We start from the raw sequence: 121,896 nt of genomic DNA on the forward strand, positions 1-121,896 counted from the left end.
CTTGACTTAGGGTCTGTTCTCTTACGTTGAAATTCAGTTCAGTTCAGTTCAGCTCAATTCAGTTCAGTCAGTTCAGCTCCTAATTTCCTTCTCTTATAAAATATTCATTTTAGTTCAGTTCAGTTCAGCTCAGTTCAGTTAAGCTAAATTTAGTTCAGTTCAGTTCAGTTCAGTTCAGCTGAGTTCAGTTAATGAGAACAGACCCTTAGCTTGTTTGACCAACTGAAAGTTGGGCCAGAATTCGATATTCATGGCAAGATAAAGGCAAATAGATTACTTTCATAATTTCACTACCTACCAATTGGTTGTTGGTGTAGTGGTGATTAGGACTACACTTGGTAGGGAGGACTCGTGTTCGATCCCCCGCAACAACAATCGGGAGGGGATGAGAACCTAACTAGAACCTAACCACCCAGAACTGATCCTCGAATCCGTATTAGCCCAAAGAGTGAACCGGGTAGAACACCAAAAAAAAATAAAAAATTTCACTACCTAAATATATTGATTTCATCGGTCAAAATCAATCAAATGTAGGTAGCTTAATTTCTTAACGGTAAATTGTTACTTGATTCATTTGACTTGTTTGACAAACTGATAATATTCATTTTTTTTTTTCATTAAATAAGTAAACAAAAATTGGGCCTGAATAAGTAGATTACTTTAATTTCATAATTTCACTACCTAATTATATTAGGGGCCGTTTAGTTGGGGGTAATCAGGAAAGGGAATGGGAATCAACTGGCTCCATTCCCTTTGTTGATGTTTGTTTAGCACTTTTAATCATTCCCATTACCCTCCCCATTACCCCAAATCCTTCCAACTCCATTCCCCACCCCCCTAGACTTTCCCATTCTCTTTCCCTACCCAACTTCACACCACCCCATCACCACCTTCACACCTACCAACACCATCGGAAAACCAGCCCGACCACCGCCGCCCCTACCCCGAGCCTCGCCGCCCTCCCCTCCCACGCAAAAACCACCCCTAGCCCCGCAAAACCCCTAGCCCCGATCTATCTCCCACCACCCGCGAAACCCTAGCCGCCCCTTCCCCTCCTCTCGCCGCCCACCGATAAACGCGCGCCGCTCAAAATCCCTTCCCCTGCCGCCCAAAAACCCCTCCCCTACCTCGAAAAACCTCCGAAAACCCTAAGGGAGGTTTTTCGAGGATGAGATTCGTCGTTTTGGGCCCAGCGAGTGGTGGGGGAGAGTTTGCGAAAGGAGGGGAGGGGAGGGGGAGAGCCGGCGATGGGTTTCGTGGCTGGGAATGATGAAAACCATATGAATTGTGTGGTGGTGTGGTGGTTGTGGTGGTGGTGGTGTGGTGGTGGGATTGATTCCCTTGTTTTAAAAACAAACAACAAAGCAAAAAAAGGGTATTTTCATTCCATTCTTCTCCTTTCCCTTTGTTCATTCCATTCCAATTCCCTTGTGCGAACCAAACGACCCCTTAGTGTACACATTCGATCATCCATCAATAAACAATCAATAAATTTAGCTTTTTAAACATTAATTAAATAGTTGGCTGATTCGCTTGACTAGTTGAATTGTTTAACCATACATATCAATGGATAATATCCACTATTTCCTCACAAAGCTAGATACAAAGTAAATAAAAAGGCCAAAAGCCAAAAACCGGCATACATGGTAGGTAAAACTGTAAAAGGGCAAAAGGCAAACGAATTACTTTGATTACCATAATTAATTAAGGATGGATGTTAATCCTTAATTACTCAATTAAGGAGAGGGAAGAGGGTAAGTACTAAGTAGGCAAGTAGCCTCGAAGGCAACGCCAGCCTCCATGCCTTTATCAAAGTGGTCTCACGTCTGCTTTCGAGCGGTTCCCCTTGTTTGGCTTTAATCTTTCACTAAACTTATTATTAATACAACAACATCAACAAATTATTTCTATTTATTCCTCTATATACATAATTATATATTCTCTTGATCTTCGTGCTCTCCTCTTCTTTTTCCATCAATTATTTAGCCTTACATTATTCCCATCATCATAGATTATTACTAGTCGTACTTACTAAACAATGTTACAAGTGGTAATGTAGTTATAATTTAGTTAAGTTAATTGCCTTCAGATCACCGACCTATCCCACGAACCTTAACCACGTTATTATACTCCACGTACTATGAATATGATCGAGTACACTACTACTCTACACTATTACTAGTCAAATAGTGAGCACTCAACAGCTTGGAGACGCACCCATATCACCACACGTCCATATCCTTCTAAAATATAGGCAACTAGGCAAGTCTTGATTACTTTGGTCAATTTGATTGTTAATCTTATAATGTTGGTAAAACATCATATTCATGACCAAACACTTCTTCAGTTCAATTCAGTTCAGTGTAGCTCCAATTAGTTTAGTTTAGTTCATCATTTCCTTCTCTTATAAACAATTCATTTTATGGCATGTTCTCTTACGTTGAAATTCAATTCAGTTCAGTTCAGTTCATTTCAGCTCACTTCAGTTCAGTTCAATTCATTTCAGCTCAGTTCAGCTCCTAATTTCCTTCTCTTATAAAATATTCATTTCAGTTCAGTTCAGCTTAGTTCAGTTCAGTTCAGTTGGTTCAGTTCAATTCAGCTGAGTTCAGTCAATGAGAACAGACCCTTAGTTTAGTTCAGTCCATTTTAGCTCCAATCAGTTCAGTACAGTTGTTTTCAATAAATCGAAACAGACCCTTAGTAATCTAGCTTTTTATATTAATTAGTTTTCAAATTTTATCCCCTTCAATATTTTTTTTACCAAGATCTGCCACTATTTGTATATAAACGGATTTTTATATGAAACTCACTTATTAACTTGTCATTTATAGAAACTCTTAACAATATCATGCATTGTATTTTATAGTATTTTTGTAGTGACTCATAATCAATATATTTAGAAATATGATGGAGAAATATGGACTATCAGCATTATATTACATTCTAGTACTGCATTTTGGAAAGTAAGGAATAATTCAAATGGTTAAATCATTACTCTCGATTTCAAATTTTGATCTTAGGATCGATTTCAATCACTTGTTCTTGTGACTCTCTATACACCAAAAAAACATTCTATTGTACTACCATAATACGAATATAATATACTAATCAAATTTAGAGTTTAAAAATAAAAAAGAGAAATCCAAAAAGATATTTTTAAAAAGGGGAGTGGAATATTAAATAATTTTCTCCTTTCCCTACATAGGAATCTCTAAAACCGAAGCAGCTTTATCGAAGTGCTTAATTAATTAGCCCCCGCTAAACACCACTTCCCTTCTTTTTCACTTCCTCCCTCTTATTCCCTCCTTTTTCTTTTCTTAATTTTTTTTTTTAAATTTAATAAAATAAAAAAGAAATAGAAATAAAAAATGGGCCTTTTTCAGTTTCCAAAATGTTCAAAAGATGTTGTGTGTTGTGTTGTTTTTATTCAATTCTATTCAAATGGTAATTGCACGCCTTTTATTTCAAAAAAGCTTCACTCTCTTTTTTACTTGCTCTCCTCCTTATGCTTTTAAAGCTTCTTTATCTAAAGTGACCCCCCTCCCCTCCCCTCTCCTCCTGAATACAGAACTGTGATTCTGGATATTCAGAAAAGCAACTTAGTTATTTATACAACTAATTTAAAATTATCAATATTTTATACTCCGTATCAGATGATTAGATTAGGTATTAGTTACAAGAAAAATGTTAAGCAAAGTATGTTTGTGAATAACGTAAAATTTATTATACAATGCATATTACGGCCTGTTCTATTCAGCTTATTTTCAATTCTATTCAGTTCAGCTCTAAATAGTTCAGTTCAGTTCAGTTCCTAATTTCCTTCTCTTATAAGATATTAAGTTTAGTTCAGTTCAGTAAATCAGAACAGACCCTCAATGTATCGCATACTAGCCATTATGCCAAAACCTTCATAAGGCCTTGTTTGTAAATAAATGGATGATTGAAGAGCTTTTAACTTTTGGGGAGCAATTATAGACAATTTGATCACATAATCAACTAGTTTTGGTATTTGAAAAGGAAATGATTCAATGCCCTTATCGAAGTTCAATAAACCAATTTGAAAATGAGGTAATGATTTATGTAAGCTATATAAAAGCATTAAATACAATTTCTAAAATGGAATTCAATTGAGAAATCATGACAAAATTACGCTAAAATCAGTGTATTTAATGTTAATTTATCCTCAATATGAGAGTGAGGGATAGCTCAAGTGGTTAGAGCTTCCCTCCCAATTCCAGGAGATCCTGGGATCGATTCTCACTCCCGCCCTTGTGGCTCTCTAAACACCAAAAAAAAAAATTTTATCCTCAATATCCCTTTTTAGCTTCTTATACATAACTCTTAAGGCTATGTAATATGTATATCATTTTTCTTTGAAATGATGCTCAATCCAATGTTTTTTAATAAAATTGGTCTGAGTAATTCTTATGATAAGCTATTTTGGTATTTGGTAAAATAGAGGATTTAAAGAATTAATCAAAGCATATACTAATACAGCTAGTCAAGTCAGTTACTCCTTACTCGTAACACAACAAGTTATATCAGCTAGCTATCAGCTAATCTGTCAAACCATACATAAAATTTATTCAAAGCTAAATGCCCACAAAATGAATGCGATAATTAGGGCTTGTTTGGTTGATGTAGGAAGTAAATTCCCATGAGAAATTCTAATTCATGGGAAATTACTTCCTTTATATTAAAATTCCTAGAAATTACATAAATATGTTTGGTTGTCATGTGAGAATTTATAAATCATGGGAATTGTGAATGACCAAGGGAGGGGTGGGTAAGTAACTTCCCATGTTTTGTAGGAAGTGAAAATTCCTATGAATTATGAATTCCCCCATTTTTACTTTTTAATGTCAACCAAACAACATACCCAAAAGAAAATTCATGGGAATTTTGAGTGCCCATGGAAATTAAAGGCAACCAAACAAGCCCTTAGTCACATGTACATCACATGTACATGCCCATGGAAATTCTGTTTTGTTTTAGTTAGTAGTTTTTATTTTTGTCCTGCTTTTTATTTCTAGTTCCTAGCTTTGTTTTCTCTTTGGGCCTTGCCCCTCGTTTTCACCAAAAAAAAAAAAAAATAAAAAAATAACGTGACTAATATTAGTCTGATTGTCAAATAATTTCACATGAAAACTCCTCTTCTATATTAAAAAATAACAAAAACAACGTATACTCCATGTGATCAAAGAAATGCTCACAAGCGCATAAAGTAATTATTAGTAACATATATACATCACAAATTGTGTGTAGCATGCATATGATTAGCGTGACTAATACTAGGGGTGAGCAAACCAGATATCGGTCAAAATTTTAAGAACCGAACCTATGATTAGTTGGGATCAGGTCCTAAAATTTAGACTTGGAACCGATCCTAAAATTTAGAAATTAGAATTAGAACCGACAGGACTGGTTCCACCTATTTGTGTGCATACTTGTTAAAATTTAATACAAATTATAATACTTATTTTGATCCATTTTTATTTTTAGGGCATGTTCTGATGTACTGAATTCAATTGAACTTGAACTGAATTGAACAGAATATTTTATGAGAAAAAGAAACTAGGAACTAAACTGAATATTTTATGAGAGAAGGAAATTAGGAACTGAAATGAACTGAAATTAAGCGGAAGAGAAGAAGACCTTAGAGTTTAATACTTATATTTATATATGTATTAAATTATTTTATTTATGTTAGGTATTAATAATACGGAGTATATTTTATATTATTTTATTAACTAGATACATTTTACAAATTTTTTGTTTTTTTTTTTTAAAAAAAATATTCATTATGTAGTTTAATATATACAGGTACCTGGGTACTTAATCGGTTTCGTTTCAAAAAAAATAGAGAAATGCAACTAGTTCCTTAATTTATTACCCATAATTCGAGTTTGATTACCATTTTGGACCACCAATTCCTAATTAATTTCGATTCTAATTCCGGATATTTGGAATTTTTGCTCACCTCTGGTCTGATCGTCAAAGTATTTCACATGAAACACCCTCTTGTAGTCTTCTATACTATATTTAAAAAAAGAAAAAAAAAAATAATGTAACCTCCATGATAGTGGTATAAAAAGAAATAAAGAAAGGTATCACTATTTCCAACTTCACTTGCTTCCATTTTATCCCCATAAAATTCCCTTTCACTTGGTTTCAGTGTTAGTGCTCTCTGCTACTCACTTCACTTCACTTCACTTCAATTCTCCCCACCCTAAACTTCTCTACCTTACCTTCAATTCATTTCTTCTTTTTTTCCTTTGCTTCGTTTTCTCAATCTATTCCTCTCTCCTATTTTTCCATCTTCCTCCATTTTTTTCCTTCACTGTTTGATTTCTCCGTAATTATTTGCTTCTTCTCCAAGTTTCTACGGTTAGTTTTTTGTACTTCCTATATTTTTTTTGTAATTTTAATTTCTTTATTTAATAATACAGTTTTCAACTATTGAAAAACGCAACAATTATTATTTCTGCAAAACTTTTTTTTTTTGAAAAAATTATTTCTGCAAAACTCAATCCATGAATATCCACTATTTTTTTTTCTTCAGATTTTCAACTGTTTCATTTTCAATTTTTCTGCAAAAATTAATCAACGGTTTTTGAACGAAATTTAAATTCCTGCATGAATTTTTCGTTTTTTTTTTGAAAGAATTGATCATATTTGATTACTGGAAATATTAATTACGGAGTATTAGATTTAAAAAAGACGATGAATAAATAAAAAAGATGTTGCAATCAAAAACACAATGTCAACTCTGATTTCTGCAAGATCTCTAATCAGTAATGGCTGCATAATAAAACTGCAGCAGCTGCTGCTACAAGTCTAATACTACTACTACTACTACCATATTTCTTAGATTTGCGTTACTTGATACATTTTCTCTTTCCTACTTTTGATCGCATTTAATTTTCTTCCATTAACAAATTAAATCTCTGGAAATGATACGACTATTTCGACTCGAACTTGGTCGTCTAAGTAGCTGCAGTTTTTGATGTTGTTTCAGAGATTGGAGTAGAATTTTTTTATCAAGTATCATCAAAAGTGGAGAAGACTATACGACGTAGTTTCCTACAGTCTAGCTACTTGTTGTGATATTAATGCTAAACGGCTCTGCTGCTCCTGCTGTTGTTGCTGTTGCTTAAGTTTATAAAAGTTCAGGAGACGTTAAATCATAGTTAAAGGTTTGTTTATTATCTTGTTCTCTTTTCATTACGGAGAAATTTATCGATTGATGATTGTTAACTTGCACGCGCGTTCACTGTCTAAATTATCATACGTGTTTAAGGGTGTTTTAGTCGTATTAATTACTTTCTCCGTCCCTTAATACTAAGCCTATTTTGAATTTAGAGATGGAGGGAGTATTAATTAGTTACTCCGTAAATGACTACGGAGTTGTTTTGGTGTTGTAGTGGTACTCCGTTATTCATAGTCATTTACGAAGTTGGTTTTAAATTTATTTGATGTGTTTTGGAATGTGGATATAATTTTATGGCTTGTTCATAATGTACTCCGGATGCAAGTCCGGAGTATACATGGTTAGACTGAGCCTACTTAATTAATAAGAGGAATTTAAAGGAGGGTACATTTTTGAGGTAATACTCTCTCCTTAAGAAAATTAGGGAGTGTAATAGAATAGTGAAATTTAGTTGGTTAAAAGTGACTATAAACATAGCACACCATAACAAAATGATGAGATTTTTGTTGATTAAAAATAAATAAAGTACAATAGTTAAAAGAGTAAATGTGAATGAGATTTTTATTTAGAAGTATTATCTGATAATGTAGTAAAATTACAAATATAGTCAGCAAAAGTGGTACACTAGTTCACCCCTAGAGACTGGGTAACAACTAACAACAGTCCTGTTTTTACTGCTGCTACTACCTTAGATTATGTAATTTCATTTTCAAATCTGTAGCTATTTGGTATTTTCTGAAGCTTAATTCTATAAATTTGTTTGTTAGGGATTTGTCCTTTTTAGATGGGTAATAAAATTCAAACACTACCATATCTTTTGTAGCAGAAGAACTAGGAAGGCGTGTGCGAGGATATTCTTTTGTTTTGGCATTTATTGAGCTTATTATATAAACGTGAGAGTGAATAAGAAGAGGGGGCAGTTATTTATTTAGAGAGAGAAGTTGAAACACATGTGTGGAGTGACCTTTTTTGCGTGTTCTTGTGGGTTTGGATATTATTAGTAGCTTATGCTACGGTTTATTTAACACGCCCAAGGTAAAAACTTTTTTTAAAATGAAAATAAATTATTGGGTTATTGGTTGTATCATGATGTTCCTACTTTGTATTTTTATTTACTACTCGTAGGTCTCGGACCCCTTTGTTTTTTGAGAGGTTAACGAGTCATATGGTGCAAACAAAAAAGAACAAATGAAGTAGTATTAATTTGTTTTTTTGAGAGGTTAATGAGTCATATGGTGCAAACAAAAAAGAACAAATGAAGTAGTATTGATTTGTTTTTTGAGAGGTTAACGAGTCAGTGCAAACAAAAAAGAACAAATGAAGTAGTATTAATTTGTTTTTTGAGAGGTTAACGAGTCATATGGTGCAAACAAAAAAGAACAAATGAAGTAGTATTAATTTGTTTTTAAACTCACTCCCCGGTCTCCTTAAGTTTTAAGACTATTACCGTATCACTTGTATGTTTCTCTTTGACTATTTTGTTATCATGTTATGAGTAACAGTCATGATCACAAACCATGTTTGTGCCTTTGCGGAATTGCGGCTGATGTGGGTGGGTGGTTTGCAACTAGTGCAGTCTAGTATTATGTTCGCGGCAAGCTTGAAATCCTAAATGGTGTGGTTGTGAAACGATGATGCGAGTGAGATCTAAAATTATACCATGAGTGATACCTTTAGCTTGAGCCCTTTTTTCATTACTTCTATGTGGTTCTTTGTATAGCAAAAAGAAAATATGGGCCATTTTTTTCATGTGAGTAGCCAAAAAGTAGGGAGTGAAACACTGCATTTATACCAAATGACAAACAAACCTATGTGAAGTATGGGGAAAATCCTGAGGTAGAATTTTGTCAAGGATAGTGCTGTCATATACAGTATAACATACCAAAAAATAAAAATATAAATATAAATATAAATGGTAGAACTACAAAAATAAAATTGCTGAGTACTGTTTTTATTTTTTATTTTTTTTTATTTTTTATAATTTTTTTTTTATTTTTTATTATTATTATTATTATTTTTTTTAATATTTAAATATAGAGGGGGAAGGGTTGAAAACTTAAAATTATCTTTTTCTGCATGCTTTGCTGCAAAGTGATTATTGCTTGTCTCACATCATACATGTAGTGGAAGAACCAAGGGTTAGAGTTATGAGCCGTCCTATACATTACTATAACTTTACTTTATGTAGCTAAAATTTAATGTGATATTTTAAATCTTCCTCAGTTACTTGATATAGGGTAACCCGTTTGTTGGAGACTTGAAATTAATACTATGTTAGGTTGTAGTAAATTCTAAGTCATGTCTCCATATTTAAGATTGGCTCATTATTATCATTAAAAAATTCTAAAGCAGAGAAGTCATTTGATCTTTGTATATTCAATGTCAGCATGTCATCAAACATCATAGTTGGGTACAGGACTACAGGGTACCACTCCTTATGATCCTTATGATCAAAGCTATTTAACCATTGTGGCTTAACTTAGGAAGTTACAACTCTTTCAAATACTCCGATCCGTTGTAGATTTTGCCTAATATTTTGGCAGTAAATTAAAAAATCCGAGTACTTGACATGTCTAAGCTCATGCCAAGATTCAGGATGTATTGGTTAGGTGAAAGGTGGATGTTTATCTCTGTAGAATAATACATTCTTATGGCAAAACGTACTTATCATATCTAAACTCATGTCAAGATGTAATTGCTTTTCGTTTTTATAAGGATTCAAGTTCTAATGGTTGTAGCCTTGAGGGACTAATTGTTGTAGTCTTGTACTCCTTGAACTGCTAATTGAAGTTTCGAGTTTAGCTTGAGTTATGGCGAAGTTGAGAATAATGGTGCATTGGTGCTAGTACCAATTGAGTGAGTCTACAAAGTACCTGTAACTAATAATCTGATTAGTTTGTAGCTGGTTTAAGCTATTTTATCTCTAAGTAGTACCAAGACCTGGCTTTAAAAGATGGTGGTCAGAACTGCACTTAAACCCAAGGTTATCATGCTTCAGGACATTTTCTTTTATCCAAGGGATTTACCCAAGAATATTGCTAATTCTCCCTAATTGGCAATTTCACTTCACATGTCAATCTAATTGGGAAGGGAGGCTCGCTTAAGCTTTATTACATGGATAATTTGGGGTCATCAAAATATATTTGTTTGATTTATACTCATCTAGAGGTTGCCACTACGCACTCTAGTCTAATTTGGACTTTTGGAGGTGTAATATAGGAGTTAGTTGAGTTTTTCAAGGCTAAGATGAACAAAGACTTAGGAAACGAGGTGATACTTCTATATAGCTACTCATTTAGTTATATTGACATACCTATCTTGGGTACGGGAGCCAGAGGCTATGTGTATCTACCACGGTGATCATGATGATAAGCCGTTAACACTAAACAGTGACTGGAGATTAAGATGATATTCAAGCATAAAGTTACAAATGGCTAAGACGATATACAAACATAAAGTTTCTCCATCATATTGCTATGTAGTATACAATTAGTCACTTTGTCCCTTACAATTTTGTTGGATATGTTAATTCAATAATTGTTGTTGAAGTAAGTTTTTATCATATGTTTTGTGGAAGATAGTACTATTATTGCTGGGCTTGCTAGTTTTGTTTTGTTTCCGAAGAGGACGTTAGTGGCCCAGTTATATATATGTTGGTCGATCCTTATACAAAAAAGTACCAACTCATTGTTGTGAACTTAGACTACACGAGGCTCATAGAGCTGATGAAGGGAGAGGAACTGAGGAAGGGAGAGAGGGACAGTACAATCCAAGACAGTGGGAGAGAGGGATGAGAGAGACAGCACCAACGGCCCAAATAGAAATTTGGTCTTTGGACTTTTGTTTGTAGTTGCAGAACTGGGCTTCAGGCTTAAGACACCAATGACAAAATTTTATGTTGTTTGAAATCCGGTTTGTCTGTTTTGTTAAGGGTAGGTCCACTTTAGTGGTTTAGCCCGATCCGACCGAGTATATTGTATTAGAGTATAGATTTTTGATCCGACGGAGTATGTTGTTTGAAATCCGGGTTTGTCTGTTTTGTTAAGTGTAGGTCCACTTCAATAGGAGGTACTCCGTAGTTGATTGTGATTTTTGATTATCTATTGCTAAACGAAATACTCTGTATGAAGTAATTGTTAGGATGTTCCTGAAAGTTTAAGATTTTTTTTTTTTTTTAAAAACTAATTAGATGATGTTTTCCAGTACTATGTACGTCAATTAGTTTGTCAATTGTCATGATTGCTGAGACTGAATTTGTGTACCGGGGACTCCATTTGAATATGTATTTTTGTATTAATGTATTTGCTGTAAGCCTCTCACTGACTCCTACACGTAAATCATGTGAAAGGACAATAAGTTCAAAACATAATTTCATCCTACAGTAGTTACTGTTTACACTAGTATTTTTGTACAAAAAAAAAGTTGTTCAAAATATCAAATGGAAGGATGTTGGCCACAGACCACAGTAATATAATGATTTGTCCTAGGTTAAATCTCATCACAATTTCATTCTGTTAAAACATAATCCTTTTATTTATTTATGTATTTATTATTATTTTTTTTTATGAAATTGAAACATTATCCTTGCTCATGTGATAGGTAAATTTCATGACTAAGGAGTAAGGACCTAAGGTCCCCAATTATTTCAAACGACTTGACATAAGGCTTTTTTTCTTCTTCTTTAGTTCCTAGTATTGTACTCCGTAACAAATTAAGAGGCATTTTTTTTAAATCCCGGTGTTTAATAAATAGCGAAATTCATTTCAATATTGAGGGAGTAACTTGTACTCGGTAATTGATAATATTTTCAAATACTAGTAAGTTGAATAGGGAAATCATTGCTCTCCTGTCTTATGTGAAAAAAATTTCCCCACTTTACTTGATGGTCACAAACCTCAACCAAAGAATTTCCTGCAAAAGAAAAGGAAAGCAAGAAAATAGCAAACAAAGTTAAAAAAAAAATATAGAGAGAAGAGTCAGCTCATTTAGCAAAAATAAAGCTTTAATTTAGTACACAGTGCTGACAATGCTACAGTTATGATAACAAAAGCCAAAGGAAGAGAGCAGAAGCAGTAGCATCAGCTGAGGAATTGCAGATGCATTGTGTCTGGTTACTACTCAACAAAATTACACCACTACTACCTATTGTTATTGTGGACCAAATTTATTACTTTCTCTCTCCTCAGTTATCTAAATCTCTATACAACACACTACCCTTTTGCCCACTGATATTCCCCTATTTGCTGTATTGTCTCCTTCCGTTTTGTCACTGTTAAACAGATATCAAATTTAAGTTGGTAAATTTTTATCCTATACTCGGGTGTAATTTCATGTGTTATCTTGCCCGTAGGGTGGATTCTTAATTCGGGTGTAGAATGGACAACCTTTGAATAATCCAAGGAAGTCTCTCCACTTCCCATACCATAGGGGACCACTACGCCATTTGGAGTTTTGAAACCATATGATTAAATAATTACTTAATGTAATTCTTTTTGGTAAATCCCCATGGAAAGAAAAGTAAATTCTTCTTCCCACTTTTTTGACCATGGAAAATGGTGTTTTTGCACGGGAAATTCTCTCTCGTGTCCAGTTATTCCCATACATGCACTTTGTGTCACTTCTTTCGAATTATGGGTTGGGGGTAAGTTTTTGAGTTACTAATTAAATAGTAAATTGCATATTATATAGTTTTTGTGAAGTTGGGATTGACGTAGAATAACGTTTAAGAATGTTCAGAACATAATTAATAATATAGTGATATAAAAAATGTAGTTTATGTTCTGGGTTTATTTGTCTTCTTTCTACCAAACAAATCTATGCTATTCTTTCTTATTCTGGGTCTAGTGAGAAGAAGAAGCTGGTTAGATTTGAGAAGGAGAACTGTTCTTGTTTACTGAGCAATTCTAGTTAAAAATTTCTACTTTTCTGTCAGAAATCAGGTGAATAGTGTTATAATTTCAGTTACTATATTTTATATTTTCTCAAATAGGTTAGCAATTGATTTCCAGTTGAAGTTGTATTATTACTACCTCTGTTTGGATTTGGTTGTCGTGTTACTAATTCGGACTTAAATGTTTTGCACAAAGGGTTATTTACTTATTTTGCATGATTTAAAGGTTTGCATGTTGCCTGGTTTTTGTTTATCCATGTTAAAAAATTTCAACTCTACTCAGAAGCTGTTCAATTTTCATGTTCTCCTGTTCTTTTGGCCTTATTTTTATGGTGTAAAGTCAGTATACTAATTGCCCTAGTTGCTTTTTCCCTTTGAAACTGAAGCCATATTAATTTTGGTAAAGGAAGTAATTTACTGTGCCATTTACTCAACTCTATCTTCTACCTGTAAAATTGTCTATTGCATTACTTCAAAACTAGTACTTAAAAAGTGTTAGAAGACATAATTTCTAAACTTGTACTTTCTTTTGGGAAACAAAATACTTATGTTACAGAGATGCCGAATCGACATATAAGAGACCCGGAGCAGAAGCATATGATCCCCAAGAAACCTGTGGAAAGCAGCTTAGTGATTTCGTTGCCATCTAACAAGTCTTCCCAGTGTGCTAAAGAGAGATTGGAAGATGCTCCGAAAAATGCTAAGCGGAGGAGAGGAAGAAGAAAGACAAAAGGTGCCATTGTGGAAGATTTACCCGCTGACGGGAAACTTCAGTTGCATGCTGAGCCTCCCACATCAAACAAGGGCATTGTGTTCCAACGAAGGCCGGGTTTCGGTCAGTTGGGCACTAAGTGTGTTGTTAAGGCGAATTATTTTCTTGCTGAGTTATCGAGGTCGGATTTATGTCAATATAATGTAAGTTTCTAATATCCAGATTAGGGCTGTGCTTTTTAGGTGGATAGTATTCCTAGTAATGAAGGAAAGTGATTAATATTCTCTGTAATTTTCCAGGTTACTATAACTCCTGAAGTAAAATCAAGTAAATTGAATAAAGCTGTCATGGCTGAGCTTGTGAAACTTCACAGAGAAACTAACTTGGGTGCAAAGCTTCCTGTTTATGATGGTAAAAAGAATCTTTACACTGCCGGATTACTGCCTTTTACGACGAAAGAGTTCAAGGTTACATTGCTTGAAGAGAGTGAAGGGTTTGAATCAACAAGGTATGCTGATTCTTTACCTCCTGTTTTATTTGTCATGGTTGATTACTTGTGGAAGTGCTGCTAATTTGTTACTCTTTGCTTTAGGAAAAATGAATTCGAGGTTAAAATCCAGTTTGTTGGTTTTGCTCGAATGCATGAACTACATGAGCTTCTTGCAGGTAAACAGGTTAAAGCACCTCAAGAAGCTCTCACAGTAATTGATACTGTCTTGAGGGAAATGGCCGCAAAAAGGTGTGTGCTTTCTGAAGTTAAATTATTCTGATCTAACACAAATGCACTGCTACTTTGTAATGACTAATTTTTACTTTGCCCTATAAAATTGGGAAACATGAAGGTATTTACCATTTGGAAGATTATTCTATTCTCCTGATATTCAAAAGCCTCATCAACTTGGTGGTGGTTTACACTCTTGGCGTGGCTTCTATCAGAGTGTAAGAGCCACGCAGATGGGGTTGGCCCTGAATATTGGTGGGTGCATCTCTTATTTTGCATCACTATTTGATTTTTTTTCCACGAGTTATCTGCTTTATCTTTTCGGAGTCCATTGTCACACCACTATTTTGATTTTTCAGATATGTCAGCAAGCGCATTCATTGAAGCACTCCCAGTAGTTGAGTTTGTAGCTCAAATATTGGGGAAGGATGTACGTTCACGACCATTGTCTGATGCAGATTCTGTTAAGGTATAGCGTTGATGTCTTATGAACTGTTCCAAATTTGAGCAGGACCTCTATGGCCAGTGATTTGATGAGTTCCCTGCTAATATTTTCAGCATAAAGCACCTGTTTTTCAGCATAAGGAAAAACATGAGCTTATCAATCAGATTAACTTATATGTATAATTATTGCAATAGGCCTTCTTCATCGGATAATGATATTAGATACAAAAATAAAAAAAGCTATGCTGTGTATTTCAAGGTACAGTATAACTATGCTGATCCCAGACATGTGTTTTAAGGCTACTGTATTATGATCCTGGAGTCAAAAAATATAAATGCAATGGATTAACAGTTGCTTGAGGATTCTAGTCAACAAATTGCAATGTAGATATGCATAAAAGGAGGTTCTAATTGGTTTAGGATATCAACATAACATATTAATTGAAATTGAAGTTATAATTTGGTTTATATGTGATGCTGACTCTCATGCATGCATATGTGCAGGTTAAGAAAGCACTTAGAGGCATCAAAGTGGAGGTGACTCACAGAGGAAATGTACGGAGGAAATATAGAGTATCAGGATTGTCAGCACAGCCTACCAGAGAACTAATGTATAGCCATAGTTCTCGTATCTTCATTATTGTTTCCTTAGCACTTTGTTCCTAGTTGATTATATCTTTTTACCCTTTTCCTGGCAGCTTCCCTGTTGATGAGCAAATGAATATGAAGTCAGTGATTGAGTACTTCCAGGAGGTGTATGGATTTACCATTCAATATGCTCACCTCCCTTGCCTTCAAGTAGGAAATCAAAAGAAAGTAAATTATTTGCCGATGGAGGTACGTCATAGCTTTAGTTAAGAACATGTTGCTTTCAGCAGCTATGTGAGTGATTTACTGATTCTATGTTTCTTTATGTTTCATAATAGGCATGCAAAATAGTTGGAGGACAAAGATATACAAGAAGATTGAATGAAAAACAGATAACATCTCTACTCAAAGTTACATGTAGACGACCAAGTGACCAGGAAACGGATATTTTGCAGGTCCTCAACATAGCTCTCTTTTGTTCTGATTCATAAGGCATTAACTACTGAAAATCATTTGCGTATTTTTCGTTGTACAATTATCTCCCAAAAAAATACTCTATGATGATGATCATGCATACGGAGCTGAATGACATGTATAGATTACGTTGATTACATAGTGATTTTATTGCTTTTTACTGCAGACTGTTCACCAGAATGGCTACAACCAAGATCCCCATGCACAAGAGTTCGGCATAAAGATAGATGACAAACTTGCTACGGTTGAGGCTCGTGTTCTTCCTGCTCCATGGGTTTGTGTTCCATCTCATCCTTTTTTTTATTTTTTATTTTTAATTTCTCTCTTCCATGTAGTTTGACAAATTTAAACTGAATACACGCATTGGAACCATTTTTGTTGTTAATAGCTGAAGTACCATGATACTGGAAAAGAGAAACAACACTTGCCTCAGCTTGGTCAGTGGAATATGCTAAACAAGGTAAGTGGTCTCTATTGTATGAAATTTCATCTATATGGATTAGAAGTGTTTGTTAAGAGAAAGGCTGTTTGATTTGATGATATAGAAAGTGATTAATGGGAGCACTGTAAGTAATTGGGCTTGCATCAACTTCTCGAGAAGTGTACAAGAGACTGCTGCTCGTGGGTTTTGTCGTCAGTTGGTGCAGATGTGTCAAGTCTCTGGAATGGTAATGCTTCAATTATTAATCATAAATAGACTCCATGGCTCCATTCCAAAGTGGTTATTATCTTTAAGTTCATATACTCCTGTTGATTGTCCTGATTAGTTTTAGAATCCATATTTAAAAAATTACCTTTCACTGTTCTGACTGTGCTAAGATTACCTAGCTGAAACATTAGTCAGTGCTCATGGCATGCATGGAATTCTATGACTCCGTTCAATTCAAGTGAAAGATTAAATAGTTTTTTTTGTTCTTTGATGGATTAAGTAGAAGCCTGATTTCTAGCCCTTGAGGACTTGAGGTTCCTTGAATAAGTTGTTTGAACTGATATCTTCACTTCTACTTTTAGGAGTTCAACCCTGAACCTGTGATCCCTATCCATTCTGCAAGGCCAGACCAGGTGAAGAAGGCCTTGAGATATGTATGTAATGCGGCTGCAAGCAAACTTGATGGAAAGGAGCTGGAGTTGGTTATTGCCATTCTACCAGACAATAATGGCTCTCTATATGGTACATAACTGCTTTTGATCCTTATTAGGTTCTCAGGCCTTCACCTCAATTTTCTGTTAGAAATACTAATTTTGTTCCTTTGGATACGAAATTTTTATTTCAATTTCACTATAATCTATCCCAGAGATTTAGTTCTGATGCAAAAAAATCTTGCACTGCAAAATGGTAGGACTCATGAAACATATCACTGACTAAAATTGTGTTTCTTCTAGGTGATTTGAAGCGAATTTGTGAGACGGATTTGGGATTGATTTCGCAATGCTGCCTAACCAAATATGTCTTGAAAGTTTCCCGGCAATACCTAGCGAATCTGTCCTTGAAAATTAATGTAAAGGTATGCATGATGTTGTATCTTATACTGCTTAAAAGCAAGGCTTTGTGTACCAAATCTTATATGAAGCTAATGTGCAGTTGGGAGGAAGAAATACAGTCCTTTTGGACGCTTTGAGTTTGAGAATTCCAATGGTTAGTGACATCCCAACAATAATTTTTGGAGCTGATGTAACTCATCCAGAAAGTGGGGAAGATACTAGCCCATCCATCGCTGCTGTAAGAAATTCATTTCTTTAATATGTAGGAAAGGTTATGTATTCATATGTTAGATCTATCTAATTGTTTTTTCACAGGTTGTAGCATCTCAAGATTGGCCAGAAGTAACAAAGTATGCTGGTATGGTATCTGCTCAGGCACACAGACAGGAAATTATACAAGATCTATTCAAAACCTGGCAAGACCCGCAACAAGGAACTGTCAATGGAGGCATGATCAGGTTTGCATTGTGACCTAAACTAAGATTAGGGATAACTCAGCTTAAGATTGTTGTTTTACATCCAGCCAATTTGTGAAGTGCAAACTACATCTTAGAGTAGAGATTCTGTAAATTATGCCTGGCAACTAATTATCCACTCTTAGCACTCCCTAACTAGCCAATGGAATTTCGCAGCTATAGATGAACACACTCAATTTTACATTAAGTTGTTTATCTGATTCTAGGCACAGTGACATGGCCATTAACACTTGATACATCATTTTGAACAGAAAATATGCAAAAATTTTGTGTAATGGACCAGTCTTACTCTAGGGTTTGTAACAGTGTCTGGTTACTCTGGTACTCATAGCTGATTCTTGTTCACATAGTGCGTATGAAATGCAACAGTTTTTTTAATGGTCCTTTTTTCTTCAGCTAACATGTTATGTTAGTGATGAGCATGAGATTTTCAATAATGTAAATATCAAAACTCAGTGTTTGCTGTGTCGTTGCATAGCATATAGTAGTCAATAATTCAATATGATATCCAGTGCTACATGCTCTTGTTAATTTTTAAATGGTGTATGTACTAATTCCATGCTGCTGCAGAGAACTTTTGCTATCCTTCAAGAGGGCCACTGGACAAAAGCCGCTGAGGATAATATTTTACAGGTAAATAACCTTTACTCAAATCTTTCAAACAGCACTAGAAATGATGACAGGAAAACTTGATTTATGATTAGCAAAAAGATGTCTTAAAAAAATAAAAATGGCAGATATCTTCTTGAAAACTATTTTTAAATGTCTATCAATTCATCTAATCTGAATTATTACCTGAGCAGGGATGGTGTCAGTGATGGACAGTTCTATCATGTTCTATTGTATGAACTTGATGCCATTAGAAAGGTATGCCCAAAACTTGATTATTACTTTATAAGCATCATAAATAATGCTTTTCCAGTGCATAACTTAAAGTTTTTTGTAGGCATGTGCATCACTGGAACCTGGCTATCAACCTCCAGTGACTTTTGTTGTGGTTCAAAAGCGTAATCATACAAGATTATTTCCAAACAATCACAATGACAAGAGAAGTACCGACAAGAGTGGGAACATCTTGCCCGGTAAAATCCAGTTCTTTTTAAACCGAACTAATCTGTTTAGCTCAATGCCAAATGATGTTTAGTAACCATAAAATCATGACATTTCAGGTACTGTGGTAGATACTAAAATATGTCATCCAACCGATTTCGACTTCTTTCTCTGCAGTCATGCTGGGATTCAGGTGAGATTTTAGGCGAGATTAAGATTAAAGTCCAGGTATTATGTATTGTCTTTTAAAATAACAACGGAACCACTCCTGATGATTTTTCAGGGCACCAGCAGACCTGCTCACTACCATGTACTCTGGGATGATAACAATTTCACAGCCGATGAGATACAATCTTTAACAAACAACCTCTGTTACACGTAAGAAGACACCCCCCTCTTATATTCTTATAAATGAAACTTCTCTCGTGCATTCTTATAAAAATTGGTATTGGTTTTTATTGCTGTAGGTATGCTCGCTGCACACGGTCTGTCTCAGTTGGTAAGATGATCGTTTATCTTATTTATGTTGTTTTATGTTACATAATATGATCATAAGATGCAAAATTTTATTATCCAAAATGCTGTTGTAGCATGGAATTTTGTGTGATGTAAACTGATGGTCTCTTTCTTTCGTACAGTCCCTCCAGCATATTATGCCCATCTAGCAGCTTACAGAGCTCGATTCTACATGGAACCTGATAGTAGTGATAGTTCAGGGGGATCACATAATTCGCGCGCAAACAAAGGCCAAAGCTTCCGCCCGTTGCCAGAACTGAAGGATAAGGTCAAGAATGTAATGTTTTACTGCTAAGCGTAGATTGACAGTAGATTAATCAGATGTGTATAGTTCTCATGTAATTATAGTTGTAGTGACTAGTGAATAGTGCATAACAAATTTTGATAGTTATGAGAAGCTTTTGCTAGTCCTTCAATTATGAATGTCTAAGTCATATATCCTAGCTTCCACCCCGAGAAAAACATTATATTGAACTCATCGGGATACAGTTGCAAATCTCCTGAACAGACTGTTGAATGAAACCACACGAAAAGTAATGCGAGGCAGTACAGATAAGGCCTTCGATTTGAAGGTATAGATGAATGCAGAATAGCAAAACAAACTTATGTGAAACAATTACGTAGTATTACATATGGTGAGCACACACATCTTCAAAGAATGAATAGTGAATATAGCATGAGAGAACAAAATAAGATAAATATCTCCATCTATATTTCAAATTTCGAGTCTTTGCTACCATCTTTTAGCATATACTTTCATATAGGTCTAAGAGCCTGTTCTCATTGACTGAACTGAACTGAATTGAGCTGAACTGAACTGAAATGAATATTTTATAAGATAAGGAAATTAGGAACGGAGCTGAACTGAACTGAACTGACCTGAACTGAACTGAATTTCAACGCGAGAGAAAAGACCCTAATTGTCTAAAATCATAATTTATTATAGATTACGTATGACTATGACTAGATATTAATGTCACCCAAATTAATCGATAATATCAGTAGAATCAAGTGAAAACTAAACCCTACAAGATTATAGCACATCAATTTTAGGTAAATTAAGTTTTATACTTTCAGGCTCTGTTATCTTAAGCTTAATTTCAGTTTAATTTAGCTGTAATCAGTTTAGTTCTTTATTTCTTTCTCTCATAAATAATTCAATTTAGTTCAGTTCAGCTCTAATCAGTTTTGTTAAGCTCAGTAAATTAGAAAAGGCCCTTAATATACTACTCCATTAGTATAATAGAAGATGCATTATTAATTTAGACCTAAAATAGAAGCCATTTCACACTAATATGGTGTTTGTAATCATGCTTATTATCTCTTGCACCTTGATCTTAAAATCCCAAATCATTAACATAATACTAATACAATTTATTTTACACATACAATTCACACTTACATCTCCTTAAATTCTAACACAATAACACTAATACAAAATCATTTGCAAATAATAAATGTAATGTACTTATTTTTTTAGTACAAAAAGGGAATTATAGCTTTCCTATTCTTTGGATATTCATCCTTAAACTTCTCCAAATACCACTTATGATTAGCCATTGCCCTAGGCACCAAATTACAAGAAGTATACAAGAAAAACCCAAACCCGGCCCATGACCAACTCATAATAGCCCAGCCCAACCACTCAATAATCTCACCCAAATAATTTGGGCTACTCACCAACTCAAAAAGCCCACCTCTTGGAATCTTATACCCACCACCTTGGGCCTTCAAGCCCACCAAAACCAAATCCGACTTCAGATTTACCACCATACCAAACCCAAAAACCATCATTCCACCGGAAAACCGCCCCCAAAACCACTCATCCAAACCATAATCACAATAATTCGAGATCCACCTAGTCTGAACATACGAATTAAGCAGATTAAACGAGAAAGCCATTAAAGAGACCGAGATCGGAAAATCGCTGGTGGTTTTCCGGCGAAGACGAAGAGGGTAAACGACGGTGCGGTGGAAGTAGTGGAGGAGGAAGACGCAGAGGAGAGAGAAAGATCGGAGGGAAGAAGAGAATTGGCCAAAAGGGTAGATTAGGAGAGAGAAAAAAATGGTGGGACTTTCCATGAGAAGCCATGAGAGCCACGAAGGGATGGTGGGGCCCCACCCTGAGCGGCGGTGACGGCCGTAAGGGGCTTGGATGAAGTGTAATGCGAGGAATGTTGGGAGGGAAATGAGGTATAGGGTTAGGAGGCAGAGGTGGTAGATGGTGGCGTCTACGGAAGAGGCCGAGAGCGGCGACATATTGGTACGGTGTAGGATCCTACTGAATCGGCACCTCGGAAAATCGAAAATTAAATTTGATGGACAAATTATGATTTGAAAGCAGAGGGGAGTAATGAGGGTTTGGGGTGGTTGGATGGGGAAAAATGAAGTGGAAGGATTGAGTGGAAGTGGGATTAGTTGGTTGGATGGGAAATTTTAGGATCTTTACTGGTTCTTGTACTAAGGAGTACTAATTATGTGACCCATTAGTCATTAGTTCATTACTAATTTAGTCATTCTCATTAAATTGGAGTTGATAGTGTCCTGTTATGTTTGTATCGTGATTTTGTATTCGTGTTCGAAATTAAATAGATCTTGTCATAAAAAAATAAAAATAAAAAATTGTTAAAATTGATCCGTTAATGTTAACACTAATCTCATTTTTAATTGAACGAGTTGTATTATATTAAATCTGTTAATCTATTTAATTAAATGCGTCAAAAAGTTATTCAAAAACAAAAAAAAAAAATGTGTTGAAAAGTCTTGATACTAACATATTTAGTTCATGACTTCTTATTATATTGTTGTTTGTCTTACTCTGATCTGTAGTTTTTAACAACTATATTTAAACAAATAAAATTAATCAAAATAGGAAAAAGATTGTCCAATTTTAATTACACGGAGTATTTGATACTCACTCCGTTGGTTAGACTTGACTCACATGTCAATGTATGAGTTTTATCATTAATTTATACAAGCTATGGGACACACTTTAATTGCGTGTGCAACATAAGAAATTAATATGCATGGCTCGATTATCTTTTTTTTTCCTAAAATATTATCTACCTTATTCTAATAAAAAAATAATATTAGTGGGTTTATAAATTGATGAAATCATAGAGGTTAAAAGGTAAGATATGAGTACATTATAATTTTCATGCAAAATATGATTTCCCTCAAAAAAAAAATTAAAAATAAAATAAATTAAAGGGTGGTAGTTTTTTTTTTTTTTTAAATGGTAGTTATATTTTTTAAATTATGGTAGTTTTCTTTTGAAAATTATAAAAGATGAAAGGGGTATTTTGGGAAAGTGAAATTTATCACCCGAAACCCCCTTTCACTTTAAATATTACTATAGATAATTGAAAATTAATTAGTTACTCAATTAATGGAGAAAAATTCCTTTTTTAATTTTTTTTTTTAGGAAAATTCAATTACATATATACTTATATATGTAGTCGTTTCATTCTTATATACAACAATAGTTTTTTCATTATATATAAATATCTTACATAAATTTATAGAAAAATATAGAAATCAAAGCTAATACATAAATAATGAAAAAGTCAAATTACGCCAATAACTCTATAATGAATAAAAAATTCCATTTATAATTGCGATTAATCATCTTATATTCAGATTAAAATTGTCTATACATATAGTGTCATTTTTTTTAATAAAAATTGATTCATAAATAAAAAGCTGTACAACATATACAAAGAGATTTATAAGTTATAACTAATAAATGTGGAGTACGTGACAATTGAATTATATTAGACATCTCTTCAGCAAAACTACGATCGTTATTGTAAATCATACATTTTTCATACCCTATTTTATATCGCTACTATATTTAGATAGTGAATTAGTGATCGTATCATGTAGTATTTTACTCAATTCCTTAAAACCCTGTATAGCACCTTGTTTATATGAATTATATCCAATGGTAGAGACGTTTTCGAAATAAAAAACATAATTTCCATTAATTTCGGTAATTAGTGGAAAAAATTGGCAACTTTGCCTATGTGCCTTGCATTGCAAACTGGCTCTCGTAATGGTTTGCAAATTTTGACCATAAAAAATACTTTTGTTTGGGGGGTTGGGGAGGATGAGTAGTGTGTGAATAGGGACCTCAAGTCACTTACTTTTACAAGAGTTTTGACAAAATAGGATTGTCTATTATTTTATGTTTATAGATAATAGATAACTTTAATTTATGTTTATAGATAATAGATAACTTGATAAGCCATAATATAAAGTAGGAGTGATTTCCATATAAATTGTTCAAAGATTCAAAAATTCCCAAATTACATTTCTTTTACAAAAAATTCCCCACATACCGTCCAACTTAGGGATGGCAGTGGGTCGGGTTAAATGGGAGACCCGCCCTATCCCCGCCCAAGTGGGGCGGGTATGGAGGGAGGTTTGGCGGGTGATGGGGCGGGGATGGGTAGAAAATGTGTACCCGCCATGGGTGATGGGGCGGGTATAGATTTTAGAGTAGACCCGCCTCATATTCGCCCCGCCCCGTACCCACCTCATACCCGCACAATATTTCTTTTAGAAGAGTTGAAAATTTATGAAATTTGATACCTCCTAAGACCCAATAAGCTTGAATAATGAAAGTCCCAATTTTTTTAACCTAATTTGATATAATCGTCATTAATATGATACAATAGAGCATCATGGCAAAGGGTTTGGGACGATTTTAGGGCAGATATGAGGTGGGTATGAATATCCAAGTGGGTGATGGGGCGGGGATGGATCCTATCTTGCACCCGGTGGGGCGGGTATGGATGTGGATATTGTACCCGCCACGGGTGGTGGGGCGGGGATGGGTATAAGATTTTTAGGCGGGTATGGATATGGAGGTACCATCATCCGCATCCGATCCGACCCGCCCCATTGCCATCCCTAGTCCAACTCAGTATTTAAATTAATAATTTTTTTTTACAATTCACTAGTAAACCGCTAATTGAATTAGCGGTTTTATCCTTTATGAAACCGTTAATTCAATTAGCGATTTTGTGTTGATTGGATTTTTTTAAAAAAATAAAAACACAACCAACTTGCTTATGTGGACGGTATGGAGGGAATATTATTTTGTAAAAAAGGTGTAATTTGAGAATTTTAGCCTTTTTAAACATTATCTATGGAAAACACCCTATAAAGTAGTGTATTTAGAATTTAATCAAATGTTTTTCAAAATGTTAACCATCTAATAATGTATAGTTTTATAATATCATCTGTTACATAACATATGTAATACTCCGTATATGCATATGTGCATACAATTACTTAAATACAACTTGTGAAGTGATATAATTGGCCCGCCGGGCAATTAACCACATGTCGTACTATCTACACATATAAGTGATACGGAGTATAACACTTGATCAATCAGTAAGTCCGTATCCTTTTAGAGAACGAAGTTGAGTTAGGAGCTATCATCATCTATATATACAGTTGTTTTAGCTAAAAGAATTCATTGACAACTTTTGATGTTAAATAAATCATAATCATTTCTTTTCAAAAAACATACTTCTTCCGTTTTAATTTACTTGACCTCTAGTCCTATGACACGCAATTTAAGGAGTTAATTAAAGAAGACAAACGATATTTTTTATACAATAAAATAAAACCACCAATAAGAGGGACGAATGAGGTTTAATCTTCTTTAATCTCTTCCTTAAATTGCGTGTCAAAAGGCTATAGGCCAAGTAAATAGAAACGGCAAAAGTATATTGTACTTTTTTTTTTTTTTGAAAGACAAGTATATTGTACTTCGTACCTAGCAAAAGTAGTAGATTATAAGTAGTGGCTATTTGTTTATTCATACATCAATATAATATTCTTAAACGATTTTCTATATCCTAATGAAAAACAAAAAGAAATAAATCTAGAATTTAATTTATTTCTTTGATTAAAAAACGAAAATGCACCAAACAATTACAAACATATATAATTTAATGATGGTTTTAATAATTATATAAAGTCATACTATGATGACGAAGATGAAGAAGTTGATCCATCATTAGTCAAACTAATGCCATCCTTATCAGTCCTCACTTGCCAAGCAGAAGCCGCAATTAACGGGCGATTATGCCACCCTAGAGTCAAGCACCCGTCACTCTCTTGTACACTATATCCTTCGCCCGAGCACAAACTTAGTAACATGTTCGCTTGTTTAAAGGCGTTACGTCCCATATGTAACGCCTTAAACCCGGCTTGGATCAATCGACCTTGCCACTTTATTAGTGGCTCGTGTCTTTCGATCCTAGCCGACCCTTCACAACATATTATGTTACATATTTCCCTTTGCATGTACGTCTCGGCTAACGGCTTAGCGGCTTCGAGTTGACAAGCCTCTAACGAGTCAAACATTGCGGAATAATAATGTAACGTTTCCGTGAAACGTACTAGGAAGTCTGGTACGTTATGGTTTGCATCTTGTTCTACCACGGTAACAATTTTCGGGTTTAGACTTTTAATTGACTCGAGAAATTGGTTAATGTTTGTGATAAGTAGTCGATGGAGTTGTAATATGAAATTAACGGCTATAGCTTCTTCGGGACTTGTTTGGAACATCCACGGCTTGATGTCCTCGAGCCGCGATGTTGTAACAACTCGAAATGAGAACTTAACATTAACTGACCGAGCTAGTTGGGCTAGCCTCATCCCGGTTTCATGAAAGAAGTCATGACCATTCGATGTAGATGGGCTAATCGCGGTTAGCTTTAAGGATGGTGGACCGCCGGGCCTTAGAGCCAAGGCTTGGATTAGAGCCGGCCATTGCAAGCCGTGCATTAAATTAAAGTCGATGACGTGTACATGGGCTTGGCCTTCAAAGGCCTCTAATATGGCTTGGTTAGCCGTAAAGTGAGCAAATTTAAGGTAAGGACAAGCCTCATAGAAGTGATGATAGAGTACCTCATTAGACACGGAGCTCGGCCCGGCTAGGCTCGGCTGGCATAGGCGCCGGCTCAAAGCATCAATGAAGTAGCCGGCTACCTTGCCAATCCCACAAGCCGTATTGACACGTGTCATCATCCCATTGGTCATCTCACCAATAAGCGAATTCGCCAATTGGAATTCGCCACGTTGTAGTGCATCAGCACAAGTTAACAAAGCATGGACTAACCTTATTCCAACATCCTCCTCCATGTCACACACTAGCTGACTCTCCCCACTTAGCTGCTGCTCATCAATCTGGTCCGTCCACGTGTCACCAATCACCTTCATCAACTCATTGGGCACCGGATCAATATAAATAAGGCCCGGGCCAGACCCGGGCCCTAGAGTTGTAGGCAATGACACATGTTCAGGGATGAACGTGTTGACCCATGATGTAACCCGATCATAGCCGATCAACTCGTCCATATCGGATACCGAATGTGATACACCAGAGAGGTCATAGGACCTCATGACATTACTATTATTAGAAATAATGGGATTAGTTGAACGGAAGATATATAGTGTACAACCACTTATATACTATTTATAGTAAGTATTAAAAGTGGGCGGGCCGGGCTTAGTGAGAAGGTAAGAAAGAAAGAGAGAAAATAGAAATGTAGGTTATTAGGAAAGAAGGAGAATATGAAAATGAGAAATTTGGTGAGATATTATTTTGCACATAATATAGGCACATATATAAACCTCTACGTGAAATGTATGTGTAGTGTTACCACGTGAACTATGCACTAGTTAACGAGTCAAAAAAAAGCTAGTTGAGTTTATAAAATGCTTAATTATTATTGTTTGGTTTGCAACTATTGTTTAATTATAATACTCAATAATTACTTACATAATTTTAGGTAATTTTTATTACTTTTATTATAAGTGTGTACGTATACACGTTTATTTTGAAAAAATTTAACATCACTAGGACAGCTTACGCGTACAATGCGTTCGTCATAACTAGCCAGTTCAAGAAGTCTTTTCGATTTGACCTTATGTTACAATTTAGTTTGTTGTTAGTAGCGCTAATGAGGTAAAATAATAAATAATTTAGGCGTATAAATGTCCACACACTATTTTTAAGAGTTCAAATTAAAAAAAAAATAATAATAAATAATAATAAAAAAATAAAAAACAGTTAGCATAAATGAGAGCAATTAATAAAACTGTAGTCATACGCTTAATTTTAGTTTTAGGACGAAAGTAGCTTAGGTAGTGATAAAAGTTTTATTTATGCAATGACTAAAAGTGATTTTGAGATTCAAATGTCGTGAATGTCGTGATTACTGATTAGATAGAGAAGTTATAAAGCTTTGTCTACTAAATTAACCAATCAATTTTTGGTCCAATTAATTATCATTATTACAGTATTATTATGTTTATTATTCATAGTTAGTTGTTAGAGAGTCCAATTCATCATTAATTAAGACGATTAAGTCCACCATAACTTATTTGGTTGAAAATAGTACTCCGTACTATATTGGTGAAAGATAACAATGTCACATTTTGAATATTTGATTTATGGAGTATTTTTCATTGAAAACAATGTTTCTTAAACTTCTTTTTACTTTGAGTAGTAAATTAGTTGAATTAGGAAACAAAGGCTAATCATATTAATCTCATTGATGTTTTTTTTTTTTTAAAATGATTATTGTTAAGTTTATCATGAACATACGATTTAACGAGTATTTAGTAATTACTAATCTAACGACTAATAGTTTTATTGCCTACACATAATGAAGATTATAATTTACAAAGGTTAAATTTCAAATTAATTTATAAGACTATTGTACTAGCTATATTGCTTAAACAAGATTAAAATTTAAAATACTGACTAGCCTTCATAAATTGCTTAAAAAAGGATTAAAAATTTACCAAGGCTAAAATTCAAATTAATTAATTTGATATATTCTCTTATCAGATCAATGAAGTAATAAAGAATTCCCCAGCGGAGTCGTTTTATATATTTTTCTATTCAAAAAAAAAAAAAAAAAAAAAAAAAAAAAAAAAAGTAATAAAGAATTACAGAAAGAAAAGTATATAAAAACGTTATATAAGACTATTGTGTGATTTAGTGTGAATATTGACTAGCTGTATGTGCAGAATGTGCTCCACAAGACCACAAAAATCTGCCACTTTATGAGAAACAAAGAAGAAAATTTGAAAAAGAAACTAAAGAAATAATGAAATATTATGATTATTAATACAACATTCAATTTCTAGTTAGTACAATGTCATTCATAGCTCTAATTACAATTGTCACGTCTGACTTGATGATTATGGCATCAATACTTTTATACTTGCCACTTAATTAATAGATTGATGTTAATTAATCCCAAACTAATGCAATACTTATCAATAATTGCTTACCGTATGTGACATTCCACAACTTTACTCTTCTAATTTTCACGCTTTTTATTTATAAATAAAATAAAGGCGCAATTATAATTACAATGACACTTTATATTCAGGATCAACTTTTCTCGGCCTCCAAAGATTGAAACTTTGAGAATTGGATCGGAACAACCTTATTGTTACGTAGTTACCTTACCCTTCGGAAAAAGGAAAAAAGCTTTACTCATAAAAGTAAATTTTATAGCCCTATTGATTTAATTAAAGAGTTTTTACATTATTGTACAAGTGACAACTACATATGACTTAACCTAGTCACATAATCCATAATAAGTGGAAGATGAAGATGTGGAGTGTGGGCTAACATGACTACATAATTATCATTAGACCTTTAAAGGCCACTTTTACCATTTCTAACTAATTAATCTAGAAGAAGCAATTAAACTAGTTAAGTGGAATCTATCATTATTTTCCTTCATAGTACTATATATATTAAGTTCACGTACCCTACCAATTGATTAATTATATGGACGATTCTCCATACATAAATATGCATTTATTTAGTTATATATCTATTGATGTAATTGAAAATGTATGACATCTTTTTAACTGAAAATGACTCATTAACCACACCCATCAACATAATCTCCACAAGTTTGACAAGATTTTAAAGTTGATAATGACTTCTTAATTAGCATACAATGTATTAAAAATGTTAATGCAATAACACATTTATGTTTTTGATGTGTAATTAAGAAGGATTAACCCTTTTTTTTTTCTTTTTTTTTTTTTGACATTTTTAATTTATGAAGATCGATCGAATTAACGTTTGATTTCCACAAAATTTATATTAAAAGTAATATCTAGCTAGCTTAGTGTACCTATATATAGCAATTAGCAAACACATAAACTTATTTTTAGTGATATTGCATAATTTAATTTATCCATTCATATAATAGTTTTTTAACATACTGCGAAGTATTTTAGATATTTGTATATAATTTCACGCACAAGCTATTAAAATCTTAACAATAGGGCTGAGCTAGTTATTTATTTTATTCATATCAATTATCAAGTACATATAATAGTGTTTTTTTTTTTTTTTTTTTTTATTTATTTATTTTTTTATATATTATTATTATTTAAAAAAAAAAAAAAAAAAAAAAAAAAAAAAAAAAAAAAAACCTGCAAAGTGTTTTAGATATGTGTATATAATTTTATGTACATGTCAAAATCTTATAAATAGGGCTAGTGGTAATTTATTCAATTCATAAGAAGTACTAGCCAATTAACAATTTAGACAAATCAAATTTGATTTATAGTGCTATGTTTTCAAATTGATGTTCAACCTAACTCTAAAGACTTTTTTCCTCTAATTAAATTCTTGGGGTTTGTCAAATATTAGAAAAATCCTTCAATAGGCTTAGCTTAGCCGCTTAGATCATGATTAATATAGGCTTTAGGGATTATTTGGCAAAATTTTATAAAGTGAACATTAATGCATTGTTTATGAATCAAAATCCGTTATTCAAGTCCAAAAAGATGGTGCCATATTAGGGTCTGTAAATTAATACATAGCAGTCAACTCGTATAATGTTCATATACTAAACGTTAAACTTCGTTTTACAATATCACCCAAAAAAGGTAAATTTTATATTCTTACCAATCAAAAGAGCTTGAAATTTCAAATTAAAATGTTTTGTATATCAAGCTGATTATATGATAACATCATATATTATTATAAGGAAAATTTTCAAATTACCACCCAAAAATATAACCATTTTCGAACTAACCACCCGTTTAATTTTTTATTTTAAATTACCACCCCATAAATTAAATAAATGCTCAGATTACCACCCGTTTTAAAAATTTGGTGGATTTTCGGTCTGTGGGCCCGACCTAACGCTTATTTTGACCCTTTAGATTGATTTTTTCCCCGATTTTTTTCTTTAAAAACGTTCTTCTAACTTCAATTCACATTTTTCTCTTTAAAATTTGATAGAATTTGGTGAAGGAAATGTGAATTAAAGTTTAGAGAGCATTTTTAAACTAGAAAAATCGGAAAAAAATCAGTCAAAAGGGTCAAAATAAGTGTTAGGTGGGGCATACAGACGGAAACTCCACTGGATTTTTGAAATGGGTGGTAATCTGAGCATTTATTTAATTTAAGGGGTGGTAATTTAAAATAAAAAATTAAACGGGTGGTTAGTTCGAAAATGATTATATTTTTGGGTGGTAATTTAAAAATTAACCTTATTATAATACATAAAAGACTATGCTAATACTTAATTTTGTGCTCGTACTTCAATAGGTAAGAATGTAAGATGATCATATATATCTCACACTAAATTTATATACAAATATACAATGATAATGATGTATTCTATTTACCTGATTTCACTTTCTAAACTAATTAATCTTATACGAGTATTATGGGCCTGTTTATAATTACTGAGCTGAGCTGAGCTGAGCTGAACTGAACAAAACTTAACTGAACTGAATATAGCTGAAATGAGTATTTTAAAAGTGAAAAAAATTAGGAGCTGAACTGAACTAAACTGATTGGAGCTGAACTGAGCTAAGTTGAATTTATTAGAATCTAATAGACAATCTACAATACATAATTTGATGTACATTGAAGGTTCAGAGATGTTATTTTTTGAGTTTATCTAATACGGATTTACTTGACTTTACTTGATTGGAACTTATGAGAGTCAGGCCGATTCCAATTCAAGATGAAAGAATTTAATAGATGTCGTCCTAAGCACATTAATTAGTGTTTCCCTCGGATTTGAATGTGATAGATAATACATCGTTCAAATTTAAGTAATTATACTAATCAAATAGTCCGTATATCTTATTAGCTAATCCAAGCATGCGTTGGTGGATATATATATATATATATATATAGAAGAAAATGATGACGTGAGAACTAAATTAAGGGAGGTTAATCGAATTTAGAAACAACAATTGCTTAGTTTTCCTTAAAGAAAAACGTTGTGCATGGGACAAACAACCCTTGTGTCTCACCCTACCGTTGTTTCAGCTGACAATACCAAGCTATTCCTTTTATTGTCCTTTGTTTTTAGTTTTTGTAACCTACTTCACTAGTTTACTACTACTACCAATTATATTTACTCGTACAAATTTTAAGGAAATTAATTTTTTGAAAAACATAGATAAATGATTATATCTAAGGACCATATAATAAAACAAACTCAAAGAATCGTACTACTTGTAATGTTTTGGTTCGACCGAGTAAAATATTGTAACTTGAATTCTAAATTGATAAATTTTATGAACCGATTTTCAAAAAATTAACATAGTGAAATGCAAATTTATGTACGTGGAACTCAAAGTTAATAATTTAGTAATTTGAGTCAACTAAATAAAATTAAATAGTGTGTACCTCGTAAAAGTTAAGGAATCTCTTAAATTAGCTCAAGACATTTAGTGAGTGCCTAAATTTGCATGGTTTTATCCATTTGGTTTTTTATGTTTACGTAAAACTTAATTTTCAATAAAAAGGTTACAATTTTAACAACCTTAATTATATGGACCTTCGTTGTGGAATTAAGCTATTATTTGTATCTTTCATTAGTTTTTCTTGTTTGGAACCTCATTAAGCATGGGTAAATGCGAGTAAATTATAAACAAAATTATAGCATGTTGTTTAATTTTAATAGATTGCAATGTACTACACTACTATGGACAGTACTAATTAGCAAAATCAGATTCCTTTACCAACTGAAAACTCTGATCACAGCCAACAACAAGCTTGTAGATAATCGACACAGTACAATACTTATTTGATTACAAATTATGACTTATGAGCCTGTATTATAATTTATTTATTTTATTTATATATTAAGCAGTATTCTCGTGTTCACAAATTCTTAGGGTCTGGTCTGCTCCTTAATTTCAGTTCAGTTTCTAATTTTCTTCTCTCATAAACAATTCATTTCACTTAAGTTCAGTTCACTTCATTTCATCCCCAATCAGTTTAGTTCAGTTGTTTTCAGTCAATCGGAACAGGCCCTTACATGTTTTCAGTCACACCATTAGTTGATGGTGTGACCACTTCACGTATAAGCAACTAGTTGAGTTGTTAAGGTTATAATGGTGTGACCACTCTCATTTTCCCACCGATTTTGGTCACAATGGAGCACGCGAGAGCCAGCTAATGTACAAATAAGAAATCCAAATCATTTCTACCTTAATTCTTCCCTCTCCTCGTTCATTTATCGGTTAAAGGTTATAATTATGCAAACTTGCGTTGTTGTTGAAATTTCCGAAGTTGTAGCCCACAACATTCAGCTTTAAAAAAAAAAAAGAATCAGCTTTCAATTGAGGAGGCAATGGTAGATTAATCAAATTAGACTTATTCAACTTAGGTGCATGAATCTTCAAGTCTTCTACTAAGTGCATCACAGTACACGAGCACAAATGAAAGATGGAGAGAAAATGAAAGTGAAATGCTGACAACTTGATTTTTTTTTTTTTTTTTTTTTTTTGTCCGGACTATGTTATTAAGGTGTCATTTCTAAAACAAGATTTAATTCAAGGTATTAATTGACAAAAAAAAAATAATAATAAATAAAGTAAGGTACTAGGTGTAATTTACAATTAACTTACAAACAAGATATTTTCTTGCAATTTTGCCTTTCTTGAATAAAAACTAGCCTTCTAACCCGTGCAATGCACGGGTTGTTTATATAAATTAGTTGTATTGAAAGGTAATGATCGAGGAAATACCAATAAATCATTATGGGTGTAATGTGTAATCTAAAATATAATTAAAGAAATTAGATTTTTAGGGCTCTAATTCAAAATGAGGCTTTAAAAAAAGAAGGTGAAGGGACTAAAATTAAAGAGAGAAAAGGAAAAGGTTGAATTGAATAGGGGAGATGAATATGAATTGAAGCGTGTATGAGAGAGATGAATATGAATTGAAGCGTGTATGAGAGAGATGAAAATGTAAGTTTAATGAAATAATTAAGATAGTGTAATAAAAAAAAAATAAAAAAAAATATATATAAGAAGAAATGTGGCACATCTAGTGTAAAAGAAGCTAGATAAGTGTAATAGAATGGAGACATGTGTATTTTCCGGTTAGAGTTTTTAAATACTAAGTATAGATAGATATAGAGTTACTTGAATTTTACAAATTGATGTTTCTCGTAAAATGTATATATTGGGAGTTATTATTACGCTTTTTTAAAAATAAATAAATAAATAAATATTGGAGGTTAGTAATATTATACGAAGTACTTCCTCCGTCTTTTGAGCATTTATTCCTCACATAATAAAGAGAAAGAGGCATTGTATTAAGGGAAAGGAGGGAGTAGTAATTAAAAAAGGGTTAGTAATAAAATTTTAAACCCAAGCTAAAATGGGCCTGGATAAATCTAAATCCAACCCAAGAGACTAAGAGAGTGCAAAAAATTTGGGCCACGTTATAGATATGCCACTACACAGGATTTCTTGTGCATCGTTCCCTTTTGCTCTTTAAATCTTTAGTTAAAATACCCCACAACAAAAATACAGCAATTTTTGGGATTTTTGCAAAATGAACTTACCATTCTTCTCTCAACAAAACTGAACAAGAATAAAAATTACTCAGAAAAGCACAATGCTTGCTTATTTGTGTCAAGTATAGTAAACCCAACCCCCCATACATGGTTAGTGGTGCCAAAACAAATGTGGTGAGTTTCAGGTTCAAGTTGTGATATGAGTCATAGAAGCATCATAGATGAGCAAGAGATCGGAAAGTAGTCTAGCTCTTACAGACCATTCACCATATCACCTTCACGCTGTCAAGGAAACCGATGGCATGCCAACTCCAGCCCCAAAAGTTGAACACTGCAATAATCTTCACGAAACTATTCTGTTTATACAAGAAACAAGTTTATAGATAAAACGTCTCAAGTTAAAGCACCATATTATGGGCGCAAATGCTGTACTGTTTGCTAGCAAACACAAAAACATATAATTGGACCAACGGCTTTACATATCCCACACTGTTGTAGACAGATGAATACATCTTCTTGAGTTATTGCCTGCATATATTTACATATCCCACACTGTTGTAGTGACTGTCATGCAACACAGTTATTTATTGCAACATGGATTCTTCAGAAATATTTGTTGCCATATGATTCAGAGACTATCAGAACAATAAAACAACTAGATATGGTTCATAATAGTATGGATCATTCAGATTATGTAGTAAAATGAGTAGCTCAATACATCAGGTCACAACATGAATTAGGAAGGGGATAAAAAATCTCTGATTAATTCAGAACGACCCGACTCAAAACTATGCAGGTTGCAGCAATTACGCAAATTGACATAAATCATGGTTTCACAGAGTAAACAATTAATGTTCAACCTCCCATCGAGTGACTACATGGACTAGAGAAAAAGCACTCCATAGAAACAAGTATACTGCTCAGGATCAAAGGAGAGGAAGAAAAAAAATCCTGAGTATAAGAACTTGTATTCAAGTTCAGATGTCAGGTATAACCTAAGTTTAAAAAGCATAGCACAGAGCCGTGATAATGATGTAAACTGAATCATGGGCAAATAATAGCAAGAAAACGATCCAAAGGGCAAATTAATAATGGATTATAAAAAGCCATCTAAATTATATTGATCTAGGTATAAAAGCAATTTAGTGTCATAAATCACGAAAGCATAACACAAAAACTATTGGAATAGTGTAGTGACAAGAGTAGAAGAATGGGCCAAACATTAACAGTATCACAATGATATTGATCCCAAAATTACTTCACAAAGTCCCATTATGAGTTGACTCAATCAATACCACAAGCAGTGATGATTGATGAATATTCATGATGGATAAGAGATATTTAGAAGGTGGAATGGTAGATAAGGAATAACATGGACATTGGCATAGCGTAAAGCCTCACAAAATTACACATAAAGGCGTAAATATTACCACCTTTAATTACTGCTTTCAATATTAGGCCAATAAAGGATTAAGCAATACCTTGCAAAGACAAACATACTGACTTTGCAAACCCAATTACTGAAGAAAACTGAGCACAAGTTATAAAATTACATTCAAAGCATACAATTTAGCATCACAACACACACTGAGACAATCACGATTGGCAAGAAAAATTTCACCTTATCATTAGATTCATGATGGTTGATACAATTATAGTTACTTTGGCACTCTGAAGATCAAAGAGTGGTAACCAAAGTTCTCTAACTATGACAACAATATATGCTTACTGCCAAGATTATGTCTAGTACTACACTACTAAAAAATAGCAATACCACATACTAATTGAGCACAAGTTAAAAGAAAACTACCAAAGGAATTCATTAATATGATATAACATCTTTGAATCTAGTCCATATAATAAAAAAAAAATGCTCCTGAATCAGTGATGGTAGAGATATGACCTCCAAGAATAATGCCGGAGTAGGCCATCTTCTTCAATGATAAAACAGCAGAAGTACATCGTCACTTCAGATCTTGCCTGAAAGGCCTTTCTCTTCATCCTTTATAAATTTCTCAGCATCACCCTCATTATCACTTTGCTTAGACAGGGCAGATTCACGCGGTGATGGAGCACCAGTGACCGATTGTTGATAGAGCACGCCACCAGTAAGTGTAAAGAGCAAGCAAACAAGCCCGAAAGGGCTAGCATGTTTATCCCAGATCATCACATTAATCGAAACAGTGAGAAACTTATTCACCACCCCTGTAACAGTGAAAGCAGTAGCAGAAATTGCCTTCCTAGCAGCAAACCCAAAGAAGCTAATCAACAACCCAAACACACAAGACAGTGCAACAGCAAAGAATGCTGTAGTATTAAACCAATCCCCAGCACTCGACGACAAGGCATCAAAAACTTCAGTATACTCCCCCGTGATGATCCAAAACACGGGCGCCATCATCAATGACAACACATTGTTGTAAAACACAAAACCCCAAGTGTTCAATCCAAGATTAGTCACCATATGCTTGATATAAACCATTTCAGTAGTAATGGTCACCAAATAAGCAACCGCCCACGAATAAGCAGTCAATGTAAACCCCGAATCAGTGGCAACATAACCAACAGCACCACCCAAAATCACCAGCAATGACACAAATGTCAGCTTAGATGGCAAGGGCTGTTTCCTAAAGGTAGTATCAGCAAGGGCAACCAACAGGGGAGTACACGATCGAAACACGATAAATGTATCGACATTGGCGTGTCGTAAGAGGTTCGTATTTGTAAATATAGCAAGGAAGAACACAAATGCAGCAGGCAAAAATTTCTTAGCAATGTCAGCAGTAAAAGGATCATGATGCAAAAACCCTAGTTTCCCCAAAATCCAAACCCCTAAAGCAGAGGTTAAATACTGCAAAGCAGTCAACAATCCAGGATAATTAAACTGAGTAATTGCATATTTGTTGATCACAGCTAATAAACTTGAACAAAGAGCATACCCAATTACAAGACTACTAGTTGCATAATGTTGTTTTGTAACCTCCAATTTAACAGGAATCATGGTCACAAAATTTCACCTAATTTGGGTCAAAAGATGACAAATTTCTACAAAATTTGATACACCCAGATGAAATTTCTTGCTCTAATTGAAAAATTACAGCATTTGGATTAATGGGTAGATCTTAATTGCAAGAAATCACAATCAAATCTGAATAACAAAATCAGAAATTCTCATTCATATAAATTGAAAAATCAAAAAAAGAGGAGAGAGAAAATTGTGAAAAACCTCAGAAATTGAAAATGGCTGCCAACATCTCACGTCGGTGATGAGAAGAGAGAGAGAGAGTGTGTGTGATAGTTAGCTTGAATCAAGGATGGTTATGGAGGAGTTGAATTTTCAATTGAACAATAAATACGAAAAAACGACGTCGTTTCGTAGAAATTAAACGTGAAACCATGTCGTTTTGGTTGGCCGACAGGAAATTTATGTTTGAGAAAAATAAGAAAATGGTTTAAAATTGGGACCCACAAAAAAAAAAAAAAATCAGATCACGTGGTAAAATGGAAAATGGCATGAGATGGGGTGGTGGTGATGTACCTTGTACTAGTATAAAATTAATTGTATTCTGAATTAGTAATTGCTCTGTCGTGTGATCGATTTGAAGAAATTTCAACCTCTTTTATTAGCAAGTTATATTTCTTCTGTAATTTTAGTCATTTTAGAGGTTCAGTAAATTATTTATTATGTCAGATATTAATGAAATTCAGAAATTAAATAAATCAATGTTATGAATTTATGGAATACTGAAAATAATGTCGATGTTTCAAGTATATGAGACGTGTTTTCACGGTGCATGTAAATTTTTTCACGGTATTTTAGTAATTATTGTAGTGCATTACATATCGTTGAAATTTCTAAAAAGAATGATATGAGTTGTTGCATATTTGATTATCGTAGGAAAGATATTGAAAGTTTGATGGCTCGCCTTGTTGCCAATTGAATTACTGAGATATCATCTAGTTTTTTTTTTTTTTTTTTTTTTTTTTTTTTTTTTTTTAAGTGGTCTACACTTACTCTATTTATACTACCTTCGTTACATATTATTTGCAACGATTAGACATTTTTCCTCTCTACTTTATGTCAAATCGTTGCAAATAATATGTAACGGAGGTAGTATAAGTTTTGTCATTTTGTCAATCTGTATTATGGTATGGCTAAGAATTGAAGTGAAATAAGTTGAGTTGTTTATTTAGTACGGAGTACAACATTTGCACTTCTCAACAAGCTTATCCAGGCTTTCGTAATCAAGTCCAACTTTCATGAAAAGTAAAGCTTTAATCCTTATCAATTAACAATTTAATGGGCGTCCCCAAGTTGCTCTTCTTGAGAAACAAGAAGTGTTTCTCTAGTGGCAGTTGTGTAATATTTGTGCTTTGGAAATTGTAAACAAATATTATTCTCTGCTGACTGTAATAAACACTGAAGTTGCTGATGTGAGCCTTGAGAAGACGGAGTTAACTCGTAGCAATCAGTTTTGTTTTTCCAACAACACCACGATCGGCAGCATAACAATACAATTACGCTATTCTTCTTCTTCCTCCTTTTCTCAAATCAAGCTCCATTAATGGAGCTCGAACTTTCATATTCACCCATCCCCTACCACACCGCCAAATTAAAGAAAACCCTAATAAAAAGGGGAGAAAAAAAGGGCAAGATCAACCCCTAAGGGTAAGGGTGTCATCTTCCTCCATTGAAGTAGCCTTTGAGCTTTTGAAACTCCATTGAAGAGAAGGATGAAAGTTGAGAGAAGGGGGTAACTACGGGAACAGTGACATAACGTTTTCAAGAATTTGGGTTTTTCCGTCAAATTATTGAGTTAACGCCTGACTATTCTAGAGTTTGCAAATAGTCGGTCATACCCTTACCTGCTCATGGGAAATTCCCAATTCACCCTCATGAAAAACACTTCTTGTTTCTCAAGAAGAGCAACTTGGGTTTTCCCCAATTTAATTAATGGAAACTAATTAAACTAAATTGAAATAACATCATATAGGTAGTATTATCTTTCATGCTCAACACTTCAACCTAACAAACACTTAGGGCCTATTCTCATACGTTTATTTTCAGTTCAGTTCAGTTCAGCTCAGTTCAGTTCAGTTCAGCTCTTAATTTCCTTCTCTTATAAAATATTCATTTTAGTTCAGTTCAATTCAGTTTAGTTCAGCTCAGTTCAGTTCAGTTCAGTTTAGTTCAGCTGAGTTCAGTCAATGAGAACAGGCCCTAAAGTAGTTCATCTTATATATAGAGGCAAACATGTCATAGTTGTTCGAATTACTAGTTAGATTTAGCTTTAGATTGGATGTTAACATATACATTAGATTTTTCTTGTATGTCAGTCACATGATATTATGATGACATTTTTATTCAAACACTGAAATTTTAATTCATGGTTATATTACAATTATTATTGTAATTCACTAGTAAATTAGATTAGCTTAATGTACGTTAGTTTCTTAAACCTTTACATGATAGAAATACCAGGTATATTAATGTAGAAATTTCTAACAAAATTCTTCTCTTTAATTATAACAAAAAGCTGTATTTTGTAGCTATCTCTCTCTATATAAGCAATTAAGCATTGTCTAATAAGGTAGGAGCCGATTAATTCCTACATACAACTACTTAATGATCAGAACAATTAAGCAACAAATTTAAATCTACTTAAGAAAACAAAATTTTACTAATTAGCACGCGCTAAATGCTAATTAAAAACCCGGGTTGCTACTTGCATTGCTAGTCTAATTATGCAGCAGGTGCATAATCATAAGTTCCATCATCATCATCGTCGTCGCCATCTTCCCTTGTTCTGCATCTTTGAGAGGCATACTTGTAGCATGATCTTATATCATCCTCAAAACTATTGTTGTTGTTGTTGTTGCCCCTCCTCAAGCCAAAAACCACCAAAGTAATTGACATTTCTAGGTTACAAATTAATTAAAGATAAAATTATCACAATGAATAAATTTAATTGCTTGAAGCCAACAAAAAAAAAGCTAGCTTAGATTTTGTAATGATGTGTGTTGCATCTTTAATGGTGTAGACTATGGTGCTTATATATACAACAGGAAGTCCAAACACACATAAAAAGGTTGTTGGACATGCAAATGCACACGAAAAAGCTAAGAGATTCTTTTGTGGAATGTGCCTTACTTAAGGCTTAAAGCGCAAACCCTAAATACTAGGCATAAATGGCATCATATGTCCATATGTCGTATTGTCGTCCATCCACGTAAGAGCACAAAGGACAACTCAGTGACACGTCGGCTTGGATTTAGGTACGTATATAGTCTTAGGGTTGGATAAAAAGGCAAATAGCTATACATGAGGGATTTAAAAGGCAATTTTTGATCTCAAAGATATTAGGAAATAAAGGTATATATGGTGTGAGGGGTCATATTGCCCTTTTGTTAGAGGAGGTGAAATTAAAGATTATAAGAGTGTATCGTATATGCTTTTGTGTCTTGTATTTGTGTATGTTGGTTGTTGGGACCTACAAATTATATCTTGTTGACTTATTGTTGATATGTTGGACTATGATTTGCTCGATTGCCAAGTGTGCACAGATAGTAATAACCTTTTTTTTTTTTGGGGTTAAGCAAGGAAGGAGAAGGACCCTACTATACCAGGACGAAACCTCTTTAAAATCTTTTTAGTCCGGATATGGATTAGACACTTAATAAGTGAGGGAAGGGTAACAGAATCCTTAACCTAAAGTACGTGTCACTAGTAGAGTTTGATCTCGTAGATACAAACTTTAATTTTTCCAATAAAACAAGCTTACTTTGGTAACTCTTTTTGTTTGAAACTATATATTGTGGTATAACCATATCGCTCGTATTTATATTTACTTTGCATTTTTAAATTATTTCAATTTTACCTATTTTGTGTATATAATAATAATAATAATAATAATAATAATAATAATAATAATAATAATAATAATGTGTGGAATTCTAATCTATTAGCTAGATTTGTCTTGATTTATACTTTAAGTTGCAAATATCAAATTTATATAATTTTGTTACAAAAAATAAATTAAACACTATCTCAATTAATTGTTATTTGCATCTTTGGAATTTTTTTATATATCAAAAATAAAAACCGAAAGTTGCAGATAACAATTAACGTACATAGGTAGTATATACTTCGTATATGATTTGCCAAAGTTTGGGTTGCGAGCATGAAACTCTATATCATAAATTTAAATACTTCGTAATTAATATGTGTTCAATTATACGTTAGATAATTTGGGTAACTATAGTATTACATGCACAAATTTGTGTTTTCATAATGGGAGAAACTTTAGAATAACTTATATCTATAATTAAGGTAAGGGCATACAAAAATTACTAGTGTACTTTAAAAAGTAGTAATTTCTTATATTTTATAAACCCATGGCCTTGATGGCTTGATCGGCAAAATGCAGCTATGGAGCTGATCATTAAATGTGAAATTATGATAGTGGATGTTAAGCTGTGGGAATAACTATTATATAGCTTCAACAAGTTACTCAATGTAGGTGTGGGATAATATTTTATTCGATGTTATTAGTTGTGAAGATAGATCGGAAACATCATGGCCGGGATAAAGGAAGTATATGTCAATGTGAAATTATGATAGTGGATTTATACTTCATGTAAGCACTATTAGAAACAAAGGGCCTATTAGATTAGTGGTTAAGTTTTAAAATGCTCTTTCATTACGTACTTAATACTTTTAATTTGTAACTAGAATTTTTTGTAAAGTTGCATTTACATGCATATTACTTCGTGAGATTTAAATATCATGGTGTAGAACAGTAATTGCAACAAATAATAGTGTATTGATATTTTGATTATCGAAAATACAAGTATGAAATAAGAGAAGTTATGGTAAGATCAAATTATATAACTAAACAGCTGCTATATATGGTCCACGTACATTACAAGATCTAGATCATACAGTACTTAAAAACCATTCAAAAAGGTACAAGTCAAATAATATTGCTATTTGAATTTATTTATTTTTTCCCGGCAATTCTCTTTATATCTCATCCAATTTGTGTTGCATCATCTCAAAATTTATGCATAACATTGTACATATTTATGGCATATGATTTGAAGTTATAACTAATTAAACTACACCCAACAAAAATAATCTAGCTATTCAACTATTAAGCAGCAGGTGCAAAATCATAGGGAGCATCATCGTCATCATCATCATCCCCTTCGATTGCACGAGCCACAAACAAATAACTACATTTAACACGATTAATTGAGAAATCTTGAAGTTCTCTTCAAGATTTCCAGAAATTTCTGGAAAAATTACCAGAAAAACAGAGAGAAATTTCAGAGAGAAAAAGAGGAAAAGAATTTTTATTATCTGATTTCTTATCTTTATTACAATGCCCTCTGTATATATAAATAGAGAGAGGAGCTGTACAAAAATGTAATAAAACATCAAAAATATCTACAAATATCTTCTACACCCCCCTTCAAGATTGAGCTGGGTGAGAAACCAAGCCAATCTTGAGGGAAAGAAATTTGTGCTGATCCGCCCCAAGAGGTTTGGTCATAATGTCTGCCAACTGAAGAGAAGACTTGACATGAACACACTTGATAAGACCAGCCTGCACACATTCCCTGATAAAACGAACATCTAGTTTTTGATGTTTGGAACGCAAATGTTTTGTTCTTTCATGAAAACATGGATTCTCAGCAATGTGCTGAGCAGACATGTTATCACAAAAGAGAGTAATAGGAGTAGGAACTTCTATATCAAGCTCATCAAGTAATCTTTCAACCCATATAATTTCATCAGCTGTTTGACTCATGGATCGATATTCTGCCTTAGTTGAACTTTTGGAAACAGTCTTCTGTTTCTTGGTTTTCCAAGAAATGAGAGAATCACCAAGAAAGACACAGTAACCAGTCAAGGATCTGCCACTATCTAAGCAGTTACCCCAATCAGCATCACTGTATGCCTTAATGACAGAACTTGCAGTAGTAGAATAAAAAAGACCAGTATTCAAAGTACCCTTAAGATACCTTAAAACATGCATAGCAGCATTTAGATGAATATCCTTTGGATCAGCAAGAAATTGACTCAGCTGCTGCACCACATAAGAAATATCAGGTCTGGTAAGGTTTAAGTACAAAAGCTTGCCAACAATCTTCCTGTAAACTTCAGGATCCTTCAAAGACAGACCTTCAAACTTACTCAACTTCAACCCCTTTGGAAAAGGAAAAGGAGCTTCCTTGCATTCGAGAAGCTGCATATCAGTTAACAAGTCAAGAATGTATTTCCTTTGATTAAGAGAAATACCAGCATCAGACCTTGAAATCTCAATTCCAAGGAAATATTTGAGAGAACCAAGATCCTTGATAGTGAAAATGTCATGCAAACGAGTCTTTAAAGAACTTATCTCAGCTGAATCATTACCAGTGATCAAAAGATCATCCACATAAGCCAAAACAACAGTGAAAGATCCTTCAACATTTCTATAAAACATAGAATAATCTTGCTTGGATTGCACATATCCTTGTTGAATCAAAAATTTACTCAGCTCAATGTTCCAGCACCTAGATGCTTGCCTTAGACCATATAATGATCTGAGAAGCTTACACACCTTACCATCAGCTACTGAATATCCCTGTGGTGGCTTCATATAAACCTCTTCTTCAATATACCCATGAAGAAAGGCATTATTGATATCTAATTGTTGAATATCCCATTGTCTTCCTGCAGCTAGAGCAATCAATAGTCTGACAGTAGTAAACTTAGCTACAAGACTGAAGGTATGCTTGAAATCTTTGCCTTCTATCTGCTTATCACCCCGAGCAACCAATATAGCCTTACACCTTTCAATAGTGCCATCAGGTCTATATTTGATCTTATAGACCCATTTTGAACCTATGACCTGCTTTCTTGGAGGTAGATCAGTGACTTCCCATGTTTTGTTATTTTCTAGAGCATTTAACTCTAATTGCATAGCATCTCTCCATTCAGGGAAATTTTTGGCATGATTATAAGAAACTGGTTCAGGAGAAGTATTAAGCATATTCACCAAACTAGTGAATTGAGCCATAAAATTAAAAGAAACAGACTGACTAGATTGGTGTTGTTGTAAAAGTTTAGGAATAACATAATCCTTAAACTTTACAGGTAAAATATGAGGTCTAGAAGGTCTTTGGGATTGATCAGATTCAAGAAAAGGAATAGAATGATCAATTTCAGAAATATCAGGAATAAAATGTTCAGAATCAGAATGCTCTGAATTTTGAACAACATCATCAGATATAGGAACATTTAATGAAGGAGAATGAGAATTAAAAGGCTGAGAAGGAGAAAAAATTTGAGGAATATGAATACTTGAATCAGAATCACTGTCAGAACTAGTAACAGGAACAGAAGTAAAAGTTGGAACTAAAGCAGGATTCATCAAAGGTGTTTGAGAAGAGTGAGAAGTAGGAACATTTGCTGATTCAGAAGAAATCCTAAAAGGAAACTTATCCTCAAAAAATTGAACATCTCTACTGAGAATCACCTTCTTTTCGGCTAAATCAAACAATTTATACCCCTTTTGAGCATAAGGATATCCAATCAGAACACACTTCTTGGCCCTAGAAGCAAATTTATCAGAAAGCCTTTAAGCTGGGTAACATAAACATCCTATCACCTTCAAATGCTCATAATCAGGTGACTTCCCAAACAATAACTCATATGGTGATTTCCAGTCAAGAACAGAACTTGGCAAGAGATTAATAAGATGAGTAGCAGCCAACAAACACTCACCCCAAAACCTGAAAGGCAAATTAGCATGAAACCTCAATGCCCTGGCTGTCTCAAGCATATGCCTATGCTTCCTTTCTACCCTCCCATTCTGCTGAGGATTCCCTGGGATAGTCTTTTGATGAATTATTCCTTTGGCACTAAATAATGCTGAACAAGATTCTTGTATTATTTCAGTACCATTATCACTTCTGATTTGTTTCACCTTAACACCAAATTGAGTCTCAACATAGGAAAGAAATGAGGTAATAACAGAAAAGACTTGAGTCTTATTATGCAACAAATAAGCCCAAGTTGTTCTTGTGTTATCATCAAGAATATTCAGAAAATATGTAGCACCATTTAAGGAAGGTGTTCTGTATTTACCCCACAAGTCAATATGCAACAAATCAAATGGATTTTCAGCATGTGAATTGGATAACTGGATTGGCAATTTATGATTCTTAGCAAAAATACATGCCTCACAATGAAAAGAACTTGTATTATTATCAGAAAATAGGAATTTCAAATGCTTCAATTTGCCTATAGAAGCATGACCTAATCTAGCATGAACAAGCTCACAGCTAGATACAACATTATTCACTCTAGGAGAATGATCAACTACAACCTTAGAATTCTCAAAAATATATAAACCAGGATGTCTTCTACCATAAGCGATGAGTTCTTTAGTTGTAAGGTCCTGAAAAACACAAAAGTCCTTCTCAAAAGAGGCTACTAAAGGACTATGAAGCAACAATTTGCTCACAGACAACAAATTATGGTTAAAAGTGGGAATATACAGAACATCATGCAAAGTAATGTGAGAATTTAGAATCACATCCCCAACATGATTAACCACTACAAAATTACCATTAGGTAAGCCTACTTTGAGAGGAATTTGAATGGGTTTCAAAGTAGAAAATAAAGCTAAGCAACATGCCATATGATCAGTAGCTCCAGTATCTATTATCCAATTCATGCTATTATAAGAAAATCCATTAGAGAGATGTGTTATACCTGCAAAATTGACTGTTCCATTCAGAGGATTATCTAGATCAGTCGATTCTCCATTGTTCTGAGCCTTCATCATCTTCATCACTTCAGTATACACATTGGAAACCATCACAGGATCTACATTAGCAGCACTAGAACCAGCCTGCACAGGACCAGAACCAAGAATACCAGAAGAAGAAGAAGAATCAGCATTAGCAGCCATCTTGCCATCAGATTTGCCTTTCATAGCTAACCACCAATCCGGAAAACCATGAATCTTGAAGCATTGATCAATAATATGACCTTTCTTCTTGCAATTATCACAGAATAAGTCATTCTTAGACTTCTTAAAATCTCTCTTCTGAAGAGAAAGTTGATTCTGAGCACCAGACCTCTGAAAAACTCTCGAAGAAGCATTTAAAGCATTCATTTCAGGAACAACAACAGAATTAAGCTTTTGCTGTTGTTCAATTTGCTGTAAAGTATGATAAACTTTGTTAATAGTAGGAATAGAATCTGCACTCAACAAATTAGTCTTCACAGCATCATAATTCCTGTTCAATCCACCAAGTAATTGCATCAACTTCTGCTTCTGATCATTTTCAAATATCTTCTTCATTATACCACATGAACATGACTTAATTGCTCCACGTGAACAATCTGGAAAACCTTCAAGGATCTGCAATTGATCCCAAATTCTCTTCAAATTATCGAAATACTCAGCAATCGAAGAATCATTCTGTTGAATATGAGTTAAACTCCTGTGTAACTCAAACAATCGAGGTAAATTCGTATGACCAAATCTCTCCTGCAACTCCTTCCATAATTGAGCTGAAGAATTCACAAACAGAAAACTCTCCGCCAACACCTTATCCATTGAATTGAGAATCCAACTCATAATCATGTAATCATTCCTCAACCACTTTTGATAATCATCAGAATCAATCGCAAGTGAAGAAATTGTTCCGTCAACAAAGCCTAATTTGTTTCTCGCAATCAACGCCATTCTAACAGTTCTACTCCAATTAATGTAATTAGGTCCAGTCAAAACATGCGTACCTAATTGCATTCCAGGATGATCGCCATTAGAGAGGTAGTAAGGATCATTGAAATTGATTCCAGAATTGTGAATAGAAGTCGCAGATTGTTCAGAAGCCATTGTAATCGCAATCGATTAGAACTTTGAGATTGAAATCAAAGAAAAACGAATTCGATTAAAATTGATTTTCCGAAAAAAAAAATCAAGAAATTAATGATCAATTTCGTCGAAAAATCAATAAAAAAAGAAGAAGAACACAAGAATTTAGCAGCGGAAATCAAGAATCGAGCACTGAAGCTCTGATACCATGAGAAATCTTGAAGTTCTCTTCAAGATTTCCAGAAATTTCTGGAAAAATTACCAGAAAAACAGAGAGAAATTTCAGAGAGAAAAAGAGGAAAAGAATTTTTATTATCTGATTTCTTATCTTTATTACAATGCCCTCTGTATATATAAATAGAGAGAGGAGCTGTACAAAAATGTAATAAAACATCAAAAATATCTACAAATATCTTCTACATTAATGCAATCATAATCTTCTTCGTGAGCTTGAAATTTTCTCAAGAAAATGGCCATTGTATTAAGTTAGAACTTTCTATAAATAGAAATTTTCGAAGAGATCGACTTTGTAAGGTTGGTAAGCGAACTAAGGAGGATTGTTTGATGATTTTCGAAAGGACATTGAAAGGTTTATATAGAGGGCGAGCTTAGAAGTAGATAAATATTCCGAGGCAACGTAACATTTTGTGGCGCAAGTTTAGCTCGTGTATAAAGTGTGCTTACACATTGCTCAATTGTGTAAAAGCTAATGCTATGCATGCTTGCTTGCATATAGTAATAGTGTTGTTGAATGTTGAACATATTACAAGAAGGAATCAATACTTACATATTATGTAAAAGGTAAGATTATATTCGAAGATATATGCATGTGTATAATATATGTAGTCATCTTGTTGATATTGCTTTTTGTCCGATGTTGATATTTTTGGTACATAATGTATTTGATTCTTAGCTCTATCTTTATCATATCCTTATGTCCTTGTTGTGTCATCTACATAAGACTTTTCTAACTTATGTGTACCTTTCCTTTACAAAATTTTTTTAAAAAAATTAAAAAATCCAAAAAAATTAAATGTTCGAACACTAAACAAAAATAAATCATTTTGATATATCGTATGATCACTACCTCCGCTTCTTATAATTTGTAACTTTATGGAGGGTTTTACAGGCTCTTAGGCAAAATTTGTTTGTAAGTGTTAAATGATTAGAGTAATTAAAAATAAAAATGCATGTGACAAGGAGAGAGTTTGAGAGGAATGCCAAAGTAATAATTAAAAAGGAATGAAATGTTTTTTAGCAAGTAATATGAAACATCCGCCATTTTTGACAAATGTTGCGACTAACATAAAACGGAGGTAGTATCAAAATTAATACTATAAAACGACTTTAAGAGGATCTGAATTTGAAGCATATACATGCAACATGCACGTGATTAAGATAAAAGAAATAGTATTGTAAATCAATCTCTTACGTGCGTGCATGGCAAACAAAAACTCTAATTAATTATTCCACGTTTGTTATAGACGGCTAGTATATATTATATAAATCTAGTAAGCTATTTTCTTTACTTTTGTTTGTAACTTGGAGAGAAAATACTTAACAAAACTGAAAATTTAAACCGAAAATTACTACGGAGTACTCCGTATATCATAAAATAAAGAAGGAGTATAATTTAAAACAATCAAATTTATTTATACTCCGTAATTGATTGATCGTCAAAACCAAACTCTAAATACGGAGTAATAAATGGATATCAGATAACACGGAAGAATCTAATTATGATTCAAATTACTAGCTTGAAGAAGATAAAGCTGATGTACCACACAAAAATTTTACAAACCATTACAACTTTAAAAAATACATTAGCTAAGACATGTAACAGGTTAAATGAGCCAATTTACTCTTAGTTAATGAGCTTCAATTATTATGAACAACTAACTAGTTAGCACTAATAATTATATATCGTAGCTAGTAATTATGCAGCAGGAGCATAATCATAAGTCCCATCATCGTCGTCATCGTCTCCATCTTCCATGAAGCTTCTTTGATGAACATAGGTGTAAACTATGCAATCATCATCAGCATCAAAAGCTCTTCCATTCTTCAAGTTCCTCGAATCAATGACCGCCATCACAATGATTATTGTTTAAACAATGGACTATAATAATGTTTAATGTATATGCTAGCAATAAATTAGCTTAGCTAGGTTTTTGAAGTTGTGAAAATTTAATTTGCATATAATGCTTATAAATATACGTAACATTAAGCTTCAAAAAAGGGTAAGATATTCTAAGACTACGTACACGAGCAAGAACTTAGGAATAATAGGCTTTCTATGGAATGTGTATGCCAAAATGCATAAAGTGCATGGCTTAAGTCCTAGCTTGGCATAATTAGCATCATATAGTTCATCTATAGCAAGTGCTCAAACGACACGTCAGCGCCATCTCGGCTCGGTTCTAGGTATGTGATCATAGGATTTACGTGAAAAAGTGTTGTTGAGTGCTTGAGTCTTGAGGCAACTTTTGGTCATTGAAAGTAGAATAGATATAATGAGAGCTAGGTTTTATTCTCTTCTTAGCTTGGTTGAATTGATACGATTAGATTTTTAGAATATGTGTTGTTACTACTTGTACATATGTATAGATAGATATATCATATATGTATGTTGCCATGTTGGGGCCTACTTTACTAGTTGCTTTGTTGATATGTGTTGCATGGCTAGATATCCATGCTAACAAGTTTGCTAAAGAATACACTTAAAATTGACTAGATAATACTTCCTTTAATTTTTAATATTTACAAGTTGTAACCCTTTTCTTTTCACGCTGGTCGATACATTATTTCATGTAAAAAAATAGCAATATGTAAAAAGTATAAACATATGTTATTAAAATAGTATAAATCGAGACGAAACTAACAAAATCTCACATAAATATATCTTCGTTTAGCTATAAATATAGTTAAAGCATTAAAGCTAGTAGTACGTCAAGTGGGACATATGAATAGTGTAAAAGTTAAACTGTTGCAAGTATAAAAACGGTAGAAATATATAGTCTTTGTATAATATAATTATAGCAATACTATTGCATTTTGTTGAACCATTTGATTTTCTTAAATGAGTTTAAATGTGCATATTATAGCTTTAAATATATGTTACTCGTATAAAAAAAAATATTTAAAAACAATACCTCAAGATAGGCTCTAAAAAGATTTTTTTGTCATAGTAGATCTATCGATGGTTTTTAATTTCTGCTTGCAATCAAGTGCCTGCTGTGTTCTTGTGTGCATGTTTGTGATTGAATGTCCAACACTATATACATTTTTGCTTCCGCTATGCCCTCAAATTTAACCTTAGCTTGAATGGCCAAAACTCAAGAGGATTACTCTTAGACTGGAGACATATATAGTGGAACCATACTCAAAGTAATGCTTAAGTTTTTTAAAATTGTGTTACAAACAATTTAAAGTCTTGTCTTGCAATCAAATTACTCAAGGTACATGTGGGGAAATAATATTGCTTCAATCTATAATTTTTTTTTTTTTTTTTTTTTTTTTTTTTTTTTGGTGTTTAGAGAGCCACAAGAGCGAGGGTGAGAATCGATTCAATCTATAATTTAACGTATGTACCCAAATCTTTCTGGGTTGGCTTTATGATCAATATCGGCATAGAATCATAGAAGCATTATTTAATTAATTTACTGAATGCATGTGACTAATAAGTTGCAATTAATTGAGTTAAGAATTAGCCCTAACTAATACTGAGGACCATTAATACCTAATTGTGTGTGTGTGTGTGTTTTTTTTTAAATGTTAAGATGACATATTCAACGTCGTTAACTTACATGACTCAGTATTAGTATGAATCGTATGATTGTATTGTTAATGAAGTCATTGATTGATCGAATGAATCACTTGGTATAAATTAGCTAGCTACTAGGGTTTATCTATCCTATGAATTGTTAATTATTAATTAATTTAATTATATGAATAATGGAGATAGCACAATTCAATGCACCGATTCAAATTTAATCCAAGATGACCTTAATTCTTGATAAATCCTTATTAATCCAGGCCATGGTATACATAGGCACATAGAACATTATATTGAAGGACACTTGAATGGTCCATAATAATTAAATTACTATTTAATTATATAGAAAAAGCTAAAGGATCGCCTGATAATTTCAGTGTGATTGACACTAAACTACTATGGAGTACTTTTAACTTCTAAGTATTAAAACTTAGCTTTTACAAAATTCATCTATTCCTCTTAATAAAATATGTAAATCCCCGGTTTTCCTACTAGCTAATAAGAAGAAATTTTGTACTAGTAAGAAAATATTGGAGACATTTAAACTCAACTCCTATGTAACAAAACGTACAATACGTTATAATCTACCCAAAAAAAAAATGAAAGCATTGGCATTTTGCTCAAATTATGCAGCAGGCGCATAATCATAACTTCCATCGTCGTCATCATCATCACCATCTTCATCGAACCTTCTTCGACAAACATTGTCATAGTAGCCACTCCAATTGTCATTGAAACCATCACCACCGTCGTTCAAGTTTCTCCTCCTCGAATCAATAGCCAAAGACATTTTTAAGAAACAACTAGGTTGTTGTAACAAAATTAAGTATTTTGCTTCAAAACTAGCTTAGTTTTTTTAATGTGATGATTATGTGAATTGCTTATAATTATGCATGATATAATGGTAAATATATATTGGTGGACAAATTCAAAGGCCACAACAAAAAAGGGTGGATATATATGCTAGGGCACAAGGCAACACACGAGAAAGTGGGTGATTCTCCTAAGGAATGTGCATTGCCAAAGCCTAAAGTTTATAGTACATGTGTTATGCTTGTGTGGCATCGTATGGTCCAACCACATAAGAATGTGTACGACAGCTAGGCGACACGTTGGTTCGGATTCAGGTTTGTGATTGATACATCATAGGAAATTAAAGGTCGAATTTGAAGTTATGCCTAATAAAAGTAAATGCAATTTGTGGTTGCCAAATTAAAAGTAGAAAAAAATATGTAGGTTATATTCCTTGTTTGCTAGAGGAAGTGATATGGTTTAGATTTTGAGTATATGCTTTTTGTATCTTGTGATTTTTGTGGCTTTTTGGAGCATGCTTATTAATGTTTTTGATAATGAAAATGACATGCTTAATTGTCTGATCTTGTTGGAACTATTTGGCTAATATATTTTGCCATATATCACTATTTGTTGTTTTATTGTTTCATTTTTCCATTAATTTAATTTAGTTTTGACATAATCCAATACAGTACAAAGTTTTGTGAACGTGTTTGAGGGATTTAAGATATACGAAGTAGTTCTTTTTCTACTTGAATGTCTTATTTTCATATATAAGATATACGAAGAAGTATTTTATTGAAATCTATTTATTCTCATTTTGAAAATGTATTTGCATCATCATAAGAAACTCATTATGGTCAAGATTACCCTATAATCGAGCCTTAGTGAATTGATGAAGTCCTTAATTGATTTAGGGTTTTAGTACTAATAGATATTGTTATTATTGCAACAAGTGTCGTCAATAGCTTCCATTTGTATATTCGTAGTCTCTCCAATAACATTTGACATCCGATACTAGCATATTTGCTACGAAGCATATAGTATCATGTTCCAATTTCTAGCACCAATGACCAATAAAATGATTTACGAAAGCAAGTAACCCTTTAGAGAAAACGTGTTATATATGCATGATTATATTATTCTTCCGCAATTAGATTAATTATAACGATGGCAAAGTATAATAAAGCACAAGCCAAATGCTGAAGTGGATGCATAGTCCAATTGGTAGCCTTATGTGGATCATATGGTCGTCCCGCCACATAAGAACTCGAAGGACAGCTCAGCGCCACATCGGTTACATTTAAGTAATTGACCATTGGACGGCCTTAAAAGCTATTTTTGATTCAAAATATAAGCTAGGGTCATGTACAAAGTAGTATTGGTCAAAAAAATTGAAGAATATATTCACCTTTTATTTGAGGTGATATATGTTTAGCTTTTGATGAATAGATGCCTTGGTAGTGTTTTATGTCTCTATATGTTGTAATGTATGTTGGGGCAACAAATTGACTGAGATAGTAATGAGTCAATTGGGTATGTAGTTATGTACTAAGTAGTATATATCCCCGAAGATCCTATAAGGCTATAATTGTGGTTCAAAAGTATATCCACAAAGACATTAAAATATGCGGCATATTGTAAGGAGATATCATGTACGCTAAATAGGGAAATCAGTAACTAGAATATGAATTAATATTTATATAAACTCTCCGGATTTAAAATTAATTAGTTTCTTTTTCTTTCTTTTTACTGTACATAATATCTAATTAATAATTTAATTGCATATTAAATATATGAACATTTTTTTTAAAAAAAAACGAGACACTGTTATGTTTTCCTAAATGAAAGTGAAATTTTTCACTAAAAGTTTATTACTATACAATATATTTTATCTTGAAAAGTCAAATAGAACAAATGTTTTAATTTGTAACAATTCTATTGTAGTAAAAGTTGATGATTGAACTCAGTGAAGGATGAACATAGCATTGATGTCATTCAAATTTTAAGTTATAAATCCAAATTAGATTTGGTTTCAAATATATGTAGCTAGCTAGCCACATCTTAAGGTCCTTATTAGCTAGTAGTGAATTCAAATCTTAGGTCTTAAGGTCTAATGCGACGGTTTTTTATCTAATGCAACCGATTTGGGTGTTGCATTATTTGATAAAAAAAAAAAAAAAAATGCATATATGCAGTAGTGAGATCAACTCCGCACTTTTGATATGCCACACTTTAATGCCCCTTTCTTTGGCCTTATGAAGAACACAATTTATGTAGTAGTACATAAAACTATAAAAGTACTGAGTATACTTTATCGATAGTTTAATTTGCTACATTCAATTTCATCCAATTAATTGTAAAAAAAAACATAACTTCATTAATTGCTATATTCTTCGTATGAGCGTACATACACTATATATTTATGTCTCTCAACATAGATTCAATAATCAAGCTATAATTGTATGGAAGAAATAGAAAAGTACACAATTGCAATTTTCTAAATTTCAAGTAAAAATCGATGAAAATGGCCTCATTTAATCATTTTACTCCTAACAATTTGAGGTAATTCTACACTCATAGCAAAAGGTGCAATAATGCACGTATTCTAACAACAATACTATGGCTAAAAATCACTATGCTGCAGGTGCATAGTCGTAGGTGCCATCGTCATCATCATCGTCGCCTTCCCATAGATCAACCACCAGAAGATTTGTACATTTATCACCAGCTCCACTACTAGCATTATCATACTCCATGTGAGATTGGAAATTTTGCTGGAAAATGGCCATTAAATCTAAGGTTTTTTTTTTTTTTTTTTTTTTTTTTTTTTTTTGTTTTTTTTTTTTTTTTGTTTTTTTTTTCTAAGAAATAAAAAATTGAAAGGAATTGAAATGATAAATATCCTTCTATAAGGTTTGTAAGATTGCTTGACTAATATAAAAAAGGATAATTGAGGCGTTATATAGAGAACTCAAACAAGTACAAATAAAGTAGATAAATGATGCATGGGTGCATGGCAATTGGTAAAGCTAATTTTAGTCGTGCACAACCCACACGAAAGTTGTAGGCAAGGATGTCATAGTGTGCGCGCATCATCATCTGCGCACGGGGCGCTCGATCGCTCTTGTGCGCAATGTCGAAAACAAACGTACGTATGTTAATTGTTTGGATACGATTCGTTCATCACTTGGTAGAATAACTGGCTAAATTAAAGCATACTAAAGCATGGCTAGCTTTAGTTTTGCTTTTTGCGGGACATAATATATGTTGACATTGTTGTCCTTTATAATGTGCATCATTGTAACTAATAAAATGGTCTTAACACAATCTTAGCAAGTTCAAAAAAGTCATTTTTTTTCCTACTCCCTTTATCTCGATCTAATTATCTTAACACCATCTTTTTAGTCAAATTTTACAAACTTTGCTCCTATGTTTTCAGGAATATTTTAAAAAAATTAACAAGATCTAATTGGTCAAGCTTTGTCTAGTTATTATTATACAAAATACGTAGTGTTTAAACAATCAACCATTTCTAAATAAATTTTATTCAAACATACAGAGAATTAATTAAGGTTATAACTAAATAAATTAATTATATTCAAATATGTGCCTTATATAGTGAAAATCAATTATGTGTGTGAACTATACTCCTTTGGTCTAAAATTAGTTGCTACATTTGACTTTTTATTAAAAACAAAGTTCATCAATTTTTGATTGCACATTTTCATCACATTTGTAAAAGTTTGGACTAAGCTAGCTTAAGCAAGACCTAGGAGCTGCCTTATTGTATTCCATAAAATCCAGAAGTTCTTACAAGTGAAAGTATCAATTGGTCACTGATCAGTGTGGGTCTGTGGGACAACTCGGACAAGTAATTGATACTAGACTACTAGTATGCTAAAACTTGTGTGGACCTGAGTTCCATATGGGACAACTCGGACAAGTAATTGATACTAGACTACTACTAGCTTAGTTTTGACATAGTGACATTTTTAAAACTTGTGTGACTTTTAATATTATTGTAAACCCGAAGTATATATACATGTATCAACCAATGTTTTGTTAAACATATATAGTTAACTAATATTAGGGTTTGTTCTAATTTACTGAACTGAACTAAAGTGAACTGAACTGTTTGGAGCTGAACTGAACTAAACTGAAATGAACTGAATTGTTTATGAGATAAGAAAATTGGGAGCTAAACTGATTGAAACTGAACTAAACTGAACTGCTATTAAGCTGAAAAGAACAGGCCTTTAATATAATAGTGACCTTATTCATATTGACTAGTATTTTAAAATTGTCATTCAAAAAATAAAAAAATAAAAAAAAAAACCTCTTAACCTTAATGTTAGCACAATGACTTTTATTATAACATAAGAACCTTCATTTTAACATTTTTTTTTTTTTTTACCATAATGTCTTTAAATTAGTGGTCTACAATAAATTAATGTGAAACAAGAAGTTTGCATGATGAGATTTATTGAGTTACTCATCATGGTAAATCAAATACTCATAAAATACATATATATATAGATATATAGTACAAAGATAGTGCATATATACTTCACATTATAATGAAAGATCAAACAATCTCATTTAATTAAGGACAAAACTTAGTACAAAGATATAGTCCATGTTCTATATGAACATATATAGGACTGTACTGAGTAACCAATTCCTACCAAGTTTAGCCGTTTAGACTACATCTATCTAAGCTTCCTCATATAATACAAGTAGCTAGATTGCATTGTAAAATACATTGAATTGAACCAACTAATCAACTAATCATGCTGCGGGCGCATAGTCATAAGTACCATCATCGTCGTCGTCATCCCCTTCCACTACATAAGCTGCTCTAAGATAGCCATTATCATCATCATTCCTTAGCCCTTTGCAATCTTCAAGGAACACAGCCACGAAAATTGACGACATTTTTCAGTAAATAACGTGGAAAAAGTAGTGAAAGCTAAGTAATCTTAATGAATAAATGGATGTATAATTAACTTGTGAAAGTTGTGGTGTTATAAAAAACATTTCAAAGCTTTAAATAGAGAAGTTTTGAAGAGGGGTCATAAAAGGTAGGTTAGTACAACTTTGTGCATTAAAAGTGGTAGAAAAAGAAAGGGTTGGAAGTCACAAGTTATGCTCGTTTGTTAAGTGTTGTTATGTGTGCTAGCCTCATGCTGAATTGCTGAGCTTAAATTCCCATAATTTGGTCCTACCACAAAGGATCATTATATTGAAATTTTAAAATAATTCAAATCAAAGGAAGGAATGATTTGCAAAAGGCAAAAAGATTTAGAGCTGTATGTTAATTTTATCTTTTGTAGGATGCTAATGAATACTTAATGATCACTTAATGTGCTGTTGATTTTTAGGTGTTTCTTAATACTTATTGACTTACTCCGTAGTAAATACAATGCTTATATTATTGGTAATTACGAAACAAATGTGTTCAGCTTAAAATTAATAACCATACACGACACATAAATATACTTCATCTTGTTATATTATTTATTGGGTTAGATGTTTTAAAAGATTGTAATACTTATTCGTTAAGAGCACATACATATATTAGGCAATAATTTTGATTCGGGACAACAACGTACTCTTCCACAAATTAGCTTGAAGATCTTTTTCTTTTTTTTTTTTTTTTTTTGTATAATCATATGATTAGAGTTAATTAATCTTTTATTCAAATTGAATCATATATGGATTTAGAAAAATTAGACGACTTAAAAGTCATCATCCCAAAAATAATGCTAAGTGAATTAATGTCAATATATGTGAACATATGGACCAAATGTAGGTGAGTTAGCCGCCACAAGGAAAGGCCAATAGGCCATACATGGTACGTGGTTGCCCTTTGCCATGCACACTCTCTTGTGAGCCTTCCCTTCATTTCTCACGTGGATATCTTTGCTTAACATACGTTACTTTTTACTTCCTTTCCCATGTATTTATACATAAAACAGTATATGAACAATCTTCTTTATTTTGGACAAAAAATCATTAGATTGATCCTCTTTTCATAGAAGACTAGTGAGTAGCCCAAACGTTGCCCTAAGTTGCTACTGTTGTAGACAACAATCGATAAATTTTATTAAAGGCTTTTTAAAACTGAAATTATTATTGTCAAACCAAAATTTAGTTACTTTTGAGTATCTATTATAAAAAATAAAATAAAATAAATTGAACATTATGGTTTGTATATATGTAAATTTTCTTTACATAATATTAATAACAAAGTTGATAATTGGTTTAGATTAGATTATGGTTAAATAATCTCTTACAAAAGACTGATGGTTTAAATTTCATTATCCTTTTGTTTTTATGTGTATATATACTTATAATATATTTATATAATAATTATTCATTATTCACGAAATATGATCTTATTATAATTCATTTTATTATTTGTATTTCCCCTTTTTGTATCCTCATACAATATGAGATGTTATATCAACGACTACAATTAATTGAATCAGGTTTTGTTCAATTCAAAAACTATCAAGAATCGCAAATGCCCCCCTGTAGAAGAAGGCTACAGAGGACAACGCTTCAAGAGACGAGGGTATTCAACAATGTCAATTCTCACTCGCAATTGTAGTTTTACAGAATTAGAATTGTTATTTGATTCAATTTTCATTGTATTTATCGTTTCTGATCTCTTTTGTAGATGTCGTATGACTTCTTAATAATGAATTGATCTTCCCTTCAAAAAAAAAAAATATCCTTAAAATCGTCGCAAATAAAGCTTCACTCTTAATCACTTGTTTTCATGTTATTTTTTTTTAAATAAATATATAAGACTTGATGATAGATAGATTTATATATGAAGGTTTTTGAACAACAAAACAACGGCAATGCAACATTATATTGATAGGCCGGTAAGGCTGTATACCGGTGTGGTAGTTAATATGCTACTCTTCACTAGTAGAAAAATACAAAAAGGCAACCCCTAAATGGCACCGGTTCAGACCAAACCGGTGTCAAAAACCACCCTAAAAATGGGCGGGATTTTAGACCAAGAGTAATGGCACCAGTTCAGCTCAAACCGGTGCCAAAAATACAAAGGGCACCGGTTTGAACCGGTGCCACTGAACCGTCCAACATTGTATAAAAAAAAACCCGGGTCATTTAATTTTTATACCCTAATAGCTTTCCTCTCTCCGCCTCCATTCCCCATTTCCTCTCCTCTCCTTCTCTCTCCTCTCCCTTCTCTATCCTCTCTTTATCTACGTTCTTCTTTAGATCACCATTTTCGATCTCCTCTCTCTTAGTTCTTCTTTCATCTCCCTTCGATCTCCACTCCCCTTAGATCCGCAGCAACCAAAGCCGCCACCACAACAACAGCCGCCACAACAACATCCGCCACCACCACCACAAAGTTCGAGCACCGCCTCCATTCCCATCGGCATCAACATCAACAACAATTTCTGGGTTTTTGTTTTCAAGTTCTGGTTTTTTTTTTTTAATTTTTTTTTTTTCGATTTTGTTTTTTTTTTCGGATTTGGTTTTTTTTTCGATTTTGGGTTTTTTTTTTTTCCGATTTCTGGGGATTTTTTTTGTTTTTTGATTTTAATTGTTTTTTTTTTTCGATTCAAATTTTTCAATTTTGGTTTTTTTTTTCCGGATTTGTTTCTTTTTTCGATTTTGGTTTTTATTTTCGTTTTTGGTTATTTTTTTCGATTTCTGGGATTTTTTTTATTTTAATTGTTTTTTTTTCGATTCAAATTTTTCGATTTTGGTTTTTATTTTCGTATTTGGTTTTTTTTTTCGATTTTGGTTTTTTTTTTTCGATTTCTAGGATTTTTTTTTTATTTTGTTTTTCTGGGTTTCAATTTTGATTTTGTTTTTTTTTTTCAATTTCTGGGATTTTGTTTTTGATTTTGGTTTTTTGGGTTTCAATTTTGATTTTGATTTTGATTTTTATTTTGGTTTTTGTTTTCGATTTCTGGGATTTTGTTTTTGATTTTGGTTTTTTGGGTTTTCTGGTATTTTGTTTTCGATTTGGTTTTTTTTTTTCGATTTCAATTTTTGTTATTTTTTTTTTTCGATTTCGATTTTTTTTAATTTCGATTTTAATTTCTGTTTTTTTTTTTTCCTTTGTTTGAATTAATGCTTTTTTTTCTGGGTTTGGATTGAATTTCTGGGTTTTTTTTATTTTTTCTTAAGCTTATTTTTACCATTTTTTTTTTCTGTTTTACTTGGTGCAGGTACAGATGCAAGAATATTGATATGTTCATATTGTAATTTTCCTTTTGATTTACGAGTATATTGTAATTTTTTTTATGATTTATAATGTAATTTTTTTTATTTATTTATATGTTAGTTGTAATTAATCTATATTGTAATTTTGTATTTGATTATATATTGTAAATTTTGGATTATATTGAAACCAATTCGATTTATATTGTGATGTTATTTTTTTTTAGTTGATTTAATTGTTAAGTGAAAAAAAAAAAAAAAAAAAAAAAAAAAAAAAAAAAAATTGGACATTATTGGCACCGGTTAACCGGTGCCAAAAGGAGGGATAATATTTTTTTTTTGAATATTTTTGGCACCGGTTCAAACCGGTGCCTTAGGCCGGGTTTGAACCGGTGCCATTTTCATTTTTTTCACGTAGTACTTAAATCATGGTTTAGTCTAGCTTAATTATAATAATGTCAATATGACATGCATCTTCTTCAACAACAAAAAAAAATGTCAATATATGACATCCCGTACACAACTCCTCCACAATATCCTGGCAAATATCCGGCGATGTCTCAACCTTTCCATCCCAAACACTCAATTCCGGCGATGTCCAATGATTTTGGTTTCAATGGCAATAAAGATGCATGATAAAAATTAGGCTTAGCTTGATACAAATGCTTAAATATTGATTAATATGAATATGATAAAATTAGGCTTGATACAAATGCTTAAAGTTTGTAAAGTACTCCGTATTCAATTGGATCATTGGATGATTACAAATTGTTAGTTTGTGTATTTCAGTTTTATACCATGATGAATTAAATTTATTCAAATTGTCCCTGATTTAAAAGAATAATTAAATTTGTACAAATTATGCCTGATATATGTATATATAAAACTAATTGCACAAATTAACATATGCAAATTAAGTACCCATATATGATAATACATACATGTACATATATTAATTAATAGCTCGTTCCATTATTGGTTTAATTTAATTTGGTGCATAAGACCCAAATTAAAGAAGCGTGTACATACAATACCATAGTATATATAGGAACTAAACTATTGAATTATAATACTAGTATGTGTCTATATATAGAGGGTTTCATATATATATCTATGCATATGTAATAATCCTAGCTAGCTAGGGTTAGGGTTTCATATATATAGTGCTAAAAATAAGCTAATTAAGTAAGTAATTAATATCAAAAGACCATTGATTAACATAATAATTACTCTAGCAACATGACTCTCCCTAGTCTCCCATGACTAAGTGGTGTGGTTAGATTGATCTTCATGCAGCCGGCGCATAATCATATGAACCATCATCGTCGTCGTCATCCCCATCAGGTTCCATTGCCTTTGCAAGGATACCATTTGTGCCTCCACACACTACATGTGCTTGATGAGGATGATTATGAATCTCTGCATGCATGGCCATGCACCATAAACCAAGTATAAGAGCTAGATTAGATGCCGCCATTTTAATTTTTAGTGAAGTGGGAGAGATTTAATTTATTAGAGGCTAGGTTAGAATATTAATTATAGACTTTTAGATGGGCTAAACATATATAATAAGGTAATAGAAATGACAAATTTATATAGGGTAAAAGATGATATAAAGGTGAAATGAGAAAGGAGGTGCCCATGAAGAAGTGAGGAATGGAGGAGGGAGGAATGTGTTGAGAACGTGAAGGCGTATGGTTAGTAAAAGTGTGAATTACATGGAAAATATCACTCTTTTGATTGGTGATAATTTGCTTTTTTGATGGTGCATTGAGTTCTAGTTTTTTTGATTTGTTGGCCAAAAAGCTACTTAGTGATCTGTTGTTCACAAGAATCAATGTTGTCGAGATTACATAGGTAGAGAAGGTATATATAAAATTATCCGATAATTGGAATATAAAAAACATGTCATCATATTATGTAAGGTTGCATCTTGTAAAAATTAAAATGGCTTGATTTTTAAAATTTATTCAGAAACTGATCCTCTTAAAAATTTATGGTACGATATTGTTTGTCTAGAAGGTAAACTATGAACCTAAAATCCAGGTAACCTAATTTAAATTTCTGTGACATACAAGTTAATTACATGGCTTTAAAATGAGCTACTATTATACAAAGATAAGATTGATAAATTTGGAGCCTTTACTTTTATGTCATCTTTGGTTAAATTTATGAGTGAAGATGAGATTAATGAATGGAACATTGGAGCCTTTATATATTGTCGTCTTTGATTAAAACTGATCTAGTTATAATAACTTCAATTATTATATAAATTGAAAGGTGCCAAGTGCTTCTACCTTACCTAGCTAGTAGCTTAGTAGTTTTCTGCCAAACCAATTCCATGAGACAGTTGAATTACTGTTAGGGCTTGTTTGATTCACCTTATTTTTACTTATCTAAACTAATCTGATCTGATCTGATTTGGTATGGTCTAATTTTATCTAATCTGGCCTGATGTAATATGAATGTCATATTTGACCAAACTTTGACCTTGAATATACAATAATCTATACGGAAAAATATATCAAGTGGGGTCTTGTTAGATTCGTAATAACGTGGTTTTCATAATTTTTTTCATTACAAAATTAAAGATATTTAGTGATAAAAATTGCACATAAAACGATAATCTGATCAGAACTTATTTTTCATGATCTGATCTATAATCTGACCAGAACTTATTTTTTCTAAAATAAATTAAAAAAAAAAAAAAGTGAACTAAACAAGGCCTTATTTGGTTCAATCTATTAAAAAAGACACTTATACTACCTCCATTTTTTTTTAATTAGTTGGCACGTTTTGACTTTAGTATTATTCACACACTCCCCTTTGACCTTATTTTGTGATTTATACGTAATATAAAATATAGTCATGTGGGGTCTTGTTAGATTCGTCACGGTATACATTTTCTAAATATCAACTTTTTGTAATTTTTGCTTATCGGTAACCAAAGATATTAACGTTTGGATTTGTACATTGGCAAACGTGACTAAAGAAACATGTCAACTAAAAAGAAACGGAGGAAGTATAAATTAAAACTTCTTTGCACAAATTTTATCACATTAATTACTTGTTTAAAATACAATATTTATGTTTCGATTAGGGTTAACATATTTTACAACAGCTAATTCGATCATATATTTGTGTAATTGTGTGCATGCAATGATATGCATGCTTTCTTGTAAATCAGCTATATTTTAATGTATGCATGCATCAACCCGCGGGAAGATATATTTAGAATAGCAGTATCCGTAACTATTTAGCCCCGCCTTAGCTTGTACAAAAAAACCTCCAAGATTTATTGTGTACAAAAAAAAAAAAAAACAAATTGCGTCTAAATAAAGATTAAAAACTTAACAGAAGATTAGGACATAGAAAATATATACAACAACATGAAAGTAAGTGATATATTAGTAAAAGTCATACATTATAACAAAAGAGTGTTGAAGTTAGCTACTCCGATCCTCTTATTGTCATTATTAGTTTGGGATTGAATCTTCTTTAGAATTATAAAGGACCAAACTTTTTTTTTTTCTTTTTTTTTGACACAATATAAATGGACCAAACTTGTTTAGGCTTTCACTGCACGAATGTTATGTATAGTAAGTTTAATTTGACACAATACAACTAACTATAAAGCTAGCTATATTCACCTCAACTTCAATTCAAAACAAACAAGTATTCTCATTTCTGTAATAGTAAGCTTAATTTGAAACAGTTAACTAATTTGTTAAATTTCAATTGAGGTAAAAAGGGGAAAAAATCACTATAAAGCAAGTTTATATTGTGATTTCATCATATATATGGTCAACAATTTCATGTGTACTATAACTTGCTCAAGTAATTTTTTGAAGAAATTGATCATTAAACATTATTTCAAATTATGGCAAGTTATAGTACGTAAATATGGACATATAACTCACATAACTCCATAGGAGTATGGTATAAGGCCATAACATATAGTTTAATATATACAAATATATGAACCAATAAATAACATACTTATTATTACTTTAATTTGGCAACTACATACAAACATAATATACCCCCAATTAATTAACTAGGGCTTACAAACATCTATATGTAAAGGCATAAATGTATGTAATTCTATCTAACAAGGGTTAAGCTAAGGTAACTAGTACATTCAAGTACCATTATTATTTTTCCAAATTAAATTCAATTCTTCCTCATGCAGCAGGCGCAAAATCGTATGGACCGTCAATATTAGCATCGTCATCATCATCTCTGTCGGGTTCCATAGCCATTACAAGGCTTCCATTCGCGCTATAAACAGTATAAACACCATGGATATGTGCATGATCATGATCATCTAGCTCCACATGGACTAACATGCTCCATAAACCAAGCATAAGATATAAAGTAGGAGCCATAATTCGACAAGTAATAATTTTTTTTTTGTAAGTAAAGGTAAACAAAAAGTTAGGATAGTCTTCTAATATATCAAGACTATAACTAGATAAAGATATATACTGTAATATATATGGAGTGTATGTGTGCTAAACTGCTAACTAGCTAAGGTGCTTTGGCTAGGAGCGCGATAACAATATATATAGAGAGAAGGAAATTATTAAAAGAGATCAATGGTGTGAAAGAGAGAGGTGGCCATGAAAAGATGAACTATGAAAGAGCATGAAGATGTATGGCGTGAGCATGTCGACAACTATTCTCCATATGTTGTTTGGGTTTATACTATACATTGTACTCCTCTAGATGCCAAGTGCTTCAAAAAATGCCCTTTGTGTGTGGATTGACTGGATTCCGAATCAACACTCTATTTTAGCCTTTTAGCCTTTTGGTCCATCACTCCTCATATATGCAATGTGTTAATTATAAATAACGGCTTTTGAATTCACTAAAAGGAAACTCGACATCAAAATATAACTTGAGTCTTTTATGACTCTAATAATGATCATCTCTATCAAATTGATTTTAAAGGGTACTATGTATCATTCTTAATACCTATAAAGCAGTCAATTGATATCAAAAGAACTTTTGGTACTAATGAAGAAGAATTTTGGTAAACACAATAAATGGTACTAATGAAGAACTGATTTGACTAGCTAATTGTACTAGTTTATTGTATAAAAATGTTTGATAAATAGTTAATTATTTAAAGTGGTTTGAGTATATATAAAATGACCAATAGGCTAACCGTGGGGGTAAATAATTAAGATAAGGTTTTAGATTAAATAGGGGCACAAGTGTAATTTCACCTAAAAATTCTGAATTGACTAATGGAAAAAGCTCCTCTACTGAGTCTATTGAAAAAGAGCTTACTTGGTGAATTTTAAATTAGCTCTTCACCAAACACTCCAAATAAGCTTTATTATTTAGTGGTCAATCAGTTGATATTGATCAACTAAGCCATTTTCGCCCTAGTAAGATTGTTAGCATTATTACCTTAAAATTGTTTTTAGTGTTAGTGGTTTTATGATAAAACTATTAATAATATTAGTGGTTTTATCACAAAATTATGTGATTAATAATGTCAATATGTCACCAATCTTATGGGCCATAGGCCCATAGCCATACCGGCCCATAGCCATACCCCAAGGTCCAAGGATGTATGTCAAGATTTGAACTTCTACCGTCCCCAAAATGAACAACAGAGCAAATTCATTTTTGTGGTTGAAATTAATTTTCCAACAATTTCTAATTCTAATCCAATCCAACTAAAACAAAAATCAAAAACAAAAAATGAACAACACCCATTTCTTGAAAAAATGGCAGCAAGAGCTCAACTCCCCCACACAATTTCCCGGCCAATTTCCGGCGTATCCCCAACTTTCCGGCGACGTTTCACCGGAATTACCTTCCCAAGAACAAATCCTACAAACCCAATTCCTAGAATTTCAAAAAAATGGGGGAATTCAAAGTTTGCAATAAAGCTAAGTTTACAAGTAGAAGAGAGTAAAATTCCAGCAAAATCAACGGTTGATGTTCAACGAATGGTTGAATTTTTGTATGAAGATTTACCTCATTTGTTTGATGATCAAGGGATTGATCGGACGGCTTACGATGAGCGTGTGATGTTCAGGGACCCCATTACTAAGCATGATACTATTTCTGGGTATTTGTTTAATATTGCTTTTTTGAAGCAGATTTTTAGGCCTATTTTCCAACTACATTGGGCTAAGCAGGTAAAAAAAAAAATCTTCCTTTTTTTAAATTGGTTGATTTAATTATTGTTCTGAAGTTTTGTGCAGTAGTTACACTTTTACAGTAGATGTTTTAATTGTGAAGGGTAGTGGGGTATTATCGTATTACTTTCTCCGTTTCATATTAGTTTTCGATGCACTGTATTATGTATTATGATCAATTAATTAGGTAGAATATGTAAAGTACTTTATATGATTGTAGCAGGCAGTTAGATATGGTGGATTGGTGGTAGTAGTGGTGATTTTTGTGTAGTTTTGCGAGGAAAGTTTCAAACTGATATCCGTGAAAGCATGTTTTTTCTTCATATACAAGTACTAATTTTAATTACCGCCCTACAGTTGGTATTGAGTGGTACTAGAAATTTATGAAGCACTAATTGTTAGCGTTGCATTATCATGGACATTGACTAATCACCTCATATATTACCACCCACCAAACAGGCTGTTAAGGCATTTCAATTTTCGCGTTGAAAGTCTTACTAGACTAAATAGAGCTAAAATTTTCGTGTTCCACTTTTTATAATGCTGTACATGTAACTAGATTTTCGGCCTCATTACTCAGACCTGAATGTCATGTAGGGATTTTCTGGCATGATCTTTAATCTGTGTGGGTTACTTTCCAAAATTTGCTCGTTTAAGTGACTTGAGTTGTTGTAGACAGGGCCATATGAGATAACTACAAGGTGGACTATGGTGATGACATTTATTCCCTTGCCGTGGAAACCAGAATTGGTCTTCACTGGAACTTCAGTAATGGGCATCAACCCTGAGACAGGAAAATTCTGTAGTCATGTGGTGAGCTCAGTCGCCATGTGAATTGGTTAAATTTGGTGTACCGACTTATCTGAAAATTCGAGAGACCTTATAAGTACATTTCTGACATTGTAAAATATGTAGGATTACTGGGATTCTATAAAGGCCAATGACTATTTTTCTTTGGAAGGCTTATGGGAGGTGTTTAGACAGGTATTTGTGTCTTTATTAGTGTAATGAGCTTATGTCATTTGCTCTTCAGATTATTAATTAAACACACTCCTTATATGCAGCTTCGTATGTACAAGACACCGGACTTGGAAACACCTAAATATCAGATACTGAAAAGAACTGCAAACTATGAGGTTTGATTTTCTGTAAACTGAAGTATATAAGGGCTGAATCTCTTCTCTTGTGATTGCAGTTCCATATGATACAAATTTTTGCCTCCTATCTGAAGGTTGTTTGTTAATGATGGCTTAGAAAGCTTAAGTATATTCAAATTGAATAATAGAAAATCATATAGCAGCCTGGCAGGGTCTAGCACCCTAACGGCCTAGCAAGTACAACAGGTGTATTTGTATACAATGGACTTAGTCACCTCAAATTTCATAAATGTCACCCACTAATCTACAATCTGATAAAGGTTACATCTTTTTGTGTTGTCCTCTCTCTTTCTCTTTTTGAGGAATTAGGATTAAGAATTTAAGATCCTTCAACGACACTAGCTTGATGAGATTCATATCCATTCCTGGTTTTTTATTTCACTTAAATCTAATATGTGATCCTGAGGAGAGTACAGTCAGTACACTCACAATTCTCACTACACTGTTATTTATGCAAAAACACAGGTAAGAAAGTATGCCCCATTTATAGTCGTGGAAACTCAGGGTGACAAGCTTTCTGGATCAGCTGGCTTTAATTCTGTCGCTGGGTAAGTATCATTCCTATTGTTAGACCTATCATCTGCAGGTCAGATAAACTGGTGTTCCCAACAATGATAAGCAATGAGAATTGTTCTTTTCTCCAGATACATATTTGGAAAAAATTCGAAGGAAGAGAAGATACCCATGACTACCCCTGTCTTCACGGAGACCAATGATGCTGGAGAGTCAAAAGTGTCCGTTCAGATAGTCCTTCCTCAAGATAAAGACCTTGACAGGTGAGACTTTGGCCTCCATGGCTGTTAGAATTGGTCTTACTTCCCTCGTAATAGGCCACAAAGTTACGATACCATAACTATCCTCCGTTATCTAAGTTTTAATTTGCACCATGCCCAAAGTAATCTTTCTTTGAAATTCTTAGTTGATGATAACACGAAGGATATTCTGGCAAGTCAAACTATAACTTGTTAAATTGAGAAATGAGCATATTATTTATGGACAGGGTATCAGTTATTGCTATATCAATTAGCACATATCATGCTCACAATTTACGATATTATCACCATGTTCTTGGAATAAAGTAGTGTCAGGTGGCTCTGCCAGCAGCTTACTAATCGTAGAAAAGTTTGTTTATATGGCTAACTTGAGCAATTGTGTATGTGTGTATTAGTTTGCCTGATCCTAATCAAGAGACTATCAACCTGAGGAGAGTAGAAGGAGATATTGCTGCAGCACTGAAATTTAGTGGAAAACCTACAGAGGAAGTTGTCAGACAAAAAGAAAGAGAACTTCGGGATAGTCTTATCAGAGATGGTCTCAGACCGAGAAAAGGGTGCTTGCTTGCTCGCTACAATGATCCTGGCAGAACATGGGAGTTCATCATGGTAAGAAGCATTTGTTGTGCAAGTTCTTCTTTTGTGAATCGTGTTTCTTGATTACAGGCTCTTACATCTCTTTTCCTGCTTTTTTGGTGGTCTCACTGTACTGAAGAGGAATGAGGTGCTGATATGGCTTGAAGAATTTAGGTTAGAAGAAGATTAAGAAAACTCGACATTCAAGCTCTTGAAGTAGAACTTCTGATTGCCATGTTTGTTCGGATCACCTCTTCTGGAAGCTGAAGCTGAAGATGAAAACTATATGGATTAGCAATGTTAGATAAACCATAATGATTACATACGTTACTTCATGATATTCTAGGCACAAGGTGTATGAAATCGAAAATCAAGATGTCTGTTCACTTTGTTCTTAGTTCAGATGAGTGTTTGATTATAAAGGTATGGAAACAAAACTAGGCATGCCTTCCCACAAGGCAAAAGCTAGCCTAGTTAGTCAATGTACAATAGTGTCCAAAATCGAAGATCCTATGCTCTAAACTTCTAAAACAATGTGTCATTAAGTGGTTACCAAATTATGTAATGCTCAATTTGCTACTCGATAGATATCTTATTTTTCTAGTTGAGTCATCGACTCATCGGCTTTTATAATTTTATTTATTTTACTACTTTCAGTCCAAATTACTCACAACTTTGGAACATTTTATACCTCACAAATAACACCCCAAAGTTGCGAATAATTTGGATCGAAGTTAGTATTTAATTTTCTTTATGTACACCTTTGACTTGACTTTTACCTCCAATCATTGATTGTTATGCGCAACGAGATTTAAACTTCAGAAGTATTTTTCCTCGCAGTAGCATGCGTGCAATGTGGTCACATTGGTCAAAAAGGTTCTAGAATCAATAGTTTTTTTTTTTTTTTTTTTTTTTTTTGACAATAGAATCCATAGTTTATTTATATTAAACAGTATTAGTTGTGCAAGTATTTATTAATCATGCATTGAATTTGTAGAAATTGACTTCATTAGCTTTGGAAACATTTGAACGTTAAGAGGTAAACCTTCCTAGAAAGCTTCATGCGTATGTCTATGGATCAAATATGTAGGAATATTGGTTGAATTAAATAAGTAAAGAAGACTTATATCACCGATGTAATCGTGTATTATGGTTGATTTTAAGATGGCACTAGTTTTGCTCGAAACAAGATGTTTATTTTTTTACGAAAACAAGACGATTATTAAAATGTGAATTATTCTACTTTTGACTAGACAAGACGAGCGAGTTTGAAAAGTATTCGGTTGTCGAATATGAATTTTCTTAAATAAACTTAAATTATACGTAGTAAAAATTAATTTTATAATTTCGACTTAACTTTAAATAATCCTAGATGTAAGTCAAATCCAATTTATAAATCAAGTCGATTTGATATTTATACATCAACTTAATATGAAGTGCAATATGTTTTTAAATAGATATTAAAGTTGAAACCGCCCTTTATATTTTGGTCCAAAAAATCCGCTGAAGATAATATTTATCAATTAATAAGAGTGCTTCCCCACTTTTAAAAATATGCACTATATCATAATTAAAAGACGGTTACGGTTTTATCGTACTTAGGATAAGAGATAGGGAAAGCTAAACTATAGTTGTATGCCATTAAAAGCTACCCTTACATTACTTTCTAGGGAGGAAATGAAATCACATGAGCAATTGACCAAAGCAATACGTCAAGTTTGACACTTAATTTTGTGCAAACATTAAAAAAAATATAGTTGAAGTCTTGAAGATGACCAAAGCATTGCACTAGTATTTAATTCCTAACTACCAACAGCTTAAAGCAACATATGTAAGTAGTTGTAGTCTATAACATCATCCCTTTCATCAAATTTTAGGGCAATGAACACTAATCTCATTGTGAGACGATCTTATTACTCGTAATTGATATTTTATTTGTATTTATTTGATGTTACATGTCACTCCGTATAAATTATTGCAACATAGTAATTCAGATCGGATTAATTTAGATAAAGAAAAATGTGGGGAAAAAATTACCAATAATAAATAATAGACATCTAGATTTAAGTAGATCATAGTATCATACCAATCAAGACTAAGAAAATCTAATCATATTTTTATTTCTTTTGAAAAAAAAAGGAAAGATAAAAGAAGCATTAGGAATCTCTAGGATGGAAATTTCTAATGTAAGAAAATCTAGTGAAATGGATATAGCCTCACGCTTACTTTAAACAATATATGGAGAAAATTATATTGTTTGCTAATTCCTTTACATTATCCATTATATGTAAACGTGTGTTTTATACTTTTATTCACCTTAATTTTCATTTATCTTATTAAAACTTATAAAATCTAATTAATCTTTATTAAAACTTATTGTAGTTGGAATTTGAACTTGAATACCTTAATCAGAAGGATGTATTTAGCAACCATGTTTTTTAACTTATCTTATTTGAACTTATTTAAACGTACCTGAACTTATAAGACTTGTATAAAATTTATTTTTACCTGTTATTTAAACGTACCTGAACTTATAATACTTGTATAAACTTTATGTTTACCCGTTTTTCCATAAAATCTTTAGCTTTACTCCTTTAATAATATGTGTTGGATTAAGAACAACATACATTTTCACAAGATTAACTTTTTACAAAATATATTTTTTTATCAATAAAATAATAGTCAAATGTATATATCTTGACAAACATGTCAGGTCAAAATAATACAATTATGGATAATAAAATTTAATAACTTTATATTTAACTAGTGTTCTAAAATAAGTGTTTCAAAGGCTACGAATAACAAAATGAATAAAGTAATTGTTTGATGAAAAGAAAGATGGTGTGGCGTGACTTCGTTAATTCCGGCGCAACCGAGGTGCATATTATATCGCCAGTACGTTCGTTTTTAAAAGCAGTGACGAAGTCACGCCACACCATCTTCCTTTTGATCAACAATAACATTATTCATTCCGTTATTCGTAGCCTTTAAAACACTTATTTTACAACAATCACTACTCGCACCTACAAAACATTAATAAAAACACGTCAAACCGACTTTCAATACGAGGAACTTACAACTTGTTCACAAGTCTTCCTTACCTTACGTTATGCTTATGGCACTATAAATATAGCCGTTGATCACACACAAAAAATAACACCCAAATCTCAAACATTTCAAACCCAGTAGGCGCCGCCGCGCAAGTAACACAAATAATCTCTCACTACCTATAAAAACTCCTTTAATTAATTTTTTAATTTTAATTTTATTAATATTAATTTCTTAATAAATAAACGCGAGAAACGCGTAAGTTTGCTGTTGCCAGTTCCTCATTTCAGTCAGTGGTAACCCATTATCTTCTCCACTCAATTATAAAAAATTTTACTATTGAACTGGGTTTTTGTCTAATTATAGATTCATATTTAGTCTTAATTTTTATTTTTTAAAGAAAAAATAGTGAATTATTTTGCTAAAAAGTCAATTCTTTTTTTTTTTTTTGGCTTTTTTGGGGTTTTCACGTGGTTGAGATTCCTCCTCCATTCTTTGCATTTGGGAGGGTCCCTTTTTACAACTCTGTCATTTGTTTGCTGCTCTGGTGGGATCTTCTTACTCTCTGGTTAGTTTCTGATCTGGGTTTTTTTTTTCTTCTAATTTTTCTAATTTTTTTGAACTTTTTTGGTGTAAATTTGGATGAATTGATTTGATTTATGGATTAAGTATGCATCTGGGGTTGATTTGATGTTTTAATGATGATAAAGATTTGATTTTGTTTGAATTTTTTTGGTGGCAAAGTTGTGCATATTTTAGATTAACTGTTGTGATTAATTTTTAATTAGTTTTTATTTAGATTGTTTGATTTTGTAATGATGAAAAAGGTGTGAACTTTTTAAGTGATTAGTTTATGATTTTCTATTTGATTAGGATTGGATGATGATGATGATGGCATTTTTAAGCATGATTTGGGGGTTTTTTGTGTTTAATTGAAATGCGTTGGTTTTAATTTTGATTGATTTGGTTTTAGTGCTAAGTCTTCATCTGGGTTGACGTGATTTGTTGAATTTGAAAAAGATGGGAACTTTATTTTGGATAAAATGAGAATTGGGATTTGGGAAGTTTAGAGAAAGTGTAAATTGTGATTATGGATCTAAATCAATGTTGTTTAGGGTTTATGAATTGCTTGTTTCAAGTGAGATAATCACATAAATCGGTTGACTTTAAAATTTCAGATGTAAATACTAAAAAAAAATTCAAATTCTGTTTGTAATTTGTGTTAAAGGTGTTTTATCTCTTACTGATGCTTAAAGATACAGTGTTTTTGTCATGCTTTTGGTTTGAATAAGAAGTGAGAACATTACTAGCTTTTTTGCATATAGTTGGATTCAGTCTAATTCAATTCTGTAATGTTTACATAGAGTGGAAGAAGGAATAAAATGGCGGAGGCGAAACCCACTACACCCCTGATCCCACCATCAGCAACCAACTCGTCGGCTTCACCGTCGAGAAAGCTACCTGATTTTAAGCAATCTGTGAGGTTGAAGTATGTCAAGCTTGGTTACCATTACCTTATTACTCATGCCATGTACCTTTTACTGACTCCTTTTGTAGTCATACTTGCTGCTCAGCTCTCCACTTTTTCACTAGAAGACATTAATTTGCTTTGGGAGCATCTTCAATATAACCTTATTTCTGTGATTATCTGCTCAACCCTTATTGTCTTCCTGTCCACTTTGTACTTTATGACCCGCCCTCGCCCTGTTTACCTTGTTGATTTCTCATGCGCTAAGCCAAATGATTCCCTTAAATGTCCGAGGCCCTATTTCATGGATAAAACCGAGTCTGCTAAGGTGTTTTCTGACCAAATCCTTGGTTTTCAGAGAAAAATCCTTGAGAGGTCTGGCCTTGGGGAGGAAACTTACCTACCAGAGTCTCTTCATAATACACCTCCAAACCCTTCTATGGCGTCTGCTCGAGCTGAGGCCGAGGAGGTGATGTATGGTGCCATTGATGAGCTATTAGCCAAGACCAATGTGAAACCCAAGGATATTGGGATTTTAGTTGTCAACTGTAGCTTGTTTAATCCTACCCCTTCCCTCTCTGCAATGATTGTGAACCATTATAAGCTACGAGGGAACATTGTGAGCTATAACCTAGGAGGAATGGGATGTAGTGCTGGGGTCATTTCCGTTGATCTTGCTAAGCAACTCCTTCAGGTTCACCCAAATTCTTATGCTTTGGTTGTTAGTACTGAAAACATCACTTTGAATTGGTACCTAGGGAATGAACGTTCAATGCTTCTTCCGAATTGCTTGTTTAGAATGGGTGCTGCTGCTATACTTCTTTCTAACAAAAGATCGGATAAGAGAAGGTCCAAGTACCAGTTGGTTCACAGTGTTAGGACCCATAAAGGTTCCGATGACAAGTGCTATTCTTGTGTTTACCAAGAAGAAGATGCTGATGGGAAGGTTGGTGTTTCTCTATCCAAAGAATTGATGGCAGTTGCTGGTGATGCCTTGAAAACCAACATTACTACTCTCGGGCCTCTTGTTCTTCCAATGTCCGAACAACTGCTCTTCTTGGCCACATTGGTTGGAAAAAAACTTTTCAATATGAAGATCAAGCCTTACATACCTGATTTCAAGTTGGCTTTCGAGCATTTTTGCATCCATGCTGGGGGGAGAGCCGTGCTTGATGAGCTAGAAAAGAACTTGCAGCTCAGCGAGTGGCACATGGAGCCATCTAGGATGACCCTTTATAGGTTCGGTAACACCTCAAGTAGCTCTCTGTGGTATGAATTGTCATACTCAGAAGCTAAGGGGAGGATGAGGAAAGGAGATCGAGTGTGGCAGATTGCATTTGGGTCTGGTTTCAAGTGCAACAGTGCAGTCTGGAAGGCTCTCAGAACAGTAAACCCTGCTAAGGAGAAGAATCCATGGATGGACGAGATCCATAAGTTTCCAGTCAATGTTCCGTTGGTGTCTCCATTTTAAATCTTGTTTTTCATGGTTGTGTGATTCACTTATAGCCATCTTGCCAATGGGTTGCGGTCCCTGTATTGTCATAGAGAAACTACGATTAATGACTTGAGAGATGGCAGGGCAAATTTTGGTACATTTTTCAACATGTAGAGGTAGAAGCCAATGCTGATGTTTGTGTGGTGAAGTCCTCTTCCCATCTTTCGCTTTAACTGTACCCAGCAGATTATGAAATTCTTTTAGTTATTTTTTCTCTTGGAGTCTTCGTGCTGTTGAAGATACTCAGTGATGTACTTATTAGTTTATCCTTTGATGGTTCAATTGTACCATATCTTTCGTGTTGAACTTTCAAATTTTATGCCAATTCAGAATTCTCTTCAAATTTCATCTATAGTCATGGTATTTTATATCGTTGAATGTTAAGACAGCAAAACAAGTTCCATTTTGTTTCGAGGTTTGTTGTTCACATATTTCTCTGGCCGAGACTGCCAGGATCAATCTTCTGGTACTAGTACAGGTCTTCTTCCTTGAAGGGCCGCAATCATCTACCAATAGTTAACAACAAATGCAACCACGTTCCGATGTTTTCACTTGTACACAAGTCGCAACCTGTATGACCACGATACATTCCACTTGTGCACCTTGCGAGCTTTGCTCGTAGGAAAGTAGTGACCAAGAAGGGTATTGGAGCCTAGAACTTTCAAAGAAAAGAAGACAAATTAAAATTTGTGGTGGAAATTCTAAGATGCTGACTAGTGACAAGCATACTATTCTGAACTTCTAGCAAGCTGTCTAGTTCTAGAAAATTTTGGTTCTGTTTTTCTACTTTGCCGGGAACAAAAATTTGTTGTAATCCTCCTGATTCTGATTGCTTTAATACGTGGATATCACTATTGAAATATCCGAGGCTATATAAACGGAGGGTTGAGAGAGATTTAGAAGTGTCTCGCAGGGGTAGATTGGTCATTTCATGTAGGATTTAAATTTTGCCATTTTAAATTCAGTGGTACAAAATACACTTTCAGTGGTACAAAATATAATTTAGTGGTATTTAAAAAAAGGTTTAAATGTCTAATTAGGCTATCAAATAATACCATTACAACTCAATGGTACAAAATACACTCCCAGTGGTACTCAATGCAGTTTTAGTGGTACTTATAAAAATTCTCAGTGGTACAAAATATACTCTCAGTAGTTGTGGTCCTAATTTTTTTTTTGTCGTTTTTGCATGTGAAACCAATTCTGAAAAGTTTTAGTGGACCCCACATCACCTTTTTCACTCTTCCTATCTCTCTCCTCCTTTCTCTCTCCTCTTTTTACTTTTATGTTATTTTAATGGTTGTGAGACATTTGCATTTGTCTCACAACCCTCCATTTTTACTTCCTATCTACATTTGGAAAGGTCGATACCACGTAAGAGAATTGATTAACCAATTAATCTTGTGTAAGGCGGGCTTATGTTAATTTATTGTAAACATTCAATAAGAATAATTATAACAATTTTTATGGTAATTTTGATCATTATAACGGTAACTTTTTTTTTTTTTTTTTACAAGTGTTTTAAAATAGTAAAATTTGTAATGAGCTTGATTACAAGTTTAAAACATTAAAATTTATTTTAGGAAAATGGTAACTTTTGTATACCTTATATATTTATCATAAATGGGTAACTTTAAATACCTTTAGGGCGAGGTAGAATTTGTGTTGAATAAAAGCCATACAAGTGTACAACATTTGAGATATAAATTTGAAATCCATCAATAAATACATATTAAAATTAATAAAATAACCCTTCCATTCAAATTATAACTTTTCATGTCCTTCGGTGTTTTATGATCGATTTTTGGAGAAAATTTTGAACCATGCGGGGTTATATATAATTCATAATGACCAAAAAAATCCCCAATCGAACTCTCAAATAATTCCTCTACGTTTTTCCATGCCTTGCAGATGAAAAAGAGTGAAAGTAGAGTAGAAGACAATTACTATTGAAACCAAACTGTGAGACAGCCACATATCAGAAGCATACTGCATTCTCAGAAACTGTTGAAATTGGACCAGTTAAGTATACCTGTATCTGAGATACATCTATCACTACTCTCATCATATCAGCATCATACTGCATTCTTGCAGTATTCAACAGACTCTATAGTAATGAAAGGAACGACAACACAACAAATTCCTCTTTACACATTTTCATCTCAGAAAAGATACGATGATGAAACACTCCAAATATAACTCATACAAGTTAACCTTAAATTATACAAAAACATCCCGGGTGTCTATTAAAGCATATTGTCTGAGGTTTCAGTTATAAGAGAAAACCAGACAAACCCAGAGTAAAGAATCTAAAGGCAGAATTATTTTATGACCCTCTATTATGCATTTGTTACTTCTTCCTTGGCCTTCCCCTCATCAGCAATGTGGAAGCCTTCCATCTTCTGCGAAACTTCCTCTGCACCAGTACCAGCGGCCTTAACCTTTCCAGTGGAGGCGGTGGTAGCAGCTGCTGTCTCATTTTCTTCCTGTGTCAAAGGACCTGTCTGCCATATCCTGATGGTTCCATCTTCTGATCCAGAGGCATATGATTCCCCTCCAGGTGAGAATCGCACACAATGAACAGGACCATGATGACCCTTGTTGCAAGCTTCATTAAAATACAGGTTTCAATCAGAATCCACAGTTAAGTTAATGAAATAATCACATCTGATTTATTCAGAAGACTTGTGCTCTAGGATCTAATAATGAAAGAAAAAAAGGGAGGAATGGGAAAAATTAAGTTTTAAGATTAAGATATCAATTCCATATGAACGTAATAAGCTCAGCTTTCTACTCCCAGAAAGCCTAGAACGAATATAAGAATGATAATCCCTCTGTCCCAAGCTGGCAACATTTAAATTATACAGCTGACTATTCCTTTCCAATGCAGCATTTTGTCCAATACTTGTACTATCCCAAATCTAAATGCACTTTCACTAGTGAGAGCACAAATTGAAAGGGAGTGCAACAAGATCTGAGTGTGGTCTAATTAAATACTCTTTTTTAATAAAGAGTGGTAGGCTACCCACCATTTTTGTTAATTTTATATTTAAATTGGATAAGCAAACAAAGAGAGCAAGCTCCAAAGAAGACTTGAAGAACATACCTATCTCTTCTCCAGTATGAAAATCAAACACTCGAACCCACATATCTTCCCCTCCAGCAACAAATTTGTTTCCATACTTGGGCTCTAATGAGGCAGATTCAACGGTGCATGGCATTTCATAGCTCTTGACCAATCCAAAACTGGAAGAAAGAAGAAACTATATATAACAGCACATACAAAATGATCTTAAAGGAGAATGATAATAAAATAAAATTTGATGAAGCTTACTAATTGGCATCCCAGAACTTAACACTAGTGCCATCACAGGTTGTAATATAGCGGCCATCTTGACTCACTTCAGCACTGGTGACAGATGACTTTGTATCGAGAGTTCGGACAATCTCACCACTTCTTACATCCCATAATCTGCATATTATCAAAAGCAAGTCAAAACAGCCTATGCAAATATGTTCCAGGACAATATGACAGTTCCAGGAAGTCAGATACATGCATACAAATGTATCTAATCAAACAAAATCCAGTATAAGTGATAACCGCGGGAAATGATTTTGGCACACCAAAATTGATTTTGGCACACCTCTGTGAGAGCACAATTTTCTATGCTCTTCTCACATAAGGGCGTGCCAAAATCAATTAAGGGAGTGCCAAATTCAATTTCCGATAACCACATTGGTACCACTTGAACAACAGCCCAAACCTTACCAGTTTGACATAAAAGAAATGTTTAATCTATTGTTATATACCATAAACTTGTCCTATAAAGATCAGACTTTAACACGTAAAAGTGTAATAGATTGAGACCAGCAAATCGCACACATAGCGAAAGCAAATAACAGAACAAATGGAGGTGAAGGATTAAAGCTTTAATTAATCAAAGGCTTAAAGGTTTACAGAAAACAATGAGTTTAAGCTCATTACTCTCCTAACAGTGACTTCCTTTCCCCTCTCTCCATTTATACTAAAACTAAAGACCATTAACCTAATAATACTATACTACCCATATTGCCCCTCCTTGGGTTAGTAAATTACGAAAAGTTTTCAAAGAGGGTTCCCAATGGAAGTTACTAGTCAGGAACTTAAAGTGCTCCAAGCAGCCTACCTTTTCAACCAGTTTAAGCCTTGACCGGCTGATTGAAACTGGGAATTCAAAATCCCATATTACCACACAAAATCCAAACATACAATCCCGTAAATTTTTCAGCTGTTAGAAAAGAGTTCAGGTATTAGGATAATTGCAGGGTGCAAATAAGCTTATTCACTTCCTAGTATCCCTCAAAGCTTTAGCCTTCATTACAGTCTGAGCACTCAAAAAGTGTCCAGCACCTAACCTGAAAGAAACTAATCAAGGGCCCAGGAGCAAACATGACATGAAGAGAAGCTATCAAACAACGGTGGGAGCCCATCATGATTATCTAGGTACCAAAAGCAATCAACACATTTTTCTTGAAATATAAAGATTATTTGAACAGTATACTGAGATATTCACACACCATCACCCAATAAACACAAAAGATAGAGAACTAAAAGATTGTCTTCTAAAAGAGCTCTTCAACTCCTTTTTTTTAAAAAAAACTAACATGCAAACATACCTAACTCCACCAATGTCAGTGCAAGAGCTCAATATAGTTTGATCACTGTGAAGCCAGGCAACTGTTCTGACTGAGCCAGGACATTTATCCACTTCTCGAGGAGGAGCATCTGGACGATTCAGATCATAGATGCGAAGGACTTTTTCCATCCCACCGGTCAAAAGAAGGTTAGCACCCTGTGCCCAAACATGGACATCAAAACAGTCACTCACATATATAATTGGCTAAGGCCTATATTATATAAGAAAAGGAGCATCCCAGCGAGGAGGAGGAGAAGAGAGGGGGGGGGGGGGGGGACGAATACGTAGATAAAGAGGTTAAAATTAAATGGCTTTTGTCAATTAAAAATACATAATCATACTTGCTGACAAGAAGAAAGTTTACCTCTGAGAAAGCACAAGACCTAACAATGTGCTTGTGCTCAAATGAATGCTTCACATCCCCAGTTATAGCATCCCATACTTTTCTGCATTTGAAATAAATGTACTCTGTAAGTTTCCATGCACATGTATACATTATTTACAAATGAAATCGAGAAAATATCCACACACACAAAAAAAAAACAAAAAACAAAAAAAAACCTATGGAACTGCATAAAAATTAGTAATCTGCATTTGAAACTTGTTAGAACATTTAACATTAAGGATCCAAGGAATGATGCAAGCAAAAAACTATGCATGCTAAAAAGTTCAGTATGTAACAATAAACAAGGGCTAAAATGGCACTTTCGTCATTGAAAATAGTCAAATTAACTCATTTCTAAATTGGAGTTTAAGAAATAAAATGGCCTAAGTTGTTTCTTAGCAATAGTATGTACATTTCAGCACAATTCTAGTCCAACTTCCAACCATCACCATCACCATCACCATCACCTTATAACTGATCCCAGCATAGAAGGGTCCTATACCATGTTAGTTCCATTCTCCTACTCATGAATTTCATAGAAAGATTCCAAGGGAAGGCTAATATATTCTCAGGCAATATACAGCATTATGTGTTCATCCATTACAGATAGAATGAGACCTACCTGAAAACATACAAAATGTGCTCATGTTCCACAGAAAGCAGTCGTCTTCCATTCATATAGATTATAGACACAAATTATTAGAAGATATATAAGCATGCAGTTCACATGTAGGTCACAGTGAAGAAATTACACCTCCAAAGATAGTCCTGTTCTTGGTTCTCAAAAGATATATAAGCTAGCTCTCCATCTTCTACAACTCCTCTGTTGACCCCACATAAATCAAGTCACCCACAGCTTCATTATCCTACTCATGAAACAATTCTTAAAGACCTCACTAAAAACACTTAATCATGCTGCTAGAATCAAGTCGGAGCCCTACCTAATACTAATACTCCTACTACCCACACTTAAAGCACATGATCAAGCAGGGATTTCACCCTATATTCCTCTGGCTAATGCCTTTAGTACTCTGTCAGATCTTCAAGTTCTTCCTGGATGCATCACTCCATACTCCATAGATTCTCAAGCTCGGACCAATCTGAACTTGGCAATATCCTTAATGAAGCTTGGAGGCTGGGATATATTATACTCGTATAAAATTGCCCACCCTGATTTGTAAGTGATGCAGTGCATCTATGTGTTTCACCTTTGCAACTCTCAAATCTGGTTAAATTTTACCTCTCCTTCCATAAAGCTGCACTAGCCTGATGTTTCTTGCTTATTTTACTGTATCGTATTACTACAAACATAGCTTTCAAGAGTTTCAACATAATCAAATAGTCCTCAGATTTCTTATACGCTGTGTAGTGCATGTTTAAACTATTGTCTGTTCCTAAGTTCAGTATGTAAGGTGTTTTCTCTTTTTGCATTGTCCCTTTGCACAGCAATCTGTTTCTCTCATGTTCCCTTTCATGCTTTTATAGTCTGGAAAACCAACATGACAACAGTCACTAGTGCATATTCTCAGATGGCCTTGTTACCAAAAGATTTAAGTACAGTACACACAAAACTATTTAATGGTCTGACTATCACAGTCAGATACACATCGTCTTACTGATATCTGATCTCCAAGAAACAAGTTGATCAGAAAGGAAAATAACTTAACAGATCTCGCATGCCACCGTACATCAATAGTTAGAAGAACATGCTTAATAAGTTGCTAATGAAATAGAGAAACTATAATCTGTGATACACAGCTGAAAAGATTTAACATTACAAATAAACAGAGGTCGCCACCTGAGGTGCAAAATTTTGCAAACATGGCACTATCAGATAATCATGCTCAGCAGCCCGTGATACCAATCCATTATTGCCAATAAATACACATATTCTTTTCTACAAAGCATGAGGCTAAGATAACGGATAACCCAACTGAAACATCCTTTTCACTTAAGCGTAACCGTGCACAAGGAGAAAGAACCACATACTAGTGGCAAATTGCAATAGATCGCAAGAGACATTTATCAAATGAACAAAAAAGGAAATGCAACATTCCATTTATTTTAGAAAAAACATCAAAATTCAAAATCCACGTTTCCACGTGTAATAGGCAGGTATTCTAACTACAAGTCATTGCAACAGACCAACCAACATTTTAACCAATCAAAAAGTATATGAAACGCAAAGAGAAGCAAACATACGCCGTGAAATCCGCAGATGCAGTTGCTGCATAAAGAGCATTAGTATCTAAACAACAACTCCATACAGCACCTTTATGACCCTCAAAAGTTCCAATCCAATCTCCGGTTTCCCCATTTCTAAGCATTGGAGTAGAATCTACATCAGAAATAAAAACTTTCATGTCAGAATTAATTAGCGTGACGACACTCCAATACAAAACAGCAATGATCGTTTTGGCAGGAAGTATATTAAAAAGCATGTATCAAGCATTTAAAGAAATCATCGTTGTAAAGAGTAATATCAACAGTCAAGACCAAAAACCAACATAAAGTATAACTGTGTCCAACAAAAATTCCACTCCAAACATCATATCTTATTAGTCTCTAATAATATTAGCACAATTCATAAGTTCATAACATCCCAAGGAACACAAACGGATTGCAGATAACATCCCAAATAGTAAAAGGTGATTAAATTAGCCTCAAATAGATATTAAGGTCAACGCTTGTATAATCTATGATAAAAAATATGTAATAAAAAAACAGACTTAAAATTCAGCCTTACAAGTCCACCCATTTCATCACAATTAATCATCAAAATTAACATTCAGGTAATCAAAAGAGTAAAACAAACATACCATAAATTTCAGTCATTACCACTTTCATTGACAATCAAACATAACATAAAATTCAACCATTATCAAACCCATTGACAATTAACAAATTACATCAAAGCAGGAAAAAAACTGAAATTAAAACGACCTAATCAATAATCAAAACCATACCCTTGCTAGCACTGATGAGAAAGAATCCATCTGGTGTTACTGGACTATAAAACAGATCCACCACTGGGCGAGAATGGCCATGGCAAACAAGAGGAACAGCAACCCTTTTCTTGTCCATTTTTCTTATATAATCCTAAATCAAAATCTAAACTCGACCCAGAAAAATTCAACAAAATCCCAGATAGAAAATCAAACAAATTTGAAAAAACTCTCTGTTTTTTCCCAGTAATTTGTATTTCAAGTATTGAAGAACCCTAGAAATTCTACACAAGTAAAAATATAAAACAATTTTTTTTTCAGGATTGTAAATGCGATCAAAATAAGGGCATAAAGATTATAGAAATGTATGTAATTTTTTTTGTACAAAATTGTTAGATTTAAGGGATAAAAATTTGACGCGGGTGGGAAAATCAAAACAAATTTTCTGGGATTTTTTCAACACAAATTTCAGAAATTCCTCACCCTCCTAACCCTACAAAACTAATAATCTCCAGAAATTGGGGATGAAATAGTGAGAAAGATCAAACGTTTTAAGACGAACAGAGTAACAAATTACTTAGAAATAATTATTTTTTTTTCTCTCTCTACAAACCCCAAGGGCTAGGCGCAAAGAAGAAAAAGTAAGGTGAGAAACTTCATCTCCATTTTATAGGATCAGTAGCTTTCTGAAAAGGGTATTTTGGGTAAAATGGTTACTACTTGTAACTCTTTGTGGAATGTGGATCAGTCTAATTGTACGATATTGTACCATAGGAAATGGGAAAGATGGTGCACCATGGAACAACCCGGCCCACTCACTTGACCATAACTTACACACATGCCCAAAGCTTGGGGGAAAAGGTAGTGTGGCCAATCCGTCGAGTTTGGTGCACTTGATTGGCTCGTTTTGAGGTAGGTTTGATTTTGATTGTAACTTTTGTAGCTCATTAGAGCTAGTTAGTTCAAGACATAATTTAAGATAATACAGTATTACTTTATAAAGCTTATTGCAGAAGTCACGTTTCAGTTTGGTGCACTTAATTGGTTCATTTAGGGTTTTTCTGCTCCCGATTGGAATCTGTTTAGCTTGATAAAGTTGGTTCGAGAATAAAGATAAAATAATACTACTTCATCATCGATCTTTCTGTATTAAATGTTACTCTGTGGGATGGCTAAAGATAAATTTGTATTAATTTGTAAGTGTATGATGAGATGTGTCTCTGTTATTGTAATATTTTGTAAATAGAAAACATTGTATAAGTGGTGTTCATTTGAAGTAAAACTTCTTACATTTCATTCAATTATGATACATTGGCCTACTTGTGGAGCTTAAAAAAAAAAACTAGTGGTTTTTGTCTGAAAATGCTAACTAGTGTTTTTCATGCATTGTCCATTGACAACAACAAATTGTACCTTATTCTTGTTGAAATTTGGCATTTTTGAGCAATTTTGGAGTTGAATAGTACAATAATAAGTATATGTCATCTATATAATCTATGATTATACGGTGACAAATTTTGCCTCTGGATTGTTGAATTTTGGCATTTTAAGATCATCAAACCCCAACATCCAATATTCACTACTCCATGTAGACCACATACAACTTGAGAAATAAACTCATACAACTATTGTTAAGACAAAATTGGAATAATGTTATTGACGAACGAACAACTTGAAAGTCAAATTCATAGCAATGGCAAAGTTAAGATTTTTCCATTGGGAGTGAATAAGAGTTTGATATGAAGCAATGAAGTTTGATATGTTCCTTTTTTTGCAAAATAATGAAAGTCTAGTGGAGTAATAAATACAGAAATATCAACTTTTTATTCCCTACAATTATTGCATAATGAATAAGGGGAAAAACTTGGAATTTTTTATTTTTATTTTTTTAAAAAAAAGGGAAATTAGCAAATTGACATCATTGAAATAGCTAATTAGAGAAACTCCAATGGCATCCTAATTTGACAATTAGCTTGCCATGCCAGACCACATAAGTTTTAAGCTATCATTTTAGCTACTTTTTGCTCCAATGGCTAGCTATTAGCTTTTTAGTAGAAGTTGTTGGATAGAAAATACATGGAAAAAACTTATTTGGTGCAATGAGCATTTTATTTTGGCAAGTTTAATTCCCAGGCAAATTAGCTTGGCAAAAACTAATTTGCTTAGCCAAGCCAATTGAGCTTTATAGCTCCAATGGTCAGGCTAGCTAGTAGCTAGGGAATTAATGAAATTGCAAGCAAGTCCCTAGCTACAACCACTAGTATGCCTTAATTCATAGACTACTTATTTGCAAGCAAGTCCCTTAATGGATGGCTAAATCATTTAATAGCTTGTCATGCCACGTCATTTTTTAAGCTATAATAATTGAGTTATTTGTTGCTCCAATGGTTAAGCTAATTATAAATTTATTTATTTTTAAATTATTAATAATTTTTATCTAATAAATATTTACCAAGCTAATTAGCTTTACAAAGTTAATTTGCTTGCCAAAGCTAATCAACAAGATGTGCAACAATGGTATAGCTACTAGCTTAAGATTTTTAATATTTGCAAGCTAGTCCTTTTTTCCAACAATTGGAGTTGCTTTAAGTTTACAGCATAAGTATAGATAAACCTAGACAAAGTAATTTCTAATTAGTTCAAACTCACTCACATAATTAAACAAATCAGAAAGTGAGAGATAGTTCACATAGTTAAAGTCCCCCCCCCCCCGATTTCTGGGGATCCTGAATCGATTCTCATCACCCGCCCTCGCAGCTCTCTAAACAACTAAAAAAAAGTAATTAAACAAATCAAAATTTTCCAACAATTTTCAATCAAACAACCCAACAAATGACACTAGATTAACGTAATCAATTACAGAGTAACTTTTATTAAATGTGAAGTACATAAGTGTAAATTTGACAAAATTTTAATTAACCAAGCTAAAATGTTTTGTGTACTTTTTAAGTATTTTATCGTGATTAATCGATCATAAACACATCAATCATAAATCATACTGTGTCTGTTACTACTCCGTATTCCGCAGTCTACGGTAGATTAAGGTGAGTGAGTAGTCATTAACCATCCACCCGTCATCCACTCCGAGCGCCAGCTCAACAACAAACCCACCGAACTTCTAAAACACACAAACTCGTAATCATCACCGGTTCAAGAGTCGGAAACACACACTGAAACACAGGAGAGAGAAACAAAAATGGCGACAGCAGAAGCAGAGCAGAAATCTGTAAAGCAAGGAGAAGGACTTCGACAGTATTATCTTCAACACATCCATGAACTTCAGCTTCGTGTTCGTCACAAAAATCATAATCTTCAACGTCTTGAAGCTCAGCGTAACGACCTCAATTCTCGAGGTTCTTTCTATTTCTTTTATTATTGTCAAATCACAAACCCTAATTTCTCAATTCTTGGTTGTTTTTTTTATGCTTAATTTTTGTAATTATCTGAGTCGGTTAGTATTTTCGAGCAGAATTTGATTAAATTGGCGGTTATTTGTCCAATTTTATGATTATTTTAGCTTAATTTAGTAACTTCTGACTGTATTATGGTTTTAGTAATTTATGAAGTTAATATCTAAATCATTGGTTTTTTTTTAATCATTTGTACTTGAATTGGCTGTATATGTTGATGATCGTTTTTATCATTATATGCTGGTTAGTTCTGGATTGAAGGTTGCATGTTTTTGCTATTATTTCGTGTTCGTTGGCTCAAATGTTTCAGACAAAGAGAATGCACAAACAATCTAGTATATGTGGTATCAGTAAGGAAAGAAAATTAGATTGGCAATGCATCAGTTTAACCATAAAGATTTGCGGAACGAAAGGATACTCATTATTTAAGAATTGCGGAATTTTTAGATTGCTAGACATGCCCCTCAGATTTTTCTCCCAACTAGGGGTAACGGTTTTTGTTACAAAAATATGTTGATTCCCTTCTTACTCGTGACCTCATATCCTAGTTACATGAACCTTCAAAAAAGGTTTTTGTTCTTGTGTAGCAACGACGGAGTATAATTAGCATCTGAACTCTAAAATAACTTCGTGTTTGAAGAAAGAAAATGTTTGATAAGGCAGTCTTCAATTGTTGTGCCCCTACCTGGTAGTTAATTAGTTAATCTATTTCCCGTCATCTGAGTCATGTACAATCATTGAAGTGTTGCATGTGTCTAATGCGTGAAGTGTGTAAATTTGACAGTTAGAGCACTGAAAGAGGAGTTACAATTGCTTCAAGAACCAGGCTCATATGTTGGTGAAGTTGTCAAAGTGATGGGAAAATCCAAGGTTCTTGTCAAAGTAAGTGTGTTTGATTGCTTTTTCCACATCTCATGTGTATCCGGATTTTGATACCTTATCCTACCGTATTTTGTTTAACACCAATGCTGTTCTTTGTGGCTACCTTGTTTTCCTATTTTGGTTTACTTATTTGCATCTTACAACTGAGTGTTTTACCTTCGCTTTTGAACTAAATATTTTGGAATTTTGAGTGTTTTACCCTTGTTTTTTTTTTTTCCTCGAGGCTTGAGAATATTTTGGAATTTTTGATACTGATGTAATTAATGTGTCTTGATATTATTGAGATTGTATTACAAATAGATTTTGAGCTAGATGGTTGAATTAGCTATGAAAACAATAGTTGCAATTAAAGACGTCACCAATGGAGATTTTCTCATCTTGTCTTTCAGTCATTACTCTTAATATCTACCAGAAAATCAGAAATAAAATGGATATAAAACATTGAGAAGGAATAAACAAATAAAGGTCTGATTTTCTTTCTCCCATGACACACTTTGAATCTCTCTAGGGCATTTGTAATTATAACACGTCCATTTTTAATTAAATTTACCTTTAAATGCACATATCATGTTTATGAGAACATTGTGCTTGAATCTGATCGCCAACTTCTAATAAACAAGCTTGCAAAGGGTGTGATTTTCTTTTCTGATCTTGATTCGATTCTTGGAGATATTATGTATTTAGGTTCTTGTTTTAAGTCTGTCGCTTTGTCTCGTGTTAAGAGATGGGAAATTGGTCGCCCATCATCTTGCTAGGCTAGTTCCCTTTAGGGTAGAACAAGTATGGGAGAATCATTACCCTAGTGATATATCTCTGTATGTACTCTCGGACACTTTGATGCTTAATGAATAATGAACTAGCCCGTCTTTTTTTTTTTTTTTTTTTTTTTAAGTGAAAGAAAAGGTTATGGGCTATTTAGACAATTTTCAATTTAAGTGCATTATCTAAATACATGTCAATTGGGCTATTAAAAAAAATAAATGTCAATTGGCATTCAATAATTTTTAATCATTGTCTGTTGTTGATGTACAAATTTTTATTAATATAAACTATTTCTGGCCTTATCTATCTAGGTGGAATTCAGGATATGATATTGTGTCTGTGACTGTTGTTTTTCTTTTTCTTTTTTTTTTTTTTTTGAGAGGTGGGGGGGGGGGGGGGAGGAAATTGCTCTATTTATCATTGGTTGATCTTGTGACTTGTTCTTTCTTGCTTATTTTGTCATATATCCTTGAGCTGTTCAGGTGCATCCAGAGGGTAAATATGTTGTTGATATAGATAAGAATATCGACATCAATAAGCTCACACCATCTACACGAGTTGCATTACGAAATGACAGCTATGTCCTGCATCTGGTGCTGCCAAGTAAAGTAGACCCTCTAGTCAATCTGATGAAAGTTGAGAAAGTTCCTGATTCTACATATGATATGATCGGTGGTCTTGACCAACAGATTAAAGAGATAAAGGAGGTTTTGTTTTCGTTTAATTTTCTGTAAATCTTATTACTACTGTACTAGTATTACTTAGGGATATGTTGCTTGTCTATTTGATTGTTCACACTTGATTTGTTCTTTACTTGGTTAGGTTATTGAGCTACCAATAAAACATCCGGAGTTATTTGAGAGTCTTGGAATTGCTCAACCAAAGGTATTCTAGAGTGTTAATCTGTTAAATGTTGGCGCTTTCTGTCAAAGTTATATACTTGTCAAAGTGTTTTAGTGTAAGGTGTATACTTTCAATAACCTAATTTACATTATTGTCCCTTTATCAGGGTGTCCTCCTTTATGGTCCTCCTGGAACTGGCAAAACCCTATTAGCAAGAGCTGTTGCTCACCATACGGATTGTACTTTTATCAGGGTATCAGGTTCTGAGTTAGTTCAGAAGTACATCGGTGAAGGATCTCGGATGGTCAGAGAACTTTTTGTGATGGCCAGGTATGTTTCTGTCTTGAAACATTGATATAATTAATTCATGTAATTTGAGGAATGAAGCTGCTAAGCATGGTTCATCTCCACCTGTATTTCATTTTTGGCATTTTGATTTGACTCATTTGACACAAGATGAGCTAACTAAAGAAACACCCTTGAATCATACTGTTAATGCAGACATTTACTTGAAAAAATGGCATTTGATAATTGATTTAATCGCAAACTGGTGGTTTTTTTGGTATTCTTTAATGCTAGAAAATGTCTTATTTTCTTTGCTTGCAGAGAGCATGCTCCATCAATTATTTTTATGGATGAGATTGATAGTATAGGATCTGCCAGAATGGAGTCTGGTTCTGGGAACGGTGATAGTGAAGTTCAGCGAACAATGTTGGAGCTTCTCAACCAGCTTGACGGATTTGAAGCATCCAACAAGATCAAGGTATTGCCTGTTCATGCAATTTTATGTTGTGATAAGACTTGAGACATGAGAGATTAATGTACTTGTACTACTGTTGAAGATCATCAACTTTTTGAAATTGGTAGGTGCTGATGGCTACAAATCGAATTGATATTCTAGATCAAGCTCTTCTCAGGCCAGGAAGAATTGATAGGAAGATCGAGTTCCCAAATCCCAATGAAGAGGTATGTTAAATGCTATATAAAGTCTCTGACTTGAAATTTTACAGGGTTTTTTGAGTTTTTCTATAGTTCTCGAATTTAACTATACTGTTCTTATATCAAAATCTTGTCTCCATTGCATCATTCAAGTTTTACTACTATATAATGTACTTAATGATTCTTGCTTGTTTGTACTTTCAGTCACGTTTTGACATCTTAAAAATTCATTCAAGAAGGATGAACTTGATGCGAGGGATCGACCTTAAGAAGATTGGAGATAAGATGAATGGTGCATCTGGTGCAGAGCTTAAGGTTTTTTTACTTCCCTTTAAGCTTTGAAAGTTGCTGTAGTATATATAGACCCTTTTGGGAACCCTTATAAGCGAATTGTCATGTAGCTCTTGCTTTATTTACAAGTAGTTATTTTTTGCATCCTTTCCTATTTGGGTTATATATCCTGTAGCTTCGTGTGTTAAATTTGCTCTAATGCTGAAGCATGTTGCTCTGATACTGGCTTTATTCTTTTAATCGAGTAGGCATTTGTGGATTTTTGTGCGGATCTGCTATGATTTTCTATAGATGTATAACATTGTCTCTTTGCTTAAATTCACAGTCAGTTTGCACCGAAGCTGGCATGTTTGCTCTGAGGGAGAGAAGAATTCATGTTACCCAGGAAGACTTTGAAATGGCAGTGGCCAAGGTTATGAAGAAGGATACAGATAAGAACATGTCCCTGCGCAAGCTGTGGAAGTAGAACCAAGAAGTCTTTGTAATTCGTGTGAGATATTGTGCATCTGTACCTGTTTGACAGCATAAGTAAAATGATGGGAAAGAATCACAAAATATCGGTGATAGATATCTGCTTGCTTGGCATGTGTTATTGTGTTGATGAGGAAGAGGCATGGCGAACTGGTAATGGACTTAAATGTACTGAGCCTTGTCTTTGGTTGCAATGATGGGAATGCTATCAATCCTAGCATTTAAGCTCTCTTTCTTTTCCATATACTTTGTACTTCGTTTATACTTTCAAGGTACATGTGAATATACTTTGTACTTCTTTTCCATAAACACCGTCTTAAAATTTCAGCACTGGACACTTGGTACATGTGAATATGTGATCCCAACAAACACCTCTAAATTTGCTATTTTAAAATTTCGGTAGGGGCTTTGTGTAAAATGGGGAAACCTAGAATTTGAAGTTAAATCTAAAGTTCAATGTTCTGTTGATGATGATTATGTGCATGCTTATGTTTGTGAATTTGTGCTTGACCCTTCATGAAAGCTAATGACTGATGATAGCTTAGCTTGGAGGAAGACACTGTATGTTGTTGTGGTTGAAGCAGCATCCAAAATATACAAATATACTCTATTATAAAGACTAATCAAATTGGATGATTTAAATCAACTTAATGGAGCCTTTTGTGGAAAGTTGTACGAAACATCTATATGAAAAAAGAAACGTGATTAATTGTTAAATTTGATACACAAGTGTAATTTTTGTAGAGGAAAGTTTCATATGATCCAATAATTAAGATAGGCATATATATACTTGTATTTGTTATCTTTTGATGATGAAAAATGCCATATGATTATTAATCGTTAGGTTACTCTTAATTCAAGTTAAAAATATTTTAGGGGTTTGAAAGAAATTGAATTTGTTCCAAAACAACCTTTAGGAAGTGTATTGGTCCTTCTTCTTTTTTTTTTAACCTCTTTTGAAGTAAACAAGTTTATGGTAGAAAAGTGTTCAGCTTAGTTGTGCTTAAAGTCCTTAAAAAGACTCACGACCAAACTAAAGTTTTCGTAGATAACGTGTTGAGTACTTTTTGAACTGAACAAGCTACAATGACATGGTTGCCTTTATATCGATGATTCTTACTCGGTAATATAACATTTCATATCTCAAACCTACATGTATAATAAAACCCACATTAAGTCAAGCTCCCTATCCGGTTGCATATTGCTTTGAAACTTGTGTATTTTTGTAAGTCTTTTATACATGTTGTCCTTGTTTTGTTTTAATTTTTAAAGAATTCCCTTCAAACCAAGAGAACCTTCCAAGAAACTCTCTTTGTCGTCGGACTCGCTTGTACCCGCTTTATTTTATCGGCCATCACTTATCCCGAGTCCCGACTCCGCTCTTGTTACCCATAGATGCGTGCTTACTTAAGATATGTTTACCCGTGTGTGCTATTTTGTGCACACGACCCCATTTTTGCACAAAGCTTACCTTCTTGTTGCTAAAAGATAAGAGCGCACCACACAATCCAACGTTAAAAGATCTTGACCGCGACAGCTGGTATAAATTTAACTCACATTAAGATGTATAGTACTCCGTAGGCCGTAGCAGTTAACATTATACACGTGTCATTAGTATTCCTCCATTTTTTTTCCTTCGGTATTTTTTCACGTTTAGTCCGCATCGCTGCAAGGCTGCACCCTTCCTTTCTCTCTCCTCCATTGAAGCGTACTCCGAGTTCTCCATTAAAGCGGCTTCTAAGCTTTCTCTCCTCCATTAAAGCAGTTTCTAAGGTAAGATATGTTTTTTTTTTCTTAATAATCGAATACCAATTTCACAATCTAGGGTTTATCGTTGATTTAATTGCAGTTTGGTCAATTTAGGGTTTTATGATGATGATTATTGAACTAATGGTAATAAATACTCAATTAATGATTGATTTTATTGAGCGATTTCATTGATAGAATGTTGCTATTCACATTATTAAGCGAGTTGAATTTTTATGCATTGTTTTGACCCTAAATTGATAATTAAATCAAACTTAGTTGTTAATATGTTGCAGAATTTTGTTTATAACCCTTAAATGTTAAGATGGAACTATTAAAATCATGCCTTTTTCTTCTTGGGTAGCCGCCGTATTGCCCCAGCTCAGGGATGGGCTTGTATGCATATTTGTGGCGGACTAATGTTGTAATATAGTCTTTAGGGAGTCGAATGAGTTTTCGATTTTAATCGATATTTGACCTGGAATTTCCGTTTTGTTCTTTAACTAGTGAAGTGATGGCGGCATTGGCAACTAATGGTGCTTTATGGCAACCACAAGAGCAAGGGATCAAGGAGATATGCGGTTTATTGGAGCAGCAAATGTCACCTGTGCCAAATTCTGATAAAACTCAGATTTGGCAGCAGTTGCAACATTACTCACAGTTTCCGGATTTCAATAACTACCTCGCCTTCATTTTGTCTCATGCTGAGGTATCTATCCATTCTCTGCATCTTTGTCAATTTTCTCTTCTTCAATTGCTTTTTGCTTTGTGGTATTTTTGATTGATTTTCATGATTTTATGTTATTATTGTTAAATTGATTGAAGTGTAGAGAATATTATAATTAGTTGATGATTTATTCATTGTGTTATTTGTGGATGCCCACTAAACTACGCAAAAACTTGTCAAACTATATTTATCTTTCTTTTTGAAGCCAATGCAAGGTAATTTAATTTCAGAATTTTTGGGGTTTTAAAATATTTTTGAAGTGAAATTTTGCTGTCGTGCTTATAGTGAATTTTAAGCTCCATTTGACTTTTAAGCTCAACTTATGTAAGGCCATAAGGGAAATTTATCTTAATAGGCTAGATATCTTTGGGAGCTCCTTATATTGATTAGTGATGCTAGATTGCTAGGTTGTCTTTAGAAGTTTCACGTAGTTGATTTCTTCAATGTATTAGGTCTTGGTTTAACAGATGGTATTCAATTTTCATTTTTCAAGCTAAGCTGTTATTGACTTGTGTTTGAGAGGAGAAAAATTATTGAATAACATCTGGTGAATAACGAGGTAACTAGAGATTGTTTGACTTATTCGTAGAAGAAGTTTAGCACCTTTATCTTATTCCAAGGTACAACTAGAGTTTAGTAGGGACTTTTTAATCATTTTATTAATTTTACTCATTTAGAGAAATTTAAATGTGCACAATTGATAAAAATGTGAAAAAACTCATGGATATATCTAGCTCTTGCTTCTAGATTTACTTGGGAGTAACTAAAAATTTGTAGGAGTCGTCTATTGATAAATTTTGTTTCTTATCAAACATATATGTTGCATATTTTGAAGATCTTACCTTTAACACCAATGTCTATGATGACATCAGACCCAGGCATGCTCTAATACAGTTTAAATTAACTACATTGCTTTAGTAAATGTCTAAGTAGCTATATTACATGGACATAGTCACACAGGTATGGGTATCTATTATGGGTACGGATTTAATCATTTAAGTGTCCTGTACATCATTTCCGAATATTTTGGACGTGTAGACACCGTCTTAACTTTAAAGTTTTGACACAAATACGGGGGTACACCAAATATATATCATAAGAAACTAGTATTGTTTACTCATTAATGTAATGCGGGTAATAGAAATTTTTTAAAAAATAATTAGCTAACTTGTGCAGAAGCTTACAATTTAGGATTGTAATAGATTGTCAACTTCATTTTTAAATAGAATTACAATGTAAGATAATGTCACGAGTTTAGAAGTAAAAAAATGGGAAGTCTTTTCCCTACACAATAATGTGATGTCTATCCTAGAAAAATGGATGCATTTTAGTAGTTTAATTGATTGGGGTCGAATGTCAAAAGTAAACATAAATAAATAAAAAGATAGGAGAACATGATAGCTTCCCTACATTCATGACCCGACTATCCCAAATACTCCTACCTCTTAAATGAATAAATAAATCAATTAAAGCCTTAATCCCGTAAGTGGGGTTGACTATATGTAATGATGCACGGCTACGGCAATCTTCAGCCGTCTCCCGTACCGGGGACGTATCGGGGACAGGTACGGCCCGGATACGTCCCCATGGCGTACCCTTGAAAAGTGGTACGCGGAGATATTTTGGGGACGGCTGGGAGCAGCTTTGGGTACGTTTCGGGGACGGATTTGCTTCTTTTCTGACGTCCCCAGCCCATTTAAAAATAAAAAACCCCAAATTTACTTATCTGATTTCAATTTCTCAAGAACCCTAAAAATTGAAGAAGCCAACTACAGAGTGCGACCACGATTCCTTGGATAAATCGCCCTAGAAATTGTATGACTTCGTGAATTTTCTTTGACTGACCTCCGCATCGACCGATATTATAGAAAAAATATTAATTTTATTAATGAATTTTTCGCTTTTACAAGAAAAAGATAGTGAAAATGAGAGAGAAATGGAGAACCTCCCCATTAAAATCGAGCTTTAGATCTAAAATTTTGAACTAGGAGAGAGAAGGTAAGTGGGCTGAGCCGGCTGACAAATTATTTAGTTTTATTTAATTCCCTCACATGGGTACTGGGTAGGTGGGAAAAGTAGGCTGCCAGTTTAGTGGAGGTATATACTACGGAGTAGTAAATACTCCGACTTTGTATAATACTCGTATATGGTGAATAAGAAGGTAAGTGGGCTACTAGGCTGACATTTTCTTAAGGGTTTTTTTTTTTTTTTTTTTTTTATTTTTATTTTTTTATTTATTATTATTATTATTATTTTTTTTATAAAAACTTTTTATGGATTTATATTTTAATGATTTTTTTTGCCGTATTTGCCTTACCCATTTCTTGGAATTTTGATTTTGCCGTATCCCGTATCCGTTTCTGTGCAACTTAGACTATATGAACCAAAACTGATTATTCCATATAGTCATCCACAAAATTCTTCCGCTTCCATCCTTAACGATCAAATGCCTTGTTCTCATGCAAAGTTATTTGCTTCATATCTTTCGTAATTTTTCTAACCTAGTCAATTTCGATCTCCTTCCTTTTAAGCTCTCTATGGTTCCACTCTTCCACTCTTCGTACCTGGGTTTTCATTTTACATGCCGGAACCAACATTGATGAATTTCACTTAGATTGTTGCAATGCTTACAACACCTACCTTCTTTCGAATAACTTCATTTCTGATTCTATCTCTTAGAGTGTTCCCGCACATCCATTTTAACATGTGCATTCCTATAACCTCTATTTTTTTTTATGTGTTTTTGCTTAGAAGAGCAACATTCTGTACTATAAAGCAACATTGGGTCTTATGGTAATCCTATAGAATTTTCCCAACAAATGTAACACTTAAAATAAATACAGTAAAAGTTTAAGCTTTCAATCTGTCATTATTTTAATGATATTAAAGGAGTTAACTTTGATGGACTGCTCTTGCTCTTGCTCTGAAGAACTCGTAGGATTGCTTGAAATATTCTGCAATTTTGCCATACCTAATGTCATCATGGTGTGTCAGGACCATATTTCATACCCGTATCAGCGGACTTGTGTTGGGTTGTATATGGCCGCATTTTTTCTGTTTGTGAGTAACACATTTGAATTATTTTCTTTAAAGAGTTGGTGTGGACCTTGAATTATGCAAATTAATGTTTTGAGAATTTGTAATTCAATGATCCCCCAGCTTATTTAACATTTAACTTTTCGTTTAAAAAATATGTAGTTTATGCGAATGAAGTGCTTTAAAAAAAATTTTCTTTCAAATTGGTTGACATATTTCAACTTTTGACACTATTTACAAACTCTACTTTGACTATATATATATATATATATATATATATATATATATATATATATAGGGAATGTAAGAATAATACAGTGGGGTTAGTGTCTTTTTATTATTAGAAATAAATGTAAAAAGACGTTAGTGATGTGGGTCATTGCATGAGCCGAGAGTCTTTGTCATGTGGTTATCGCACAAAGATCCTTCTCCTCCACTCACTTCTATCTAATGCTACATCACTTACTAGGCCCTCTCTCTTCATGTCCTTTTTAATTTGTTCCAGCTAAATCATCTCTGGTCTTGACTAAGCTTAGAGCATTACCAACAATGAGCAAAAAAATGCTCATGGGCAAAACTTTGGGTGAAATTAAAACAAAAATGACTTACATCAATGAGCAAAAGTAAAAATGCTCATGAGCAAAATGAAAATTGCTCATAGGATGAGCATTTTTAAGATGAATAGTAACCATGTGGGGTCCACAATGCAAGTAAAAAAAGAATAAAAAATAATATAGTAAAGAGAAACATAAGAAGGTATTAGTAAAAGTAAGAGAGAAGGTGTAGTAGAGAGAATGGGGAAGAAATTTTTTTTTGATCATTGGTTGGATAAAAATATGATCACAAAAATGCTCATAGGTTGGAAGAGAGAGAAAGTGGGTAGAGAGAGAATGAGGAAACCAATTTTTGCTCATTGTTGGGAATGCTCTTAGGTTTCCATTACCCCAACCTCCCACCTTCCTTACTGGTGCTTTTTCCATTAATGTCTCTCAAACCATTAGTAACCAATTCTTCTTTAGTTCTTTATCTAATCCTCAATACCAATCTGCTACTCTAACTTTCCTCTGAATATTTATATTTTTAATTCTATCCCTCAGTGTGTTGCGACTCATCCATCTTAACATACTATCTTTACTACTGAAATTAAAGCTTCATTTTGACCAAGCAAGACTAAAAAAACTGATTTACTAATTGAGTTAACTATATATATGCTTAGGGAGTATGTGTTAAGATTTGAATTTTAGATACAAGATGTTTTTCTTGGCAAAATTCAAAGTTGGGATTGTTCTTTGGGGTTGGGGACTTGGGGTAGCATACACCCTGTTCTTCAACGTAAATCCACATCTGCTTGTAGTTTCATTGTCTGCCATTATTCTGATTCCCTTGCAAGACGTTGTTTTTCTATAGATTGTACTTTAAAATTTTCAGTCTTAGTTCTTGTTGTATCAATTCTCTACGAGGACTAGTTGCTGTTATTCTGTACTTTATTCTTTGTTGTTGCGCTTTCTCTCTCTCTCTCTCTCTCTCTCTCTCTATATATATATATATATATATATATTTCAAGCATTAGTGTTTGATGGATTGCTCTTGCTCTTGCTCTGAAGAACTCGTAGGATTGCTTGAAATATTCTGCCATACTTCTCTCTTTTAGGGAAGTTATTTTTTTATTGCATTCCTTATAAATGTTGTCATAACTCATTACTCTTGTGTTTTGCACATTTAGATCAGACAGAATTATTATTCAGTAATTGAATGATGAACTACTCTCTAAATTTGCTTCCTCTCTCCTTGCAGATAAAACCTGTGGAAGTTCGGCAAGCTGCTGGGCTACTTCTGAAGAATAATCTTAGAACTGTTTTTAATACTATGGCCCCAGCTAATCAGCAATATATTAAATCGCAGCTGTTGCCTTGTCTAGGATCACCTGATAGGCACATTCGCACAACTGCTGGGACCATAATTAGTGTTATTGTGCAGCTGGTGGGTGTTATTGGCTGGCCTGAGCTGTTGCAGGCTCTCTTAACTTCTTTAGGAAGTGCTGATCCCAATCAAGTTGAAGGAGCTATGGATGCTCTATCAAAGGTACGGCTATGCTTTGGTTGATATAAAACAGTAAATCTATTAATTTAATACTTGTGACAAGTAAGTAATAGCTCTTTTGATACACAAGCTTCATTCACAACCATAGTACCATATTGAGATAATCTTGTATGATAATCTGTTTATAATTGTTTAGAACCTCTTGTTTCTTCAATTGAATTTGTATTGAAAGCTATATGACTCATAAAAAAAGACTAATAATGTTGAAGCTAATTTGAGTTTTAATGCCATACTGCTTCTAATGATGTAGCTCTTGTTAGAATCCATTTCTTAGGCTCTTTGGCCATTACCTTCATCTCTATGAAAGGTGCATTTGAGCCATAAGGTTGGACTTTCATGGACCATTAGCCATATATTTCTTCGTAATCGTCTCTGTGTTTCTAAAATACTTGAAGTTGATTGCTGTATTTGCATTAGTGTTTCATTAAACATTACTGATCGTCTGATCCTGTATTTGATGTAATTTTCTCTTGTCACACATCATGGACATGGAGGGGATGGGTAACTAGGAAGATAGCTATGATATGAAGTCATTTTCTTTCTAATTTAAAAGACATCCAACTAGTCAACTAATTATAACTCAATATTGAATACTTTAATTTTTTTTTTTTACTTGTTGCACTTTAATGCCTTAAGTTATAATTTACAACTACTACTCTCATATCACTAGAAATATATCCGACATGAAGTAAGGATGTGATTTAATAGGTTTGTGAAGATGTACCTCAAGTGCTTGATGCAGATGTTCCAGGGATGACTGAACGCCCAATCAACATCTTCCTTCCAAAATTGTTTGAGGTACCTCTTTGCTTGCTTTATTGCCTTTTCAACTCCTATATCAGGTTAGAATTTTTGCAAATTGTTGGGGCTGTTGAACATGTGTATCGGCCTCTCTTACTTTCCTTTTGTTTGTCTGTCCTGTGGAACAGTTTTTTGGATCACCACATGCCTTACTAAGGAAGCTTGCATTGAATTCAGTCAATCAATACATTATGTTAATGCCATCTGTAAGTCTGTTGACAATTTCACTCTGTAGAATGTTGATGAATTGGTTTTCAATGTAGCCTTATGTATGTGATTTTGGTTTCAGTATCTATATACGTCAATGGACCAATACCTCCATGGCTTGTTTCTTCTTGCTAATGATCCTGCTCCGGAGGTGCGAAAACTGGTAAGTCTTTTTTGTCGTCGTTTGATTAGTCTCCGCGGACACAAATTTAATTGTATTATTATGAGCCATTATTTTGATAAAGTTTTGAAACCATATAAGCCGGACCCATATTATCCTCTTTTAGCATAGCTTATCAAAAGTTGTCTTTTGAAATATATCACTTGCTCGTTGATGTGCGAAATCATCAATAACCCCATTGATTCAATAGCGGTAACCTTGCTTATCAGCGTCCTTATATCTGCTTGGCAGTATACCTGTAAATGCATGGTCAATAATTCTATTTTTGTATGGTCACTTAACCATACATAAATAGCAACCATATTTAAATTCGTCGCACCATCAATTAATGGTGTGGAATCACATATAAGAATTTGTTTGAGCATATTGTATACAAATTAGTAATATTTTTAGCTTTTACATTACCAGGGGACGAATGATTCTACTAAATTTATTACATTTTATACATGTCATCCTTATGTGGTGCTCCCTACAATCTAGAAACGTTTCTCTTTTATGTCGATAGTTAGATATGTGTATTTTTTCTTCACCCCATTTTAATATGAATACTTTTTGATAATATACTTCAGAGGAATTGGGTATTGGAAGGTTGGTCTTGTTTTTGCTCTCTTGAAGGTATTCATTTACTCCATTAGTAATGAATATATAATGAGGAACTAAACTTGCTGGAAGAGAAATAAGTATCAAAAACAATTCTGAATACCTAACTATATTGGAATAAGACAATAAGTCTGAAGTTCTGAACTGTTCTGATTACAACAAAATAGCTCAGATATGGGGGTTTATGGCTTCGCATCAAATGGGAGAACTGTGAAATTTGGAGTGTATGTTTGTCAGAATCGGATGTTTGATGGAATAGCCTTTTTAATGTGAAAGTTGTAATTGTCAACTACTCAACTGGTTAGTGTTGTCCAAGAATACTGAATTTAGCAGGCAAGCTACATAATACTTTTAATTTACTGAGAATTGCCAATTATGTAATCAGATCCGGTTGATATTTTTCCTTTCTATATGTTTTCTACCTTATATTATGTGTACTTTTGGCTGATAGTTCCACTTTATGTATTATTTTGAAATTTCATCGTATCGACCATATTATGTGACATATGATAAGGTTCATGGATCTTGTGCCTGTTCTAAAAAATTTTGATGCTTTCACATTGAGCAGGTCTGTTCAGCTTTTGTTCAGCTAGTTGAAGTTAAGCCCTCATTTCTTGAGGTCAGCATCTCACTTCCTATGACTGACTTTATTTCTTGCTTAAAAAGTTTTATTCTCCAATTTTGTTTTCTATGGGCTTTGGATGAGGGAAAGTAGTCACAATAATCTTTGCAAAATTGCAGCCCCATTTGAGGAATGTCATAGAATATATGCTGCAAGTCAACAAGGATGGTGATGATGAAGTTGCGCTTGAAGCTTGTGAATTTTGGTAAGTATGTCCATAGCTAATTAAACCAGATCTGTAGTAGTATTTTTTTGTTGAAGTAATTATTTTTAATTGATGGATGCGATGAGTCTTTTAGTAAGGTCAACTGAAATAATAGAATTCTAGTCACGCTTTGTATCATCAAGGAGCATCCGTGGAAGGCTATTGTAGAGTAGCGCTATAGAAACACAAGGCATATTATCAATTTTTTTTCCCCATTTTCTCCCAATATGTAGCCTTGTTTTGCATTTTCGTTCTTGCTCCCTCATATTTTGAATAGGTCCACAAATTTTGATGAGGATGAAGGTGAACAAGCCCACTGTATCTGAAAAGAAAAAAAATAAAACAATGTAAAGGTATGAAGGCTTTAGCCACCCAATTGCAAGAGATGAGTCCTGCTTCACAATCCTGAAGCCTAGCAGGTTCTGCAGATCAGTTTGAATGTTGCCAAATAACCAGTGCACAGAACAGAAGGACCTAAACCTTTATTGGGACCTTGGTGTTTTGAGTGTAAGAAGCTGTTATAGGTTTTAGGGTTTAACAGCCATTAAGATATCTATGAAATAGTGGTGAAAGAGGAGTGAAGTTGTGCGGATGTGATAAAATCTGCTGGAGGGATTAGATTATAAGCTGAATCTTACACTTCCAAATGAGATACTAATACAGCTAAGGCATGTAACCACCCCCCCCCCCCCCCTCTCCTCCTCCTTCAATCCCCCTTCCCTGTCTCTAATCCACCCAAGTGAACAAGATTTTCCATCTTGATTTTAACTTTATTATGCTACACGATCTGAAACACTTAAATTAGAGTGTCCAAAAGTATGATTACCTCATAGGCTGATTGCCATGAGAAGCGTTGGTTGAAATCAGATTTGGCATTTGAATGGTTTAACCCTAAATACACCATTTGAACATGAAATTCGGTCAATCAATATGTGACATTTTATTTCCATCATACTTTTGGAAGGTTGGGAGACCAGATGGCGTCGCAGCAGATTATCATTTATGGCTTTGAGCTTTGGACCCTCTTCTCTGCTGATGATGTTTGTGCAATGAACTGATGTAAGGAGAGGGCCGTTTTAGGCATTATCTTTATAAGTTAGGTATGGGTAGCTTGGAAAAGTTAGGGAGTTAATAAATAGAGAAGGTTAGGGCGGGACAAAGGCATTCTGAATACAATTGAGTGACTGTGATAGTTTGGTTTACACCTCATGAATTCTTTTACTTATCCTGTATTTTTGCTATTTTTCCATAGTATATAGTATGCATTTACAACTTATGTGCATTCATTACATAAGGATTATCATTGATGGGTTGCAGGTCTGCGTATTGTGATGCTCAATTGCCACCTGAGAACTTGAAGGAGTTCTTACCACGTCTTATTCCTGTAAGACTTGGCTTTTTTTTTTTTTGGGAGTACTTTGCCTGCTGATATGCAAAAACAGTTGCACTTCTAACTCATAAATTCTCTGTATTTTTTGTCTTTTCCTGTTTATTGTTCATTTAGTCAAAGGTAAAAAAGATAGTCATTTGAAATCCTAATAGATGCGTTTCAATGTAAATTATCATACTATCATATTTTTATAATATGTAATTAGAGATATTAATTGCCAAAGATTTACACCAGAGGGTTGAAAAGGCAAACATTAAGAATGACATTATAGAGGGAGTGTACACTCACATAACTATAAGGTTGCACCAGAAGTTCATAACGGAACCCTACCCTTTTGTTGATTCACTTTTTGAGCTGCCTTCTCATTTGACCCTAAAAAACTTTTTTCTTCTCATTAGACCCTTAAATTATGTATGTGAATATGCAAATAGTTAAGGTTCTTGTACTGAAAGTATATAATCTTCCTTCAAGCTTGCTTTGTTTAAAACATGCATTTTCATTTATAAAAATTGCAGCTAATAATTTTGAACATGTGAAAAAGGATTTATTTATACTCAACAGTTTCACAGCTTGGCATTTCAAGCGACTTTGCAAGGGATTTTCCCTCTTCCCTATGTGTGGACACACACATGTACACATGTGTGGACGTGTGTTGTTGCTTAAATTTTGGACTTTCAGATGGGACTTTAGTCTTTTAAAATTCTCATCTCTTGTAAAATTGGCTCTATTCTGGTTGTCTTTAGTCCTCTTCATATATCCTAGTTAGTCTTTTGTTTGATGAAGGGTGACAATTATTTTTTATTGACTGTACATTGTGGTAGGTTTTGTTGTCAAATATGGTGTATGCTGATGATGACGAAACAATAGCTGAAGCAGAGGTAAGGCTGTTGTGCTGTCGTTAAAATTGGTGTTTGAAAATTGAAATCTTTAGTGTATGATTTGTATAACATGTTTTCAAAACATGTGGTTGCAGGAGGATGAGTCTGTACCTGATCGTGATCAGGTACTTATGTTCTGTAGCTACCTTTTTCTTTTTCTTTTCTTTTCTTTTCTTTTTTTTTTTTTAATTTTTAATTTTTAATTTATTTTTATTTAAATGCTTAGAATAATGTTAAAACATGGTGTCACAGGATTTGAAGCCCCGGTTTCATTCATCACGTCTACATGGATCAGAGGAGGTTGAGGAAGATGTATGCTTTTGGATCCTGTTACAGTTGTTTTATAAAAACCATGCATGTCTTTTTGTTATGATTGCTTGGAAGTTTAATTTCATGTTGCTAGAGGTGGCATACTAGCATGTTTTTTCATTTGTTAATCTCTTCTTAGCCTTCTTTTATAAAACCTTCTCAAATTTTATTTTTATATCCTCTGTTTGGGCTTTTACGTTACACTGCCCTCGTTTTTTGCTCACTATGTTTTCTCTCCTTTTTCGACTACTTTCATTTTCTCACTTTTCTTTCCTTCTTCCATTTTTTGTGGATGATTCTTAACGACAATTATTGTTAGCTGACCCCAGATTATTTTGGTACTAAGACTTTGTTGTTGTTATTGTTGTCCTAGAGGTAGCACATTGCTTAAGTTATTTTTCATCCTTTGTTGTTGCACAGGATGATGTTGTTAATGTGTGGAATCTACGAAAATGTAGTGCAGCTGCTCTGGATATTCTTTCTAATGTGTTTGGGGACGATATTCTTCCTACACTTATGCCTTTAATTCAGGTAATTAATTCTTGTGATGAAACAGAGTATTAGAACACCCCCGGTAGCTTTGGATTTTGTGAGAGGGATCTGTAAGATAGTAGCTAGGGTAGTAAATGATTTAATTTTGATTGGAATCTATGAAAATTACGATGTTTAGAAGTTCTTTTATGTAAATGCTTATTATTTATGCCTTATGGTATTCATTTTTGCTCTGTTGTGAATTTATGAATTTTTGCACAATGTTCTGAGTCCAAAGTTTCACATATAAATTTAGGACAAAAGCCAAAAGGAGTTACAACTTGAGGGTAATTGGAATCGCTCTTTATTTAATTATCCATAAGTCAGTGAAGCACCGATTTCTCATTTAGATTCATGCTGTACCAGTTCATATTAGAAATCCATTATCTGCCCGGGTCTTTAGGCCACAAATGTCCTTTGTAGTTTTATAACTGATTTACAGGAGTCTCATTGCTCTGTATGGATTCTGAGAAATCTCCGCAGTTGGATGTATTTGCCGCCCATGTCTCTGTTTAACGGCTCATGACCAAATGGATACTTATGTGCCTTGGCTTTTATGCCATTAGTTATCTTTGTATTTTTTGTCAGGATTCTGAGAGATCTCAGCAGTTGACAATGGATACTTCATATTGTGTCAGTTCTTTCATTGGAATGTTTGTTGTTGAGGTTTTTGGGGTAGTTGGGGCTGCTCTAAATAATTTGGAGGTTTTAATTTGGCCCAGCCAGGATGAGGAGAGCAAAGTATTTGAAATGTGATGTTTGCTGTTATTTGTTTTTTTTTTTTTTTTTTGTTCTCCTAGGCCCCTTCCTGATGGATGCTTTTGAAACACAGTGGTATCTTTGGATTAGCAGTCACTGATTTCATGATTACTTTTGATTTGATTTCTAGTAGGACTGTACTGGTTTAACTTATAAGTTTGCACTTAAAATGTGTGACCTTTGATGATTATGTATTGGTTTGCATTTTATTTTCAATTTATCTAGGGCAAATAGAACATCCCCCACCCCCCCCCCCCCCCCCACCAAAAAAAAAAAAAAAAAAAAAAAAATCACTTAATTTTGTTAGTATATTCAGCACTTTTCTTCAAACATTTATGCTTTTATCTCAAAAGTAATTGTTGGTTTGCATAACGTTAATTGTGTAATACTTGCATTTTCTGTAGGCTAATTTATCAGCTAGTGATGATGAGTCCTGGAAACAGAGGGAAGCTGCTGTTTTAGCCATTGGTGCTGTTGGTGAGGGCTGTATTAATGGTTTGTACCCTCATCTCTCAGAGGTAATGCCCTTTTCTGATCATGTATTGTGATTTATGCATGTAGGTTGTGGTTACTCTTGTGCAATTTGACCTGTTCATACTTTTAAATTTTCATCGCGTTATGTTTGCATTTATGTGGTAATTTAGTAATGTATTTGACTATGTGGCCTCTCTGCATAATCCACATCTTTATGAATGATGCAGCCCTTTTGGTTGGGCTAGCTGCTGTTTGAAAGCATCCCTGAAACCAGCAGGAGGGAGAAGGGAAAAGTTAGTGAAGGCAAGCCTGTTGCTTACAGGGCTAGTATAAATTCAGCACATTCTGGACATGCTCACTTTGTTGTTTGGAGGTGTTAAGGGGATGGATTGTTAAAATTGTCACTGTATGCCTGTGTGGCAAACTGACTATCTGAGTATCTGGCAGGTGACTGTTATATGTTAATTTCAAAACCCTTTATCATCACGGGCTTACCGCTGAAGACCAAAGCCTACAATCGTGGAAAAATTAGGTGTTTACTGGGTAGAGCGCAGAGCTGGTATTAACCAAAGCAAAATTACCGAGAGAATTGAACTTGACGTTAAAATTTTAACCCGAATCTGATCCTTATGGCTTATTTAATATTTATTCAATTCCTTATTACACCGTTTTTTGTAAGATCTTATGAGCAACCCAAACTTTGACATGAAACCATAAACGAGGCAAATCAGGTTGATCAGTCTGATTGGCAAAATTTTGTCAATCAGTCGTCCTTGTGGGCCCAGGTTGTACCTGATATTGTTTTTTTATTCAATTGCCATACTCTTGCTAACTGACGGATATTATTGCCGTTAATGTGGGCCAACCGAAGTCGCAATACACGGCGTTACAAACAATGCAAACGGCAACTTTTAGCTTTTAATTCCAAATACGCGTTTCTTTGCTTTCCTCCATTGTCATCCCCTTTGTAAGAGGATTTCACTTCAAATCTGATTAAAAGCTTAGCCGATCAGATCTTAATTCACTCCAAATACGCGTTTCTTTGCTTTCCTCCATTGTCATCCCCAATTGTTCACCACAACATTGCAATGCAGATGTAGAGTTGTACTTACAGTGATTCCACCTGGGTAGCATATTCTTCACTCGATATTGAAGTGTTGAGATCCCCACTAGCAATTTGAATGCGAAATTCAATTTACTTCCTCTTCAGAAGAACCGAAATGAAATTACTTCCTTCAGAAGAACCCATTTCGATTTTTAGTTTTGATATCATTGGAGAAGATGAAGATAGGTCATGATGCAATTGGGGCAATTTGAGATTTGGGAAAGTGAAACACATTAACAGTCGCACTTTCCGTTATGTGTTTGAAACAGTCAACCGTTAGTCAGCAATTGAGGTTACCGTTTTTACAAAAATTTACCTTCCACGTAAATTTACACATATACCCCAACCCATGTGTAGTATTTACTGAAATTGACAGCTGATGTGCAAAACAAGACAATCAGGCTGATTGTCTTGTATTTCCTCAACCATAAACAGCTCGGTCCATTTATCTGGATTCTGACCCCTCGTAAGATGACTTAGCTTTTTGGCTACATTCGTGTGCTACCTAAAATGCTCTGGACGGGGTTTTTAATGTTTTTTCATTTCATTCTTTCCATGGTGATGCACATCAGAGGGTAAATAATTCATTTCTGCATAGTCCATTCATATCGAATCATAGTCCTTTGTTAGAACCTTCATTCCCTAGAATATGTTTGTGTGATAAATATGTTGGTCTCTTTTCATTTTGCTGGAAGTGTCTGGCTGACTAAGATCTTTTAATGGCGTTTCCTTCTTTATAAAGCCATTTTCAGTGGGCCCTGGTTTCAAATACTTCCCTGCTTGAATGATTTAAAAATCCCAAATCAATGAAATCTTTTGTTTTAACTGCTGAGTTGGATGAAGTTAGCTCTTATCATAGCTTGCAATCTAAAGTTGATGTAAAGAACAATTGCTTGTTAATCTCGCCATTTCTTAATTTACAGTACTTCTGGTTGCATGTAGTTTTAGGTGAATAGGCTGGTAATACATGATATATCATTCTGCAACTTGGGTTAATGAGGGCTTTGAAATTAGTCCAAGTGGGGTTAGTGGGAGAGAAACAATAAGATAGTAGTGGTCTCATGGTAAATCAGGAAGTGTTGCAAACTTGCAATCATTCAGAATTGGCCAAATAAAGGTTGGTGTTGCAATTATTTTGGAATGGGGAGCTGGAAGCCTGGAAGTTTATAGTTTTTGCACTATGGCCTCCTATTATAATTCCAAATGTAAAATGGGTAGTGGAGTCTTGGCAACACTTAGTCAGTATGCAATGAATTCCTAGTATTTATTGATGGTAAATTTTAATGTCTGAAATGAAAACAAGTACTCCCTCCGTCCCATAATATTATTCCTGTTTTCCTATTTTTGGAGATTCAAAATGTTGTTCCTGTTTCTTTTTTGGATAGTATGTAAAGACCATTATACCCTCACTTTTTTTAACTTTATTCAATGTACTTCCTAATTTATCCATGAATTTTGCACATGCCTTGTCCTTTTTTCCACTTTCTCCTTTAACTTTTGTCTATGATTGTACTTTTTACTTTTATTAATGTACTTCATCTGCTTTTTCCTCCTATTTATTAAATACCATGAAAAAACACAAACAAAAACTATATAATGGGACGGAGGGAGTACTAATTTAAATTGCACACCCGTCTTTTATAAATTCGTGTTGACATTGCAACAAGTCTGTAACTATGCAGGAAGATCTAGGTCAACGTCTTTTAATATTTATGCTGTGTATTTATTGTGGCAGATTGGCTTGAAAGTATCCTTCCTTGCATTGTACTTCCACTTGCCAAATAATCTGTTGTGAATCTTGGGTTGCTCTTGTCACTCTTAGGTTTTTTTGTGTTTATGGGTGTGGGGTTGGTGTAGTAGTCTGATGCTGATGTGTGGTGTAGATAGGTAGATAAGAGTGCTGGAGTTGTCAGTAATCAAGCACATATTTTTTGGGTTATCATATTTTCAGTTTCCTATCACTTCCTGAATGTAAGAGGGGGTAGCAAAGTAAAGTGATTTGTTCTTTAATGGATTTATTATATTTTTTGGAAAATTCAACAAGTGATGAAATGATTGAAAGATGTTCTGGTGTTGCTATGAAGTGGTTGAATTTGCTGTTGTGTTCTTGCATAGAACTGGACTTCATCATGGCTTGTTTAAATACTCCTATCTTTTACGTAGTATTATTTTAGCTGTTCTCAATTTTCTATCTTTTCAACCTAACATGCAGGATACCTTTTTAACTCTATTACATAACAGTCTATATATTCCCCCTCGTTAATTTAAGTTACCGTGAGCTTTTTTATTTGCAGATTGTCGGCTTTCTTATTCCTCTCTTGGATGATAAATTTCCTCTTATACGGAGCATTTCATGTTGGACGCTTTCTCGTTTCAGCAAATTTGTTGTTCAGGTATAGTGTCTCTGAGTAATGAAATATTTGATTGAGCGAAGCTGTTTGGTACTTTGTATTATTCACTAGGCAATATGACGTGTTGGCATTTTCTAAATTAATTTTTTTAAAATGGAATTTTTTGATCCACATAATTGAAGTGAATGTTGCACTGGGTTTTTTTTTTTAATATTTAGTGAATGGTGTCCTTTCATAGGGAAGATGCTGAAGACAGGTTTTATCTAGATGCAATATGAAGCTTGGTAGAGTGATCTGTGTAATTTGCTTAATCCTTGGTAGCTTGATTAACGATTGGCTGTGCGCTGTGGAACCATGCCTTGCACACTGTGTTCCTTGTTTGTTGAAACTCTTTGTAGAATATAGACTTTAGTATAGGTCTTTTCTTGTTAGTTTAATTGCGTAAAGTGCATCTAGAACTTAGAAGTACTGGTGAGTGGGGGTGTGTCATAGACTCTTAGCATGGATGCTTGGTTTTTCTGTTTAAGTTATGTAGTTTATTTAATTTTCAATTGATTGGTGGAGTTTATTTTTATAAATAACTATTGGAGAATGATTCATCCTGATTATTGTGACGGTAGCCAGGTACTGGATGTAGTCTGTTTATCTCCAACCAACATATTAAGAACCCCCCCCCCCTCCCCCTTCTCTCTCTCTCTCTCTTAAAGACCAGTAGGAAAGTTTTTCTGTATCAAAGGATGGCAACCATTATTTTTATTGACAATATTGTTAATTTACCACGTCATTGAGTTGCATTGACTTTTATTCTTTCATGTCTTAAGAAGTTGACTTGATATGTTATTTGGGTTTTGCATTCTGAGTGCATTTTTGTATAATTGCAGGGCCTTGGTGATCAAAACGGCAATGAACAATTCGAGAAGGTGTTAATGGGTCTTCTGCGAAGAATATTGGACACAAACAAGCGTGTTCAGGAAGCTGCTTGTTCAGCTTTTGCAACACTTGAAGAGGTTCTTGCTGTAACTTTCATGCCCTTTTCACAGAGTTTCGGTGTTTCCTTACATCTTATTGGTGCTTTATTTTATAGGAAGCTGCTGAAGAACTGGCACCACGCTTAGAAATTATTTTGCAGCACTTGATGTGCGCGTTTGGCAAATATCAGGTTCTTTATTTTGTCGTCTGAGTATCCTTTTTCTTTTTGCTACATATGATCCTCTCATTGAAACTCTTTTTAACTGTTGTTGTATCTGCTGCTTTTGCACTTACTGTAGAAGAAAAATTTGAGGATCGTTTATGATGCTATTGGAACTTTAGCTGATGCTGTCGGAGGGGAGCTAAATCAGGTAAGCCCCTCTTATAAAAAACTATTGCTCTATCAACATTTTTATTATGTTCCATCATGTGCTTCACTTCACTGTTATGCTAAATTTAGCTTGTTATTCTGTAATCAACATATGTATTAATGAACATAAATCTTGCTGTATGTAATTGCAGCCTAAGTATCTAGAAATCCTAATGCCTCCGCTGATATCGAAGTGGCAACAACTTTCCAGTTTCGATAGGGATATATTCCCATTGCTTGAGTGCTTTACATCTATAGCACAGGTAATTCCACTATTCTGTTTAGAGCTAGTTACCATCTGTACATAAAATGGGTGTTTGAGGATTGTGTTGAAAGAGCAAACTGATTTCCCAATTCAATGTTCCCTCGGATAGGTGGGGTCTTTCATGAAATTTTCTCTGATTTGTGCACCTAGTGCTGTCTGTATACATTTATTTTGTGTATTACTAACACTTCTCTGTCGAATTGGTTTACAATGTCCAGAGTCAGAAAGTCATGCCTTAATTTTCTTGGAATGTAATGCTAAGAAACATATGGGCTTACTCTTGAGCTGTTTGAAAAAAAATATAAGGATAGTTTTAAAAGTGGGCTACAGAATACGATACATCATTACAGTTTTTTTTTATTTGTTTATAAAATTTTAGACTAGATTGACATTTACAGCATGTTTTTCAGGCATTGGGTCCAGGATTTTCTCAGTTTGCTGAACCTGTATTTCAGAGGTGCATAAACATCATCCAGACGCAACAATTGGCAAAGGTTAGCCATCTTAATTTTGCTATTGTTTCCGATTCATTCCATACTTGTTTGGTTGATAAGACATTATTTCATGCCATATTTCGCGGTAGTATTGCAAAAAATCATTAACATTACATTTAACTTAATCGTCAGCTTGATATCTTCTTAATCAAATGAAGTTATTTGGAAACAATTTTTAAGTTGGTATATTGTGTATATCTATTGCAAACAAACATTTGAATCTGAAACCCAGTTCAAAATGATTAAATACAGATGGGCTCATGGGCTATGATAATTCTTGCCTGAGTTGCGGGGCATGGATTTGCTCTTTAGAAACAGATGGTCATTTCTTATTTTGTAATCGACCATATGTTATCTTGGACCAACATTTCATATCAGTTTTATCTCTTGCTTGTTTCTTGTTAGATGTAATATATGGAAAAGCTTATCTTTAACCAACATTTCATATCAGTTTTATTCCTTGCTTGTTTTTTGTTAGATGTAATATATGGAAAAGCTTTGGCTTGAAAATGTTATGCTAATTATAACTTCATTTTAGGTCAATCCAACTACAACTGGTGTTCAGTATGATAGAGAGTTTGTTGTTTGCTCTCTGGATCTACTCTCTGGACTCGTAGAGGGCCTTGGCAGTGGCATAGAGAGTTTGGTAATATCCTGTCTTTTGCTGTTGTACATTATATACTAGTTCTTACTTGATCTTACCTATGCTCTTTAAGCTGTCCTGTCATCCTTTGCGTCCACCCCTTTCATTAAGACACTCATTCTAAAACAATTACTTTCTTCATTAAAACACTCTTTCTAAAACAATTACTTTGAAGGGAATTCTTCATAAATTATGTAAAAATGAGAATTATTATAAATTATTGAGTCATTTGCAATATTTTTTTTGCGTGCATTTGAGATCCTTATCCAAAGATTGAACCATTCGAATAATCTGTTCTGTCTTCAGTCGATTTTTGCTTTTATCACTAACATGTACTGGAAAAACAATAGGTGTCCCAGAGTAACATGAAAGATCTACTGTTGCAATCTTGTATGGATGACGCTCCTGATGTCCAACAGAGTGCTTTTGCACTCCTTGGTGACCTTGCAAGAGTAAGTTGCTGTTATAAATTATTGTTAATTAGAACAAGGATGACTTTTGGACTCAATCATCCGTGGTGGTTGCTATCTCCTGTGATATATTTCTTCCTCCTTTCAAGTTTTAGATTTTACTTATTTGTTCTTGTTGATAGGTTTGTCCTGTTCATCTCCGCCCTTACTTGCCACGGTTCTTAGAAATCACAGCAAAGCAATTGGTAAGTGGGTTTATATTTCAAATATTTGATTCATGTCCTTACCTGGGAATTACTTATATGGCTTTTTAATCTCAGGATATTTCCAAGATAAAAGATACGATTTCTGTTGCAAATAATGCTTGTTGGGCAATCGGTGAATTAGCAGTGAAGGTATGCTCACTTGTATGCTGCATCTAGAATCTATAGACAAATCTTACTACATAAGATTGATCGTATTCAATGTGAGTGCTCTTTGTGTTTTAATGGGTCTTAGCCGGGACTAAACATGGGCACGGGCCGTGCCCGTGCCGCCGCGGGCCGTGCCTGGCCGTGCCGGGGTGGGGGCCGTGCCGTGCCGGATCCGCGGCGGGCCGTGCCGTGCCGTGCCTGAATTTGGCACACCCCAGCCCACGGCACGGCACGGCCCACGTGCCTTGCGGGCCGTGCCGTGCCGGGCCGCGGGCCAAACCGTGCCAGCTTTTTTTTTTTTTTTTTTTTAATAAATGAAAAAAAAAACGAATTAAACGATATATATTTTTTTTAGTACAACTTAATATATGTGATTAATTTATGTTTATGTTAAATGTTAATGTTAATATATTTTGTTTTCATTTTTTGAACAACTTTATTTTAATTTAGGTTATATAAATTATTTATCTAATTAATAATTATGTTTAAGTTTATTTAAACAAAAAAAAACAATTTTATTAATTTAGCAAAAAACAACAATGCATATAATAAAAAAAAAATACGAGTGCGATAATCCGAAAACACAAAAAATTGAAGAATAACTTATTTTATTATATGACGGTAGCCGGTACCGCGGTACGAATGTACGATAATTCAATAATACAAAATAAGTAATGATAATTAAAAATCGTACAATAGTGTATGAATATTGAATAACTTCATTTATTATACGGAATACGAAGTTCGTTAATACAAAAAGAATACAATAGTGTATAATGTAAATATGTAATCATGTAATTATTATTGGTCGTCTTCGTCTTCGCCTTCGTCTTCGTCTTCGTCTTCTAGAGGTTCAAGTTCATCCGCCAATTGAGTTGATTGAGAAGTATGAGAACTAAAAGAAGTCGACGTTCCTTCATCGTCGTCGTTTTGTGCATAAGTACGATCTTGAGAACGAGTTTCGGCATCCAACCAATCCTTGAAGCAAACACACATTTCAAGTGTTTCGGGTTTTAGTCTTGTTCTTCTATCGTCTAAAACTCGTCCCGACGCACTAAAAGCTCTTTCGGAGGCAACGGAGGAGACTTGGATTGCAAAAATATCACGAGCCATTGCCGACAAAATTGGATGTTTCACGGTTTGTGATTTCCACCAATCGAGGATGTCGAGGCCAAACTTCTCTTCATCGTCCATGCCTTTCATGAAGTCGTAACTTAAGTACATTTGCAACTCCGATACATCGCTTTGTGTTCTCTTACTTGATGATGATTCCGTACCTGAAAACTTGGACATCATGTTAGCAGCTTGTGCAAATAAACTTTTGGCCCGTTTACTTACATTTTTGGATGTTTGAGAAGGGGCAAATCGAGACACGGTTCCATATTTACTTTCATAGGTGGAGTATAAAGAAAAAAAAATCATTTGTCACCTTAGTTTTAAAAGCTTCAACATCATCTTCAAAATTCATGTTACTATAATAAATATCAATTAATAAAAAGGTGCCATCATATTTTTGCCTAGGATCTAAAATAGGATCTAAAATAGAAGCAAAAATATAAATCATAGGAATATCGGTGTAATATTTACGCCATTTTTCCTCCATGGATGGAAGATATCCACGATAAACATGTTGAGATCGGTGTTCCGCAAAAAGTTGTGCAAGTAAACATGCATTACTAAGAAAAGAATGAGAACAAGGATTATATACAGAAGAAAAACAATGTGTCATACCATATAGTAATTGTAAAAACTGCATATATTTTTCACAATTAACCCAATCATCTTCTAGTAAAGCATTTTGTGGAAATTTCATATTATAAAAAAGTGTTAAATGAACCTTGTACTCGATTGCCCGACTCAACATTTCATAGGTGGAGTTCCACCTAGTTGGACAATCCGGTGCTATTTTTATGGTTTTTATCCGTTGTTGCCTGCAAAAACCTTTCCATTCTTGATATCTCATGTTAGAGCTATTAATAGACATAATAGCATTCCTTATTTTGTGATAAAATGGACCAATTGCTTGTGTTCCATCCTTCACACACAAGTTAAGAACATGACAAATGCATCTAACATGAAGTGCATTTCCATCTAATATAACATCGGTCAATTGGTTTTTGACCAAATTCGCACTATATGTCATAGAAGTTGCATTATCGAAAGTCATTGACATGATTTTATCCCTAAGACTATATGCATCAATGGCTTCCATTAAATGATGTGAAATGTTAAGACCGGTATGAGGGTATTCAAGCATTTTGAAATGAATGATGCGTTTTTGTAACATCCACTCATTATCTAACCAATGACAAGTAACACATAAATAGTGGAGTCCGTAACCACCATCCCATGCATCGGCGGTTAAAGAAACTCTACTAGGAAGATTAGCTAATTCATTTACTAATTTCAATTTGTACTCTAGATAACTCTTCATGGCAGCAGATCGAACGGTTTTTCGGGAGATTTTTTTGTGTTTTGGTTGTAGTGCTCGGTTAACATAGTTGTTGAAGGCATCATTTTCGGCGAAAAGAAAAGGTTGTTCCGCATGTACAATCATTCTCCCAAGTTCATTTCTATCTCTCTCGTAATTGTAAATGAAGCCTTGTGGATGGAATTGAGAAATTTTGGGTTGGGTTGGATCACTAGATGGTCCACCACATTTTTTTGTATGTCTATTAAGGTGTCCCGTCCCTCCCTTGGTATCGGCCGAGAAAATTTTACCACAAGTCCGACACTTGGCCTTTTGTCCATTTTTACTTAATTGATAATGTGACCAAACTTCACTCTTTCTTTTGGTTTGAGCAAAATCCTCTTCGGTACACCACTCTAATATGTTAGGATTTTGGGTGTTGGGCATTTGGGTGGATGGTTCACTCGACCCGCAGGCTTGTGTTTGGCTACCTTGGGAAGGAAGAGGAAAAGGAAATTCATGTTGTTGAAATTGGCTTTGTTGAAATTGGGTCCAAGGAGCCATATCATCCATTTGTTCTTGCCCTCCCGTGATTTGGGGATTAAAGAAAGGGGTGGAAGTGTTTGGAAAGGGCATGTTAGGGGAAGGAAAGGGCATGTTAGGGGGGGGCATAGGCATTGAAGTGTTTGGATTTGGTGATTCCCTACGTTTTGACTTGGCTTTTCTAGAGGAGGAGGAAGCGTTCGGGTTTGATGCCATGATTAATTAATAATAATAACAATAAAAGTAACAATAACAATAATAATAATAATACAAATAACAATAACAATAATAATAACAATAAAAGTAACAATAACAACAATAATAATAATAATACAAATAACAATAACAATAACAAAGTAACAATAGCAATAATAATAACAATTCACAACAATAATAATAACAATTCACAAGTCACAACAATAATAATAACAATAACAATAAGAATTAGTAAGTAGTTTTTATATAAATTAAATTTTTAAAAATAATTATAATAATAGTAGATTACTTGGATCAATGAGATCCCAGGTAGGAGAGGTTAGGAGCGACGTTGTCCAGAGCCCAAGTCCCGCCTTAGACAGATTTCAACAATCCAAATAACCCACAATTAAAATAGAAAGTAGTTTTTATATAATTAAGTAGTTCCAACTTCTAATAATAATAATAATAATAATAATAATAATAATAATAATAATAACAAGATTAACAACTAACAATAACAAATTAAAATAAAGTTGAGTTAGATCTTACAATGACGCTTCAATGCTTTCCCAAATTTATAATTTCCCGAACTTATAATTTCCCGAATTTATAATTTCCCGAATTTATAATTTTCCGAATTTATAATTTCCCGAATGTAAATATAACAATTTTTTTTTTTTGGTAGTAGACTAATAAAGGTAATAATAGTAAAAATGTAAAATTTATAAGAGAGTAGGAATTTTTTTTTTTTTCACAAAAGAGAGCAAGATTGTAGATTTGTAGGATTTGTAGGAATTTGAGAATTGAGAATTTGGGAGTAAGAAAATTAGAGAATAAGAGAGAAGAGATAAGTTGATGAATTGTGAAAATTTTGGAGGAAAATATGAGGTATTTATAGGGAATTTGGGTGGGAAAAGGGGTGGAAAACTAGCCGTTTATAGCTGTTGGAAAACGGCCATAAACGGCTAGTTTTCCAACGGTATGGCACGGGCCGTGCCGTGCCGGGCCGTTCCGGGCCGTGCCTTGCGGGCTCGTGCCGTGCCGTGCCGTGCCCGGCCGTGCCACGTGCCGTGCCGCCGGGTCGTGCCAGCGTGCCGGCCCACGTGCCGGCCACCGTGCCGCCCGGCGTGCCACGTGCCGTGCCCGTGCCAAATCCCACAATTTTGTTCACGGCACGGCCCACGGCCCACAGTTGGGCCGCCGTGCCGTGCCGTGCCGGCGACCGTGTCGTGCCGGGCCGTGCCGGAGTCGTGCCGGGCCCGTGCCGCCCGCGTGCCGGCACGGCCCGTGCCCATGTTTAGCCGGGACTAGGTTAGTGTTTTTGATTCATGGGAAGATTAAGTGCTAGTTGGTGTTGTCATAGCTCTTTGCCTTAAGTAAAAATGTTAAGGATTTGGGTTTCTATTTACCACCTTTTTATGGCTGTCTTTATTCTGATGCGATCCCAATTACATTTTGCTTGTCAAGAGGAATGACAAAAGTTTTTAGGTGGGTGTATTTGATTGATTTTAGGCTTGGACATCAAATCTGCTATTATGTTTCTAGGTTAAAGCCGAGGGAGATTTTCTAACAAATTTGAGTTACACTAACTAATTGAAGAGTTGGTGAACCAATATATTCAAGGTAAAAACTACCCGCTACAGAAGAGATTAAAATTTACAAAAAATAAATAAAAAAAAAAAAATAGAGCAAAGCTAAATCTGGTAAATCTGAAGCTTGGACTAGCTTGAATCGCATAAGATTATTCATTTCTCTGTGTTGGACAAATACTTCTACCTTCTAGTAGTTGTCTAATTATGAGGTGGTTTTGAAGTTTTGGTAGTTCTATAATACAACATTACCTAAGGCTAATTACAAAATGTAAACCATCCACTATAGTGCTTTAAATATGTTACTTCTTACTTTCCTTTGGCTTGAATACTTTTTTGGCTTTTGTACTTGCTTCTATACGTGTATTAACATTCTATTGTTTTCAGGCTCAGCAAGATATTAAACCAGTTGTAATGACAGTCATTTCTTCCCTAGTTCCAATACTTCAACATACACAGGTGATCGCCCTTTTTTGATTAATGATGAAGCTCTGTTCTGAATCTTTCATATACATATATACTTCGTATATATTTAACTTTGTGATTTACCATCATCAGGAGCTTAATAAGTCACTTATAGAGAATGCTACCATTACTCTTGGAAGATTTGCCTGGGCCTGTCCCGAGCTTGTATCTCCATATATGGAGCATTTCATGCAACCATGGTGTAATGCTTTGGCCATGTAAGTACCAATGTCAGAATTCAACACTTTGCATAATTAGCTTTTTCACCTGTTTTCTCTGCTTCAGCTAAAATGCAGAAGGAATTATGTCTATCTTAGTGTATTATTATTATTATTATTGATGTTGTTATTATCCCCCCTCCTGGTATACTCCTCTGATTATATATTGATAACTAAAATGATTCTCCTGTCTGCACACAACTTTCATTTACCTTGGATAAACATTTTGATCCCACTAAACCAATATGATTTGGGCTCTCTCTCTCTCGTAATGTGGGTTCCCCATTGACTATTTTCTACCAATGTCTTCTATTCTACTTTTACATTATCTACTAAAAACGCCTATACACCCTTACTATTTACTTAATATGTGTGCTCAAGCCTAACATGATGTTTTTATGTTGATGTTTGGAGGGTTGAAGCTGTATTCTTCTGTTTGATACTCTGTTTGATACTCTTTGGAGCTTTGCCCGTTGACCATTTTCTATCAATGTCTTTTATTCTACTTTTACTTTATCTACCTAAAACGCCTTTACACCCTTACTATTTACAAGCTTGCTCAAGTCTAACATGATGTTTTAATGTTGAAGTTTGGAGTACCGAAGCTGTTTCTTCTTTTCAATATTCTTTGGATCTTTTCTTAGCTTTTGAATTGATATGTAATGCTGTGCGCGCGCGCACACACACACACTACATTTGTACCCAGTTTGGTATTCTGTTAACCAACTGTGCTGTGGCAGGATACGAGATGACATAGAAAAAGAAGACGCTTTTCGAGGTTTATGTGCGATGGTGAGTATATTTTACAATGGCTCTTGAATTCTTTGCTGGCTTAATGTTTTAATCTGCTATCTCATTCCTTTCAGGTCAAGATGAATCCTACTGCAGCATTAAGTTCCCTTCCCTTCTTGGTGAAGGCAATTGCTAGCTGGCATGTAAGGAGTTTTCTTTTTCAAAAGCTGTCACAAGAAGAGTTTGAGGATATTGTTTAAGCTGTTAATGTTGTTGCTTCTTTGACCACAGGAAATTAAAAGCCCAGATCTGCATAATGAAGTATGTCAGGTGTTGCATGGGTATAAACAGGTCTGCATTGACTCAATACCTTAGTCTCTCTTTCGTCATATATCTGTAGAAATATTTATTAATAATTAGTTTTAATTCAGTAATTGCTGTCATTAACTTTTAAAATGACATCGTATAGTTCTTCTTAACAATATTGCCCTATAAGGGTATATTGGGAGGCTTCGGATATGACACGGCGATATGCTATTCTTTATTATATTAATCGAGTATGGTGGCACAACCATCTAAGTGCTCTAGTGTATTAAACCCAGAGTACTGCCAATATGAGCACAATGAGACAAAAAATTTTGTGTTTAGGAATAATTACATGTTTAAGTGTTCCTTTTACATGCATCATGCTTTTGTGTGCATCACACCTGATGCATCATGTGCATGCAGATTCTATTATGCTGTGAGCCTGTGACACTCTTGATCTGACATGGACTAAGACCTTTTATTATTATTATTATTATTATTATTATTATTATTATTATTATTATTATTATTATTATTATTATTATTATTATTATTATTATTATTATTATTATTATTATTATTATTATTATTATTATTATTATTATTATTATTATTATTATTATTATTATTATTATTATTATTATTATTATTATTATTATTATTATTATTATTATTATTATTATTATTATTATTATTATTATTATTATTATTATTATTATTATTATTATTATTATTATTATTATTATTATTATTATTATTATTATTATTATTATTATTATTATTATTATTATTATTATTATTATTATTATTATTATTATTATTATTATTATTATTATTATTATTATTATTATTATTATTATTATTATTATTATTATTATTATTATTATTATTATTATTATTATTATTATTATTATTATTATTATTATTATTATTATTATTATTATTATTATTATTATTATTATTATTATTATTATTATTATTATTATTATTATTATTATTATTATTATTATTATTATTATTATTATTATTATTATTATTATTATTATTATTATTATTATTATTATTATTATTATTATTATTATTATTATTATTATTATTATTATTATTATTATTATTATTATTATTATTATTATTATTATTATTATTATTATTATTATTATTATTATTATTATTATTATTATTATTATTATTATTATTATTATTATTATTATTATTATTATTATTATTATTATTATTATTATTATTATTATTATTATTATTATTATTATTATTATTATTATTATTATTATTATTATTATTATTATTATTATTATTATTATTATTATTATTATTATTATTATTATTATTATTATTATTATTATTATTATTATTATTATTATTATTATTATTATTATTATTATTATTATTATTATTATTATTATTATTATTATTATTATTATTATTATTATTATTATTATTATTATTATTATTATTATTATTATTATTATTATTATTATTATTATTATTATTATTATTATTATTATTATTATTATTATTATTATTATTATTATTATTATTATTATTATTATTATTATTATTTTAAGCGCAGTATGCATCTTCTAAGTCCGAAGTCCAACTGTATTTTGGTTGTGTTATCAATTTTTTTTTTATCGCATGTAGTTTGAGTTTTGCATTATATCTTGTGCGTCTGTGTGGTTGAACCTTTTGATTGCTAGGTTAAGTTTTGTTTCTTGTATTTTAGATGCTTGGAAATGGACAATGGGAGCAATGTATATCATCTTTGGAACCATCTATGACGGATAAGTTGTTGAAGTATCAAATATAATGGGTTTGTTGGTATTGAATGGAGGCCAGCAGACAGAAAAGTGTTTTGTTGGTATCTTGGCAGCATAAGAGTTTGCTATTGCTTTGTACTTGTGAATCTTCTGTCATCTCTCAAGTCTCGTATGGCTTTAGTGTTTGATTCTTTCTGCGTCAAGACTGGTGGTTGCAATTTTAGGCAAAGCAACACATTTTGTGCCCAGGTGCAACTAAGGCATATCTCTGACACTGAGCAAATTATTTAAGCTTTGGCGTGGAGCATACATGTAAACTGGGTATATTAGTTTTGGTTTAGGGTTGGCTTCTCTTTCCTGTATTAGGAAAGAAGGCAATGTATTATGTATTGTGTACATTCTTCACATTTTACGGGTAATTTATTTCCCATTCTTTTGACCATGATGGTTGGAACAAATATTGATTTCCTACAAGTTTTGATGTACCTAGTCTTATAAGTTTTGATGAATGTATTTTTTAAGCATTTATTTCTGTCTTCAGTTTCAGACCATCTTGGGTTTGATGTATTGATCAAAGGACAATGTGTTGCATTCATTTTGATAACGTTGTTCAATAATATACTCGTCGGTTACTTTTATGATTGTATACATGGTTTTGAGATTTTGTTCAAAGCGTAATATGATACATTTTTTTACCATATGGTAAGTTTTTAATTCATTATTGTATTGACTAAGATTGATATCTAGGCAAGTCTAATGACATGGGAGAAACATCTGCGGATTACTGTCAAATTATTTCAATCAATTTGACAAATAATCTGAATCTGAACACCTAATTTACCAACTTTTGATAGCTAACTTTTCACAACTGTTCTTCTAACTCTGCTAACACCTAACAGAGTAACAGCTAGTTACAAAAACACAAACTCAAATACTGTACTAGAATATCCATGAGAATTAATCTTAGTGACTCGAATGAGGAGTGAGGACTAGAGCTGTCAATTCGGGTAAACTGGTCGGGTTTGGGTTGGGTACAAGTGAGTCTGGTCAACTCGGGTCGGGTCAATTTCAGATTAATTCCATAACCTACGCGGGTCGGGTTTGGGTTGGGTTATGCTTGAGTCGGGTCATACTTCTTATCGGGTTTGGGTCGGGTTTAGGTCGGGTTAATAATAGGTTGGGTTACATTCGCGTCGGGTGAACAATAGGTCGGGTTTAATTCGGCTTTTCACGGGTTAAAACGGGTTAGGGTAATTCTCGGGTTCGAGTCAGGTTCGGTTCAAGTCAATAATTTGCGGGTTAGAGTCAGGTCGGGTCATTCTCAGGTTTGAGTCGGGTTCGGTTCAAGTCAATAATTTGCGGATTATAATCAGGTCGGGTCATTTTCAATTCAGGTCATTCTAGGGTTCAAGTCAATAATTTGCGGGTTATAATTAGGTTGGGTCATTTCTAAGTCGGGTCATTCTTGAATTCAAATCGGGTTATGTTTAAGTCAATAATTTGCAGGTTACAATCAGGTCGGGTCATTTCCAAGTCAGGTCATATTCGGGTTCAACTAACTATAAATAGATAATCATCATTTTTATCAAGCTAATTATTTCCTTTGACTATATGGCAATATACTAGGGAACTATAGTCTATAATTTAGGAAGATAATTATCTCCTTTTACCATACAACAAATATATATTATATTTAACTTTTAAATTTGAGGATGATGCTCCTT

The 121,896-nt window shown here is 33.6% G+C and overlaps 8 protein-coding genes and 1 pseudogene across 12 annotated transcripts; 5 read left to right on the forward strand and 4 right to left on the reverse strand.

Moving 5' to 3' along the window:
- Nucleotides 1-6,187: 6,187 nt before the first annotated feature.
- LOC145635621 (protein argonaute PNH1-like) lies at nt 6,188-19,982 on the forward strand. Of its 3 annotated transcripts, XM_081686937.1 has the most exons (24): nt 6,188-6,390; nt 7,022-7,199; nt 13,660-14,018; nt 14,115-14,323; nt 14,408-14,554; nt 14,658-14,791; nt 14,896-15,005; nt 15,485-15,591; nt 15,679-15,817; nt 15,907-16,023; nt 16,209-16,316; nt 16,431-16,502; nt 16,588-16,710; nt 17,054-17,213; nt 17,426-17,547; nt 17,625-17,762; nt 17,840-17,982; nt 18,571-18,633; nt 18,804-18,867; nt 18,947-19,082; nt 19,170-19,243; nt 19,334-19,428; nt 19,518-19,549; nt 19,689-19,982. In XM_081686937.1, exons 3-24 carry the CDS (start codon nt 13,662-13,664, stop codon nt 19,859-19,861), a joined length of 2,823 nt encoding a protein of 940 aa, XP_081543063.1. In that variant the 5' UTR covers nt 6,188-6,390; nt 7,022-7,199; nt 13,660-13,661; the 3' UTR covers nt 19,862-19,982. The 3 variants fall into 3 exon arrangements, with proteins under 3 accessions (XP_081543063.1, XP_081543062.1, XP_081543064.1); XM_081686936.1 differs by lacking the exons at nt 6,188-6,390; nt 7,022-7,199 and adding an exon at nt 12,600-12,854; XM_081686938.1 differs by lacking the exons at nt 6,188-6,390; nt 7,022-7,199 and adding an exon at nt 13,002-13,152.
- An 824-nt stretch (nt 19,983-20,806) lies between these two features.
- Nucleotides 20,807-22,022, reverse strand: LOC145634309 (steroid 5-alpha-reductase DET2-like). The gene has a single exon (XM_081685728.1). It carries the CDS (start codon nt 21,823-21,825, stop codon nt 21,043-21,045), a length of 783 nt encoding a protein of 260 aa, XP_081541854.1. The 5' UTR covers nt 21,826-22,022; the 3' UTR covers nt 20,807-21,042.
- Nucleotides 22,023-25,486: 3,464 nt separating this feature from the next.
- On the reverse strand, nt 25,487-26,991 carry LOC145634310 (protein SLENDER RICE1-LIKE 1-like). Its single transcript, XM_081685729.1, has one exon. It carries the CDS (start codon nt 26,989-26,991, stop codon nt 25,567-25,569), a length of 1,425 nt encoding a protein of 474 aa, XP_081541855.1. The 3' UTR covers nt 25,487-25,566.
- A 9,017-nt stretch (nt 26,992-36,008) lies between these two features.
- Nucleotides 36,009-37,730, reverse strand: LOC145634312 (GDP-fucose transporter 1-like). Its single transcript, XM_081685730.1, has one exon. It carries the CDS (start codon nt 37,405-37,407, stop codon nt 36,376-36,378), a length of 1,032 nt encoding a protein of 343 aa, XP_081541856.1. The 5' UTR covers nt 37,408-37,730; the 3' UTR covers nt 36,009-36,375.
- Nucleotides 37,731-65,747: 28,017 nt separating this feature from the next.
- On the forward strand, nt 65,748-69,338 carry LOC145635622 (uncharacterized). The gene is made up of 8 exons (XM_081686939.1): nt 65,748-66,229; nt 66,905-67,042; nt 67,145-67,213; nt 67,294-67,365; nt 67,852-67,934; nt 68,031-68,162; nt 68,555-68,768; nt 68,875-69,338. Exons 1-8 carry the CDS (start codon nt 65,813-65,815, stop codon nt 68,923-68,925), a joined length of 1,176 nt encoding a protein of 391 aa, XP_081543065.1. The 5' UTR covers nt 65,748-65,812; the 3' UTR covers nt 68,926-69,338.
- A 2,443-nt stretch (nt 69,339-71,781) lies between these two features.
- LOC145635623 (3-ketoacyl-CoA synthase 11 pseudogene) lies at nt 71,782-75,089 on the forward strand (annotated as a pseudogene). The gene is made up of 2 exons (XR_014113882.1): nt 71,782-72,351; nt 73,148-75,089. The product of XR_014113882.1 is annotated as a 3-ketoacyl-CoA synthase 11 pseudogene (transcript).
- Nucleotides 75,090-76,874: 1,785 nt separating this feature from the next.
- Nucleotides 76,875-83,392, reverse strand: LOC145635625 (uncharacterized). The gene is made up of 7 exons (XM_081686941.1): nt 82,774-83,392; nt 82,010-82,145; nt 79,787-79,868; nt 79,403-79,578; nt 78,081-78,218; nt 77,853-77,992; nt 76,875-77,354 (listed from the first exon to the last, which is right to left on the reverse strand). The coding sequence occupies exons 1-7, from the start codon at nt 82,889-82,891 to the stop codon at nt 77,086-77,088; spliced, it is 1,059 nt and encodes a 352-aa protein (XP_081543067.1). The 5' UTR covers nt 82,892-83,392; the 3' UTR covers nt 76,875-77,085.
- A 2,436-nt stretch (nt 83,393-85,828) lies between these two features.
- LOC145635624 (26S proteasome regulatory subunit 8 homolog A) lies at nt 85,829-90,819 on the forward strand. Its single transcript, XM_081686940.1, has 9 exons — nt 85,829-86,105; nt 86,947-87,044; nt 88,289-88,513; nt 88,629-88,691; nt 88,816-88,979; nt 89,256-89,412; nt 89,517-89,615; nt 89,793-89,903; nt 90,205-90,819. The coding sequence occupies exons 1-9, from the start codon at nt 85,949-85,951 to the stop codon at nt 90,343-90,345; spliced, it is 1,215 nt and encodes a 404-aa protein (XP_081543066.1). The 5' UTR covers nt 85,829-85,948; the 3' UTR covers nt 90,346-90,819.
- A 1,102-nt stretch (nt 90,820-91,921) lies between these two features.
- Nucleotides 91,922-120,844, forward strand: LOC145635626 (transportin-1-like). Of its 2 annotated transcripts, none has more exons than XM_081686942.1 (30): nt 91,922-92,123; nt 92,604-92,805; nt 97,654-97,941; nt 98,668-98,757; nt 98,889-98,966; nt 99,050-99,130; nt 100,317-100,367; nt 100,490-100,575; nt 101,893-101,959; nt 102,787-102,843; nt 102,939-102,968; nt 103,096-103,155; nt 103,573-103,683; nt 104,847-104,960; nt 108,316-108,414; nt 109,254-109,379; nt 109,457-109,531; nt 109,641-109,712; nt 109,864-109,974; nt 110,387-110,470; nt 111,009-111,116; nt 111,464-111,565; nt 111,706-111,768; nt 111,844-111,918; nt 117,064-117,135; nt 117,235-117,359; nt 118,100-118,151; nt 118,226-118,294; nt 118,383-118,442; nt 120,139-120,844. In XM_081686942.1, the coding sequence occupies exons 2-30, from the start codon at nt 92,611-92,613 to the stop codon at nt 120,220-120,222; spliced, it is 2,685 nt and encodes an 894-aa protein (XP_081543068.1). In that variant the 5' UTR covers nt 91,922-92,123; nt 92,604-92,610; the 3' UTR covers nt 120,223-120,844. The 2 variants fall into 2 exon arrangements, with proteins under 2 accessions (XP_081543068.1, XP_081543069.1); XM_081686943.1 differs by having other exon boundaries at nt 110,432-110,470.
- Nucleotides 120,845-121,896: the final 1,052 nt, after the last annotated feature.

Source organism: Chenopodium album, chromosome 6, assembly GCF_948465745.1.
Source record: "Chenopodium album chromosome 6, dcCheAlbu1.1, whole genome shotgun sequence".
Taxonomy (NCBI): domain Eukaryota; kingdom Viridiplantae; phylum Streptophyta; class Magnoliopsida; order Caryophyllales; family Amaranthaceae; genus Chenopodium; species Chenopodium album.

What these genes read in the sequence shown, in the direction of transcription:
- LOC145635621 (XM_081686936.1), top strand. Translation starts at nt 12,719, where the DNA reads ATGGAAAGAAAAGTAAATTCTTCTTCCCACTTTTTTGACCATGGAAAA. An exon ending in CAGCCTACCAGAGAACTAAT is followed by an intron (nt 15,592 to 15,678) that starts GTATAGCCATAG and finishes TTTTCCTGGCAG; the next exon opens with CTTCCCTGTTGATGAGCAAA. An exon ending in AGTGGAATATGCTAAACAAG is followed by an intron (nt 16,503 to 16,587) that starts GTAAGTGGTCTC and finishes TTGATGATATAG; the next exon opens with AAAGTGATTAATGGGAGCAC.
- LOC145634309 (XM_081685728.1), bottom strand. Translation starts at nt 21,825, where the DNA reads ATGTCGCCGCTCTCGGCCTCTTCCGTAGACGCCACCATCTACCACCTC.
- LOC145634310 (XM_081685729.1), bottom strand. Translation starts at nt 26,991, where the DNA reads ATGAGGTCCTATGACCTCTCTGGTGTATCACATTCGGTATCCGATATG.
- LOC145634312 (XM_081685730.1), bottom strand. Translation starts at nt 37,407, where the DNA reads ATGATTCCTGTTAAATTGGAGGTTACAAAACAACATTATGCAACTAGT.
- LOC145635622 (XM_081686939.1), top strand. Translation starts at nt 65,813, where the DNA reads ATGGCAGCAAGAGCTCAACTCCCCCACACAATTTCCCGGCCAATTTCC. An exon ending in GGCTTTAATTCTGTCGCTGG is followed by an intron (nt 67,935 to 68,030) that starts GTAAGTATCATT and finishes TCTTTTCTCCAG; the next exon opens with ATACATATTTGGAAAAAATT. An exon ending in CAAGATAAAGACCTTGACAG is followed by an intron (nt 68,163 to 68,554) that starts GTGAGACTTTGG and finishes TGTGTGTATTAG; the next exon opens with TTTGCCTGATCCTAATCAAG.
- LOC145635625 (XM_081686941.1), bottom strand. Translation starts at nt 82,891, where the DNA reads ATGGACAAGAAAAGGGTTGCTGTTCCTCTTGTTTGCCATGGCCATTCT. An exon ending in GCATCTGCGGATTTCACGGC is followed by an intron (nt 79,869 to 82,009) that starts GTATGTTTGCTT and finishes TTTCAAATGCAG; the next exon opens with AAAAGTATGGGATGCTATAA. An exon ending in ACTGACATTGGTGGAGTTAG is followed by an intron (nt 78,219 to 79,402) that starts GTATGTTTGCAT and finishes GATAATATGCAG; the next exon opens with ATTATGGGATGTAAGAAGTG.
- LOC145635624 (XM_081686940.1), top strand. Translation starts at nt 85,949, where the DNA reads ATGGCGACAGCAGAAGCAGAGCAGAAATCTGTAAAGCAAGGAGAAGGA. An exon ending in TTGGAATTGCTCAACCAAAG is followed by an intron (nt 88,692 to 88,815) that starts GTATTCTAGAGT and finishes TCCCTTTATCAG; the next exon opens with GGTGTCCTCCTTTATGGTCC. An exon ending in TCCCAAATCCCAATGAAGAG is followed by an intron (nt 89,616 to 89,792) that starts GTATGTTAAATG and finishes TTGTACTTTCAG; the next exon opens with TCACGTTTTGACATCTTAAA.
- LOC145635626 (XM_081686942.1), top strand. Translation starts at nt 92,611, where the DNA reads ATGGCGGCATTGGCAACTAATGGTGCTTTATGGCAACCACAAGAGCAA. An exon ending in GCGCGTTTGGCAAATATCAG is followed by an intron (nt 109,532 to 109,640) that starts GTTCTTTATTTT and finishes CACTTACTGTAG; the next exon opens with AAGAAAAATTTGAGGATCGT. An exon ending in TGTTGCATGGGTATAAACAG is followed by an intron (nt 118,443 to 120,138) that starts GTCTGCATTGAC and finishes CTTGTATTTTAG; the next exon opens with ATGCTTGGAAATGGACAATG.